At 40.1% G+C, this 115732-nt stretch overlaps 5 protein-coding genes across 8 annotated transcripts in view; 3 read left to right on the top strand and 2 right to left on the bottom strand.

Annotated features, from left to right (window-relative positions):
• Window positions 1-4413: 4413 nt before the first annotated feature.
• On the bottom strand, window positions 4414-15630 carry LOC137291185 (large ribosomal subunit protein mL39-like). The gene is made up of 9 exons (XM_067822477.1): window positions 15523-15630; window positions 14386-14583; window positions 11680-11819; window positions 11456-11555; window positions 11138-11199; window positions 7596-7856; window positions 6859-6933; window positions 6310-6357; window positions 4414-5638 (listed from the first exon to the last, which is right to left on the bottom strand). Exons 1-9 carry the CDS (start codon window positions 15590-15592, stop codon window positions 5567-5569), a joined length of 1026 nt encoding a protein of 341 aa, XP_067678578.1. The 5' UTR covers window positions 15593-15630; the 3' UTR covers window positions 4414-5566.
• Window positions 15631-15669: 39 nt separating this feature from the next.
• On the top strand, window positions 15670-27283 carry LOC137291079 (cilia- and flagella-associated protein 45-like). 2 transcript variants are annotated; one of them, XM_067822368.1, is made up of 10 exons: window positions 15689-15798; window positions 17365-17660; window positions 18319-18463; window positions 19604-19774; window positions 20367-20714; window positions 21354-21461; window positions 23104-23411; window positions 23817-24041; window positions 24411-24501; window positions 26406-27278. In XM_067822368.1, exons 1-9 carry the CDS (start codon window positions 15796-15798, stop codon window positions 24490-24492), a joined length of 1686 nt encoding a protein of 561 aa, XP_067678469.1. In that variant the 5' UTR covers window positions 15689-15795; the 3' UTR covers window positions 24493-24501; window positions 26406-27278. The 2 variants fall into 2 exon arrangements, with proteins under 2 accessions (XP_067678475.1, XP_067678469.1); XM_067822374.1 differs by lacking the exon at window positions 24411-24501 and having other exon boundaries at window positions 15670-15798; window positions 26406-27283.
• A 4122-nt stretch (window positions 27284-31405) lies between these two features.
• On the bottom strand, window positions 31406-75669 carry LOC137291067 (E3 ubiquitin-protein ligase TTC3-like). 2 transcript variants are annotated; one of them, XM_067822347.1, is made up of 37 exons: window positions 75397-75669; window positions 73260-73352; window positions 72412-72580; window positions 71987-72074; window positions 71295-71431; window positions 67418-67497; window positions 66866-66945; window positions 66461-66564; window positions 65902-65964; window positions 64951-65005; window positions 63503-63653; window positions 63150-63195; window positions 62551-62602; window positions 61398-61448; window positions 61018-61179; window positions 60618-60698; window positions 59537-59643; window positions 58180-58306; window positions 56809-56931; window positions 56111-56200; window positions 55488-55577; window positions 54876-54943; window positions 54450-54598; window positions 53884-53975; window positions 52920-53074; window positions 51933-52076; window positions 48193-49834; window positions 47452-47570; window positions 46910-46978; window positions 46240-46336; window positions 43022-43125; window positions 42093-42195; window positions 41680-41793; window positions 40812-41278; window positions 40246-40387; window positions 32156-32344; window positions 31406-31539 (listed from the first exon to the last, which is right to left on the bottom strand). In XM_067822347.1, the coding sequence occupies exons 2-37, from the start codon at window positions 73333-73335 to the stop codon at window positions 31450-31452; spliced, it is 5676 nt and encodes a 1891-aa protein (XP_067678448.1). In that variant the 5' UTR covers window positions 73336-73352; window positions 75397-75669; the 3' UTR covers window positions 31406-31449. The 2 variants fall into 2 exon arrangements, with proteins under 2 accessions (XP_067678448.1, XP_067678457.1); XM_067822356.1 differs by having other exon boundaries at window positions 54456-54598.
• Window positions 75670-78281: 2612 nt separating this feature from the next.
• Window positions 78282-84563, top strand: LOC137291142 (uncharacterized). Of its 2 annotated transcripts, none has more exons than XM_067822431.1 (3): window positions 78282-78360; window positions 80677-80989; window positions 82561-84563. In XM_067822431.1, exons 2-3 carry the CDS (start codon window positions 80695-80697, stop codon window positions 83574-83576), a joined length of 1311 nt encoding a protein of 436 aa, XP_067678532.1. In that variant the 5' UTR covers window positions 78282-78360; window positions 80677-80694; the 3' UTR covers window positions 83577-84563. The 2 variants fall into 2 exon arrangements, with proteins under 2 accessions (XP_067678532.1, XP_067678540.1); XM_067822439.1 differs by lacking the exon at window positions 78282-78360 and adding an exon at window positions 79930-79997.
• A 25954-nt stretch (window positions 84564-110517) lies between these two features.
• The window catches only part of LOC137272409 (uncharacterized), a 14265-nt gene continuing 9050 nt past the window's right edge, over window positions 110518-115732 (top strand). Inside the window, exons 1-2 of the mRNA XM_067804792.1 lie at window positions 110518-110601; window positions 111636-111773. Of these exons, the coding sequence (XP_067660893.1) occupies window positions 110518-110601; window positions 111636-111773 (222 nt within the window). The remainder of the gene's footprint in view (window positions 110602-111635; window positions 111774-115732) is intronic.

Below are 115732 nucleotides of genomic sequence, written 5' to 3'. Positions count from 1 at the left end.
TCAAACCATCCCCAAATTAGCTAATAAACTGTTACGACTGTTAAGAACGGTAGTACACTTGGTCCAGTAAAGTCACATTTGATGATTTCTCAATCACAATCTGGTTCTTGAAAATATGCTTGCCACTGGACATTGGGTATGGGTGGTAACCTGGACCGTGTCTTGCATATCAAGAGTTGGCACACACAAAGGGAGATGAATGAGTACCAGCTCTGTACTGGAAGTAGCCAGACTTAAGGTCCTATAGGTTTCTGTTAGTTCTGATTCATATGATGACAGTCTCATATTCTGCCATCTGATAATGCAGACATCTACATTCAAACAAACACTAATACCTATTACTGCTATTTTATTCATACTGAATCAGCACTATATTTACAGCAGTAATCAATATAACCATCAGTGTTTTCCAGTGTTGCCACATTTCCACACTGTAAAAGAATATATCACCGCTGATAATGCTAACCATGGCAACCCATCAAAACTTTGGTGTCACTGTTGCCATAGAAACCACTTTTATTTTCTCACCTTAATTCCTCACAAGCTCAAATAAGTGATATTACTGTTACAAAGTGTATGTTTGCTTTTAAATACATGTGCTGTTTTTCTGACAAAATCTGTCAAATATTTTCCATATATTTTTTACATACTTCAATATTTTGCCTTATATCATCTGAGCTTTCACCACAATATCAGAATGCTACAAGACCCTGTGGCATCTTGTCTGTGAATAAATCATCGTCGCTTTGCACAATATTACAGTTACATCCCGGCACAGCGGCATCATGTGGTAGCAGAGCACAAAGTAATGCAGGTTTTTGCAGGGTACCACTATTGAGGGTCAGGTTGACCTAGGATTCAAAATCAGAATCCATGAAGGCCTGTAAGTAGGTCAGGGTACTTCACAAGACCTTAGTACTATCAGTGACAAACACCATTTCATACCTTTTCGAATGGTCTCCCTGTTGTAAGTGGACAAGAATGAACCAATAACCCTTGCAGGAATGAGAAACGTTTATATCAAACCATCCCCAAATTAGCTAATAAACTGTTACGACTGTTAAGAACGGTAGTACACTTGGTCCAGTAAAGTCACATTTGATGATTTCTCAATCACAATCTGGTTCTTGAAAATATGCTTGCCACTGGACATTGGGTATGGGTGGTAACCTGGACCGTGTCTTGCATATCAAGAGTTGGCACACACAAAGGGAGATGAATGAGTACCAGCTCTGTACTGGAAGTAGCCAGACTTAAGGTCCTATAGGTTTCTGTTAGTTCTGATTCATATGATGACAGTCTCATATTCTGCCATCTGATAATGCAGACATCTACATTCAAACAAACACTAATACCTATTACTGCTATTTTATTCATACTGAATCAGCACTATATTTACAGCAGTAATCAATATAACCATCAGTGTTTTCCAGTGTTGCCACATTTCCACTCTGTAAAAGAATATATCACCGCTGATAATGCTAACCATGGCAACCCATCAAAATTTGGGTGTCACTGTTGCCATAGAAACCACTTTTATTTTCTCACCTTAATTCCTCACAAGCTCAAATAAGTGATATTACTGTTACAAAGTGTATGTTTGCTTTTAAATACATGTGCTGTTTTCTGACAAAATCTGTCAAATATTTTCCATATATTTTTTACATACTTCAATATTTTGCCTTATATCATCTGAGCTTTCACCACAATATCAGAATGCTACAAGACCCTGTGGCATCTTGTCTGTGAAGAAATCATCGTCGCTTTGCACAATATTACAGTTACATCCCGGCACAGCGGCATCATGTGGTAGCAGAGCACAAAGTAATGCAGGTTTTTGCAGGGTACCACTATTGAGGGTCAGGTTGACCTAGGATTCAAAATCAGAATCCATGAAGGCCTGTAAGTAGGTCAGGGTACTTCACAAGACCTTAGTACTATCAGTGACAAACACCATTTCATACCTTTTCGAATGGTCTCCCTGTTGTAAGTGGACAAGAATGAACCAATAACCCTTGCAGGAATGAGAAACGTTTATATCAAACCATCCCCAAATTAGCTAATAAACTGTTACGACTGTTAAGAACGGTAGTACACTTGGTCCAGTAAAGTCACATTTGATGATTTCTCAATCACAATCTGGTTCTTGAAAATATGCTTGCCACTGGACATTGGGTATGGGTGGTAACCTGGACCGTGTCTTGCATATCAAGAGTTGGCACACACAAAGGGAGATGAATGAGTACCAGCTCTGTACTGGAAGTAGCCAGACTTAAGGTCCTATAGGTTTCTGTTAGTTCTGATTCATATGATGACAGTCTCATATTCTGCCATCTGATAATGCAGACATCTACATTCAAACAAACACTAATACCTATTACTGCTATTTTATTCATACTGAATCAGCACTATATTTACAGCAGTAATCAATATAACCATCAGTGTTTTCCAGTGTTGCCACATTTCCACACTGTAAAAGAATATATCACCGCTGATAATGCTAACCATGGCAACCCATCAAAACTTTGGTGTCACTGTTGCCATAGAAACCACTTTTATTTTCTCACCTTAATTCCTCACAAGCTCAAATAAGTGATATTACTGTTACAAAGTGTATGTTTGCTTTTAAATACATGTGCTGTTTTTCTGACAAAATCTGTCAAATATTTTCCATATATTTTTTACATACTTCAATATTTTGCCTTATATCATCTGAGCTTTCACCACAATATCAGAATGCTACAAGACCCTGTGGCATCTTGTCTGTGAATAAATCATCGTCGCTTTGCACAATATTACAGTTACATCCCGGCACAGCGGCATCATGTGGTAGCAGAGCACAAAGTAATGCAGGTTTTTGCAGGGTACCACTATTGAGGGTCAGGTTGACCTAGGATTCAAAATCAGAATCCATGAAGGCCTGTAAGTAGGTCAGGGTACTTCACAAGACCTTAGTACTATCAGTGACAAACACCATTTCATACCTTTTCGAATGGTCTCCCTGTTGTAAGTGGACAAGAATGAACCAATAACCCTTGCAGGAATGAGAAACGTTTATATCAAACCATCCCCAAATTAGCTAATAAACTGTTACGACTGTTAAGAACGGTAGTACACTTGGTCCAGTAAAGTCACATTTGATGATTTCTCAATCACAATCTGGTTCTTGAAAATATGCTTGCCACTGGACATTGGGTATGGGTGGTAACCTGGACCGTGTCTTGCATATCAAGAGTTGGCACACACAAAGGGAGATGAATGAGTACCAGCTCTGTACTGGAAGTAGCCAGACTTAAGGTCCTATAGGTTTCTGTTAGTTCTGATTCATATGATGACAGTCTCATATTCTGCCATCTGATAATGCAGACATCTACATTCAAACAAACACTAATACCTATTACTGCTATTTTATTCATACTGAATCAGCACTATATTTACAGCAGTAATCAATATAACCATCAGTGTTTTCCAGTGTTGCCACATTTCCACTCTGTAAAAGAATATATCACCGCTGATAATGCTAACCATGGCAACCCATCAAAACTTTGGTGTCACTGTTGCCATAGAAACCACTTTTATTTTCTCACCTTAATTCCTCACAAGCTCAAATAAGTGATATTACTGTTACAAAGTGTATGTTTGCTTTTAAATACATGTGCTGTTTTTCTGACAAAATCTGTCAAATATTTTCCATATATTTTTTACATACTTCAATATTTTGCCTTATATCATCTGAGCTTTCACCACAATATCAGAATGCTACAAGACCCTGTGGCATCTTGTCTGTGAAGAAATCATCGTCGCTTTGCACAATATTACAGTTACATCCCGGCACAGCGGCATCATGTGGTAGCAGAGCACAAAGTAATGCAGGTTTTTGCAGGGTACCACTATTGAGGGTCAGGTTGACCTAGGATTCAAAATCAGAATCCATGAAGGCCTGTAAGTAGGTCAGGGTACTTCACAAGACCTTAGTACTATCAGTGACAAACACCATTTCATACCTTTTCGAATGGTCTCCCTGTTGTAAGTGGACAAGAATGAACCAATAACCCTTGCAGGAATGAGAAACGTTTATATCAAACCATCCCCAAATTAGCTAATAAACTGTTACGACTGTTAAGAACGGTAGTACACTTGGTCCAGTAAAGTCACATTTGATGATTTCTCAATCACAATCTGGTTCTTGAAAATATGCTTGCCACTGGACATTGGGTATGGGTGGTAACCTGGACCGTGTCTTGCATATCAAGAGTTGGCACACACAAAGGGAGATGAATGAGTACCAGCTCTGTACTGGAAGTAGCCAGACTTAAGGTCCTATAGGTTTCTGTTAGTTCTGATTCATATGATGACAGTCTCATATTCTGCCATCTGATAATGCAGACATCTACATTCAAACAAACACTAATACCTATTACTGCTATTTTATTCATACTGAATCAGCACTATATTTACAGCAGTAATCAATATAACCATCAGTGTTTTCCAGTGTTGCCACATTTCCACTCTGTAAAAGAATATATCACCGCTGATAATGCTAACCATGGCAACCCATCAAAACTTGGGTGTCACTGTTGCCATAGAAACCACTTTTATTTTCTCACCTTAATTCCTCACAAGCTCAAATAAGTGATATTACTGTTACAAAGTGTATGTTTGCTTTTAAATACATGTGCTGTTTTTCTGACAAAATCTGTCAAATATTTTCCATATATTTTTTACATACTTCAATATTTTGCCTTATATCATCTGAGCTTTCACCACAATATCAGAATGCTACAAGACCCTGTGGCATCTTGTCTGTGAATAAATCATCGTCGCTTTGCACAATATTACAGTTACATCCCGGCACAGCGGCATCATGTGGTAGCAGAGCACAAAGTAATGCAGGTTTTTGCAGGGTACCACTATTGAGGGTCAGGTTGACCTAGGATTCAAAATCAGAATCCATGAAGGCCTGTAAGTAGGTCAGGGTACTTCACAAGACCTTAGTACTATCAGTGACAAACACCATTTCATACCTTTTCGAATGGTCTCCCTGTTGTAAGTGGACAAGAATGAACCAATAACCCTTGCAGGAATGAGAAACGTTTATATCAAACCATCCCCAAATTAGCTAATAAACTGTTACGACTGTTAAGAACGGTAGTACACTTGGTCCAGTAAAGTCACATTTGATGATTTCTCAATCACAATCTGGTTCTTGAAAATATGCTTGCCACTGGACATTGGGTATGGGTGGTAACCTGGACCGTGTCTTGCATATCAAGAGTTGGCACACACAAAGGGAGATGAATGAGTACCAGCTCTGTACTGGAAGTAGCCAGACTTAAGGTCCTATAGGTTTCTGTTAGTTCTGATTCATATGATGACAGTCTCATATTCTGCCATCTCTACATTACCAGGCCTCTGCGATAAACAGTCACATCAATAGGCTTCTGCAACAAACGCAGACATTTGCAACGAACGGTCACATCCAACTGTCACCATCCAATTAAATGAAGCACAATTTCATGACTGCAGCCAATCACTGCCTCAGCTGCATCATGATTGTCCACAGTATCTAAACCTCAGCTACATCTTTCACATCTTGGTCCTGAGACAATGAATATGTGGAAAGCAGGGGGGCTTGGTTCTGAAAAAAAAGAAAACAACAGAAAAAAAAACATTTCAGCAAGTTGGAAATGAACTGTTCAAAATTAACTTCATCAGTCGAGCGAGTTTAGTTTCACGCTGCATTTAGCAATGTTCCAGCAACATAACGGCACTGGACACAAGAAATGGGCTTCACACAGTTCACTTGTGGGGAATTGAACCTGGGTCTTTAATGTGAAACGAACACTTTAACCACTTGGCTACCCAGCATCCCTCATTTCATCAAACTCATGCTGGCTAATGCCTTGGCAATTGCTCGCGTTCATCTAACCGTTATTCTGAAATGTTGCAGCTCTTTCCGTGTAAATAAGTGAGTCTGAGCATCACAAACATGTGACTGACATCATGAGCATTAGTTACCTCTCTGGACAAGCACTTGTTGCTGGAGACAAATTCTCACACACAAATTCTCATTCACAACTTCAGCAGAAGCACCAAAAATCAGTATGACACAAAATGTTCTTGTTTATTATCAGGTGCTCAGACAAAGTCCATAAACATATAAGATTTGTTCTGTAATGTCTAATATTTTGATTAATGTACAAACAGATGCAGCATTTTTTCCTTCAAGGATTATTCAAACCAATATCCATGAGATCCTGGTAAGACAAAGGGAGAAGACCCAAACCTCTCAAATACAGAAATACTCACTGGTTGTGCTGCTCGCTTGACTATATATTCATAAGCCCAATGGTGCATCTGTAAGAACATTTAGTCATCAAAAACAAAGGACTATTTTCTTCTACGAGCATCAGACATTTCTGTACATCTGTCACATATCATTTATGTAGATGAATGACTTCAAGCGGTGTAGCTACTTTTATAGAAAAAAGCCTGGGTTTAGACATGATTGTTGCTAAGAAGATCCAGTGATCAACACTATGAGCATCTGTCTATGCAGCTGGATGCACCATGTTACTGCCAAGTCAGGAGCCTGACTGTTATTTGCCTCTTACGACTACTGAGGAGCAATATTCTAATTTAAAAATACATGGCTACAGAAGATAATTGAGTCTGGATAAATGATTCTGGATATCATCGGCATCAATCTATGGGATATGATGACGTGTCAAAGTGACCACCCGATCCCATTGGTCACCTCTTACGACAAGCATGGAGTGCTGAATATCAGTTCTAACCTGGATCTTCACAGGTTTAGTTTCAAATGACAGCAGGCACAGAATACGACTGGTGAATTACCTTGACCTGTGTGGGGAGAGCCACGCCCTGGACACGCTGGAGGTGACCATGTTCTGGACATTCAACTGGATGGATCTTAAATACCATAAAAATTACAGAAAATACTTACAACAGACATGAATTGATACAACACACTGTGTTCTATGTTCTGGACACTTGCTGTCTGTTTTAAATGCACATAATCTTATCATCTTACCACATTATCACCTCTTGTCATAAATGAAGTAGGAATCGAAACTGTAGATAATTATAAGTTTTGGCACAATAACTGGTGTAACTTTTGATAGTCTCAGCTCCATTTCTGAACGGCAAACACAGCATAAATTTTTGCCTTCAGGACAATGTATCTGCCTGCCGCTGCTGAGATAGAACCATGCTCAACAGTCCTTCATACAATACAATATCAACGAGCATTAGACTTTACAACAAATGTGTTAATGATGATTTATTTCAAATATTTTTCCATCCTCTAGTGATTGTCAATAGCAAATTTGCCATGCACAATGTGTGTTAACTGTATATATGTGTTGTATATATTTCAATGAGTGTTATAATTAACTTATTTTTTTTACTGCTGTTATCTGCTATCTGAACTATGTAGTCTGTGATCTGGTGTGCTGTAAGACAAATTTCCCTTGTAAAATTTAAGTGTTATCTTATCTTATCTTATCTTATCTTATCTTATCTTAAATTGGTGGTCTCTTTGAGTTCATCATCGGTTGGGAGACTCAACTCACCGATGTGACACTGAACCGCCCGATGTGGCTGGTACTCGCTATAAGTGGCCCTCTGGACATGTCAATGTGCTCGCCCATCTTGTACAAGGTCACTTTCGACCCAGTTTTGGATTTGGCAGCAATCTGTGGTACTTGACTTTTCTTGAACAAATTGTCTTCAAACAGCCTCTCAGCCACCAAGGCATCGACCTCCAGGCGTTCAAACTTGAGGTCTTCTAGTCGTAGTTTGTATGCAATACGGCTGAGGCAGTTCATTTCGACCTGGAGCATACAGATCAACACGTACCATGATTAAGTGTACATAGAAATACAGGTGAACACTGTTGTCTCGATATTTATGGACCAGGAGAAAATATCGACTTATTTGAATAGCAACACATCTGAGTTGTGCATATAATCACACACCAACATGAAAGAAATCGAGTCAGGACGTCCAGGGCGTTGGTTGATTATGTTCTGATTCAATACTATAATCCATTATCAGAAGTGTCCAGTTGAAATTGGGAGGTACATCCTAATTAGATAAACAAACTAGTGACAACCACAACTTAGTTAACCTTAATTAACTTGCACTACCGCTACACTTGATTAATGCTGCTACGTGTGTGTAAACATGTGGAGACAGTCACAGTTCAGATGGATTCTTGTCTGAGAAAGGTAGGTGTCTATTCACTTTACTTGCATGTATTGAGTTAAAAGGGTAATTTTGCTTGTCGTGACCATGAAATCACATTGAGATATCCAAAAATATCGAGACATCCATATCCAGTTAAAAGGGTTCAAATATGTAATTTTCGGAATAAAATTGATAATTTATACTAATCCTGACTCACACTTAATTGCTTATCTCCTCTTCCTGGCGAAGGTAGTGGGACACCTGAAATCCCTTGAAATTCCCTTTTAAAAGAAGCGGACGTAAAATTCACATTCACCCATGAGTTACCTCCCCTCCAGCGCACATGGTCAGCTGATCGGCCATGATGCTTCACTCTCTCCTATAATTGCCCGACACGAGAATATGAGAATTCAGCGTGTCTCTGAGGGGCGGCTGGGAGGGCTTCCGTCATGAATCAGGATAAGTATAAAATATCAATTTTATTCAGAAAATTACATATTTTTCCTTATCCTGACTCATGCTGAATTGCTTACTGAATCCAACAGAAACAGCAGTGGGTCAGGCCACGCTGGATTCTGCTGGCTGTTCAAAATTACGTCCAATAATTTTCCCCCCTAACAGGAACATGTAACGGCGATAATTCGGTTCTGTCCTTTCTAATATTCATTGTAGATTCTAGGGGGATCACATCCAGTTGAACTTGTCTTTCGTAGACGACTTCATTGACTGGTACGAGATGACATCAAAAGTAACTAGCATTCTGCTAGTTTCTGATGCAACTAAATGTCAAGATATAGCAATCGAGACTAGTTGCGACCCCTCTTCATGCAAAGGTATCTTCATTAAGAGTACAGGGTCATAATCACTCATGCTAGTCTGTTTAAGACGTGTGCATGGACTTTCCACCATTATACTCTGCTGAGCGTCTGGCTTCCACAAGTCACGTGAAACAGATAAATTTCTGCAAATTTCACAGCAAAGAGTGGAAGAATATAAGGGCTTACATGCCGAAGCGGGTCAACGGAGACTAAGTCTCGGTTGGCGAAATATGTGCCATATCTACACCCAATAACCACAAATAAACAAATTGTGACACATAAACATAAACCAAATACCGCATAGGACATAAATATAGTAAAAGGACTGAAACAGTTGAAAAACCTATCGCCGTAATTTAGATTTCTGGTAACTCAAGCTGCCCTCGTCGGGCGATAAGGAGAAAGAGAGTATCAAGGCCGATCAGCTGACAAGGTGCCACAGCTGTTTATATCTGGCCCAGGCAGGCTCTTTAGTCTGCCTTCTGCTGAGAGCGAGGAGAGTAATGAGTCATGGCTTGCGCATGCGTGTACTAACTGTTGCTATGGCTGGCATCATCATTTACAGATGGCGGCCATGTTAGCAACCCTTTCCATCTGAAGCTTAACTCACACTATTTCTCCACTCTAACATTGTTTGTATTAACATAATTTGTGTTATCTTAACACTTTACTTTGTGCCAAACCATAAATGAAGATTAATGACTGTCTGTAGAAATCTTGACAAGGGAGGTCACAGTAAACAAACCCAGTCTGGAATCCTGTAAAACTGAAAAGTATGTTTAGTTGAAGTGTCACAATTATCTTATCTGGGTTTTCTACAGGAAACTGTTTACGCTGTCGTAAAGCCTCAATTACCATCATCCAGATGAAATTAACACAGTTTATTCAAGCAGGGTTTGTTTTCACATGAATCTATCACAAACATAGGTTTCATTCATACAGTGTGGCAGACAGAGTACGCTGGTTGTTGAACATTCTAGTAGCACTTCCGGGAAGGTTTGAAGCTGCATTTTGTGTATTCTATATGGAGCAAGTTTAAGTGTTATTTTCGTTGGAATTTGTACTCAAAATGAAATTACTGTGCCGAAAATGTGCTATTACCTGCAGTGGATGGATTTATCAGTTTCAAAACAGTGAGTCCAAATTCCTTATAATTTTGAGGCCAAATACCCTGCTTGAATATGACTGCATGACTGTATTGGTCGAATTAGATAACACACTCAATGTGCATATATACTGAATTGCAGGAAAATCTATACAAAGACCTCTTAAAGCGATTTGAAAATGAACAGATTCTTCTTATTATAATGTTTTGAAAATGTACGGAATGTCAGCTTTCTGCCTGAATAAATCCAATACATACATACATTTCTTAAACAATAGTAGATAGCAGTGATGTATGTGACAACCTTGACCAAATTCCATTGTATATTAGTGCCTAAAGGGAATACCCGCAACACACGTGCATGTTTTATATAGCATGTGCGGTCTAGATCAGGGCTCAGGAATGTACAGTCCAACCGCACTGCCTTGTCTCTCTCTGCCTTCCTGACTCAGCCAGCCACGCTGTGTGTATCAACTAAGATGCCTGGTCCTAAACAGCTGTTGTGCGTGGGAGGGGAGGTAACTCATGGGTGACTGTGAATTTTATGTCCTCTTCTGCTAAAAGGGAACTTCAAGGGATTTCAGGTCTTCGCCAGGAAGAGGAGATAAGCAATTAAGCATGAGTCAGGATAAGGAAAAGTAGTGATAATCAATGAAGGATTTTGTTGGGACCAAGAAATTATATTGATACAACTGAGATGTTTGGCTGTGCATTAAGTGAACAAAAATGACATCTGACATGTTGCAGTGGAAGTGTTGCTAGGCCTATCCTCCACAATGTCAGATGTGGTAAAATGCTTCTGCTTCTCGTCCTATGAAAATAGTACTGACAGCGAGAGTGAGTGGGTGGGCCAATCACATTAGGGTGATGCAGTAGCCTAGTTAAAGGGTTCGCCTGTCATCCCAAAGACTTGGGTTTGATTCAACACATGACGCCAATGTGTGAAGCCCATATCAGGTGTCCCCCATAGTGATACTATTTGAATATTGCTAAAACAACTTACTGTGGTGGGTTTCCAGTCACGCAGGCTGAGACTTATGTCATGTACGAAGCTCCCACTTGATACTGCAACAAAACAAACATGACACACGACATGAATGACAATATTTTGCACGAAACAGCTTGATCATTCAAAGATATACAATGAAAACAGGAATCACCGGCACCTCTCCTATCCAACCTCCTTGAACATACAGATTTTTCTTGGTTACATCTTCTTTCTAATCTTGAGTACAACATTTCACAGGTTGTTCTAGCAACATCATCAGGTACAACCGAACAGTAACTGTGAACTGGTAACATTCAGATGAACACAACCTACCAGATGGTTTAGGAAAGCTGACCAGATCCACTTTTACATCATCCTTGAAAGCTGTCTCCATCACGTGACCTAGGATGAAGGAACAGGTACGCCAGAAAGCCTGGAGGCAAAAAACAATGAAAAATTGCAATGCATATTGCAACATGTATCACAACATATTGCTAAATGAAAAAAATGAATATCCTGGCAATACCCAACCCAAATCAGTACCAAGTGCAACCCACATCATTGAGTATCCGTGGATCTTCGTCTCGGAAGTGCAGAAACTGAACCTGACAGTCCTCCTCAAGTGGCCGATGCATGTCCCACGGTTGACCATTTACCAAGGCAAGGGCTGATCGGGTCATCAGCAGTTCCTGGATATCTGCACAGACAACATTTTGCAAAGATACACAACCAGTGAGGGGTTTATACTAAGGATGTTTCCATGTGAACATAGTTTTCAAATAAATCTTACATAACCTTTTATAATTAGGTTTCCCCAAAATTCCATAAGTCCTAAAACATAGAGGGCTGACTAATATAATCAATAATCAGAAACATCATTCATGGAAATAATTATGAATGATTATCGATATGAAAACTGTGTTAATGGTATAATCATACATTAAATTTTGTGACAGAAAAAGGTTTCATTTTCTCACAGAATATTCAAATTTAGGGCTTTATTCATGGTCTGCCTCTGACTGGACTTTATGTTGTTAATTCGTGTACAAACATGACGCTACTCACTGATGATGTAAAAGATATTACATAACAAACATTTTTGACAAATTTGCTCCAAGTTACGTCTCTGATATTTATCAACGTTCAACTGATTTTTACTTAACAATTATTGATCACTATGATCTCCAGTGATCCACAGGATCAAAATAAAATGCTGGTTTGCACAGGGAGCCGGATTAGACTGTGAAATCATTTTCCAACAGAGCTGCCATTTACATTTGTCAATCTCTTTATGGCCTAATTATACAGCGCATGTACGGGAGAATTGCAATCAAACGCAACGAGATATGATTATTCAGTTGTTGTTCTTGTTATGCTACCTGTTATTTAACTAAGCCGGAAATAGCAATCAGCTGTGCATCAATGATTTCGTCCAATATATGTACCGTTGATTCAGTTAAACATGATCTGATGATATAGCAATTTCTATTCCATTATCAGAATAATTTATATCTTAAGCAGTTATTTTAGAGATAATATATATTGCTATCGTATTGGTATAATGCAATGTGTATGCAACATATTGCATATATTACTATATGGTCTCTGACAGCGCCAAGCATTTTGGCTGGATATATTTTACATTGGAGACATTTGCATAAGTCACTGCTGACTTCCCATCGTATACATAACACTTCGATTCTAAAAACAAAACTTTGCCATTTAATTGTCAAATATGACTTCAATGAGTCACTAACACAGGTCTCCAGGTCCATGGATGTGAAGCTGTAATCTGTTTCTTATTGTGGAGAATAAAGTGAAACAAGCATGAAAAACAGAATCTCATGAACGTGGTAAGCGGAAAGATGGAATGAGGTAAAGCCATTTCATTCACGTTTTCCCCATTGTTACAGCAAACACATATATACATCTTTGGTTACTCTAAATGGTTTCAATGAATGAAAATGAGATTGAAACTAATATAGTGTGTTTTTTGACATCATACATTCTCAGATGGCGGTATTTACGCACGCATCACAGCAAACATTGTAAGTGCTTGACTGATGGTAGGTCTTCATGATAAAGTTATCTTTTATAAGTTATTATGGTGTTTCTTTATCCGTCTCATTATTATTGAGAAAACCCTGCATGTTTACAGAAACTAAAAAACCATGGATGTGTGTGATAAACACTGTTAATTGCAATCCAAACTGAATTTCAGAAGATTTGTTGATGTGATATTTTCGATGATGTGAAGGGCTGTGATCGCTGGGCAGTTTTTTATGGAAAACCCCATGATTTAATTGCTATGGAGAAGATGACTGTAATAGGATATAACTGGCAAATATCATTCACGACAGGTAAAATTGTAGGTCGCTGGAAACAGTGTCTGATAAATAACTGAGTCAGTGGAAACTCTGCAAGCTGGCTTAGAATGTTTTATTCATCGACTAATCACTAATTCCATGTTATCTGACATGCCAAGAGGATTAATCAGTGTATTGGATTAGGGGTCCTTCATTGGATTGCTCCTTCTCATACCAGTTCAGACAGTGTTAATTACAGTTAAACTGCTTGTTGGGATCGGAAAGACATGCCCGAGTACAGAATAGACAGGTGCCAGACTAGACAATGCTTTAATGATCATGACAACCTTGTAAAATGATGGGACCAAAATTTTATGCTGCTTTGACAGTGCGCTGGATAGAACAGGTACCAGTGTTGGCAGGTTTCACCGTATATCATTAGCTAGTCCTAAAAAGTGTGAAAGAAAGGGATAAGATCTATTAATTACTATTCCTAACTATTCCACTGTGTGGCTCACACCTGGGTACAGTGTGTGAAGCCCATGGATCATCACTTTATGAACCAAATTGGAATGAATGAAGTCACAAATACAGATCTAACTTTGTGCATATTTCATCACAAATTTTTACACACAATATTATCAATGCTATACATATAACAATTTTTTCTGATTATCAATCATTTTAGCCAGCCTAAATCTACAGAATAATCAACTGCACTGCTATTTCATATGTCCTAATTATACTTAATAATAACTTATCAAAATAATTAATTCAATTAATTATTGATACATGTGAATTTTGTCATGCAGCTACCAAGTCCATATATATAGATACATATTGAGAATCTTTAACATCCAAAAGAGACGAAAATTCTAGAGCATTTAATGGTATTTTTTCTATGTTCAAATAGGAATTTTGCCCAAATCAGTCTGGAAACTGCCATCATCCACATACGCATGGCACAGTTGAAGGGCGTGGAGAGGTCACGGTTCATGACAAGGGAGCAGTCCTCTGGGGGTCCAACACACTGCACTTGAATCTTCTCAATCCGCCTGATGAGAGACAGTTGCCTCTTTTTTTCTTCATCAAATATTGCATTTCTTTTCTTCCTAATTTCTGCATTTGATAACGTGGTCTGTGCACAAAAGGATCCTGAAATGCAGTTAAAATTAGGGATAACTAATAGATCAGAATTCAGAAACATTGTTTATTTGCGATATACAACAAATTTCATTTTGAGCCACATGGCTGTATGGCCATGATCAGTATTCATCATGTTCATGAACATATTTCAAGAAACTGGAAAAGTGAGTACTTAATACATGTGTGTCCAGCATATTGACAATCACAGAAATAAAATACTTCAGATTCCATTTGGTGCAACAAAGTTATTTCCACCATTATTAAAAGTATCATCTCCATTTGTGGCTTGACAATACAAGAATAATAGTCCTCAAAGCATTTATCAGTTTTCCTACACAGTAATTACTTAAAATTCAACATCGCATTAGCATTGTTTCAAGCAAATAGCAATGCCCTACAGTTAAAACATGCTGAAAAAAAAAATGGCAATAATAGCTCTCTGAGACAAATCTCTGTTTAAGGTACATGTAAACAATGTCATCTGATTTTTTTCGATGGTTTACCTAAGTTGTTTCATTTTGGGGTATAAAATAAACTGACACACATGATCATGGCGATGGTTGTGTCTCTCCTGAATTTCAACTAGCTTCAAAGTTTACACTTGACGCATTTTATTGCCAGATAGCATTTTTACATGCCTCCCACATACAAACACACATTCCAAGACTCTTTGCGTAAACATGCTTAAATATGCCACACGTTTTCATCTATATCAGCCTCAAGGACTAACTGAAGTGTCGTTCACCAAGTGGTGCTGTGGCCAACCTCTAGAATTCAGCACCACAAACTTTACAAATTACATCACATCACCTTGGATTGGTCATGTTTTGACAGTGACACCAGTGGCTATTGACGATCAAATCCAGAATCAAAGATGCAGGAATAACATTGTGGATCCCAGTCCTCACTTAGAAATGATATTTGGTGTCTGTGGAAGTAAATGCTTACTAGACCATCGCTTCCGCATGTACGTATTCCTTAGAAGTAACTGAACCCTTCTACACGTGTTGGTTGCCATTTTCGTTGCCGGAACTGTCGGGTGAGAGTTGTCTACTCTTGCCTCAAGCCGGAAAGGCAGCCTCGCGCATGCCCAGTGTCCATGGTTACGATCGATGTAAATAACTTGCAGGACAACGAATGGTGTAACTGAGAACATTTGGGGAAAAGAACGGGGTGTAAACACGGTTTAGGGGCGGAATCATAATAATACGTTGAACAACCATGGTAAGTATGTGGTCATGTATACAATGCCATCTAATATTTCGATGGTTTACTTAAGTTGTGACATTTATTTACATCTTTCAGTCGGTGACCGTCTGCCACGGTCTGGTGTATGTTACTGTTAGGTTTGGTCTTTTTTTCACTACGTTTTCTCATTTTCAATACCTACTCTCATCCAAATTTAACACTCTGACTCTGCTTTCATTTGCCGCATTAGCTTTTTATATAACAACGTTTGTTTCATACCACACGGTTCCCATCCTTTTGAATCGACCTCTACTTAGACCGTAACTAGGGTAAGGATCCATATATTTGAAATCAAACAGCCTGTACGGAGTGACAGTATTTCAGATAGGTATCAAACTGGTCATAGATCTGGACTCTCAAACACAATGATAAAATCTCCAGGTTGATCACTGCCACATTCTTGGCTTCAGCAGGCTACTGGCCTGACTTTTAAGGTTATTTAGGACATACCTTGATTGTTAATACCTGTAGAACTTAAATTACCTGCCTTGTTTGCATTGAAACTCAATAATATAATAGAGGGATTGTTAGCGTTAATATTAGAAAAGGATTAAATGAATTTCATAATGCAAACAGCTGTTATGGAAAAATATAACAAATAAATTCCATAAAGGCCTGACACAAAGTCATCAGTGATATCTATTTTGGCCCATTTGCAACAGATACTTCAATAAATGTCTTCAGTTCTTCAGTTTCAAAAGAAAACACATGTTGCCAATGAGCATGCATTTTAAGTCATCATGTAGGGAGCCTCCAAACTGTTATTTGGTTTAACATGTTAGCTAAAATGTCAGCTAAAAAGGTTGCAAATGGTTACTAAGGAAGGAGTTTGTGCAAAAACCACACAAATATGGGAGAAGTCAACCAGTATCCCAGCTCGGATATTATCACCCTGTTGAAAAAAACATTCCGCCTACTTTGTTATGACAGACAGTTGGTATCTGAGTAAAATATATGCGTGCAAACATTTTTTGTTCAGTATGTCCCTTCTCTGCAGATATGTATTGAGTTCGTTAAAATTGTACATGTATTGGTGTATCGTTTAGGTTATCTTATTATATGCAGAATTTAATACAATGCAAAATTTGTTTAGTGGCCTATATGGTTTATATTTTACATGCAAACAAGATAACAAATATAATTAAAACACAATTATCTCTTATTCATGACATACCATATACATTGCTGATTGTGTAATCAAAAGTGTAATATTTTGTACTTGTGTTTACTTCCCTTCAAACCATGCACTCAAGAGACTGAACTCGGTTAGGGCTGGTAGGTGTGCTCTCAAGTGTAACAAAGACTTTTCATAGCCTGGTTTGTTTGCCAATACACAGAAGGCTCATTATTAACAATGAGGAAAAGTTTCTTTGAGTGGCATTTTTAGAAGAAATAAAGAAATATGTTAAACCTCATACTTCTCAGATGAGGAATTCAGGTGATATGATTGACAAGAATGAAATTAATGGAGTCGGGGATATGGGCAGAAGTCTTTCCTCTGCATCAAAATTACAATATCTTACGTGTTGATGTTGTTTGCAGCCTGGAAGCGCTATCTCAGTATCCAACGCTTCATCATCCTCGTCATCCAAAAGAGCTAAAACCCGTCAGTATCGTGTGATCAGTAACACGTCCCAGGTAGATGAGTCGTTGTTCGGAGAGCCCAACCGGGTGTCCAAGAGGAATGAGATGTTAAAGGAGATGTGGAATGGAGAAAGGACACAGGATGTTTCACTGGAAACTCTGGCCAAACAGAGGAATGACAAACGGAGAAATGGAAAACCCAGTAACCGAGAAACAGTACAGGTCATCACAAAGGATCTCATCCGAAATCTCATGTAAGAATACTTTTTCAGTGTTAAGTTTAACAAGATGCAGCTTTTCCATTGAATGAGAGTGGTTGAATAGCCAACTTGTTACGGTGTGTACTCATCACGCCGAGGAATTTGAGGCAATAGTTCCATCCATAAGCCCTGCTTCAAATGAATTCTATTTATTAGGATTATTTCGAGGGGTTAGGGTCACTATTTATTTTAAAAAAAATGTATTCTCAGGGATATAATGATACTTAAAAAAATACTGGGGGTTATGGGTGGAAATCCTTCCAACTAGGGTCCCAATCCACAAAATATTCATAGCGTTATCAAATATATATAGTATCCCTGGTACGCACACACATTACACACAAAGAAACAACAATAAACAATTACATCTGTAAATATAACATAATCTGATATAGACATATATTTACATAAGGCCATTGGTACATTAGCCTGTCTTAAATAGAAGGCAATATAATAATTATTGATCCCCACATTTGTCATGTTTTTTTGTCTATTTCAGCATACCAACAGAAAATATATTTCCCTTTTCATTGTGTGTATGTCAACTTTTGTGTCTCCACAGAAGATATATCTCCGTTTTCGTCATCATTTTGTTTACATGTCAGAAGCTTCATCTTCAGTAAGATTTCATCATGTATTTTGTCTTCATCAGTGTCCCCACAGAGGATCCATCTGGCCAAACCATGATACTGTCTCGAAGAGACTTTGAAAGAATACTTCACGCAGCTCGCACATTTTCCAAGGCTGAAAAAGAGGCCCACAGTGATTCACTCAAGATGGCAAAGGAAGCTGCATTGGTAATTAATGTCAGAAGAAAATCTGATAAAAATAAATGACAACTTTCCGATGGAAACAAGGATCTTTATTTAAGTTGTCAGTATACATGGTCTGCATTTCACAAAGCCTTCACAAGTAACACTATACCTTAACATAGAGTTGTAGCTGCCATACTACTAAGATTGCTTGCGAAATATGGCTCAGGGCCGTGTTTAACGCGTAATCATAGCATTACAACTATCATAACTCCCATACTACAACATAGAGTTACAACAGTCATAGCACTAAGATCGCCCAAGGGCCCAAGTCTGCACGAGTCATGAACAACCTGTGTTGGTAATTTAGATAGTGTTCATGGCATTTTAGAAATTGTATAGATGAAGAAATATCAAGTCGATTCTCCATTGAACTTGGTTTTCACTGACTTGCTAAAACAAAATAATCTCTGGAAGCAGTGAATGAGTGAAAAACAAAAACAGATCTTGAAATGAAAGAAATTTGCACCTAAGATGGCCCTTTGAAAGACAGACATCTGAAGCACTGTGTCATATTCTGATACAGGCATTAAGGATGCCAACAATCCAATCACTTCAGGGCCCCGTTTTACAAAAGTCTCTTAAGGTTAAGGTCTCATAACTTTTCTCGTAGCATTTGTACATCCTATGTTACAGGTTAGGAGGTACAAATGCTACAAGGAAAGTTATAAGATATCTTCTTATGACAGTTTTGTGAAATATGACCCAGTTGCCTATGAGGCTCAAGTATGTACTCATGTACTTTCTATCTGGTAGCTGTAAAACCTGGGGTGCTGTGCAGAAAAGGAATTCCATTGTGTTTGTCAGCAATATTACAGCTATATGGCGACAGTCTGTAAATAATGTACCAGGCAATCCGGTGATCAACAGCATGAATATCAGTCTATGCAATGGGGATACAATGACATACATGTGTCAACCAAGTCAGCAAGCCTGACAACCCTATACTGTTAGTTGTCTGTTATGACAAGCTTGGGTTGCTGAAGATCAATTCTAACCTTCTTGGGTGAATTCCATTGTGACATAGAGAGGCTACATATATACTCAGGTTTTCCAGTCTCTGTTTACTGCTCAATGACTTTCCTAAGTAACCTTCCCTGATGCAAGATGTGTTTTGTCTTCCAGGATGCAGCCCAAGAGAGGAAGAATTACATGAAGGCCATGGACCTGGCCAGGCAGAGAAATGAGAAGCTGAACGACCTTGAGGAGGAAGCCAAGGACAAGGCTGAGCATCTTCTTTCCAAGGCAAATGAGATGAGGCAGGAACAGGAGGATGAAATCAAGCATCTCAATGAAGTCAGTTGCTGCGGTCATACTTGTTGATTACTTGTCTTCCCATTATGCTGGCAGTAGTGTAGCCTAGTGGTTAAAGCGTTCACTTGTTATACCGAGGACTCAGTTTCAATTCCCCACATGGGTGCAGTGTGTGAAGCCTATTTCTGGTGTCCCCATCCATGGCTGGAATATTGCTTAAAAACTTGAATTCATCCATTGTGGCTCTTTTCTTGAAGTAGTGGAATCTTATCCTTATCAGTGGAACATCTGTCTGTCTTGACCACTTGCTCAGTATCTGGACTGTATTGTGTGAGAGAATGCCTGTGTTGTATTGGAGAATGCCTGTGTTGTATAAAACATTACATCAAGCCTGACTTCTCCCCACCCAGCTGTGTTGTATTGTTGCATAAGTGATGTAAGCCCCACCCATCGGTGTTGGATTGCTTTACTAGAGAGGTAAGCCCCACCCACCCGTCTTGTATTGTTGTATAAGTGCTGTAAGGTTGTTGTGTAAGTGCTGTAAGCCCCACCCGCGTTGTAGCTTTTTATAAGTGATGTAAGCTCCACTCAATGGTGTTGTATTATTTTATAACAAGCTGTTCTGTGGTTCCAGCTTATCCTGAATGCCAAGTGTCATGCTATCCGAGATGCTCAGATCCTGGAGAAGGGACAGGTGAAGAAGGAGATGACGGATGAAGAGAAGAGGCTGGACATCATGATGGAGGTGGATAGACAGAATGCAATCCGCATCCAGGAGGAGATTGAGAGAAAGAAAAAGGATGAGCAGCTGATCGGAGCAGCGAAACTGATGGAACAGATCCAAGAGAACGAGCAGGAGCGTCTGTTTGAGCTGGAGAGGAAGGACCAGGAGAACATACAGATGCAGAAGTACATTGGCAAGCTCATGGAGGAAGACCAGGAGATGAAGGAGAAGAGGAAAGCAGAGCAGACTGACCTCAGGGTGAGTGGGTTGGGTTGAAAGGGGTAGATATAACTCAGCGTCAGTGGAGCTGACGTGAGTGGGAGGGTCAAGTTGACAGACCTTTAGGTGAGTAGGAAGGTTAGAGTTCACAAACTGTAAGATGGGTACGATCACAGATTTCAGTTTGTAGGAAGGGTAGTGTTGACAAAGTGTAGGACAGGTAGAGTCACAGATCTCAGGGCCTGTAGGATGGGTAGAGTCACAGATCTCTGGGTCTGTAGGATGGTTAGAGTCAGATCTCAGTTTCTATAAGGTTGGGTAGAGTCACAAATTTAATTATCAGTAGAAGGGGTAGTCAATATATCTCGGGAACAGAAGTAAGGTAGTCAACAGACCTTGAGAACAAGCTGTGGAGTGGAAATGTCTCAGGATGAGGGGTAAGATTAGCAGGAACGATGGAGCAGACAGAGCTCGAGAGGGCAGCAGGAGTGGAGTACATACACATCTCATGGAGAGGAAGAGTTGTGGGACTGTGAGCAGACGGAAGAAAGTAGACCAGAAAGTAGCTTTGAATTCCTTGCTTCAGTACATTAGTACAATTTGTAAACTGTAGTGTTAATACAATTTGTAAACTGTAGTGGTTATAGCATTATAAAATGAATTTTATGTCTTTCACAGGAGGAGCTAAACAAGGCTAATGATGAAATCATCCGGCGCCGAGAGGTCAAGAAACTTCAGGAGCAAGCAGAAGAACTGAAAGTGCTGGAATACCAGAGACAGAAAGCTGTGAGTGCCAACTGTCAAACCATGGTTCCACGTGAGCCATTACAATAGTTAAAGACTATATTTAAAATAGTTAAAGACTATAGGTTCAATATTTGTAGAATCAGTACTGACGAAGACCGGGGTTCAATTCCCCCACATGGATACAATGTGTGAAGCCTATTTCTGGTGTCCCCTACCATGACATTGCCGGAATATTGCTAAGAACAGCATAAAAACTAAACTCACTCAGTACAGATTTGGACTTCATTTTTGAGGATAGGGGAAAAGTGCCACACTGTCAAGACATATTCAAACTTGGCTCTGAAATTAGAAATTTAGATAAATTTGGATTTGGGGTTTTAATCCCTTGGTTTAGAGTGTATATTATTAGTTACACAGTGTTTTGAAAGGGTGTACGGGACTGTAAGCCCCTTGTAAAGTATGTATTTCCTGAGGCACAATACATAATTTACAAGGGTCTCAGAGTCCCGTATAACAGTCCCTTTGTAAATTCTGTATTTCCTGAGGTGCAGCCGAAGCCAATATGGAATTTACATGGGTCCTTCAGTCCCATACACTCTTTTAAAACACCATGTGATGAATTGATTACCCTTAAGATCTTTTGATTAAATGTATCTTTAAACAACATTCAACATTTGGCAGAATGAGATGCAAAAACATTTTTCCATGGTATTTCCTTAACGGCCATAGAGGTAACTCGGGATGGCTTAGCTTATGATAAAAATGATCAAATTTCAGGTTTAAGTTAAATTACGAGTGAAATACAGAAACATTTTGGTTTTTTTTAATACATTTATTGACACAAACAAATGAGAAATTATGGCAACAATTTTATTACTCTGTTTATAGTCATAACTGTATATGTCAACCCTGAAATTTTGAAGCGATCAGCCGTTTGGAAGCCACATTCCATCTAAGGTTAAGGTCATTCATACAACCCGTGTAGTATGTCATGTGACAGATTTGATGGAGTGTACACTTCATACATCCTGGCAAATGTGCCTGCATGGTTTCATATGCTTTGGCTATTAACCAATCAGAATTCAACAAATTTATCTTAAGGGTAATAAGTATGCTTAAAATTGTGAGGGCTTGGTTAATACAACATCCTGTGTCCCTTCCTCCAAGGGATGTTAGTTCTGGTTATCATTCACATAAGCAGGTGAATAATTGGAGCTGATTATTTCATTATCTGATTATTTGATATTCACAGCTGCTTTCTTGATTATCCAATCATTCAATCTGTCATTACAACACTAGCTACAGCTGTAGTAAGTTTGTATTAAGGTCTGGGAGATATAATGCTGGAATATTGGTAACAGCGGTGTGAAACTATACTCACTCACTCCTGTGTGCCTTCCTCAAAGGGATGTTAGTGATACATTTAGTGTTATCTCTAACAGTACGCATCAGTTATTGAAGCTGATTATTCAACTGTTTAAGTTAGTGTCAAATTCTGGGAGTTAGAACTGTCTTCATGCAAAGGATACACAATGATTAGAACAAGAAAACAACAACTATTTTGTTCTATTTGTTATTGTTCTTTACCGGAAGTAAATTCCAAAAGATATATCTTTATATCTCAATGAGACCCCAGATGCACTCGGCAAACATGTTTCTATCCATGTCATGTGTTCTTTAGGAGCGAGAAGCCGCTTTTGAAAAGGAGCAGGAAAGAATTCGCATTGAGAAGGAGCGTGAAGTTGCCAGACTTCGCGCCTTGCAGGAGAGAGCAAGAGACGAGCAGGCTGAGCGGGATGCTTTAAGAGCAAAACGTGCTCAGGAGCAAGCCGAGCGAGAATGGCGCAAGAAGGAGGCAGCCGAAGCACAGAAGAAGGCAGAGATGGAATCACTGCTTAAGGAAGCTCGCAGTATGCAGATGTCCCAGAAAGAACACTATCTCGCAGTACAGGCACAGAGAGAGAGAGCAGAGTTTGAAAGAGTGCTTAGGTAGGTCTTGTATTGATGGGAGAGTTCGAACGAGTATAGGTAGGTGTTGCTGATGTAGGCAGAGTACTGTTTGCAGGAGTGCTTAATGGAATATGCCTGTGTAGGTCAGACATGTCGCAGAGAGTGCCAAATGGGTGCTGCTTATGTCTTTTGGACAGAATTTGAAAGAGTGCTTTCATGGATGATGCAAATGTAGATAAGACGGTGCCTGAGAGGGCACTTAATGGCATTCCCTATGTCAGTCTGGCAGTATTTGAGAGTGCTTAAAGGGTGTTGCCTATGTTGGTCAGACACAATTTGAGAAAGTTCCAAGAGTCCTTGGCTGTATGACTTCTGTAACCAGTGATGCCCCAGTTAATGAGTCCACCCATCCATGTTGAGATCTGTCTGTTCTGTCTTCTCCAGGGCCCAGAAGGAGCTGGTGGAGAAGGAGCAACGAGAGGAAGAGACGACTCGCAAGAAGCGACTGACACATGCTGAGGAAGTGCGTCGCCAGATTCGCCAGAAGGAGCAAGAGAAGGTCAGAGATCGTAACAACTTCTTTGAGGAAGGTGTGAAACTTGATGAAGAGGCACGTATCCGACGGAACAGACTGGAGGAGGTCAAGAGGAAGAAGCTCCAAGAACTCAGGTATGTAGTCGTAATTCTGTTTTAATAACCCAGATGTAAAGCATTCTCTTCTGGCTGACAAACTAAGCTGTAGCAATTGTTAATAATCACAACACCATGCTTACAGACCTGTTTCATCCAACAACTTAATCCAGTCTGCTGACTAACCTAGATCTTATTGCCTCATAGTAACTGTCAGTTAAGCTTCATAACTGTAGTATATGCAGTTCCAAACCTTGCAGAAATGCAGGTTTAATATCGATGGAGCAATCTCTCTTTCACCTTGTTTCACCATTAACATGCCCAACCATAGAAGATGCTGCCCTACTAACATTTAGTAACCTAAGCTGACTTTTAACCTTTCTTTACTAACCTCCTCCCTCTGTAAAGGGATATTGGCATCCCGGAGAAATACCTCCGCCATGTTGTCCACCAGGCAAAGCTGGAGAACCCGGAGTCAGTCGCCGTGTAACATCTAGTGGTGCGAACAAATCTCCACAGTGCTGCTCTGTCTTGTCCATCATCCTCTTTTATGAGAGTCATATATCACTTTTCTATTTTAACAAATGCCCTGGACCTATTCAGCATAATCTGAGAAGCGATGTCACAGGCTTTGAAATTTTCTTGCTGGGGAGTAAATTGAATGGTTGCTTCTTTCCATAACTGGACTGTATGAATCAGACTCAAAATGATTTCCAACGATGTCAGGGTCCTTATCAAAACAGAATGGAAATATTTGACCCTCCATACTTGAGGATGTTTAAGGCTTACCAACAAAATGGCTTAAGATGGTATTAAACACTGTTATTTGTTGAATATTTATGAACCATTGAGCAGATGAAAATACTTCCAGTGTTCACATTTACTGTCTTGAACTTTAAGCAGACAGCAGCCCGTCTCCTGTAAAATTCTGTCTGGTCTAGTAAGACGAGCTTCTGCAAGTCTACATACTGTGAATGAACATACTGATAATGCTGCCCCACTTCCAGACAAAAGTTCTCGTCATATGGACTACACTATTGAATGCCTCATTGACCATTTAGTGTGTTACCCAGGACAAAGTCAACAAACAGCACAATTATGTCTTTGTGAAAACATCTTAGATTTGTTGGTTGGCCATCCTGTGACAGCCTTTTTCTGAACTCAGTGAGCAGAGGTCAGTGCAGGGTTCAAAGTGTGTAGCCGTTGGTTGATGATTATGATAATGTTGTTATTCAATGTTTGATGATCATGTAATCAGGACTTGACGATTAATCCTGAATTACTGCTGCAGAACCTGGCTAACTGTAACCCTTGCAGTGACCTAGACCTAGTTTAGGAATTGTCGTTTCCATGAGCATGCTGGTATCCATGACTGTAGCGAGGGAGATTTAATTTTACTCTGCACTCAGCAATATTTCATCTATATGGAGGCAGTCTCTAAATAAACCAATCGAAATCAGACAATCCTGTGATCATGACCATTGACTTATGCAAATGGGATATGATGCCTTGTGGCATAAAAATCAGCAAGTTGGACCACCTAATTCCATTAGTTGCCTCTTGTTACAAGTGGTTACTGAAGATGAACTATAACCTGGATCTTCTTGGGTTTTTTAATGTGCTGGTAATGCACTTTGACAATGGTAACAGCAATAGACATGGAAACAGCAAGTTATATGCAAAACATGAGTGGGTTTTATTTGTTTGCTTTTATAGCCTTAGTCATATTGGTTTATATAAACTGGATTAGTTGTGTGTTACTATCACACCCAATGCTTCTTTGTTTCTTCTGCTGTTTTGTGGCACAATAACCTGAACTAGCAGACTAGTCAGTGATACCCTTATTGGTTTATTATGCTCATTTGTTTTCTCTATGTTTTCCTTGTTGAATTGGTATTATCTGTACATCAACATATTTTACTCACTTTTGTCACTGCATGCAACAAAAGCAACACACAATGAGACAAGTAAATGAGTATTTGGGTGGGGAGAACAGCCTGTGAATTAACTTGATCCAGAAAATACATGGTCTGCCAGGGAAAAAATCAATGTTTGGTGTTTTGTCTCTTGAAAAAGATAGACAGGCTCAGTCTTAAATTTATACAACAAGTTTTGCACCTGAACCTGAAAAAATAATCAGTCGCCGTAGAAGTCCATCACTTCACCCCAAGTGTCTATCAGTGTAAAATTTAAAAGATCATTTATCAGTATCAATGATTCTGTATATTGATCAATACTTTACTTCTGCCACACTGATTATAAAAATCATATATGAAGATCCAGTGGGATTAATTTTGATCGACAAAACAGTTTTTCAGCATTTTAATTCTCGTTACTCCTTTGTCATGTATGTTTAACTTTAAAAATCCAAATGTTAACACATGTTCTTGCTTGTTTTAACAGGGAAGCTGGGATTCCTGAGAAGTATCTCTCCCAAGTGGAGAGAAAGGTTAACCAGCCTGCAAAAATCATGGTTTAAGTTTTGGTTGCCATGGGAACACATCTTCCATCCAAAGAAAATTGTGATATACTTTTTGAAATATTTGTGACATGATAAACACAATATAGATTCAAATCAAATCTGCAAGAGCTACTTGTAATATTGTCATCAAATGTTGGTACTTTAATAGGACACTTTTGGTATGTGGTCTTTTTGTTTTATGGTACTGCAAACATGAAAGATTGGTTACTTGGTTTGAGTGAAATCTTGGCAAAACTATTTGTGGTTTGATATTTTGTCCCCCAAACTTTTGAAATATCAGTCAGTACTGTCTGGCCAGTCATATGAGAGCCAGACTGTAACGACCTTACTAATTCAAGGTCATTTTTTTTCATAATTTTATCATCAGTATTCTATATGTTATTGTGCAAATAGTGTTGTTTCCAGTAAAATATTGTACATAATCATTTTTCTTAAAACATATACTATTCAAAAGAAGTAAAGGAACTTATTCTCATGTGACTATGTTAACAATATAGGCATATGAAAAGACTAAGATGATACGAAACTTGTTTTGCATAGTATATGTCATTCATCCAGACTTCCAATGCCATTTACTTAAAGTAGAATTTTTCAAGGTGTTTGAAGTATATTTATTCAACACAGAAACATCCACTTTTTCACTTTTCGCAGGATTTTTCTGTTGAAATCATGTAATTATAATTTACAGTGATCACATCCTTGTACATATCATATCATTCTTACTTTCCTCTTTGATGTTTGATGAAAACTGTAGACTCGTGTTATACCACTAAGAAATAAAATTCTTAATCAAATACATGTCGTCCTTTGTGACTTTTTCACTGTGTTCTTTCGGAAAAATATTCTGACCTGACAACTGAACTTCATCCCACTAGTTTGCAGTCAGCTGAGATGGTCTGTGTCAAAACCTTTGGACTGTGAGACTGAACATGCTTCATAGCTTCCTTGTCAGTAAAGTTGAGTATTGTAGCACCACAACAAGTTGGATGTTACTTCTTGTTACTCTATCTGACAGGATACAAGGACTGATCAACTAAGTTGGTTGTTGTTTCACCATGCACTCAGCAATATACCAGCTATATCATGGCAGTCTGTAAAAAATCGAGTCTGGACCACACAATCCAGTGATCAACAACATTAACATCGATCTACGATGTTATGACAGGCATGGATTATTGAGGGCTATTTCTAACCTGAATCTTCACTGTTATATTCAAAACAATACATATCAAAATGAATTTAAGATATTTATTGCGACAAAATCATCATATGTAAATTCTGGATGACAAAAATAGAGGACAAAGCATGTTTGAACTGCATCAAACAAGGACATACAACATTAAATGTATAACAACATATATAAAACACACCATAGATTGTGAAATTCCCTTCACAAAAGTACTGTAAAGCATGACTAGGATTGCATTGTCTTCTAATCAAAAACTGGTTCTTAGCACATAGATTCCATAACATTCCAAAGTTGGATATTACTGCTGTGTCTATTGTACAGCTCAGACCAGATTTACTAAGATTTGAAATGTTTTTTTTTGAAATGAACGTTGCGTTTAAGACTATTGTGTTTTAGGGCACAAATTAGTACTGAGATTATTTTAAGAAATGGATCTTAGTGCCAAGTCTATTGTAGACCAGTCCCGCAACAGAATCTTACATTATTCTGTACTTCCTAGCTAGTGTATCATGGTAACCATATAACTACCCAGGGTTCTGGAACATGTCAGCATCACCTGTCTCGGATAAAGTCTCTACAAGATAACATTAAGACATTTACACGGAAAACATGACACATGGGGTTTGATCTCCCCACTATTTCCATCTCAGACCTTTGTGTCTTAACCAGAACTTACCCATTCTACTCATGTGTTCCACTGTACAAAACAACCTCAGTGTTAAAGTCCCTGTAAAGATCACTTTCTGAAACGGTTCATCCCTGTTCTATTGACCCTTGTCACCTTGGATGTCCCTTGAACTTATCTTTTCTGCTTCAGAGTGAGTGAATGTTTTTGTAGCATAACGACATAAGTACATCTTATCACTCACCTCAACACAAATATAACAAAAATATATCTGGATAACACAGTGGCATGCTGTGGAATTGTAACATAAAATACATCTTCAAACATTGTGATAGTCACTTATTATGCCATGTCACTATGCTGTAAATGTGTTATAACATGTTTCTGTAGTGTGTCATTGTGTTATATGTCTCTGCTTTGTCAGCATGTTAGAAAACGTGTACTGAGTCACACTGTGAAATAACATGTATGTTCACTGTGCCATTGTGTTACATGCCTTGCATTGTGTTTGCATGTGTTACAAAATATGTGTAAGAAGTCATAATGTGTTATCACATGTTTATAATGCCTCTGCCTTGTGCTAGCATGTGTTACATTTGAGTACAACTCACAATGTCATACTTATCTTGACTCATGCTTAATTGCTTACTCTCTTCTTCCTGTCGAAGGTAGTGGAACAGCTGAAATCCCTTGAAGTTCCCTTCTAAAAGAATCAGACGTAAAATCAGACTCACCCAAGTATTACCTCCCTTTAGTGTCCATGTGGTCAGCTGACTGCCATGATACTTCACTCTCTCCTGTAATAGCCCGACATGAGAATGCGAGAATTCAGTGTATCTGTGAGGGGCAGCTGGGAGGGCTTTCGCCATGAGTCAGGATAAGTTTTATTCAGAAAATTACATATTTTTCCTTATCCTGACTCATGTCTAATTGCCTACAGAATCCAACGGGAAAAATTACATTCAATAATTCCCCCCAGCTAAGGGAAATTGTAACGGCAATAATTCAGTCTTATTCTTCTCATATTGGTTGCAGATTTGGGGGGAATCACATCCAGTTGAAAAAAGGTTTTGTTGACTGGTATGTGATGACACTAATATATGTAGTGCCTTGTTAGTTTCTGATGTAACTAAATATCAAGATATAACAATCGAAACTAGTTGCAACAAAGTCTCAGGTATTGTAGATACTGGAGGCATCAGTGGAAATGTTAATGTATCAATGTCGTCATTCTTCATCTTGTGTGTGTTGAGCTCAGTGGTATCCTCAGATGGGGAAGCCAGGTTTAAACCATCTGTGATCCATGATGTGATTTCCAAATCCGAAAATAAGACTTCCTCCTGTGATAATTCACGTTGATGTCTAACTTCACTCTTCCTAGAGTAAGACGAATTCATAGATCGCCGACAATCCCAACTGCGTGAGTCATAAGTCTGAAGGGGAGGATGACTGCTTACGACGTCTTCTATGAATAGGGGAGACTGAAGGAGACCTTCTCCGCTGACGAGTCCATCCACAAATGCACTCACATGAGCGTGTGACGTCACTCACCCGAGTATAGTTACTCGCGTGAGTGCACTCACTCGACGTGGGTATATCCTTCTCTGTGCTGTGATCTGATGATCGGGACCTGGATCTTCTGGAGTGCGTGTGTGCATGCACCTACTCTTCATGATCAGACGTGACTGCCAGTCGAGAATGCTCTCACTGATTCAAAGTCAACATCGTTGACGAGTGCAGTCGTCTTTCCTCTTCCAATCTTCGTTCCTCTTCCAATCTTCGTTCCATGAGGTTCATCATCTGCATTGTAAATTGTTGCATGAAGACGCCTGCATCGAATGCATGCGGTGCGTGCATTGATGACTGTGTTGAAGAGTTGTCTATGATGCCCTGAATGCAGTGGACATCTGCATGTCTGTTGTAGCTGAGATGAGTTCTGAGGTGTTGAAGATGCCGTCGGTGTCAATCCAGTTGCCGATGTCCGATGCATGGTGTCTTCACTCCGTATCATTAACGGAGACTCGTCAAATATTGACGTTCATCTAAGGAGACTATCTCCTCCCTGAATGACTTCTTTATCAGTGAGGGATGATACTACAATGATCTTGCAGATCACGACTTTGACTTCTTAATTTCCTTAGTCTGAGACGGTCCTGTCTCAACAGATGATCTCTTCTGAGTCTTGGGAGGGGACTCGCCCGACCCTGTACACAATCTTGGAGATACGGCTGGCGTCTTGCTGGAATGAATCTCAGCACCAACAATTAAACGGTTACCCGACATTATTTCACTAGATTTAGACATGACTAATGCAAGCCGACGTTGCTTATCTCTAGCATGTCTGTGAACAGTCTGTGCATATAAGATTTCTGCTTCAGACAATTTAAATCAAAATACACGAATATGAGCAGAACATAAAGGTTTACACGCTGGGCAAAGTATGTGCGGGTCAACCGTGGACAGCCGTAATCTGCACTGAAAACATGAGTTCATCAACTGAGACTAAGACAAAATACATGTTAGAAATAGACACAATAAATACATAATTGCATAATAGTAACAAATATATTCAAGCCAAAAACTGTATATAGCACAAATTTAGTTATAAAAACCGAAAGAATTAAAGACTTATTGCCGTGTACGGGACCCCAGGTGCCTCCAGCCGCCCTTGTTGGGTGATACGGAGAGGGAAAAGGGAGGTAATACATGGGGAGTGTGATTTTACGTCTGCTTCTTTTAGAGGGGAACGTCAAGGGATTTCAGGTGTTCCACTACCTTCTACCTTAGGATGAGGAGAGTAAGCAATTAAGCATGAGTCAGGATAAGGAAAAATATGTCAATGTTATAAAATCCATGTGGCTATTTTACGTCATTATGCAGTGTTTCAGTACATGCTATATATGTTTGTATACTGTGTAGGCCTGCATAAAGTTTCTAATGAAGCAGGTTATGAAATATCTGCATACACCTTCTGTATGTTCGATGCTATGTCTGTATGCTATATGTACATGCATTATGCAGTCATACAGTCTTTATCTGTAGCACATCCTGCAAGAGGTAAAAAGGAAAAAAAAAAAAAAAAAAAAATACCAACAGAAAAAACAACAACAAAAAAAGACTTTTATAAAAATATTTGTTCACAAGGCATGCCTTATTTCAGGGTAGGGAAGTCGTCTGGTAGCAATGCATGGACACGACAGTTAGGGCAGGTACTCTGTTCCTTAAACCACGTCCGAATACACTGAAAGACAAGGAGATCATTACCACACTTGGTACAAGAGTGAGTGTGTGAGTTTAGGTTTACATAGCATGCAGTAATGCTCCCACTATATGGAGGCAATCTGTAAATAATCCAGTCTGGATGATACAACTAGTGATCTACACAACTGGGATATGATGACATCTCATCCAAGACTGCAAGCCTGATCACTCATCCCGTAAGCTGCCTCGTATGACAAGCATGGTTTACTGCCTAGTCCAGATTTTCACTAGTTTTTGGTACAAGCAAGGACAGCATTCAGATATCAGCACATATACAATTTCTGTATCTCAAACACGATCTACATTATGCTACATTAGAAAATCAAAAGTTTCATCAGAACTAACCAAATACCCCCCAAAAATTGTCAAAGACTAAAAGAATATCATATAAATGTGTATTTATCTACAGTAAATGTTCCAAGAAATAGTTTTTACCAATCTGTAACGTCAGATCAAGAAGAACAGATTTCCTTCTAGAGCATGTTCTGTTATGGAAAACAATGCAACAACAGTGAAAATTATTTCACCATCATCGGCTTTCCAAAATCAAAGCTACTGGGTGTATGAAGAGACCCCTGCATATGCTATAGCCCTACCTCCACATGGAAAGTGTGTCCACACTCAAGGTCTTGTGTCTCCTGGGCCTCCAGCTCATCATGGCAGATGGCGCACGGGTTCTCCTCGTCCAGAAAAAGGTCCAGCTGCCTGTATCTGCTGCCACCACTGCCACTGTTTGGTTGAGGACCCCAGGTGCTATTGAGGCCAGGAGGTGGAGCAGTCGGAGTCTGTGGAGCAATTATACTGCGTTACTGTGTGTGAACATTGAATTTGAACCTCAACATCAGTTGGCAGTGCTGCAAGAACATTTCCGAAAATTGACCGTAAAAACATTCACTGTGACCTTCAATTTAATGCATATACACCCCTCTCCACATTTGTACTCATACACATGATCATGCCATGATGCAATAATGTACCATAGCATTTCAGCTGTAAGGAGTATGCTTCACATGAGTCTACATCATTTCACCCTTTCAAAATATCCGAACACTGCACAGCATCAAAATAGGAGTACAGAAGATGTGGTAAAATTTATACAAACCTGTAGAGGTTATGAATTCTTTGAAGAAAGTCCTCCTTGGGGTACATATAAGCATTTTTATGTCCATTAAAAATCCCTACGACAGTTGTAACTATTTTTGATAATAAAATATTTACAAAACAAAAAACTCGTTTTTTGTCTTGTGAGACCACCCTTACAGGGCCTCCCAGGCCCCCCACAGCCAAGAGCAGGTAACTCTGGCCGTCTACCTCGCACCTCACTTTTCATGCTGAACGTATCAGACAGAATGAGGGGAGGAAGGTGGCCGTACCCCAAGGAGGACTTTCTTCAAAGAATTCAAAACCTCTACAGGTTTGTATAATTCTTTTTCAGAAGAAGTCCTCCTTAAGGTACATATAAGCATTAAACAGACTCCCAAAGATAACCAATAGGGAGTGGTATTCTGTCTGACAGCACAGTCCATTTGATCGAAGTGCGAATCTACAACCACACGGAAGTAGAATAGTCACCGACCTGGTCACCTGACCGCTGAGGTCAATCAAGGCGGGGGCGTGACAAAGATGAGGACCTGCTTGTCAAAGTTTACATGCCCATTGGCTAGAATTTGGGAAATAACATATGACACAAACCCTGCCCACCCAAATCAAAGTTTGGAGACCTGGACGTACGGGACACTCGCCAAACTGAACCCTGTCCATACTGCACTAGCAAGCTAAGCGGGGAAATGGAAAGCAAAGTAAGGCACCCAGCCAAAGGGGGCAGGACTAACATCGCCGATTAAATGGGAATGGATAGTCACCCACCACCGTGTGCAAACAGATATAGTCACCTGACAAAGCTTAATCAGCTTGAGCGGAGCTATTCTGTTTACTGCAGAGAACTGACTGACCAAACTGAGCACGCTCTCATGAGTGTGTGTTCAGTTGGTAATGACGGATGATCGTGCTCGGACGACTCTAAATAGCCGCTGAGCAGATCCCCACAATGGGCAGAGCCGCGGCCTACGATTTTGACATGGCCACTGCTCTCACTGAGTGAGCTTTCAACCCCTCTTGGGGAGAGAAGCCTTTATGTAAACAGACCTTGTAGTCTGTCGATACAATCCATCGGGATACCGTCTGTGTGCTAGCCGGATAGTCAGCTTTGCCACCACCATAACAGCAAAATAGCTGTTTCTCCTTACGGAGTAGGGCTATTCTCTTAAAACAACTTTTAAGGTTTCAGAACGTCCAATACATAAGCCTTACCGTATGTATTATCAGACGACGCAGGCAGCATAAACACAGGTAGATCGATAGGCGCAGTAATACGAAGCTAATAATCGATCTTTGGGCGGTATGAATCCGATAAGCGTATGCTAACCGATCCTTATGGAACATAGTTCCGGGTCTGAAAATATGACGTGTGAGTCGCTAACACGTCCACCAGACGCAACCGCCACTAAATAAGCCGTTTTTCAACTTAACAGTTGTAACGAACGACAGGTTGGCCAAGTTATGAACAAGAGGAGTGGGCACCCATCCCAACACTCTAGACAAATTTCACGACCGGACGCAGTCTGTCCACGCCTGCAAGAAACGCTGTACCCGGGGGTATTGTCCCAACAAGGCACCCTCAACGGGTAGGTGGAAGGCTGAAATAGCCGTGGAGTAGCATCGAATCGTAGAAGCGGCTAAGCCAGATTCTAAACGAGACTGTAAAAACTCCAATACTTCAACTATAGTCGAAGAAAAAAGGGATTGAAAATCCCTCTGTTTCCACACCAGCGCGCATAACAGGCCTATCTATCCTCTTACTGTACATACGTGGAATCCCTCCACGAAGCCAGAATTGTGTCTGCAACTGATGCAGGAATTCCGCTCTTTTGGAGACGATTCCGGACAGTGGCCATGCCACCCACTGAATCCTGGGATTGGGGTGAGGCTGGCCGTCCTGGGATAGTAGGTTCGGTCGCCTTGGTAATAGTACAGGCGGTTGCGCTAGCGACCTGAGTACTACCGGAAACCAGCGTTGAGACGGCCACAGAGGTGAGAGAAGCACTAGTAGCCGCTCTGGTTGGGTGGCAAGCTGAGACAGAACTTTGGAAATCAGGGGAATTGGTGGAAACTCCTACAAGACCCTGTCTGTCCAGTCCAGCTGGAAGGCGGCGGCGGCGGCAATCGCTCTCGGATCCGGAATCCGAGAACAAAAAAAAACGGAATCTGGTTTGTCACTCCAGAGGCAAACAGATGCACCTGGAACGACCCGAGCACCTGGGAGATAATCCCGAATATCTCCCGATCGAGCAACCACTCGTGGGGAGCTAGAACACGTCGTGAGAGCGCATCTGCACGCACGTTGTCGACCCTTGGGAGATAGACAGGCATAACCCGTATGCTGAACTGATCGCACCATAGCAGAAACTGCCACGCCTCCTGAAGGAGCGACGGAGACACAGTGCCGCCTTGCTTCAGAATGTAGGACATCGCCGTCTGGTTGTCCATCTCTAGACGAACCACTCGGCTACGAACCACTTGGCTACGAACCACTCGGCTTCGAACCTGATCCACGAAGCGTTCGAACACCAACCTCACAGCTCTCAACTCTAGCACATTGATGTGCAAGGTCGCCTCGTGTTCGGACCATAGTCCCGACACTGTGAGGTCGCCTAGGACACCTCCCCACCCTGTGAGGGAGGCATCCGTCTGAACTGTGAGCGACGGTACCGGAGTCATCAGAGGTAAACCTTTGAATAGATTCCCGGTATCTGTCCACCACCGCAAGTGAGGTATCAACCACTGGGGAATAGCCAGATTCTTCTCGTAGCACTCCGAGTGGGACCACTGTTGTGCTAACGCCTGCTGAATGGGACTCATTCTCAGACGTGCACGCCAAACTACGTCTACCGTCGCCGCCATGTTGCCTAGCAACTGAAGCCACGTTCGTGCCGAGGCCATGGGGGACTGTAGGAACCGTAACACTATGCTCTGTACCTTGATAACGCGCTCTTGGGACAGAGAAACCACCCCTCGGGTTGTCTCGAACCTCGCCCCCAAGGAAACCAGATCCTGCGTCGGCACCAGTTCTGATTTTTTTAGATTGATAACCCAACCTAACCTGGAGAGAATATCCATCACTGACTGTGGATTCTCGACTTAGGTGTTGGGAGAGTGCTCTGAGGATCCAGTCGTCCAGGTACGGGAAACAAAAGTTGCCCTGCGCCCTGTCGACCTGAGCTGGTACTAGCATGAGTTTGGTGAACACCCATGGCGCTGTGGAGATGCCGAAGGGGAGCATGCGAAACTGGTAGCAAACCCCGTCGAAGGAAAACCGAAGGTATTTCCTGAACTCGGGATGCATCGGTACATGGAGGTAGGCGTCTTTGAGGTCGATTGACGTAAGCCAATCCCCTGCCTCCACAGACGAGATCACTGACCTCAGTGTCTCTTGAAAGACGGCACCTCTATCAGATTGTTCAAACCCTTGAGATTTAGAATGGGTCTGAATCCTCCATCCTTTTTGGTCACCAGGAAATAAGTGGAGTTGAACCTCTTATTCTCCTGTCCCCATCTCTATGGCTGCCTTGTCCAGTAAAAACTGAATTTCAGCACTGAGGATTGCCACCTTTTCTGGCGATTTCGGCACTGGAGTGCAGTGAATCCCGGTAGAAGGAGGAGGCTCTCGCTTCGACTGTGGCATGTGGCCATCCCTGAGTGTGGACAGGACCCAGGGATTGGACATGAATCTCTCCCATTCCCGGAGGAATAATGGGAGGCGACCACCCACATGAATTTCGGGTAGAAGGCAAAGTGTCCCGGCCGACGGCAGAGAGATTGCCACTTGCAACGGGACAACTGAGGGCTCCGGAAGTACCTGAGTCGCAGGATAGCTTGAGCTGAGGACCGAAGGCTGCGCGCGATAGGTGGAGGGTTGTTCAAGCAAGGGCTTAGAGTCCTTGAATTGACTAGCTGCCTCCGCAGCCTCCTTAACTAATGCGACAGCAGTGCCTGCTGTGTAGCCGGTAAATACCTGGCGACAGACAGCCATAACCCACGAAGGCTCATCACAGCACACCTCATCCGACTCGCGCAAGAACTCATTGAGTCGCGCGCCAAATGTGAATGCACCTCTGTAAGTTGCCGCTCTAACGAGGAAATATCCACGTCCCCGTCCACCTGTGACACCAGCTGCCTCTGCAGGACAGAGAGGTAGACTGAGTGCACCGCAACCTTAAGTAGTTGCACGGCGTTCCGATATGGCTCCTCAAAGGAGCGGTAAACCGAGCGCAACACCTGGTTCGATGAGGTAAAAGGCGGCAAGCGGCGACCCTGACGAGCCGACGCCTTGCTGTGGCCAGACGACCCCCAAGCGCGATCGAGGCGTACACGCACTCGTCGACAACGGGAGGGTCAAACAGCGCATCCTCCCCCATCGAGTAGCGGCGGTTAAGCTCCGGGAGATCGAAACGCAAGCGGCTACATGACAGGAGCGGATTAATTACCTCACTGATGAGTGAAGGTAAAATACGCAATTGACTCTCAGCCACCCCACACGGAGCAAACACTTCCCCAGGAAGACGAACTCCGCGGGATCGGTGGCGTCCGAAGGGACGACCACCTGCGGCATTTCTTTATATAACAACTTCGCTAAAGAGCGAAGGTAATCTGAGCAGCTGGATCTTGGCTACCCTGCACCGAGTAAACGCTTCCCAGGAAGACGAAATTCCGTGGAACCGGGTGCTTCCGATGGAATGACCACCGGCGTCAGTGCTACCGCGATCCATTCGGGTACATGCCCCGGGGACGATCCGAGCGAAAAGCTCCAAATCGGCCTCCGTTGGTTCGCCGAAGAAAGAGGGCGTCGAGACCCCGTGGGATCGACCGTCGAAGCAGGGACCCCCGATGCACTGAGCGGAACCGAGGCAGGCGGCAAAGCCGGTGCTAGAGAACCACCAGTTCGGTTGCCGGTAACCCCGACGCACGAGGGACCCATCAACAAGGACAACAGACCCAGAAGAGTCAAGTTGTCCGAACTGGCCAACCCCTGACTCAATGAAAAAAACAGGGTGCCGAGACCCCGAGGGATCGGCTGCCGAAGCAGGGACACCCGATGCACTGAGCGGAACCGAGGCAGGCGGCAAAGCCGGTGCTCGAGAACAACCAGTTGGGTTGCCGGTGAACAACGGTACGAGACACGATGGACTGGCGCCGGCAAGCGGAACTGCACCCGAGCCGGTGCTCGGTGCAGAATCCTTAGGGCCAGCGAGGAAAACGACACCAGAGCAGTAGCTTGGATCTGACATTCCCACAGGGACAGCACCCGTGCCTGAGTCTAAACCCAAGGCTTGGGTGCACCCTATTCTCTCTCAAACGATCCCCCACCGCCAAGATCAGAGGAACGGATGCCAAGCTCCTGTTTCTTATAGAGATCGGACATCCCGTGCCAGACCGACGTTTGCTGCTGCAAATGCCGGTGCGGGGTAGGGGGTATGAGAAAAAGAGGGAAGAGGGAAAGAGGAGGGTATATCCCCTGACTTAGCCCGCTTGACCCATGGAGTACGTAACTCAGAGGCGAAACTGTAACAATCAGAACCAAACTAATGGTAACTGATGTACAGAAAACATACGCAATAGAACACACAATATGCAAAATATAAACGCACAGGCGATAATAAATTGCCAAAATACATTTAACCCAGCTAAACAACAAAGTATAAGCGGATAAATGCAAGAAACAAGTGTGCACACATAATTGCGTAATGCTATGAAAAAGACTAACAGTCTTAAAATCAACATACCCATTTTGACTGAAACAAGAACAAATGGGTTAAGACATCTTAGCATGTAAAACATACTAATAAGAAACACGTAGGAATAAGTGAGACGCAAGCGAAATACTTCCTGCACTAAAAAGAAGCCATAAAGGCCGCCATCTTGTCTGCCACATGACAGGAAGATAGGACCCGACCGTTAAAGTTACAACAATTTATGAATGAAAATTTCAGCCCAGAAATTCCAAGTAACGCCCATGCGAAAGAAAAGGAACCATACATACAGTAGCTGACTCTTTCTCACTCATAATTCCGTAGGTAGATAGCACAAACTATCTAAATGGACCACGCACGTCTTTCTAGTCGAACGACAGCATGAAAAGTGAGGTGCGAGGTAGACGGCCAGAGTTACCTGCTCTTGGCTGTGGGGGGCCTGGGAGGCCCTGTAAGGGTGGTCTCACAAGACAAAAAACGAGTTTTTTGTTTTGTAAATATTTTATTATCAAAAATAGTTACAACTGTCGTAGGGATTTTTAATGGACATAAAAATGCTTATATGTACCCCAAGGAGGATTTCTTCTGAAAAAGAATGATGTGTTGTTATCTACTAGTCATGAATTGTGAGAGGGCCTGTGCTTCAAGGACAATAAGAGGGTCTGTGCTTCAAGGACTGTGACAGGGCTTGTGGGAATACTGTGAAAGGGTCTGATCAGGGGGATGTGTGTCAAGGACTGTGACAGGGCTTGTGGGAATGCTGTGAAAGGGCCTGCTCAGGGGGATGTGTGTCAAGGACTGTGAGAGGGTTTGTGGGAATGCGGTGAAAGGGCCTGCTCAGGGGGATGTGTGTCAAGGACTGTGAGAGGGTTCGTGGGAGTGCTGTGAAAGGGCCTGCTCAGGGGGATGTGTGTCAAGGACTGTGAGAGGGTTCGTGGGAGTGCTGTGAAAGGGCCTGCTCAGGGGGATGTGTGTCAAGGACTGTGAGAGGGCTTGTGGGAATGCTGTGAAAGGGCCTGCTCAGGGGGATGTGTGTCAAGGACTGTGACAGGGCTTGTGGGAATGCTGTGAAAGGGCCTGATCAGAGGGATGTGTGTCAAGGACTGTAAGAGGGCTTGTGGGAATGCTGTGAAAGGGCCTGCTCAGGAGGATGTGTGTCAAGGACTGTGACAGGACTTGTGGTAATGCTGTGAAAGGGCCTGCTCAGGGGGATGTGTGTCAAGGACTGTGAGAGGGTTTGTGGGAATGCTGTGAAAGGGCCTGCTCAGGGGGATGTGTGTCAAGGACTGTGAGAGGGTTCGTGGGAGTGCTGTGAAAGGGCCTGCTCAGGGGGATGTGTGTCAAGGACTGTGAGAGGGCTTGTGGGAATGCTGTGAAAGGGCCTGCTCAGGGGGATGTGTGTCAAGGACTGTGAAAGGGCTTGTGGGAATGCTGTGAAAGGGCCTGATCAGAGGTATGTGTGTCAAGGACTGTAAGAGGGTTCGTGGGAATGCTGTGAAAGGGCCTGCTCAGGAGGATGTGTGTCAAGGACTGTAAGAGGGCTTGTGGTAATGCGGTGAAAGGGCCTGCTCAGGGGGATGTGTGTCAAGGACTGTGACAGGGCTTGTGGGAATGCTGTGAAAGGGCCAGTTCAGGGGGATTTGTGTCAAGGACTGTGACAGGGCTTGTGGGAATGCTGTGAAAGGGCCTGCTCAGGGGGATGTGTGTCAAGGACTGTGACAGGGCTTGTGGGAATGCGGTGAAAGGGCCTGCTCAGGGGGATGGGTGTCAAGGACTGTGAGATGGCTTGTGGGAATGCTGTGAAAGGGCCTGCTCAGGGGGATGTGTGTCAATGACATGTATATTATTAATAGTAAAGTTGTGAACTCATTGAAACAAACCTGTGTGTTGAAGCCCATGGAGGTGCCTGCTCTCTCCAGCACTGTGTTGGTGATATGCTTCACAATGTCATCCAACCCCATCCCTGTTAGTGACCCACCACGGGACTCACGTAACTCCCGAATCAGAACCATAAACTCTGGCCTGGGGGACAAAGTACAGTAGGTAACAGCCAATAAACTAAGTAAAGTGTAACATTCATTTAATTTTCATTTCCAACTCATTTCTTTAGCAACTGACCAATGTACTGTTAGTTTGGAATTCTTCATTTGGGTAGTTGCACAAAAATAAAACGTAATGGACAACAATGTCTGGTTTATTCCATTTAGTAACATTTCGAATAGTAACAGTGTTATCAAACCTCGTTAAATCCAATGAACCAAAAACTGTTATTCATAAAGTTGTATGCTTCTTACACTATTACTAGAGAGACGTTCTTATCAATTCCCAAATCCTCCCACAAATCTATTCCTCAATATATTCAAAGAATGCCTCCTTGCTATAATGGGGGAATATATTCCCACATCTTACCACTGTCTATTCCTCCATATATTCACGGAACTCTTACTTGCTATAATTGGGAAATATATTCTGCAAGGCGGCGATCAACTTCTCAAAGCTGTTCTTGGTTTGTTGCGGAGAAGCAATCTTGGCTCTGGAGGGATGATGCACGGAAGGGTTGTTTAGCAGGCTTGCTTGAATCTGGGCGGTCGTCATGGGAACCCGGACAGGTTTCGTGAGGGCTACCTGAAGCTGCCCTCCAAAGCCAAGAGGCTGGATAGGTTTAGGCTGCATAAGGCTGCCATTGTGGACACCATTGCTGGTCTTTGTTGGCTTGGAGACTCTCACTGATACTGAGGTCTGTGAGGTACCAGCATTGCTTGTCTTTGAGGAGGAAGAGGAGGAGGAGGAGGAGGAGGAGGAGGAGGAAGTGGGCTGGAACACCTGTAAGGTCTTGTTGCCTGATTCAGTAGGTGACAGGCGCATGGAGAACTTGGAGCTGTTGACGGACCCTGTACCAAAGATCTGTGACATCTAAAAAGCAAGTGAGTGAGTGAGTGAGGGAGTGAGCGAGGTTTTAGAGACATATTCCAGCAATATCATGGTGAGAACACCAGTAAATGGGCTTCACACATTGTACCCATCTGGGAAATCGAACATGGGTCTTTGTCATGATGCTTTAACCATTACTCTACCCAATCGACTGGGTGGTCAGGATCGCTGACAAGGTTGACACCTAATCATATCCCAACTGTATAGATTGATGCTCAAGATGTTGATCCCTAGATCTGGTCGAGACTTGATTACTTACAGTCTGCCACCATGTAGCTAGAATATGTTAATCGCCCCTTACGGCAAGCATGGGTTACGGACGATCAATGGTAAACGGGATGCACATGCAATGAAAATGTTTTTTAGTCATTGTTTGTACTGACCATTGAAGCTATCTCTGGTGGCATGGGTACTGGAGGTGTTGGTGCAGAGAAGGGTGGAAGATCACAGAGACTCTGGCCCTCCTTGATCAGCTTGATGTTCTTCTCACACTGAGCCTACAGCAGAAACACTGTTAGTAATACATTTTAGGACAGACAACAATAGAAACAAACTATTCAATATATTCTAGGAAAAATGTCACTAAAAATGAGCAGCAACACTGTCAATACAAGCTGGGGCAGCATAACACCAACACAGTCTAAACAGCAATAATACCACTTGATTCTGGGGCAAGGCAGTAACATTATCCAGACATTCTGAGACTAGCCAGCAACAACATCAAGACACACAGGAATTGGCAGTAACATTATCAATACACACTGACTTCTACCAGAGAAGGAAGAATCTCTTTCACCTTGATGTCTGCAATCCTGGAGTCACAGGTGTCGATTACGTCAGTGAGATGTGACAGGATCTGCTTCACCTTGGCAGGGAGATCTGACTTATCCTCCTGGTATCTGAAAAACGGGCAGAGAACAAGTGAGTGCACTTATCCTTGCACGGAACAGCACAATAGTCAAGTTGTCATGGTATGCCAGCTTGTTAAGGAGTACAGCACATTACTTGCAGAGGTGGCAAATACTGAGAGGGCACCTTCAAGGCACAGAAAACAGGTACAGCAATATCAACATCAACTTTAGTGGGTGTGTTCAGAGGGCCAGTAGTTGGGTATAGCTGTATGTGGTGCATCCGAAGCTTCAAGGCACAGGCTACAAGCAACAGCAATATCATCAACATTTGGACACAGGGTGCGGGCATGTGCTTGGAGGGGTTCGGGTGGGATAAAGCTGAATGTGGTGACCTCTGTATTATCAATTAGTAATTGCTTCAGGCCAACTCTACCCTGGAATCCCTACATAGATAAGGAAGGTGTGACAGATTCTGAGCAGAGGCACATGTCTTGAGTGAGTTTATGGAAACGGATTTCAGGGCTCGGGTTAACATACTTGCACACATTAACGGTGGGATTGAGAGAATGAGCGGCGTGAAGGGTAAGGAAGCATGCAAGGATTCATGATCTGTAAGGCCAAACTTGTGGACAGATAAGAACTTTGAGAGATGAGTGAGTTTAGTTTTACGTTGCTTTCAACGATAATCCAGCAACATCTTGGCCAGTCGACACAAGAAACAGGCCTCACACACTGTACCCAACGGGGAATTGAACCCGAGTCTTCCGCGCAATGAGCAATCACTTTAACCACTAGGTCACCCCACTGTCTCAAATGAGTGATGAGGAGGAGGACCGACATGAAAGGGGTAAGATTGAAATCAGATGTGACATACTTGCGGACGTAGGTGAGGACATGGTGGTGGTGAAATGTTGCTTCTCGTTTGGCAGCATTGTAGTTTTGTAGAGAAACCTGCATCTTCAGCTGGAGGTATTCTTGCTGCAGGGTGAAAAGTAACATGGCTGGAATTTCAGCAAAACATAGCCACAAAATGCGTTTGACATTGGTCAAGAAGTTCAAGGCTGAGGTTTAGAAACAAGTGTAGTAGTGAGCACAGCTCAGATACCCCCATACTGCCCACTTTGGGACATTGTAATGGCTGATATTGATATATGTGACAAGGATCAAAAGCTCACAAAACTTTCTCTTTGACTCTACTAAACTTTATATACTTGTTAGATAATAGTTTTGCCAAGTACACCTTTATTTGTATATATGAAATGAAGAAATTAACTATTGAGAATCAATCAGAACCATATTTGTACTCATGATATGGACAAAACAACCCATGTACATACAGAAAATAAACTACATGTTGACAACATCAAAGAAATAACTAATCTAGATACAGAGAATAAACCACATAATGGTACCATATGACATGAATAAAGACCATGAGAAGTGAAAAGTTATCATCAGACTTTAAATATCACACTTTGCAAATAAATAGCACATGGCATATCTGTGGGTCATGATTAACTTGTGCGTTAAGTTTGGTGAACCTAGCATTTAAACTTTAATAGATATGCTCCAGACAAAACCATCAAACACATTTGGCACTAAGTCATGTTTCCATGGAAACAGCAAAAAACAAAATTCTGATAAAACTCCAGAACAGAAAAAGGCACATCAATGGGTAATGATTAACATGTGTGTGAAGTTTGGTGAACCTGGCATGTAAACTTTCTGAGATAAGCTCTGGTCATAGTTTCAGGATGGTGGGATGGACGGATTGAACGCAACATACCCCCGTTACTTAGCAGCGAGGGTACAATAATGGTGAAGGTATACTCAGTTTTTTTTCTTGTTTTATAACACCACAGTTATATAGCGACGGTCTTTAAATATTCAAGTCTAGATGAGACAATTCAATGATCAACAGCATGAGCATCCACCTATACAAGTGTGATACTACGATGAACAACCTCAATCCTGTTAGTTGTCTCATACAAAAGGCATGGGCTCCTAAAGACTAAATTCAACCTCATCCTCATGGGTATATTCATTACTGACTTACCAGACAGTGACATTCATGCAATGTAGTAGTTTTCATCAAGGAAAATAGTATACATGCATGCAGTTTAACTTATTACACTCTGGACATAATGCACTACCTTAAATCTCATTTCAAATTACACAAATAGGAGAGCCATCTCAAAAGGCAAAATAATATATACTCATGGAAAAATTTAAGGGAACGCATGTTTCTTTGGGCAATTCAATATTTCTGTTTACTAACTTCAGCGTCGTGTATTATCGTTTTCGTGAAGAGCAGTTCACTCAAACTCACCATAATGCTTTCCATGCATGTGCACTACATGCTCCTATAGTTACATGCACTTAGATTTACCCGTGACGTGTATGTGCACTGTCAAACACAACGGTTAAAAACATTGTTAACATGGCGAGACAGTACTTAACTTTGCCACAGAAATGGGAGGCAACTGGCATGGTTAATGGTGGAAGCTCATTACGACAGGTTGCAACAACTTTTCACAAGTCTGTTAGCGTGATATCCAGACTTTGGCATCTCTATAGAGCGACTGGTGACGTCAACATGAGGCATGGTCGGGGACAGGAAAAGAAAACCACCCCACGGGATGACCGGACCCTACTCCTTATTGCTCTGCGAGACAGGTTCAAATCCTCCTCCAAAATCAATACGGAATTCAGTCGAAGAACAAACTTCAGAATTTGTTCACGTACAATGCGTAATCGTCTTAAATCGGCTGGTCTAAAAAGTCGTAGTCCATTGGCTAGAATCAACATGACTGAGCAACACAAGCGCTTGAGACTGCAGTGGGCACGGAACCGTGGAGGAAGAACCGTACGTCAATGGAGAAACACCATGTTTAGTGATGAGAGCAGGTACACCCTTGACCATAATGACGGTCGAATTCGAGTTTGGAGACGCGTTGGGGAACGTCACAGTGCCTGCACCATTAAACAGCATGATCATTTTGGAGGGGCTCTGTTATGGTTTGGGGTGGGTTTCCCTTTAACCTCAAAACAGATCTTGTGCGTGTTGATGACAGGATAACAGGTGTACGATATCGTGATGAGATCTTGAACCCGACTGTGATCCCTTTTGCGCGTACAGCCTGGTCAAATGTTCGAGTTCCAGCATGACAATGCCCGCCCTCACATCGCTCATGTTTGTCAGGACAGACTGAGGGCTGCAGGTGTCCGGGTGTTGCAATGGCCGTGTAAAAGTCCTGATCTTAACCCCATCGAACATCTTTGGGATGTTCTTGGCCGCAATGTTCGGGACAGACCTGTTCAACCCAACAATTTGGATGAACTTTTCGTGGCTCTCCAGGAAGAATGGCGTAGAATTCCGATTGGTACCATCCGTACACTCATTCGCAGCATGCCACGACGATGCCAAGCAGTTCTCCAGAGACATGGGGGACACACCCGATATTGATTTTCATCACTTGACATAAGCCTTTACATCTGTATGAACCTTTCTCTTACTGTTTCAAAGATTAAAAGTCACGGCTCTTTCATACGTTCCCTTAAATTTTTCCATGAGTATTTTTACGCATCCTAAACAAATGCAGTCCTCAACACACAATTTTTCAAAACACATAGATCAAGATTATTTGATTAAACCTGTGAACAAATTACATATCGTCAGCATTCTTGGATAAGACCTTCTTGCTCAAAACCAAATTCCAGACCATAAGGATGTAAAAGATCTGCGAAGCACTCACAAAGTCAATAGCAGTGAGCTTATTTTTACGGCACTGTTAACAATATTCCAGCAATATCACACATAAATATTGTTTTTCATAAACACAAGGCTAATATCAAATCCTTTGATTGGCATCTACTTACAAATGGAACACACAACTTAATGGATGACAACTTCTTACTGTTAACATTGAGCTCACGTAATCAGTGCAAAAACATGAAGTTGACATGCATGAAGTTGCACGTTTCATTTTTGACTAACTTCTAGAATGCTGATCAAACAATCAGATGTCAACCTGTGTATAATGTGGAACACAATGTTTTGTATTCTTGATCCTTTGTTGACATTTCCCTCACCTCTGCTGCAACAGCTCTGTCCTTCTGAGACACATATTTATTCTGCAGTTCTACTACACTAGCCATCATCTCTGCCTTCTCCTTGTGGAACATTTCCCTGTTAATATACACAGTATATATTTATTCTGCAGTTATACTATACTGCCGCCATCTCTGCCTTCTCGTGGAACATTTCCCTGTCAATATACACATCAAGCCAGACTCTGCATTGAGTGACAATGAGTTCAGTTTCACTCTGCTATAAGCAACATTCCAACAATATACAGCAGGTTACACCAGAATGTAATTTTCAGAATAAAATTGATGTTTTATATTTATCCTGACTCATGCTATTATGCTTACCTCCTCCCACTAACAGCAGGTTACACCAGAATTGGTCTTCACAGATTTTACCCATGTGGGTTATCAACCCCAGATCAGGGGCATGATAAGCAAACACTTAAATCTCATGGTTACTCCACAGTCCTGCTTTGCACTGAGCTGACATTTTAGGGAGCATACCACAAGTTGGCTTACGTCTTAAATATTTAAGAGTCATTCTCAAAATATGTGCATATTTATGCTCTGTGTTTGACTCAACAAACATCAATAATTTTTTTTATGGTAACTAACTTATCTCAGTTTAGTCTACACTTAGCAGTAACAAAACTGTACTGAGTCTGGCTCTTACCTGCTGTCGGCGTTCTGCTTCTCATACTCCTCGACTTTCATGCTCTCTTGCTTCAGCTTTTCTTCTAGACTGGAACAGTAGTAAGTGTGTGTATAAACCTGTGCCAGCATGAGAGTCCATGTGTCTGTGCCCATGTGTCAGAGGGTGGAAAAAAGTGTCTGTGAGAAGAGGTTATTTCAGCGGGGAGTGTAGATGGGTAGGAGAGAGGGTGTAACATAGTATATGTTAGAAATATTGAGCTGAGATAGGCCCTACTGTGTTACTGGATGTTTATGAATTGGTTTGTTTCTTGTTTTAACACCACACTCAGCAATATTCAAGCTATATGGTGGTGATCTGTAAATAATTGAGTCTGGATATTAGAGTGATCAACAGCATTAGCATCAATTTAAGCAATTTTGATATAATGACATTTGTGAGCTAAGTCAATGAGTCAGCGAAACCACCTGATCTCGTTAGTCGCCTCTTAAAACAAGCAAAAGACCAATTCTAATCTGGATCTTCAGAGAATGGGGTTTATGACATGTTACAAGGTGACTGACCTATGGTTGAGTTGCTGCAGGGCTAGCAGTTGCTGCTTCAGATGGTCCACCTGCTGGATGTACACCTGCTGCTCCTGGCTTGTCTTCATCTTCTCCAACATCAACTGTTTGGTGGCAGCCTGTATCACACAGACAGGGTTCAAACAGATTATCAGCCATCAATCTTTAGCCTTTATAGGGGTTCTTCAGGCAAAATGACAAACTTATGAAAGTACAGAAACACATATAACACATAAGCAGGTGAATTAAAAATAACGTTACAAAAATGTGGGACTGACCATCAGAGGGAAATAACTCTTAAATACATCGCTGCACTGAGAAAGTTTTGCATCAGAATGGAGGTTAATCAACACCCACTTTCACCGCAAGGTATATTCAATGTGTTTCAGTTTCCAAGTTTATCCAAATTTAGGATTTAAGACCTTTCTAGGGTAACATATCCAAAATTCATGCTTTATCAAGCCCATGCAAGCTCTGACATAGTATATACATTGTTTCATTTTGAAGCCTGCATGACAGAGTGCCTGTTTACTTAGTGTTTGGTGCCAGCACAGAAAGCCTTGTTGTGGAAGATGCAATGACTCAATGCGTTAAACAGATGACTCTGCATGCTGGAGACTAGGTGCCCAACTCTGAAGTTGTGGTTTCAATTCCAGACTGAACAACCAAACAAAAGAATTAGAATTTGTACTAATGTTACAAATGCTAAGACTGACTCATGGAATGGTAGGTCTGCCTTACCGTCAGACTGATCTTCTCCTCCTGCGCTTTGTGCAGTGTGGCAACAAGTTGTGTGTGCTGTTTCTGCATGGCTGTGTAGTGAAGGAACAGACTGTTGATATCCAGATCCGTGTTGGTCGACACTGACACACCGCAGCACACTGTCTGGACCTGAACATCCACTAATGACTTGGGCTTTAGCCAGTTATGATCCTGAGAAAAACCTGAACTCTTTTCCAGCCCAAACAACGAATATGACTCCTGGGTATTTGCAGCCACGAAGCTCGAAGCAGTACTGGGTTCAAGACCATCAGCTGAAGACCATGTTGAACTGGCACTGTCCTGGGATTGTATGGATGAAGGGTTAGGGAAAGGGGTATACACTGCTTGCTGGGCCTTGCTGGTTAGTCTGTCCTGGAATGTGTTGAAACCGTTTTCCTGGGAGAAGGTGGAGGCTTTGGGGAAGATAGGGGTGGGACTACTTCCCCAGATGCTGGTCACACTCTCTGGCGCATCCCCACTAGCACTAGCCAAGGGACTATCACAACTGCTGGGTTGAGAATCAAAGGAACCAAAGGCATCTTTAGATGAAGAACTCAAAAACGGATGTGGTGGAATGATCATTTTATCCAATGAATTTTTGCAGTTCATATCCAAAAAATCCAGGTTGCCTTGCTGTCTGTCTGAACTGTGAAAGGAACTGGTAGAAAAAACATCATGTGAAACATCCTTCTGTATAGAGGTCCTGGAATACGCAGACTTGAAACCTTGACTTTGTAGAGCTGGAGAAACTGTACGATATCCAAGCTCAAATTCACCTAACTCAGAATGAGATGATCTTGAACTACAGCGGCTAGGGTCAAGCTCATCCGATTTGATACTACTGGGCGTATGAGCTGAATCAAAGATTTTAGAACCCACACCACGAATCTTTGCCAAAGAAATACCTTCAGACACACTGTCACTTCCTCCCTCCCAACTCTCTCTTCCCCAATCAGCTTCACAAAATTTATTTGTAGTCTCTATGTCATCCTCTAAATCATCAGCACACAACTCAAAATCGTCAATGTCGTCCATGTTTTCTAAAAGCGTCTTTTCTGCATTTTTGCTACTATTCATCTTTTTGGGAAGAGTGAAGTCGTCCAAAGAATAATATGTGGATTGTTTGGGCTGTGGGGCTGTACAAGTCTTTACAAAATGATCTGTCTCACACACACCATCACATGAATTCATGGTATTAATCACAAAGGGATCCTTATCACCACACTGTTCCACAAACACACTAGTACAAGGCTGTGGTTTGAACTCCTGAGCAGCAGGGTTCAGAGATATCTTAGAAACATTATTCGTCTCCACTGTGGGAACACTTTTCACTGACTGCGGTTTAGTTTTCACATTACTTGGTATGGTCTGTTCCTCCTCCAGGGTGGGATACTCTGCCTTGTGTGCCATTGCCAATGACCGAGCGTGAACAGCGTCTTTCAACAAACACACATAGTTGTCTATAAGTCCGAACTTAAGCGACTGCTGCAGGAAGCCTCGAAGACCTCCATAAGTGTCTATGACCTCTCGTGCCTCCACAGGGAAGTCCTCTAACTCCTTCGTCAACAGAGAATCCTTCACATGAAGAGGGCCATGCTCTCCCAACAGCTCTGCAAAGTACCTGCAGGCAACACATTTTACCTTCTGGTAATAAATGTCAAATGCTGTCAAATACAAATGAAATTATCGAGGTATAAATCTTATATTATGATCACATTTAGAGCCATTGATTCTGTCCAAGTCATGTTGATCATTTGCAAACAAAGCAAAGAGGTGACTTTAGTGACTCCACAAGTTATTAATTGTTAAATGCCACACACAGCAATATTCCAGCAATATGAAGGCTTTTTCTAAACAATTGAACATGGACCAGACACTGCAATGATTGGTGGTTGTTTAACTCATTTTAACCCGAGATTCACTTCACTGCTCAACACCTGGAACCCTGTGCTGATTGCCTGGCTAGCTGTGATGAGACTAATTAGGACTATGCATGCCTGATTTCTCTGGCAGGGTTTGAAGATTACAGGAAACTGTCTCATCCTACAAGCAAGTCCTGATTGTTGAATTGTTTAATTGTGTTGTAAAGATAAGTGTTCAAAGAAAGTAGGTGTGAATACATTTTATTTATGTAACGTCTTACATAATTTTATTGCACTTTCCCTTGCAGACCTTTGTTGGCGTGTACATATGTATTTTCTTAACATATATATATGTATTCTTTGTATGTAAGACATTAGACATACTTAAACAAATTGTCCCTCTCATATCATTATGTGAGGTTAAATTGTACAAAAAATCAACTTCAATGGCAGTAAGGAAGAATTTACGTACATGCTTAATAATCTTCTATAAAAGAAGCGTTTTCACTGATACATTGCTAATCTATACTTAATACTTTAAGGGAAGTACTAATAAGCTAGTTTGTGACTTACATGGAGCAGAATCACATTTTGTCGCTTTGGTTCATCTAGATTCAAGGCAGAAAAATCTACATGCATGTACACATATTGTATACTACTATTCCTTGCACATATAGAAGACAAAGGATCTTGGGATGGGGTGACTTCAAACTTCCCGAATAGAACGTTTTGTATCTCAACTGTTCAATATAGTGGCTGAGTTTGGCTCACTCAAAGGTCTGCTCACTCGCTCTTTGGCGAGTTTATTTTTCCTTAAAGCACTCAGAACGCTACAATATGATCATTATTACCCCGGATAACCCAATCCAACCATTGAGTAGAGATAGTATTTATTTGCATATACATGTTGCGGCTACTACTAGTACATCAAACATAATAGCTTGGATCTGATACACGTCATAATTACACTGGATCAGATAATTACAGAGATCAAATACGAACGTTTCTTGCACAATGCTTATGTAAAGTGCATTGAAAAAACACATTTCAAATCAACATAAAACTTTCAACAACTTGAACAAAATGCTTCAGTCATCTTTGTATTGTTTATGTGTGATATATACGAGTCGATGCATTATTATCAACTTTAGAATTATGAAAAATCAATGGTCGCAATTGAGTTAGGTCTAAATTAGTAACTTGGTATAATTCAAATCTATACGAACATGGGTGTAATACCGTATTGGTCTTTTTGTCTATTCATTATATAAACTATTACAACGAATGGATGAATGATTTAATTTAGAAGAAGGTTCTGTAACCTTGTCACCGTTAATTCGATGTGCAAAAATAGTATTTTAGTATTCACTCCAAATGACGACTAACAAACACTTATCTCCTGTAACAACATCTCATAATCCCCTTTCTCGCCGACATGTGTTCATTTACCTGTCTTAACCTATTGCATTGCTGGCAATTGTTATCAAAACACTTTAACACTTCTGATTAACAAAGACAGTAACCTTTATCATAAGAAAAGCTAATCTTTGATCAGCGCTACTAAATTGATTGAAATAATAGGTACAGTACGAATTTAAAATGTGAAAGGCACATGTGAGTCTCTCGCTGAATGAGAGGTGTTTTCTGCTGACGACCATATACTGCTCTCGCTGAATAAGAGGTGCTTTTTATTCCCGCCCATACGCGACTCTCGCTGTGAGAATCTAATTAATTTGCTGCACATACTCGTCTCTCGGCCTCAAGGAGTTAACAGATTTAACAACAAAGAAAACACATACCTCCTGCAACCAGCAATGGTTGCTGAAGACAAATTTTGATCTTAAATTGTCTACTTACACAAACAGGTTATTTGCCACTTCATTGTGTTTGTTGTTCTGTGGGTTGATGGACTGGTCATAAACTGAATTAAAATCCTGAACCTTTTGATGTAAACTTGGAGGAACAGAAAAGGGATTTTCGCTATTATAAGTCGTCCTTGGTCTGAAAAAAGAGCATGTAAAACAAGAGAGATCAAACTGTGTCCAAAAGGCAAGTCACAATCAGGGTAAGCTAAAAATCTTTGGTTGTGGGCAGTTTTTGTGTTTGACTATTAGGTGGCTGAATCTGAGGCTTTCTGTGGGTCTAGCACTACCCCATACTGATGGACATTGGGTGTGTAGTCCCTCCTTGTTCAAGACACTTTGTTCGCTAAAAATTCTTGCGTTAAACTACAGTGATAATGAGAATTGGCCATAGGTAAGGACAAGAGACGGGTGCAAATCAAAGATGAGGAATGTGCATATGGTAAGGATGAGACTTGCTTAAAGTTACGGATGAGATTTGGTAAAAGGTGGGGATGAGAAATGAATGCAAGGAACAGATGAGAAAAGGGTACATGGTGAGAATGAGAACCAGATGCAAAGTAAGGACAAGAAACGGGTACAAGGTATGAGAAAATGGGTTCAGAGTAAGGATGATAAATATTCACAGGGTAATTTTGGGAAATGAGTAAAAGGTTAAATACAGAAATGGGTAGATGGTAAGGATGAGAACTGGCATAAAGTAAGGGTGAGAAATGGGTAGATGGTAAGGATGAGAACTGGCATACAGTAAGGGTGAGAAATGGGTAGTTGGTAAGGATGAGAAAGGGCATACAGTAAGGATGAGAAAGGGCATACAGTAAGGATGAGAAATGGGAAGATGGTAATGATGAGAAAAGGGTACAATGTTAATTTGAAAAGTGGGTATATGGAATCTATGGATACAACTTAATGGTTGCAATGGGCACAAGGTCAACATGAGAAAAGAATACATAATTTAAGAAGACTTCGAAGCGTCTCTCACATTTTGGGAGCATATTTGTCGTCATCTGAATCACTCAGTACAGAATGCTCTCCGAGCAGCTGTTCCTCTCTCCGATCAGAGAAATTAACCTCCACATTCAGCACCTGCTTCGGCTTCTTCTTATCCTTCTTTGGTTTGCTTGACTTAGGCTTGCCCTAAAATGTCATCATCGTTTATTTCAGCAACCAACACATGGATTCCCATTCTCAAAAATCATTTAAGGGGTCTAGATTTTGTAAAGCAATCACATTGTGACACATGGAACATGGTACATGTACTACTGGGAAGAAGGTAAGACCACCACCCACTTCTTTCCTTTTTCATTATCATTGCATCTAGTTTCTAAGGCTTGATACTGATAAAACATATAAGTTAGTTTAGTTTTACGTCACTTTAACAAGGTTCCAGAAATACCACAACAGTGGGCACCAGAAATGGGCTTCACACATCATACCCATGGCAAAATTAAACCTGGATCTTCAGCCTGATGCACAGACTTTCACAATTAAGCTACCCCATTGCACAATAAAACCTATGAAGTTCACATGCAACTAATAATGCATAAGTCCCTGTATCATGAAGGTTATTGTTTATTTCTGCGTGCTTACGGAATTCATATTACATTTCATAAGAACAAAGATATTGGATGAAAAAGGTCCCCAAACTATATTAAAAAGACTAAGAGTCCTGAAATTTCAAATTTAGAGAAACATTTCCAATTACTTAATTCAACATTGCAGTTGGTCAAGTACAAAATTATTAAAGTCCCTTACCCCTTCAACTCCAAATTACACTGACATCTTCAGACTACAGCACTTGTAATAGTATTAACATGCATCAGAAGCTGTTTTACTCCCATTTGGCAATTTGGTCTGTTCTTTGGGGGACGCTACTCTAAGCAGGTGCAAACCTTGCAATCTTGTAGTTCCCACAGGAAACATGTGAAACCATTTTCAACCTTCACCTTATAAAGATTGGCCTCCTCTGTTTCTTCCTTCTTGTACAGGACTGCGTCAGCCTTTGCTAGGTGCTTCAGGTCAGATTCATCTTGAAGAACTGCCAATAAAACCGTGAGTTTTTTAAACAACAGTGTAGTTTAGGGGGGTTAATTTGATGTTTATGATCATTACCCTTTCACAGGTTATCCTGTAAGTCCTATTGCTTGTACTAGTTGGGACTTGTCCATTTCATAATCACAGCTCACAAAAAAGCCATTCATTTGTTAGCTTTTTGTTTAATGTAGTACTCAGCAATATTCCAGGTAAATGACTAGACGAACCCAATATTTGCCTGTACTCAACACTCCAGACCCATGAACAACCCCCTACTCACCCCACCCCACACAGGAATGAAAGAGACCCGATATTTGCCTGTACTCAACACTCCCCACCCATGAACAACCCCCTACTCACCCCACTCCACACAGGAATGAAAGAGACCCGATATTTGCCTGTACTCAACACTCCCAACCAATGAACAACCCCCTACTCACCCCACCCCACACAGGAATGAAAGAGACCCGATATTTGCCTGTACCCTGCTGTGCCAGAGAGACAGAATCAACTGTTTCTTCCCCCTCTTCTTTTTCCTGCTGTTTTTCCGCCTCAGCATCTCTGGCTTCCTTCCTCTTTTGCTTCCGAAGTGCTTTCTTCTCTGCTTTACGAGATATCTTGTCTTGGCTGCAAAAAGAGAAGAAAGGAGTACAGAGGTATAATACTACGTTCACAATATTCACTTGTACTAGTCTGGACTCAAAACTGATTGATTAGATATTGTTTAACTCTGCACTCAGCAATATTCCAGGCAAATAACATCAGTCTGTAAATAACTGTATCTGGTCCAGTCAATCCAGTGATCAACATGTTCATTAGTGTACACAACTGGGATACAATGAGCCTGACCACCTGACCCTCACACATGAACAACTTCAACAAATCACTGAATTGAAAAACTTACCTGGACAGTTCGAGTTTCTGTGATTTCTTTTGACTTTTAGATTTTTGAAATGGTTTGTCTGATATATACTGAAAAAAAAAAACCCAAATGAATATACTTTTACCATCATATTTACCTGGACACTTTAAATATTAACACAACTGGCTTAAGATTCAGGGCTGCGATCAACAAAGCATTGACTGGTCATAACTTACAGACATGCATATGTCGTAGAGCTATGAACATTTCATGGATCAAGGCCCTAGGGATCCAGCCCAAGCCAGTATGAGTAATGCCATTTATGTTATTGTTGTTAAACAATATTCCACTTATATACACTACAACAGTCAGTAAATAATCATGATTAAACCAGCAATCCAATGATCAATATCAACCAAGTCTGACTCGGTACTAATAAACAAAATCAAAATTGTTGTATTTTAATAATTCAACAGTAGAAAATGGTTCACATAATATGGCACATTAAATGTCCATTGATAAAATCTATCATTTGAAAAAACACATTTCTTTTAAACCATCTAATGATGACAAGGTGCAACAGTATTTTAAAACCTTTTGAAATTATACAGGTTTGAGGAGAGTAAATTTCAATTTTCTTTAGGTATGACTTACAATTTTAGGATCTGAGTTCTGCCTGTAGAGACAGATTTTCTGTATTAAAGAACTACAGTCTGGTGTCGGACAGGGTGTATGCAGCTGTTCCTACAAAACAAAGAGGAAAATCATGGTTAAGACACAACCAGTCTTGACCAGACAAGACAGTGATTGATAACATGTCTAAAGAACTGATGTCAACAGGGTTAAGGGTACTGAACAAATAGTGAGTGAGTTTAGTTTTATGCTGCACTCAGCAATTGTCCCAGCAATAAGACAACAGTCAGTAAATAATCAAATCTGAACAAGATAATGAAGTGATGAACATCATGAGCATCGTTCTACGCAAACGGGATACGATGACGTGTCAACCAAGTCAGCAAGCCTGGCCACACAATCATAAAAGTCACTTCTTATGACAAGCATCGTTGCTGAAGACCAGTTTTAACCTGGATCCTCACTGGTCAGACAAGGAACTAAACTGACCATCAGATCCATTTAGCAGCATGTCACAACAAACATAAGTTGATAGTAGCATGAGCAACAATCTTTATGTTGTAAAAACTGTCATTTGTCTATGTTAGGAGTCACCTGAGCCATGGCAGTGTTGTAAATAAGACACTGCACTCTACCAACTATACCTTGTCAGACCCTTTGCCCTTGTAGGCCTTCCAGCATGTCATGTGAAACTCTACCACACACAGCGAATGACAGTTCACACGGACAAAGCCCTGAAAGAAGAATTCAGTGAGATTAGTTTTACACATCTTTTAGCAATATTCAAGCAACATCATGGATGAGGACACCAGAAACAGGCTTCACACATTGTGCAGATTCTAGGATCTGAGTTCTGCCTTGCAGTATTTCATTCAAAGCAGCGGCCACAATTATGAAAAAAAAAGAATACAGCAAGTTTTAGTCTAGAAACTCAAGACTATCTAGAACTAGACTTCATTCAAGGGACAACATAAATGGTCTTCAAATTACACCCATACAGGGAAGTGAACTCTACAGTAATAACCACTAGGCTACACACTGCTCATGCACTCATACTAATACAGCACAGTTTCAATATGGACACACCAGGCTGGCACAGCACTCTGTTAGTGCTGAGTGCTAGGCAGGTTACAAAAAGCACCATCTACGTAACTCTGTTAGCTCTCCCTTCAACTGTTTGATCATTTAGATAGTCATTCCTGACATATGCATCTCACAATGAAGTTAAATACTTAAGTCATAAGTTAGAGAAAAGGACAATTGGAGAATGTTTAACAAATACATCACTGGTAATACACATGGACATGTTGACAAATATAATTACATAATACTATATTCTGACCTTAAAATCTGGATCTGAGAAATATATAACATCTCTGTCTTTTTCCAGACAGTTACTATGGCGACATACAGCATCTGGTGTTGGTGGCCGTTTACAGGTCTGCAGGAGTTCCTTTAGTAAAGCCTGCAATACAGGACGACAGTAGTTAATATGTCCCAATCTTGAAGTTGAAGTTTCTCGATACTCATTTGTGAGGCATGTCATACCATGGAGTCAAACACCAACAGTAGGATGCTTTAAAAATCTGCATCAGTAGAACAGCTATAGAATCTGTATAAACAGACTAGCTAAATAATCTGCATCAGTAAAACAGCTGAAACATCTGTATCAGCAGAATAGCTTTAAAAAATCTGTATTGGTAAAACAGCTTTAAAATTGGTATCAGAAGAACTTTAAAATCTGTATCAGTGAAATATGTATCTGTAAAACAATTTAGGCATAAAATAGTGTTTCTGTACACAATACAAGTGTGTGGGTGAGTGATTTGGGTTTTACATCTCTTTCAACAAAATTCCAGCATTATCATGGCTTGGCACACCAGATGAGGTGAAATGAAATGGGGTTTAAAGTCAAACTTGAGAATGACCAAGATCTCTTGTGGATACATCTTCTTTTAGTTCTTTGACTCATAGCGTTTTGGGTTCATGTCACAAGTTCACCTAATTATGGGGTCTGAAATGACCCTGAAACGTTGTGAGTCAAAGAATTAAAAGAAGATTTATCCATAAAAGATCTTGATCACATATAACAACTTCTAAATGCTGCTAAAAGACATCAAAGTTGAGAATGTTTCACTCATATGATATTATGCATGTATGTGGATGTTTGGTTGCTTGAACTAGCCTAGACTAACCTCACTGTCCCCATACATATTACCAACATTTGAACCTGAACACTGACATTGAAAAAGGTTTCAGTCTGCATGGAGAATGGCTTGGTCTGTAATACATCCTGGCAAATATTTCAAAATGGTTGAGGGTGTCTCAATGTAATTGTTTAATTATTGTTTATTTACTGGTTCATTGTTTACTTCCATCCTCAAAATCCTAGCAGTATTTCTGCAACCCTGGACCATTATCACCTATTGCTGGTGGATGTTTGGTTTGGCTGTTGATTAACGCCATATACAACAATAACCAAGCTATATGACAGTGGTCGAAAAATAATCAAGTTTGGTCCAAACAAGCTAGAGATCCACAGCATTCAATGCAACTGGGGTGCAATGATATGTGTGAATCAAGTCACCAAGCCTAACCATCCGATCCCGCTTGTCACACGTGATAACACGCAATGATTGCCAAAGACCAATTCTAACCCATATCTTCAGTCTGTCAATAATCAAGTTGTCAAGGAAAAAGCTTGTTGCCATACCTCGAGTTTATCCTTTCTAGATTCTGGGATGACCTTCTCTGTGCCTGGCCAACAAAACACACCACAACACACTCCGTTCTTCACTGCTGATAATCCACTGTTGACACTGATGGTTGCCTGTGTGTATCTGTAGCAACAGTTACCATGGATACAAACTAGACACATGTTCAGACTGACAAAAAGGTCAAATAATAGACTTCACAATTTAACACCTAATTATCTTAAAATATGACCATGGATATATTCTTTCTTACTTTTATGAAGATAGTGAGGGTGTTGGGTTCAATATTTGTATTACATCAAAGCACGTCAGCTAGTCGTGGAAGCAGGAAATCAGACACGAAAGTCTTTGAGAAACTCGTAAGATCAAGCTCATAAAAAAATGAGACCTGGGATTTAAACCCAGATTTATTGGTTCCAGGCATGCTTAGTGAAGACACTGTTCACAGAAAACTTCAGCACCAGAGACAGCTCCTTGTCATCTAAGACAATGACTCAAACCACCAGGACAGCATTAACACACCTGAGACAGAAACCTGTTTTTCTAAGACAATGACTCAAACCACCATGACATCATTAGCACACCTGAGACAGCCCCTGTTCTTCTAAGACAATGACTCAAACCACCAGGACAGCATTAACACACCTGAGACAGAAACCTGTTTTTCTAAGACAATGACTCAAACCACCGTGACATCATAAGCACACCTGAGACAGCCCCTGTTCTTCTAAGACAATGACCTTAACCACCCTGACATCATTACCACACCTGAGACAGCTTTAAATATCTCTAGTATAAAAATGCATATTATTGAGAGTATGTTATTATGTTTGTTAGGCCCTCATCTAATATTTTTCTATTCAGTTGGACATAAATGCTTATCAACAAATCAACAACTCCACAGTTATATTTGACAAAACATTCAGAGTTTTCTCTAGTAAATAAACATTTTATCTCAATTTTCATCATATTTAGTTGTGGACTAATTTTTTCACTGAAATCTAATCAAGAACAAGCATTCAACCCCTGAAAAGGCACATCTACATACTGACCAAAAAAGTTATCTGAAGCTATAAATACAACTACATGTGACAAAGCATAATGCACCATGTTGATGCGTGCTGACGGAGGGGAGGGCAATCCTAAAAGATTAATTTCAGATTGATACTCGTAACTCCTGCACTAAACGTAATGGTCAGCATCTCTACACGAGTGAGTTTAGTTTAAAGCCACTTTAGCAATATTCCAGTAATATCACAGCAAGGGAACACCAGAGATAGATTCACACTCTGTACCAAAATGGAGAATCAAAATTGCTACCCAACTGCCCTCAATCAACAAGTAAAACTGACTTACCTGTTTAATGTGATGTAAGCTTTGCCCAGACCATAGTAGCTGGCAGGGAATTTCACCTTGGAGGAGTTACTGATTTCTTCAAATCTTTGAATGGCTTCCATGATGTGCTATAAATAAAACTCGAAAGTCAGCTTTCATTGGCTAATTACTAAATGCAGACTTTCTGTTCATCATTTCTTGTGTTCAGAAAGTTCTTGAAGGGTCTTAAGCGTTTGTTTGTTTGTTGAAAGTGCACTCGACTATATTCCTCGCAGTATGACAGCAGTCTGAAAATAATCGAGTCCAGGCAAGATAGTCCAGGGATTGACATCATGAGTATCAATCTATGCAATTAGGATATGACACATGTCAAGCAAGTCAACAGGTGTGACCAATCGAATTTGTGGCCACTTACGACACATGTTCCTGAAGGCCATTTCTAATCGTGACCTTCTTCAGAACTCTTTTATTCAAATATAACCATTCTGAGCCAGCTAGTCCCTGCTTTAGTCCCTTTATACCAAGCATCAAGCTGGGTAACACAAGGACTACCTCTTAAAGTCATTTGGTATTTGTTTTCCTGCCAGATGCTCAATCCACTAGGACGGAATTAAGATATACAAGTCAGCATTTGCTCTGGACATGAAAATGGTGTCATGAGAGCGAGTCATGGACATGTTTTCAGTAGTCAACTTCAACAGGGAACTTTCATCAAAACATCAACTGTGATTATTTAATAATGATTAAAAAAAGAAAAGGTAAAGCAGGTCAGGTATTTTATCAGCACTGAGCAGTTAACTGGCAAACAATAAACTATGTAGTTCTAAACACCATACTACAAGCTTAGATTATATGAACTTAGGGCCCATTAGTATTACGTCAACAATTACACAAGGTTTAAAATTCATTTTTATTTGAGAAAATTTGTGCATCAAACGTTTTGTGTGTCAGGGCAAACACTGACAAGCCCACAGCTAGAGACGAGTAAACTCTACTTGTGGGCTAACAGCATACCATCAGAGAGATGATTTGTTAATTTCATTCACGCATCATTATCATTACAATTATGATTCTTATTATGGTTTGGTAATGTTGTACTCACTGTATAGCTGCCAGTTGCTACAGCACTGATGCCTAATGTATACTTCAGAACAAGTACTTTACTCTCCGCTACGTCTTTTTGCTGAAAGAAAAAGTATTTGCGCCTAATAAGAATACACGATACGTAGCACTTACAGTAACCAGTATAACTTGATTTTAGTTGTTTGTCACAATAAATGCTGAATTAATCATGAAAGACACTTATCTTTTAAAGACTATGATATTTCCCATCAGAACAACTTGAAAATGTCAACTATAGAAAAGAGCCAGCTTAACAATATTCCAGCATACCACAGCGTAGTAAAACCAGTAAAGAACTCCACATAACAAGAATCGATTACAGGCCTTCGGCGTGAAAAGTAAACTATTTAGCCACTTGGCTACCCCACGGTCTCCAGTACCAGGAAGTTAGACGAGGAATAGGTCTCCACAGCCTTCTCGAAGGCAGCTCTAGCAACTTCAGCCAGGCCTTTCTCCAGGGCATCCGATCCTTCTCGCAGTGTCTGGTTGAAGGGAGCAAGGAGCTTCTTCCTGCTGTCTTGTTTCCGTCTCAGCTTGGTGCTCTGTGGAAGCAAAACCAGGGGAATTTAAGTGTTTTGTGGGCTGCAACACCCAGTACCCACTAAGCTAACAAGTGGTTCTGTCTGTACAAGTTTAAGTTTGTTATAAAATATATTCACAAAATGCAATAAAAACAGTCCTTGATAATGTCACAGAATTACATATGACATGTCAATCACCTATTGGACCAATGCTCTGTTGCTCTGAATGTTCTACTTACCTTCACAGGTGGGTAGTTATCATCACTATCACTAATAAGACCAGGGACACCCTGAAACAACAAATGAAATACATTCAGCTAACAAAATAAACCCTTCCAAACGTTTGATCATTTGTCATGCTCTCACTGCCCTAACTGAAGTCATGTTATTATGTCAAAATTGATGTCATGTTGTCAAGTTCAAACTGTTGTCGCGTCCACACAGATGTCATGTCCAAACTGATGTCATACTGTCACTTCCATACTGACATTAACATAATGTCATGTTGACAATGATGTAATGGTGTCATGCTCAAACTGATGTCATGTTGTCATGTTCTACCTAATGACATGCTTTCATGTTTAAACTGATGTCATGTGGTCATGCCAACACTGACGCTGTCTAAATTGGAGCCAGGTCCAAACTGACGTCAGGTTGTCATGCAAACACTGATGTTATCTACAAACTGATGTCAACAGTTGTCATGTTGTCATGACCAAACTGATGTCATGTCATCATGTTCAAATGGACGTCATGTCCAAACTGTTGTCATATCCAAAGTATTGTCATGCTGTCATGCCCAAACTGACTTCATGTCCATAATGATGTCATGAACCAACATTTTAGCTGTGTGTTAATGGAGTGACATCCTCGATATCTCCAGGGTATGCGTTCCGATAAGTCTCCACTTTACCCTGGACGCATCTACGGCTCTGCCCGATAAATTTATTACCTCCCTTTGCTGACTCCGCCTTCTCACAGTAGCCAATCAGCTAGGCCACCGTTATAACTGAGCTTGCCAGTGTCAACAAAGGTAGTGGTCGCAACTGCAAAGGTTTGCTCGCAGTGCGTCCCAGATTTTAGGGAAATCATACAAAGAAATTGACAGGTCCGAAACTTTAAAACAACATATGCAAGAAAGCCTTCTACCTCTTCCAGAGAACCTCTGCATGGTTTCTGTTGACAAGTATAATCGGTTAGATAATTAAAAAAATGAAAGTGAGTTGTGATTGGTTCGCTCAACTTCCCAGCGTAGACACCTGACTGGATCAAAAGACAGTCAAGGGAGGTAATAAATTTATCGGGCAGAACCGTCGATGCGTCCAGGGTATAGTGCAGACTTATCGGAACGTATACCCTGGAGATATCGAGGATGATGGAGTGAGTACTTACATCTTCCTCTCCATCACTGTCATTGGAATCACTGACAAGATCTGGCACAGACCTGAAATCAGAAGACCAAATGCTACAGGGAATATTCCTGTTGAAAATAATCAAATTCAATTCATAACAAACTCGTGTGGCCACTAAACATGAAGATTGAATTTTGTCAAATCAAGCCTGGTTGTTCATTCAGAATAAAAACTAATTACCCTCAGAAGCAATCTAAGAAAGAGTTGGAACTTTTACATTCTCACTTCAATTATGAGGCATTTTAACACTGAGTAATCAGCTTGCATTTAGGACAACACTATAAAAACTTAACATTAAACCTCTTCCCCCTTATTGGTTCTGTTTTCAGTGACCTTCAATGTACTCCGAGAAAGCCATTTTATCATTTACATCAATTTGTGTACGTTCATAAACATGAAAATTCCAATTTGGTAGATCTTTCACAGGATATGCTTGCCACTTGGGGCAGAATATTCCCCCCTTGGATGTTTGTATACTACTGACAATGTGGAGATTGGTAACATCTCAGCCCAGCAATATGTAGGCCACTATATGTATATATATTTAACACTATACATATTTATACATGGGGTACAAACCTTTGAGCCCATACATTTTTTTCAAGTTGACCAAGTCGTTGCTTTTCTATAAAATAAAGATATATATTAGGACCAAACAACAATGAAAAAGTGAGTGAATGAGATAAGATTAAAACTCACACTGGCACTATTTCAGCCATATCATGACACAATGAAAATCAGCAATATATGATCTGTGTAATAAATCAAACAGACAAGAGATAAAACATATCTAAATAGTCCAGAGTAAGGGTGGGTTAATGTGGCATTATAAACCATTTCAATCCCATCACCACCAGTGTCCCAGGTTGGGAGTGAAACGGTTCTCTCACCATAAACACACAAACAACAAAAACCAAACAAACTACACCCACCTGTCTTGAAGCGCTCCCTCTGTTCATCAATCTGTCTCAGGTTCAGTTTATCTTCGGTACGCTGACACGCTTGTCTACCAATGTGATTTATTTCTCTAGCCTTGTCCAACATTCCCAGTTCAAAGTAAGCTTCAGCATATCTGTAGTATCCCTGAGTTGTAAACAAAAAGTCACTTTGTTCCATAATCTGACTGGTTGGAAAACATGATCAATTGGTATTTGATTCCCGGAAACTGCAACACTATTCACTGCGTATTGACACATACAAACATTGCAAACAATTGTTTTGTTGCGTCATCAACAGTGGTGACGTCATTCAAATCATATTGTGACCTATAGTCAGAATGACGTCACAAATGAGCAACTCCACGTGCTGCCATGGGAACCAGCTGAAACGGCCAGGTGATGACACTTCACCGCTGTACCTGTACGCAATGTAAACGTGTGCAGACAGTACAACCCTTTGGTTTACTTTTCTGCTTACAATGTCGATAAACATCATGTGTTGGCCAATGTGTTATTGGGTATTTGAAGCACGGAATATTTCATTTGAAACCTCACCTAAAAGAACTTTATCAAATGAATTTGGAATTTAACAACACTTAAGACAGAGCCTCTAGCCATGTGATGTGTAAAGACTTTAAAGGACATGTTGTTAGCCTACATGGCGCTAGGCAGTTTGAGCAAGTGAATGAGTAAATTTAGTTTTACACCATCACTCAACAGTATTCTAGTTATATGACGGTGGTCTGTAGATAATCAAGTCTAGACCAAACAGTTGTGATCAACCACACAAGCACATAATATTACACAATTGGGACACAATGACAAATATTAACGAAATCGGCGAGCCTGACCATGCTCACCCAACAACTCGGCACAATATCTGCAGGCAAAACATTTTACACCTAGATAATACATGTCAAATGTTTCCAAACACAATTGTTGAAAGTACAAATCTTCCTGTAAGATCACATTAAAAAACATTAAATTTGTTAAAGACATTTTGCTGATTTGCAAATCAAGCTCTTCACAGTTGACTGTAGTGACTCTACAAGTCATTAATTGTTGTTTAACACTCCACTCAGCAATGTGAAGGCTTTTTCAAACAGTTGAACATGGACCAGACAACCAATGATTGTTCAGTGTTTTTTGTTTAACATCTCACTATTCAAGGATAATCAAGCATATTCAAGCACTGGCGGCAGTTTGTAAATAATCACATCTAGACCAGACAATCCAGTGATCAACAACATGACCACTGTTCTGCACAATAGGGACATGATGGCATGTGCCAATCTCGTCAACAAGTCTGACCACTCAATTCCTGCATGGGTTGCCGAAGACTGATTCCAACACCAAACTTCAAAGGTCTCTTTTCCATGACTGTACAGCAATTCATACTTTTGAAAACTTGCACTGACCAACAAGCTCCACAATACTCTCACCTTGGCCCAGTCCTGATCCAGTGTTATGGCACGCAGTCCGTCACACAACGCCTCCCTTCAACACAAGATGACAGGTTGTGTTGAGCTAACATTGAAGGATTCACATGACACAGTCAATTCATGTATCAAATTTATCAATATTCCAGCAATAAGCAATATCTTGGCAGGGGACACCAGAAATGGGCTTCACACGCTGTGTCTATGTTGGGAATCAAAAATGGGTCTTCGGCTTGACAATCAGACTTGGGTCTTTGGTGTGACAGTCGAACATGGGTCTTTGGTGACAATCAATCGCAGGTATTCTGCATGGGGAATCAACCCTGGGACTTCACATAACGACCACATTGACCACTAGGGTACCCCTCTATCCCCTGTGTTCATTACTAAAGTGGTTGTGCGATTTTACACATACTGCTCAGCTCTGGGTGTGAACCGATTCATATCCTGATACAGTTGGAATACTTTATAACAAACTGAATCAGATCCTTGATTCATTTGTCTTATATTTCCGACAGAATATTCTGAACACCTGGTGTTCTGGAAAAGGGTAAACAACTGTGCCTAATGCACTAACTGTTCACACAATCTGTCAAATACAGTGTTTGCCCTTGACATAAAAATTTAGGAGTCATCATGACCCCACGGTGTCATGAGAGGAAGCCATGGACATGGTTTGGAGAGTCAACTTCAGTTTGGAACTTTAATCAAGACTTCAACTGTTATTTAACAACGTCAGAAAACAAGGTAAGGCAGGGGAAGTATTTAATCTGCACTGAGCAGTTAACCAGCAAACATTTAACAAAGTTTTGATTCACAAGCTTAGAATATTTGAACAAAGCACACAACAATGACACAAGCTCCTAAATTCTGGTCCAAATCAAAGTACTGTACTCACTGTGATTGTAAATGAACATGAGATAGTCTTACAGGTTTCTGGAACCACATGCTTACCGGAATTTTTTCAACTTGAGATAAGCTTGAGATCTGTTCCCAAAGAAGATGTGGCTCAGGGGACTGAAACAAAGACACGTGGTCATGTCAGTCAAGTTAATTGTCATCTCATTAACAATGTTAATAGGTTTGCAGGGATTTACAGTGAGTTTCATATTTGAGAGTTCTCTGGAACTCATACTCTTCATTTTCAGGGGTCCTGGACACCAAAATGTCTGGGGGCCCAGACACATAAAATTATGAATACCATGTCGCAATAATATAGTAATTCAGTTAGTGTTACTGTACTGTCTATCATGATTATCACACTGTTACAGCAATTAAATTACAAATGAAAACCTGGCTAGTACCAGACTCAGTGATATCAGGAATTTCTGACAAGCCACCGATATGAAGCCAGGATGTTAATTCTATATCTTGCTACATCAATATGGCTTTAGAAGTACTTAATTCCAACTTTAACCAACACAAGCAGGATTGATCAGTGGTACTCTTGAATGGCTAATTAAATCCAAGCACTGATGTCGGACCGAGTAACTTTATGTGACATGGTACTTACTCTTTCTTGATAGCTTGTGTGTACCATCTGACAGCCAGGTCAAACTTGTTCTCCTTGAAAGCCTTGTTTCCCTTTTCTTTGGACTGTTCAGCGTCATCAGGAGACTAAACAGGGACAAGGTTCGAGGTTGCATGCATAACAGTTTCATTCGTGCTAATGCTTTGTTTGTTTGTTTGTTTGTTATCTAGCTCTGTTTTAAGCAATATTGCAGCTATATGGCGACAGTCTGTAAATACTTGAGCCAGGATCAGACAATCCAATGATCAAGATCATGAAGATTTGTCTACAAAAATATGATAAAATGAGATATCACCCAGTCAAAAAATGGTGTGGTGTGAAGTAAACAAGTACAAAAAGGATTGTGTACCAGTACTGAAAATGTGCTAAATCAGTATAATTACTAACCTTGTTGAAGCTCCAGAGTGCCTTAATTTCATTTTCAATCAGTTTCCCATCGCGACCGTAACCAAGGACATGGTAATGAACTGAAGAAAGATTTGCAATAGTATCAGCCCGTTATGCTTCTATACACAGTACATAGAAATAGTCAGTGAAAGTAGAACAGGGGTCATACATATTATCAGAGCTCTCATCATAGATCTGCTTATGACACCTAACCATCAAACAGAATTATCTGTGGTACATGAAGGAGTATTGTAAGTTAATCATCAAATGCTCTATACTAATATCATAAATTTACTCAGGAAAGAGAATCTGTATACATTGGTAGTTTCTTGGTTATTTCCTAAGAAGTGAGTGAGTGAGTGAGTGAGTGAGTGAGTGAGTGAGTGAGTGTGAGTGAGTGTGAGTGAGTGAGTGAGTGAGTGAGTGAGTGAGTATTTACACCAATTTAGCAATACTCCAATCCAGCACTTTCAGTTTGGTGGGGGGACACCAGAACTGAGCTTGAAACATGTACCCATGTACAAATTGCAACCAAATCGCTGACATACTTACAATTTTTAAAGACGTAGAGAATACAAAACTGAGCTACTTGGGCGTTTTTCTTCATTCTAGTTTTCCCGGACATATCATTCCTGAAATGACAGTAATTATCACCAAGGTAACTATCACTAACACATCATTATCACATGAACATTCAAAATGCTGTCAGACTAACATGTGTTTTATGTGTTGCTGGGTGTATGCTATAATTAATGCTACTATTAACTCATGTACTCAATTTATTGAATTCTGTACCCTCATGAATTCAATTCGTTATTTGTTGTTATGAGAATCAAATACATATGAATATTGCTAAGGGTCAGGGTCTTGCGTGAAGTACAAATGTTCATTAAAATGTAGGGAATGGACCCTTAGAAAAATTCAGTGTGTCAAGAGCAGTGTTGGCTCAAGAGACGGTTTTTGAGTGTTTTGACTCATCAAATTCAGTGAGGACCCCCTCCATTTTTACATCTGTCCATCTATTTAACATTGGAGGTGGTCCAGAAACATTATTTTCATCAATTTGGACCCGCTCAAAATTTCACCCAAATCTAACACTGGTCAAGAGTGACACACAACATAGGCCATTGCACCCACTACACATTGATGACTATGCTAAGAGTTTGGTTTCTTTCTGTGCAGTTATGTGCATTTCTCATCCATCTTTCCACATGATCCATAATTCATTCCTGGCTCTAACAAACTAATTTGTTGTTTATCTCAGTGAGATATGCACCCAACTGAAAAACATCTAAGCCATGCTTTAGCCTCATTTCACTGAAGCCCTTTAGGCACTGTCTCCCAAATAGATCTTTCACTCACATAAACGACATTATCATTAGGCCATAAGCAGCACTGTCATTGGGCCATAAGCAGCAAGGCATACACAACATTTTCATGAATGAGTTTTTGCTACTATTCATTCATAAAAGACATTGAATTCAGTTCTGTGTATTCATAGTTCTCCAAGTGTATGTATATGATGTGTATAGAAAGTGTGCACCATTTGGGTCCACATCTAAATTCTCACTTTCAAAAGAGGGTTGAAATCCTGTAATGATGTCTTTTAACTATAACTGAAGTCTGTGGTACAACATGGTACAACAGCAACTCAACAGTTGAAGTACTGGTCACTATATCCAGTACAACAATGACAAAATAATTGTTCTGACCATGTTCACAGTGTAAATATTTCATAACAATGACCACATTACAGTCCCTCCTAGATTCCGCTGCAAATTTTTATGAATTTTGCGGCAAATGTATGCAAATTCTGCTCACCATTTTTCAATATTCTGCAGTGAAAATATTTAGAAAAAAAATAAGAAAAACATTACACAGACCTTCAATAGTTTAATTCTCAAACATAGATATAAAGTTAAGTCGACAGTACACATCACATCTTGATGACTGACACCTTTTTCTGTGTTTGAGAATAGAACACTCGCTGAAAGTTATTTCTCCTCTCATCTGTAACCTCGATGCAGACGAACAACTTCTGGTTTCATTCAAATAACAATTTTACAGTTAAACAACATCTGAAATGATTTCTATTTTCAAAATGATCGATTTTACGGGCGTAATTGTAGTGTCAACTTCATCAAATTTTAGTTGAAATGTATCTTTAATCGTAATTATTTTGTCACAATAAATATTTCAGTTCATTTCATGTGAAACTGATCCTACTTCTGACATTAACTCTACTTTTCGTGTCTGCTGTCAGTCAGCTTTCCCTCAATTTTTAAAACAAGCAAATTCTGTGGCAGAAAAGTGGCAAATTCTTCTGCATGGAAAGGTAAATTCCACATTTGTTTCTGCAACTGTGGAATCGCAGAATCCAGAAAGGACTGACAATACTGACATATTAAATACACAAGAATGTTGACTATCATCCTGCATGGCTTGAACATCTATTGCATAAGTCATTATTTTTTTTTATTAAGTGCATATAAACTCACACGCAAAAGAAACGCAAGTCTGACATGTAGCATCACTGTATTTCTTTTTCAACAGTTAAGTATACAAATACGAGTGGAGTCAGATGTACAGAAATTTGAGCAAACACAGTTCATTGGTATCCATACTCAATAAGGTCTTTACAATTTGTGTCCGCAATTGCATTTTCCGATTTCGATCATTTGAATTACGTCATTCAATACCTGGTGTGCCCACCATTAGCATTGATCACTGCCACACATCTCCTGTACATAGAGTTGATCAGACGATTTGTGAAGGCCCTTGGGATCATTCTGCACACTTCCAGTACAGCTGTACGCAGGTCATCAGCAGTTGCAGGCGCTGGTTGCACTTGGTGGAGACGCCTCTGAATCTCATCCCACAAGTGCTCGATGGGGTTAAGGTCAGGGCTAAGGGCCGGCCATTGCATGACGTTTATGTTGTGCTGTTGAAGAAAGGCCATGGTAAGTCTTGCAACATGCGGACGAGCATTATCTTGCTGGAAAATGTGATTCCGATGTCGGGCAAAAAATGGAGCAACATGAGGTCTGATGACTTGGTCATTGTAACGCTGAGCTGTGATGCCGCGTCCTCGACCTTGACCCACACTCTGGAAGCACATTGGTCCAAGGCTAGCATTAAGTCCAATTCCGGCCCAAATCATGACACTAGGACCACCCCATGCATCCCTTTCCAACACGTTTCGGTCAGCAAAACGCTCTCGATGACGTCTCCAAACCCTGACCCGTCCATCTGCATGTGACACACAAAAGCGACTCTCATCAGAGAAGATGACACGTCTCCACTCACGCTGACGCCAATTTTGATGACCCTGTGCCCATAGTAGTCGTGCTTGTCTATGGTGTGGTCGGATTATTGGACGACGTGCTGGTCGGCGACATCGTATGTTGGTGGCGCGCAGTCGTCGGATAACGGTGTCACAGCTGATGCGTCGATTATGTGTCCCGACAGTATCCCGAGCAGTTTGGCTTGCTGTTAAGAAAGGATCACGCTGGTGTTGCCGTGTCATGAGACGATCTTGCCTATGGGTCGTGACCCTTGGTCGGCCGCTTCGTTGACTGTCATTGGTTGACTGTGTTGTGTTATAGCGATGCTGGAGACGGTAGATTGTCGTTATGTTGACGTCAAAGTGCCGAGCAATGTGTTGGACAGACTCTCCAGCGTGTAAACGTCCAATAGCCTGATTCCTCTCATGTTGGTTTAGTAGTTACCCACTACGGGTAGTGAAAAATCGTGCATATTCAATTCCACGTGGGAAGTGTGCATCATGTCCACATCTTCATTTGAGTGGTGCATTTTGGCGATTCGTTTTCGTCTTGTGATCACATTGATCTTATAAAATGATACAGAAAATGTTCCAAGCATCGCCAAGCATCACTATGTACCGAAGGTATTATGAAATTAGGGGTCCAAATTTGGTTCTTCAGTTCAGATAGAAACTTGCGTTTCTTTTGCGTGTGAGTATATTTAATAACACAAAACACTCCTTTCTGAATCATGAATAGCGCTGTGTACTGGCAAATAATTGCATTGCAATATACTGCAATTCAGGTAGCTGTATTGTGATATGTATCACAATATACTGGGTCCTTAAGTTTTGACCATGAGTGACACTAATTGTGTACATTTCAAACCTACTTCCTACATTATACGTCCCTAAATATATATGTTTTAGTTCTGAAGTTCTTTAGTTAGAGTGTCAAGGATTTTATGTTCCTATTTATACAGCATATGGTATTACAGTGTATCGTTTTTTACAGTGAATAATGTAGAAAACATTTGTTGTGAATGAAATTTCAAGTCATAACAAGATAACCACCCCCAAAAAACCCCTGATATATTCTTAACCCAAAATGGCTGTTCACAGAAGAAAGACCACAAGAATACTGGTGCTGAAATGTCAAATACTCACCATAAATTCTGGAAAGTCTTGAACTCCTGCGCCTTCTCTATTGCCCTTTTGACATCTATGGTACCATTTGAAATCACTGCCTGCTTTTCTATTTCATCCACTAGATCAAGGGCACACTTCAGGTGTTCCCGGTTCCTCTGCAGAGAGAAAGGCTTCATTTCAGCTTGGCGTGAAAGAGTTTTTCATTTTCGGTTACCATGGATGGGGACATCAGAAATGGGCTCCCCACTTATCTATGTGCCCACATGAAGAATTGAACCTTGATCGTAACAGACGAATGGTTTAATCACTATCCCACAGCCCTATTTCGCTTTGACAGTTCTACTCCCTGGTGTTATAAGAGGGAGCCATGGATGCGCTTCAGCGAATCAACTTCAGTTTGGAACTTTTGTCTGCACATCAACAGAGATTGTATAATACTGATCATAACAAGATAAGGCAGGTTGGGGATTTAAGCACCGAGCAGTCAACTGGCAAACATAATAATAACCTTAGATTTACTACAGCAAATTACAAATTTAGATTATCTGAACTAAGGACACAGCAGCATTGTGAAGCTTGTAAATTCACTGTGTATTTGAGAAAGTCAACCCCCTCACCACCAAAAAAACCCAAATTCCACAAATTTCAGTGCTGTGGATCAGAAGATTCAGCTAATGCATCACTCACTGATCTAACAAAAACTGACATACCATTTTAGGATTTGCATGATTGAAAACTTCAGTCAATATGTCAGTCATCTCCCATTCTTCTTTAGAGAGGGGTGTTACATCCTTCTCTCTGAAAAGAAGCAGGATATCAGAAAAAGGCCATATATCATCAATGCAAGTGTTACCTGTTTCAAGCGACCAAGAGATGTTAGGAGCTGCCACCAGTTTTTGTTGATTTACCCTTGAGATAGTGAGTTAAGTTCTTCTCTTTAAGCAACATTCCAGTAACATCACGGTGGGCGACACTAAGAAAGGACCATGTGGGGATTCGAACCCTGGGCTTCAGCATGACGAGTGAGCGCTTTAACCACGAGGCTACCCCACCGCCCAGCCAAACTTGGGTGTTAAGTAAATCGTTACAAGGGGTTTTTAAACAACATTTGAGAGTGACTGATGGTATGAGATACCTGTTTTTGTTGATCAACACTCGGCTGTCATGCAGGGCAGTTATCCACATTTTTGGAACATTGTTAGAGAAACCAAAGAGTAGTGGGCCATAGGTGCACTTCCTGATGCTGTGGTGATGTTCAGCAAGATGCTTCTTCCGACTTGTCAACCACGCCATAACATAGTCAACTGAAAGAAAGAACAAAATCAACAGCAATCCATTTATATAGCAAATAAAAGCACATCCAAAACAAGCTGGAAATGAAGAAAGCCTTCACTACAATTTTATACATATATGGTATCAATCTGTAAATTATCAAGTTTGCACTAGACAATTCAGTGATCAAAAGCATGAACATCATCAATCTACTGGGATACGATGACATGTCAACAAAGTCAGCGAGTCTGATCGGCAGCACGAGCATAATTAATCTACACAATTGGAATACTATGTCGTGCCAACAAATTCAGTGGGCCTGACCCCCCAATCCATCTCACAAAAAGCATGGGTTGGCTAAAGACCAATTGAAAGCAGGACTTTCACAGGTCAAAGTAGTTTCCAAACCTGAGTCTCTGATCAGCATGATCAGTGTCAGAAAATCTTCAGAAGCTTCCAACTGAAGTAAGAGAATAAAGTCAATGAAAGATTTCTGATCCACTGAAATCAAGTTGATGAACTGAGCATATTCAAACCATGACCTTAATCACTGGACTGTCTGGTCCAAACTTAATAATGATAACATAATTCATAAATAGCTGAACTTTTGCTGTTGCAATATTAAGCAAACATCAAAGGTATATCTAGCATAGATTGTTGATGTATAATTCCTGTTGGTTACCATGATGTAATGAATAGACAACAACTCACGATTTGTGGCTAACTTTGTGACTTCCTCCCCATCTGAAGAATCGACCAATTCCGGCATGTCATCCAGATCACTCATGTTGTTTAGTAGCTAATCTGAAGCAAGTGACAAAAAAGTGACTAAATCATACAGTACGAAAGCCAACTTAAATGGCCGGGGCTGGCTAGACTGGAAGATGACTGAAATCGATAATTCAAGATGACATTTACAACCTACACAGGTGCATGCCAAAAAGGTCTGGTGTCTGGTTGCTACTGTCTTTTTCAAGAGATACATTTTATTAGTGGACATTCAAAACGTTGAATCTTCAATACATAACAGTTTTTGATTTAGTGTATAGCAGGATGAGATTTGGCTCTTTACAACCTGCACCAGTGTATGTAAAAAATTACTGGTACAGATTACCTTTAGTAACAGACTGCACCTGGGGTAGGTAAGAATAAATCCTTCAACACCTTATACCTAACATCATGTGTTTTAACTGGGAAGTAAGAGACTGGAAGTAATGTTTCTTATGTGACTTCTAACAGAATATACATATACATTCGACCATAGACAAAATACATTAGAACAGACTTACCTAGTCTTATCACAAAGAGGTTGAGACAGTTCACAGTTTATGGCTAGGGGGTGGGTATGAATGACATCCCTCCCTCCCTAAAACGTATGTATAAAGTAATGTGCAAAATCAATGACACATCCCTTGTCCATGTGTACAAAAACTGATGACCACCCCCTCTCACATACCTCTCCTGAACACAATGGGTGACCCCACTTAAATCATGATCACTCCACCCCTCTCCCACCCCTTATAGCCACAAATTATTAACGGTCTGTAATCATACAAACCACTGCTTAACATGGCACCAGTGTTTGCCCTGAGACAGAATACCTGTGAATTATCTCAAATATGCAGTGAATTTAAAGCTTGCATCCCGTGGAAAGAAGTAAACATAAACATCTTGTCAATATCGTCTGCATGGTATCTGTCAAGTCCATCAAAAGGAGATGGAAATTAAGGTCAATTCAAAGTTTAGTAATTGAGTGTTGGCATTATACAAATTAAAATCTGCACTTTTAATGGACTTAACTGTAATGCCATAAATTCACAACACACCTAGTGTGATTTTCATTTAATTCTCATAATTTATGAAGTTTCATGTCAACACACCAATAGACACCTGTTTGGGTCTAGTCTTCCAAAAGGATTCACACTTGTAAGCAGTGTAACATCTACAATGTAGACTACCTACAGTGATTTTAACTCTCACTGCCTATTGCTTTCATGATGAGTCAATGTGCGAAATACTGCGGAAGTACAAGTCAAGCTGTCTGCGCAAGGTGCTGGCGATAACTGATCACTAGCCAGTTGGGTTACACTATATACAACACCTGAAAATAGCTGGAACAATGGTACCAAAGTAAGTTAACTGCGCCATGATTTACATATTTATCACATACATTTTTTTACAAAACATTTTTATCAGTTCTCATTATATCAAACGTTCTTTCCGTAACATGACTACAAGCCACATGCCGTCAACTTCAGAATACGAAACTAGGAATTCCGATCAAGTAATTTTAGCACTCATCTGTGCATGTACTAGAAGCACGTGACACGCAACAACCAGTCAAGCAGTTTGTTCAAAAACATTGAACAATGCTAAAGTTCCTCGGTCTTAGAACGTATGTGTGTAAAGTGCTGGTAACATGCCACTAAAGTGGAAAGTGGACCATTTCACATTCACGTAATGTTACATACGCTGAACATCGCATTTCAGATCTTTGACCTCAATCAGTCCTAAACTTTGTTTAAAGGTGAATATATTTGCCAAACAGGTTGACGTTTTTAAGTATAAGCCTTTGTGGGTTTGCATCTGACAAGGCTTCGTCTTCAGTCTTACGATGGGGGAATCTACTTCCTTCTGTAAACATATTGTACTACTGCCCTAAACGTGACCCGATGAAACTTATCTGTTTACAAAGTGTTGGCGACAAGAGTTTGAGATGACATGAAACTCGCATCTAGTGACACATTTAACGTACCTTCATCCTGAATTACTGTTGTAATACTTAGATAATGACAAATATACCACTTGTCGCCACTGCCATATGAAACGCAACTTCAGAAACCCTTACCTTCTACAACTTTCATGTCCTGTTGGTGAATTCTCTCGCAAGATGGCGTCCGTGGCGGGACAGGGGAGGTAACTCGTGTCACTGAGAATCAATATCCATGTTGGCGTTGCTGGACTTCTTCCCAAGATTAAAGCCTGTTCAAACAAGTTTCTGTTTTTTAGAAGGAACAAATAAAGTAAGGAGCAAGTTAGCAGTACGTTATCACGTTGATGAAACGTATAATGATTATCGGCAGCTGTCGATGGTCATTACAAAACAAATCGATTTCTCTGTATATTTTTAGCACACGCACCAGCTCGAAGTCGATTCACATGGATCACAAAGACATGTTTGTCACACCTGAGGCATGTCAACTATCATTGTGCACGCCATTTATCACAGACGCGTGCATTAACCTGTGAAATACAGACTGTATTCACAGTCTTGTATTCATGCAGTGGCTTCAACATTCTGTATATTGCGGGTGGACTACTAGTATTTTCCTGAACACAACGACCGTAAATGGTTTCTGACAGATGCGATCTCACTATTGAGAAAAGGGGGGTGCACACTTCACTTTCACCCGAGTTTAAATGGTCATTAACTAAATGACCACTGCACCCCCTTCTAGACCCATCTGTGTAAACAATTAAATCATGAAAACGTGAGAGCGAGCGAGTGTGGGTTTACGCTGCTTTTAGCAAGATTGCAGCAACATCACGGCGGGAGACACGGTCCACGTTTTGGGCGTAACTAGCAAACGCTCTAACCAATAGGCTACCCCAACAGTTCAGTCTGTCGAGCAGACCCTGAAATAAATATACCCAATGCGGCCGACGGAAGTCTAAAATATGCGACAATTTAAGCCTACAATACAATACAGTAAGTATGCTCTTGCCCGCTCTTAGCATTATAACAATACTCCAGCAAGATAACGCACAGGTGGATCCAGAGGGAATGTGTGTATGTGTGTGTGTGTCCTCAAATTTTGTTAAGTGACCATTGAAACTCTGGTGTAATTGAAGTGTGAGCTTTTCTTTTCTCAATAGTGGGCCCCCTACTCTCATCTATAGTCAATTCAGTGGTTAAAACGTTGATTCGTAATGCCGAAAACCAGGGTTCGAAGTTCCACATGAGTATAATGTGTGAATCTCATTTCTGGCAATTTCCAGCTGTGATGTTGCTGAATATTGCTAAAAGTGGCGTGAAACCAAACTTCAGTAAGTGTTCCAACTTAAAAACATGCTTGTGCCTGCTTGCTGCTTATGTGTGTCTGCGCGTGATTTCACACTGAGATAATTTGGGTTTAAAGATGAATGCCCCACTTAAACAAAGCGTATACCGACTCCGAGATGACCAACTCTTTGTTTTATGTCCTCATTGCAAAGGAGCGACGGAGTAGCCTATAGTGGTTAAAGCGTTCACTTGTCACAGTGAAGAGCGGGTTAATTAGCTTCCCCAAATGGGTACAATATATAAAATCCATTTGTGGTGTCCCCCACTGATATTGTTGGAACATTGTCGCAAGAGACGTAAAACTCACTCACCTTATTGCAGAGCACTCGGCAGGGTAACATTAAGTACTACTGATATTACCTATCTTTCATGCGACGGGTTCATGGACTGAACGGATCAGCTTCTCGCTCCCAAAACAGTGAGTGAGTGAGTTTAGTTTTACGCCACTCGCAGCAATAGATCAGCTTTATGGCGACAGTCTGTAAATAATCGAGTCTGGACCAGACAATCCAGTGATCAACAACATGAGCAGCGATCAGCGCAATCGGGAACCGATGACACGTGTCAAACAAGTCAGGGAGCCTGACCACCCGATCCCATTAGTCGCCTCTCACGACAAGCATAGTCGCCTTTTATGGCAAGCATGGGTTGCTGAAGGCCAATTCTGCACCGGGACCTTCACGGGTCTCCCCTAACAGAGTGATACGCTCTAAGCCAATGATTGGTGATGCTTTCATGCACTGACACACTTAAAAAAACGTCGGCCTTTTGGGAAGTTATTATTTTGATCATAATAGTCTTCGTCTTCACGCCTATGAATCCAGATGTGACGCCATGCAACAACTACGATTAGATTTGAAGCAGTTGCCGTTTCCAGTAAAGCCAACCGTTGTGGCATTTATATCATAAAAAGAAACACGGACTCTATTAAATACATTCTGCCATTTCATACGTGTTGTTTATTAATTAGATAGATAGACAGACAGATATCTGTCACGTTGAAATCTAACTCTAAGTGAGTGAGTGAATTTGCTTTAACGCTTCTTTTAGCAATATTCTAGCAGTATCACGGCGGGGAAAGCCAGGAATGGACTTCATACATTGTACCGATGTTGAGAATCGAACCCGGGGCTTCGGCGTGACAAGCGAACGTTTTAACCACTAAGGTACTCCACCGCCCTCTACTTTTAAGACAAAGCTAGGTTATATGTTGAAATGGATACTGGCACTGTCTAATTTAGTGAGTGGTATGCACTGAGAAATCGTGATTTGGTTACCACTCTGAGGTGATTTCAGTTTAATCTTACGATATTCACACGTGTTTTTTTCTGGATGAAATTTTATTTTGTTCTGGCGATCGAGCTTTTCTGTTTTTACTTCTATTCCAACTGTTTCACCAACCGCACTACTGAAGGCAGTGCACTACTGGTGATACTTCCCTTCTCAGGGGCAGTATTACTGCTTCACGTGCAACCAGCAGCGCTAGCGTACAGGAACCGACAAACTAGTCTAAACTAAAGTTGGCCTCGTTTTGGAATATGATCTATTAATAGACACAACTTTCAGGGTTTCCCATCACGTTTCGTTTCTGAGTAATCCGAATCGTATTAACATGAAATAGAAACTGACAGTGCTCGATTGGGGCAGTGCTTGTCATACACTTAGCCCATAAGAAGGACCATGTATGTGAGGTTAATATGTTAGACGATAACTGTCAACATTAACTACAAGCTTGCCTGGGCTGGTGTGGTAAGAAATAATGCTGTTCAAGCTTTGCTTATTGCTTATTTCTTATTGCTTATTTCTTATTGCTTATTTATGACTAAGATGAAACTGTCACAAAATTGACAGGGGACTCCCGTAAAACGAATGGAGTGATCAAGTTGTTTGATTCACCTGTGTTCACCGATGGTGCTTTTACATTAGGGACCCTTCATTATTAAGGACTGCGTGTATGTGTTATGATTTTAATGGAGAAGCATGCATACATGTCCAAAGTACGTGCCCAGCCACACATACTCCCCCACCCCCTCCCTCCCTCATGTCATGTACAAAAAACAAAAAAAACAAAACAAACAAAATCCCACGACCCGACCTCTTCTCCTACCTGTACGCATAGGCATGTATATTGTTAACAATTTACTGTACAAAATTGCCGATCCCCTCAGCACTTATGATCCCCACTCTCGCTTGCCATAAAATATGAATGATCCCTTAATTGAGACGGGGTTATCGTACTTGGGAAATTTTCACTCATCTGACGATGACTGCATGTGTGGCTGCTTGTACTAGCTTAGACCAGAGACCATATAATATCTATCTATTATATGGTCTCTGCTTAGACATAAGCACGTTTTATAGTCCTGGGTCAGGGAGACCCATGCCGCAGTCAAGCATGAATACCCCACTCAGACATATTCTAGTGACTCAGAGCCGATCAGTCCTTGCTCTACCCATTGATGCCGAGCGCCAGGCCAGGACCAACACGTGCCATGTCATTCTCTTCCCACAGTGGTTACTTTGTCACATCTTCCTACGTAACCTCTGTTCTAATACGACCCTTTCATGGTGCGAGTGTTCAAGACTCGTGATTGGAGGCAATCAGATTTAGTAGTGCAATCAGCGACCTTGCTTCAAAAGTGATCGTTCGAAAGATCTCGGTAATTTCCGGATGCATCGTGAAAACTAGAACCTCTTCCCGAGCGCAATACTCAAATGTTTCTTCTAGACAGAACTCAGTCATGTCATTTTTGTTTCTCCACATTGCTTGCATTTGTCAAGTTGAATCTAAGTCGATATAACACGTGTTCTGATTGGACAAAAAAAAGGGAGATAAATGACATTTTTTGCCGCTTGGGGATTTTATGAGAACCGCGAAATATGGCCGTATTAGAACAGAGGTTCGTAAGAAGATATGACAAGTAACCACTGTGGGAAGAGAATGGTGCCATGTGTATTTTAACGTCTTTTGGTACGGCGAACCCGCGACCTCTAACCACAACTCCACGGAGGTTCTTACATAAGGAATGGGTAAACCGCACTTGAATTTCTCATCATGTATGTTTCCAATCATTTATTCAGCTCTAATGTCTCATATATTCTGACCTGCAACTTCAAACCAACTGGATTCATTCCGAGGGGGACTGCATCATTAAACGACTCCCGCGTTCATTTATTTCCAACATTCTCCCATACCACATTTCTTACATCAGTTCATTTTCATGTGCAACTTGCATTCGTTAAACATTTGAATCATTCAGACCTTTTACATGTCTAACATGCTTTCTTTTCTTTCATTCATACGGTTCTATAAATATGGACGCCATGTGACGTTACCCCTGGGGCGGTAGTCTTGTGATTAAAGCGTTGTCACACCGAATATCCAGGTACGAATCCCCACGTACAAGGTGTGGTTCCAGTTTCTGGTGACCCCCGCCGTGATATTTCTGGAATATTGTTAAAATCGGCTGATAGTTAAATTCACTCACCCACTCTAATCCTCCACACGTCTAGATACATGATACTCTTGAAGATCCGATTAAAATGGATCTTCAATAACCCACACATGTCGTAAGAGCCGACTATAAGGTGATGGGGTAGTCACGCTCGCTGACTTGCTTGACACTTGTTGCCGGGTCCCAATTGCGTAGGTCAATGCACACTATGTTAATCACTGAATTGTCTGAATCAGATTCAATTATTTACAGACCACCGCCATATAGCTCGTACGTATATTGCTTCGTGCGGCGTAGAACTAAACTCAATCACCCAAGACGCGGGGTTTAGTAGTTTGTTTGCTTGTCTTTCTCTCAGGTTGCTATATTTTAACTTGGTCTGAAGGTTTGGTATGCTGACCTATTATGGTTTTACACTGCTGTTATCATGGAGGTGGACACCAGAATTGAGCTTCACAAATTGTGCCCATATGACTCGAACCCGGGCCGTCGACGTGACGAGCGAACGTATTGACCACTAGGCTACCCCCGCGCCCCGAAAAATTAGTAGAACAGACATATGTAAGTCCAGACGATATTACGCTAAAATGGATTTTTGTTTCTTTCACAGTCTCGCAGGATATGAAAGATGGCGAAGGCTGAATTCATAGGAAAACACCTTACGTGTGCTATCTGCCAGGACGAGTTCAATGACCCACGCTGTCTCCCTTGTATGCACAGGTTCTGTCTGGCTTGCCTAGATCAATATATTCAATCAAGTGTGAAGAGCAAGGGCAAAAAGAAGAATAAAAAATCTTCAGAATTTGCTTGTCCTGAATGCAGAATGGTCGTCAAGGTACCAAACATACATCAACCTCGAGAAGTGTGGGCGGAGCAGTTTCCTGCTGATTTCGTTTTGAAAAATATCCAGGGAGATATACAGAGTAAGTGTGGCAAACCTATGCTTGTTTGTTTCCTGTTTAACGCCACGCACAGCAATATCACCGACACAAGTTGGCTGTGTGTGTAAATAATCCTATATTTTGATCAAGACAATCCTCTGAACAATAGCATAAGCATCGGATCTATTGATAAGGCTTGTATCAACCATCTGGGCGAGCCTGGCCACCCGATCATGTTAGTCACCCCTGGTGAATGATGAGTATGGGGTGCATCATGCTGCGTTTACACTAAGCCACGGTTAGGCTACAATGGCCACGATTCAGATTTTTTTAAATGGTGATCGTAATACATCGTAATAATGGTGGGCATTTGCTGGTTGAATAGCCAGGTAATCATCAAACATTTGTAGTAAAAGTTCGCTTTCACGCGTGCAGCTGGCTGTTCTAGCAGTATGTGGTCTCGCTATAAGATTTAGTGAGCAAATTCATCGGTCTCTAGTGGAATCAGATAGACTATAGCCATTCCCTTTTGATAACAAGGCGCTGTCACCAAAGAAGCCTGTCAGTCGTGCACCTCGAGCGATACATTGAGAAAAGATTTCTGACGGGTATGTGAACAAATAGTCATGTCACTTCAGCAGGACATCTTCTACTGCCAGGAGGTATCCTTATACAACAGCCGGTCACAATCACTTCATCATGCAAACTTATGTTGATCAAAGGAATTGGATTGTGGTCGGAATTGGGATTGGGGATTAGATCAAATATGTTCAGCAACCTATTCCAACAACACAGTACGTCAAAGTTAAATTTTCATCAACTCTTATATCGCAAAGACAATGTTCCTTTACGTATACCAAGTGCCAATTCTTGGTGGTACAAGTGAGATATATGTTGTTAGAACCTCTGATTCTGGAAGACAATGCTCCTTTACGTATACCAAGTGCCAATTCTTGGTGGTACAAGTGAGATATATGTTGTTAGAACCTCTGATTCTGGAAGACAATGCGCCTTTACGTATACCAAGTGCCAATTCTTGGTGGTGCAAGTGAGATATATGTTGTTAGAACCTCTGATTCTGGAAGACAATGCTCCTTTACGTATACCAAGTGCCAATTCTTGGTGGTACAAGTGAGATATATGTTGTTAGAACCTCTGATTCTGGAAGACAATGCTCCTTTACGTATACCAAGTGCCAATTCTTGGTGGTACAAGTGAGATATATGTTGTTAGTACCTCTGATTCTGGAAGACAATGCTCCTTTACGTATACCAAGTGCCAATTCTTGGTGGTACAAGTGAGATATATGTTGTTAGAACCTCTGATTCTGGAAGATAATGCTCCTTTACTTATACCAAGTGCCAATTCTTGGTGGTACAAGTGAGATATATGTTGTTAGTACCTCTGATTCCGGGATTCCGCCTCGCGTTAAGAGAAGTGGAGCATTTTCCTAAAACCGGTTATTCTTCACATTGTATCACATTGTGTGTTTTTGTTCACATTTTCAATATATGCTTTTTTATTATGAATTGATACTTTGTAACTTGCACATAATTCAGGCAAGGACGAATACAGAAGTAAATATTAAACGTTGTGATTCATTTTCTTTGAAGGTGGTGATGTAAAGTTGTCAGAAACAAACCTCGGTGATGGCAGTAAAGGAGATAAGGTCGCACGCGGTAGTTCTGCAGAAGGCACAACTGAAGATTTGGACCCAAGAAGACCACCACCGCTACACGAAGCAGGTCTAAACGCCGCTATCAACACTGGTAACAGTGAGAAGAAAGCAGACCCAAAAGTCACGCGGAAAATGTCAGGTCGCTTTCATAAAGTCATCCCTCTTCTTCCTGACAAGACGCAGCCAGATGCCTATGACCTCGCTGTTTTGGTGAAAGGTGACAAGAAAATAATCGTCGTTCCAGATTTTGCGAATCACAAATTGCTCCTTTTGATCCTAAATATTGAAATGGAAGTGATACAAAGGAGTAAATATGATCTTGGCTCCAAACCCTGGAGGATTTGTGAGATGGAACATAACCAGGTTGCCGTCACCGTGAGCGACCCGTCGGGCGTTGTTATATGTACCGTGGACGCTGAGCGATGTTACATTGAGAAGAAATTGTTTTTTCCAACCAAAAGGCGGTATGATGGAATCTGTGCCTTACCTGGTAGAAAGTTTGTTGTGACAGTTGATGACAGTGTTGAGATAATACACGACAATGGCACAGTTCTAAAAGAGTATGACGTCAAGGCTGCTCACGTCAAGTTTCCAGACACCTCCTACGTCACCGTGACACCAAACGGCACCATCGTTGTCACTGACTGTGGGGGCAACACAGCATCTTGCCTCAAACAAGATGGTAAAGTGACGTGGTGCAAAAACATAAAATGCTTAGGCGTGACTTGTGATAGCGCTGGGAACGTTTACGTTGCTGAAACCGGCCATGGATCTATCGTGCAATTCTCCAGCAGGGGAAGGCAAGTATGCAAGGTGATTGGGGAGTCAGAACACTTTAGTAAGCCGTCGGGAATAGCAGTTGATAACATGGGTTATCTTTATGTTATCTGTAACTACAAGGATGTCACAGTGTGGAAGCTTGGGAATGAGACTGTGGACTTGACTGTGTGAGAATGAAATAAAATGGCGATGGCAACAGACTGTTGGGTCTACTTGGTGTCAGTACTACTGTTGGTGTGTGATCCTGTGCATAGAGGTCATCAGGTTAAAAGTCAGTTTAAGTTAAGCGCGGAGGGTCTTTGGATGTGTGACCGTGTTTGGCAGTTTGACACCTGAGATTGTCTGGGACCTCAGTTCTGCTCCACAACCCAGCACCATCATCCACGTGGTCTCATCTTAGGGAAGCGAGTTTGCTCAAAATTGCAGAATTCACCCAGCAGAAAATGGGCATCAGTTGAGATACGTCATGTGACTATTTGCCATCTAGCACCCACAAGGAGCTTGGGTTATCCAGGGTAATCATAATCAGATTGGGATTAGAGCGTCCAGTGAGCAAATGAATATACTACATTAATGAATTATCGTTATTATGAGAGAGAGAGAGAGAGAGAGAGAGAGAGAGAGAGAGTTTATTTGAAAACATGCAACTGGTTTACAACGAAATGAAGATATATGTTTATGGCGGGAGCCACAGGTGGGACAGAAGATGGATACTAGTATCATGACTAGCTGATAGTGATTAGTAAAGCATTTATTTCGTATCTCATCGTCGAAAGCAATGAAATCTCTGGTCAGCCATCATCCCGCTGTATTATTGGTGAGCCCATCGTTAAACAACAAAATTAACAAACACATGCTCAAAATATCTTCCTGTAGTAGAGATTTCTTGCGGTTGTGGAACTGGTTTTGTCAGTATTTTATACAAGTTAGCATCCGTGTTCTCAATAAATGTCGTATTTATATTTATTCTTTAAAATTTCTTAATTTTCATTGAATAAATTAATTTCCTTTCTACATTGCGCTTCATTAGTGCTACGATATTATGGCAGTGCGTATCGTTAATTGTTTCTGCTATTTGTTTGTATATGTGTATTCTAGTAATGTACTTCATGTGTAAAACATATTTCCTTTTGGACAATAAAGTGTTACCAGTCTTTCGGTGGATATCTCATTTGATTCATTAATCTGCATCCTTTATCGCACACCTAGCTATTCCTGATTCTCCAACACAATACGTTTATCTCCGTTCTACCATAAGTGCGTTATTCAGATTTTAAACAAATATATAGTGTGTTGGAAAATCAGAGGTATGTAACGTGATTATATACTTCTGAATGACGTTGATTAACCAATCACAGTCCAGTATTTACTGAAGTCATGGTAGAATCTACGATTAAGAGTTTGGTAGGACTACATTTACTTTTAATGTTTCGGGACTACATTCTGAGGAGGACAATATAGCCTTTTCATAACGAAATAAAGTTGAACGTTGACAACATTCAGACTGTGTAGAATCCAGTCAGTAAAAAAAAGTACGGTGAATAATTTGACAAACTGTTTGGAAATTAGATGAACATTATTCCGAACTGATGGCCCCTTAGTCGTTAGAACTTCAGAGAATATCACTTCAGTCTAACATTGGCCTAACTTCCAAAACACAGTATGTATATCTCCATTGTACCAGAGCCAGTTTAAAATGAACTTCATTGCTTGGATGACACTGTGTAATCCGGCATTGGACGAGGGGCGAACTGAACTCATCTGTGAAGGGACTGACCAACGAAAACAAACATCTGTTTCTTCAATACAATATTGTAATACCTAAGAACTTGTTTTTTTATAATCCCACCTCGATCTTGTTTTGTGTGTCGTGTTAGTTTACCACCACACCACCCCTCACCCTCAGTTAAGCAAGTGTTTACATAGTGGGAAAGGATGAAATTAGAAGTTGTATTGAAAAATATTTGTCTGACTGTCGAATCAACCCTGCAGAAGCGAAGAATATATACTCACTAAAGAATGTTATTTTTATGACCTGAGAGCTTCGATCATGATTTCACATACTGCCTCTAACCGGGCATGCGACGCAAGAGTGACAGTGATGGCTTAACGCAGTTCTTTGTGTACGTGTGATTAACTTGGGATTCCTTGGAACAGTCATCATGGATTGTGCCCAGGTCTTTTTGTGTATGGACACTGATCACCAGCAGTGACAGCCTTGCGGGAAGCTGACAGAGAGCAGAATTCTTGTGGTTCAATGTTTTTACATGTGTTTTTAAGGATGCAACGGGACATGATGAAGTATGGGTGGCATAAATTTGGTGTTTCGCCTGATATTTATCTTACTGACTTGGTTTTGAATAGATGGGGATGTATTTGTAGCTTTCTTATTTATCTGTAGATATGGTTTGTTCATGATTGGGGTCGTGCATTGTAAGTGCGTTTGAATATGATAGGTTCCCAAAGAATTGTAGAGGAAAAATCATATAATTGTATTCTTCGAGTGTTAGTAAATGTTTTATCAGCATTTCCATAACGTTAGTTGTGTTGATATTAGTTGTGTTCGTGGTCAAGTAGTCTTATCATACAGATCCTGAAGCACATATATCCATGAAAACCCACGCAAGTCTAGGAAATGTTTCTGAACATGAAGAATGTCTCGGCACCTTTTCATGTTATTCTATTTTTTAAAGAACTTTTTCTGTAAAATATGTTCATTTCAGAGACTAGATGTAACTCAAGTGGTTAAGCTGAAACAATGTGGCAGTGCTGTATACGTGCGCAAAGAAGCGGTCGTGAAATCAGTCGCATTTGCAATCCAAAATTGACAGCGTTTAATCTTACTGACTGTTCAATCAAATTCGGGTATTTTTCGTAGAATCGCAGATTTTTTTTATTACGACTCTTTGACACTGTATGAAAGAAAAAAACAACAACACTGGTATCAGATAGGTTCGGCCTAATAGTAGCTAACACTAACTTGTGACATGCATCGAATGCAATATTTATTTCTTGAAAATGATAATGGTTATCCTTGAACACAACCAAATCAACGATGAAATTCTCCTGGGAAACCCTGCATGATGAAGAAGCAGGTAGTTCCCACGGCCTCCTGTAAGTTGGTCCATCGTTGTTGCTCGTGTGTTGCCTACTTCTTTGAGAGACATTTCAGAAGTTGCATATATAGGTGAAAGAACAACCAAGTTCTATGGACAGTCAACGTCTTAAATGCAAGGACTTCGACGTTTCTTGTATTTACAAACACCGTTATGAAGCAAGTGATACAAAGGGTTGTTACACGGAGAACAAACATATAACGGCATTTCTAAATAAAGGTGCTAGATGTATTTTAGATTATGTTTGGTTAGGGTATTTACCACGTGTTTGCTTTTGGGATGGAGTGAGTATGGTTGTACGTCGCTATTAACAATATTCCAACAATATCACAACGGGACCTCACGTATTGTGCCCATATGGGGAGACGAACCTTGATCTTTGGCGTGACAAGCAAACTACTAATTTTAATAGGTGTTCGGGCAACTAGGCTCATTTACACCTTGCCCATCCCAAAGGTTTGTTAATTTCCTAAATGTTTATAAAATATTTAAACTGCCACAAGCTTTAATATAAGCAAACAAGACATTCTGAACATCGGTACGAGCGATATGCCGTGAACACAGCAGTCCACTCAAGGAGATATCAATATTGAGTGATCTAAGTGAATACATCTTGGATAGACGAGTATTTGAAGTGTTCGATTCTCCACATGATTACGGTGTGTGAAGTCCATTTCTGGGGTTCCCAGTAGTGGCTGGACTGTTACATCCCTGCTCTGTAAAACTTCGGGAGTAAAATATGAATGAAAATTCGATTTGCTTACAAAACGAGAAATAGTTGTGTTTACATGATAAGGCTGACAGTGTAGATGTTGGGAGTATCTTGCTTCGGTAGGTGGTGTCATGTTTATTCCCGAAATTGAATAACATTAGATGAAAACATGATGCAGCCCAACTCCAAGTATTTTCTTTACGCACACTGTAATATTGTAACAGGAATCGAATTATGGAATTGTATATATAAAGCATGCATTTGGATGTTATTCCATATTTAGATATGTCATCGTATGTGAATTGGAAAGGCATGAACACAAAAACCATATGTCGCAGAATGTTCTTTAACAGTTACACGAAAAGAACGTCTGATTGATTAAAGACCAAAGAAACTTTTACAAAACAGCATTTACTTGTGGAAGTCGCGGTGGCTGAGCGGGCTAGGCGGCTGACTTTGTGTGCTGGCGATTAGGTGCCTGACTTGCGGGTTCGAATCCCGGAGAGGACTCAATCCCAAAATGTACTAGAATTTGTTCTTTTCTAAGAAAGTGAAATCTCAAATATGACATATGTTGCATCTGACCACTTTCTAAATGGCATTGTGTATTCGTAACATTTAGTCGTAAAATAATTGTGAATTCAGGTAACAAGTCCTCACTGTAAATATGCGTGTCAACCATATTTATCTGTCGTTATTCATATTTTGTACCCGTGAATTGGTCTTCAGTAAGAGGTATGAGGTGAGGTGACTCTCGTGATAGGTATGTCAGTCCTGCTGACTTGGTTGACACATGTCATCGATACCCATTGGGGTGGATCGATGCTTATGTTGCCGATCCCAGGAGGCCGCATTTTGTCTGTCACATTATTCAAATATAAATAAATAGTTTGTTAAAGGTTTTAAAGATTCCTTTGATGGCTCGCGCTTGTGGATGATCTGAATAGCTCTTGTCGTGACAAAAAACGTGCATAAGTTATGGCACTTCGTTTCTAACTACATTGTATACCCCTACATAAAATTAATAAAAGGTGCTTAGAAACTGGACTTAAATTCTCAAACATCAAAGGAAATACTATTTTATGAAAATGAAAATACAGACCTCTATAACAGTTCTAAATGAAACTATATATACCTTGGCGTTAATTTCGATCACCATTAAACGTCTGGCATCATAAAAACATCTAACTCGAATTTGGTAGGGGATCGTAGGCCGCAATCCAGCTGTTCTTACCTGTCTGAAAAAGTTTTAATCTCATCCAAATCATGAATAGAATTGTCAAGATTAAAATTGGCCCCGCATACAATATAGAACGTCTGACAATCAGCTTTGGTAAACTTTAGATATTGTTACATCTGTCGAGGGACTGCTTATGTATCTGTAATTAGTTGTTTACAAATACTATGTTGAAAACAGTGACGTGTTGAACACCTACAGATATCCACATGACAATCAATAGTGCGGTTCGTATCTAAAATACCAAGGCATATCTGAACTTCACCTCTCTGATTTAAGTCTGCATGTAGTGATGTAGTAATCAGATAATTACACAAATCTTACAGTCTCAGGTGAGAAAATCAGCGCAAGAAAAACCATACCCACCCATTCATTTTATTCACGTTTAACTTTGGTTCCCCCATACACTGTAAACTAAAGCTTTCATAGTTCATATTTTGTAAAGTATATTAGATGAAACTATGAATACACAGTGAGAAAATCCTGTATGCACATATCCACAGAACAGTTAAGTTTCTATCTCGTCCATAATGTCACGGCATATCTGAACTTGCCTGTTAAAATGAATACTTATCAATTATGCATGTCGTGAAATACAATACGATACAACTACATATCTATATAGCGCCCATATCCAGTTAGTTCAACTGCTCAAAGGCGCTTTGTTTTTCCCTCTATCACTGGATGTCCATCACAACGGTACATCGTATTTTCAGTCTCAACTCCCTGGGGACCATACAACTCTTGCAGCCTACCAGGCGCACCATCCTTACGAGGTAACCATTCACAGCTGGGTGGACTGGGACACATAGTCACCGTACTTTGTCCATGTTTGCTGCACGTTGCTGTCCCCGCAACTTGGTGTTTGCACGTATTCGTGTGGCCACCATCTTGTCATCTACCACCGGATTCGTGGGTTATTTTAAGTGCACAGGGTTGTGTACTGCACACCAGGGGTTGTGACACTACTGAAAGAGTCTGCACACAAAGCTGACTCCAAGGTTTTTACACCGGATCACCCGGTGGACTCGATCCCGTCACCTCAATCTCGTAACCTCAATCTCGCTGGATCACTAGCCTGGCGCTTTCACCAGTTCGCCCACCGCGCCCCCGCTCGCCCACCGCGAAATGCTAAAGATGTTTTAGGCCTCAGGCGAACAACCGCCAAACGAACAATGGAAATCACTAAATACACTTTAGTTTGTGGTGCTTGTGTAATTTGTTTGAATGCCAACATTCAGGAAAAAGTCCTCACGAAAGTGAGCAATGCAACTGATGTGACGAATTACATGTATTACAACGAAAACAACAGTTTGACCTGTGCCATGACTTGCTGTAAAACAATGATTACTTGCCGATTTTTCTTTTCGAATGCTGGCCATTGTCAGTGTCTAAAGGAGTACGAAGACTATGAATTGTGGACAGTCACCATTACAAAAAGTAAGACATAATTAATTGTTGATATCCGATGCCAGACACATAGCTCGTTCTTAGCAATATTTTCTATCACCAGTTTTGATTGTGGATTTGACCTCATGTTATGATACAAAATGGTGTGTGAAATGCCACTCTTTCCCGCGGTGAGCACGATGTTTAGGTTCAGTTGGTACTTCCGTGTTAACCATCATTCAATGAGGGGAATATTGTGATTGTTCTGATTTTCTCCCTATTTGTAAGATGCAAAACAATTCCTTTTTCAATCGTATTTACTCAAACTTTCTACCTTTTGCTGTTCCGTGTTCCGATTAAAAAATGTAACATTGGAACTAAATTCCGTTCATGTGCTTTTCCTTTGACAGATCATCAAGATATACCTTTGGATTCGGCTTTCCAAGAGAAACAGCTTTCGGAAGGGAGCCTGATGCTGCCAGGTAAGACTGGGAACTTTATGATAGGTTATTAGACGCCCGCCATACCATATGGTGTGTCTACGTGCTGAAAAATAATGTTTAAGAAACTTTAATGTAAAACAAACGGTACTTTTCTGTGGAGATATTACACAATAGTACCATACAGTATTTAACAAGTATTTAACTCCTGTATTTTAGAAAACCTTTCGAGTCTTTTCATTAACATGAATTTTTACCCCATTACTTGTCAGTGATCATATCGCATAAAAATGTCATCTAGTAACCATCATCAATCACCTACCCTGACAGTTCTTTACACCTACGTCGGGTGTTACCAAGATGACTACACCCGGGTACTTCCACTCAGCATAATGAACGATACAAAAGGCCTGACAACTGAATCCTGCAAGCTGATGTGCCACCTTGTTTGGAACGGCACCTACTTTGGAACGGAGGTAGGCAAACATGAAATTTAAAGTATTATTTACTATAACAATCTACTATTCACCCTTTCTTAATCAACATACCCCGTACATCATGGTTATATTTTCAAAGCAGATTATCCGTCTATGATCATAAAGTCTAGTCTGATTCGTCCCACACTGCGTCAAAGACGACACTGCATCAAGCGTCTGGGAAAATCTTCTGTACCAATTAGATATTATTAATTAGATGTTTAATCGCACGGGTCAGGGCTGTTCCGAACTAGAATCAGCCTTCGGGGGCGACAAACCGAATGGGGTGGTTAGGCTCGCTGACTTAACTGCCACGTATTTAGATCGATGCTCATAGTGTTTGTCACTGGATTGTCTGGTCTAGATACGATCTATTAGAGACTGCCGTCATATAACTGGAATATTGCTGAGTGCGGCGGAAAACTAAACTCACTCACTGCTAGTCCTCGGCACGATATTTAACTGACTTCCGGAATATCCTAACAGTGGTATTGCACATTTTAGCTTTAGTGAGTGAGTGAGTTAATATTTTACGTCTCATCCGCAATAATGCAGCCATATCGTGACGAAAAACGAAAATTTATGTATATGGTAAAAACCTGTCGACGAATGACAGTAAAACAACTAGAGTATCACAATAAGAATTAACACTAGCGTGAAAAGTTAAAACTATATCACTATTCAGACAATACAATATAAAAAGAGGCTATAGATCGCCAATAACCGAAGGCACATCACCATACTAGAGGCCATGAGGACTTACATTACTTCTGTTTCTGCATGAGATTTTAGTTTTAATTACAGTATGGAAGAGAATGCTTCTGTGGCGATGACATCAGAAAGGGATTTGTCAAGTATCCAGATTCAGAATGCAACACACCATGTGCTGGTGACAACAACATGAAGTGTGGGGGTTTCTGGAGAATTTCCCTCTATAAGATCGTCTAGAAATTCACGGAGACCTTCACGAATTACACAAAGAGAAATGGTATTTGTAACCCACTAAGGAGGAAAGAACCGCATCTATTTCTGAGATTTCTGATGTTCACGTGCTTTCCTTGGTAGTTTATTCATTTTCTCCTGCTGATTTCTGAATAAATTTGACCCCCTCTTGCCGTTCACTGAAATCAACCTTTCTTTTTGCAAAAGGAACAATTCTGTAAAAACATACATTTTCCTGAAAGGGTATTCTACACTAACATACAACAGTACTTATTGTAATGAAGAGAATAGTTTTACGCCACACTCAGCAATATTCCAGCTATATGGACTGTAAATAATCGAGTGTGGACCAGACAGTCCAGTGATCAACAACATGAGCAGCATCTGCGCAATTGGGAACAGATGGCATGTGTCAACCAAGTCAGCGAGCCTGACCACCCGATCCCCTTAGTCGTCACTTACGACAAGCATAGTCGCTTTTTATGGCAAGAATGGGGCTGAAGGCCTTTTCTACCCCGAACCGTCACGGGTCCACGCAGGTATGATGCAGGTATGAATGAAAGGTACCATAGTGGATGGCGGTAATAATGCAGTGACAATAACTGGAAGCCATGAGGGAGAAACAAACAAGACAATGTCATCAATACCCCCCGCAACGGCAAAATAATCTTCATGAATATATCTACTAATAATGATTACAGTATGTCAGTGTTTTGGTGTGCATATGGCAGAGTGGGAGGAGATTATTGTAAGGTTTTACACTCTTGCTCCGGAAAACAAGACAACCAATAAATGAGTTGATGCCATGAAAACAAAAAAAACCCAATACTTTATTCTGAAATCCAAACCTACCAAAAGGCCCCAGTATTATGGAAGTATATCACCAGGCCTCTCTGTGTGCCATGTTTGGAGAAGAAATAGTGAACGGTTTTAAAATTGTGCTACTGAAAGAGCACTAACACTTCAGCTAAAAAGGGTCAAACTTGTTGTCATGGAAACCACAAAAAATAAAGGTTACACACTGGTGTAACCCACAGAAGGCACATGTAGCGTCCCCATAGTCATAGCATTAGTCATGTTTCCATTGTAACCGCTAAAAATAAAATTCATATCTGGGTCTATCGCCACAAAGGCATGTGTACGGATAATGCTTGGTATGTGTACCAAGCTTGGTTAAACAAATAGTTTAGGAGATATGCTTCGGACAAAGTATGCGGACGGACAGACGGACTTGCGACCGTTGATTCAGGGGATAAATATACATGGCTGATAAGGTTAATTAGCAATGACAGCATGAGTGTTCTAATCTGTTTTTTTCATTCACCCTATGCAGATGGGGTGATATGCCTCTGATCTCTGTTGATTGTGTCTCCTGATTTGAAGTGTTTCTGCAAATTTTCGTTTGGTGCTTTGTTTCCATAATTCGTCTACATTGTCCTAAATTATCTATTATTTTGCAGAAAATTAAGACCTCTACAAGAGTTCAAAGTGACGCCAAATATACCTTGGACGTACTGTAACCATATGGCATCAGAATAAATAGATAGAATAATGTCTGAAGGGAGTTGATATACCAAATGTTTCATACATCGTTAAAGCGTGCTCCAGCTCGACATGGCCCTGGTCCATTCTGAAGTCGATTATTATTTGATCATTTATATTGGCACCTCTAAAAGCAATTCCAAATTATTAGATTCTGTTTGTCACTACTAGCGCAGTTGCATATCTACTGTGTTCCCGTCCACTGATGTTGCGAAAAAAACACCAATGGGAACTTGAAACTTCTTAACAATCACCGAAACAGAAATTTAACATTCTGACAAACTCACATTGGGTCATTTCGGAGCCTTTTGAACAAAACCAATTCATGGTTTATGTGTGAAGGTTAATGAAACATTACTGAAATTACGCTGTATGAATTTATCATCGAATCGTAATTCTGAATTACATCATACTTACTCCTTAGTCCTGCTTATAACTATGTTTCACCCTCTTTATGGGGACCTCTTCAATACAACATCACCGCTTAATCCAATTATATTACATTTCTGACGTCAAAATAGATGTGGAAATCATTGTCCCAACTCAGTCTTTCACTTCGTCGTCGCAGGTTTTCGAGATTTGTTTGTTTGTTTTTGTAGTTCAATGCGACACTCGGCAATAGTGCAGCTTTATGGAGGCAGTCAAAAAGACGAAAGGTGGACATAACATTAACTGAATTAAGGAATTCTCCAACAAACCAACACATTTACCACCTACAATATTATGATTTAAAAAACATTTATGATCCTCACAAATCCATCTTTACAGATGGATCCAAGCGTGGTGGTGCCACAACTGCTAGTGCCACATCATTTGGTCCACGACAATATCTTCAAGATAGCCATTCTAACATTTTCTCTTTTGTCCTCAGCTGTTTGAAACATGTTAGGGTTAGAACTGATCTGCAGCAAACCCATATTTTTCGAAAGTGGTGACAAATGGGATAGGGTGATCAGGCTCGCTGACTTCGTTGATACATGCCATCGGTTGCCATTTATATAGGTCTATGCTCATGCTGTTCATCACGGGATTGTCTGGTCTGGTTTACAGACCGCCGCCATATAACTGGAAAATTGTAATATATTGTATTATATTTAAATTACGACCTGAACAAAAAAAGACACCCCCCAAAAAAACAAAAAACAAAACAAAACCAACCAACAAACAAACAAACACAAAACCTCCACAAAACCCGGTAATATGCATAATAATTAAATACTCAGACGCCAATGTCCAATGTTCGCATTATGATGCGACGGAAAGGATGTGATATGCAGCATTTTGAAGAGGGTGATTACAACTAAATCTGGTACAGCCAATAGAATTTTTAGTCGAGCTGTCGCCCTCATCATCAAAACGTTTTAAGAACAAGACAAAAGAAGCCAACAAATGTTTAATTCAGACAGTTGTGAAGAATTTTCCGAAGTCTTATGAATTAATTAGCTGCATACGCTAATGATGCTTCATTAAGCATTTACATGATCATACTTATCAGTCAGCCCTAAGGAATGCATAACCTTTTCAGATGGATTGTATTTAACGAGGCTATGAAACATACATAACGTAGATATTCTACCAATTGATAATGTATATTATCGGGCCCTAATGCTGTTTCATGAGCCTTCTCAAGGGCGTGTTATATTGTCGGTCAGGTAAGATGGTGCGTGGTGATTCCGATGGATTTTTAATTTAACGGTTTATTGTGTTTTCGTGTTAATTCACATACTTCTGGAACATAGTTGTGTAATTTTAAACACCTTAAATACAAGGATATTAATAACTCGTCATCGACGGACAGTAAAATAACAAGAGCATCCCGAAAAAGTAAAACTAGCGAACTTACATCTTTCAAACAAGAAAGCTCTTTTGGGCAATGCAATGGAAAAAATGGGCTATAAATCCCCACTAAGGTAGATCACCATACCAGGGACCATGGGAACTTTGCTACCTGCATGGACCCTAGTTGGATTTACACCATTCCTTCAGCCGCTGGCGACTGGAGGAAAGTTAAGCCACAATTTTAGAACAACGAACATGCTCCGATTAAAATTCCGTAGAGCCAAAATGACCCTGAAAGTTTTGGGACATGCGTACCCTGTCAGGAGGACAAAAACTTAACTGTTCTATAACCTCTTTTCTCGATACGGCCACTAACAATCTAAGTTGATAATCGGAACCACCAAATATGAAACTATAATGTATTTATAAAGCATCTATCAAAATTTAGTAAACAAATCTATGTTAATATACAAAATAAATAAATGGTCGTTTACTGTTTTGATCATGAAATGTCACATATGGCGGAGAATTCAACACAGTCAAGCAGGACATTTTGACCGTAGTTCTCTCATCACAAGGGATACAAAACGGAGAATCCCTCATCTAAATCTGCCTATCAATCCATTTTAAAATTAGCTGCCGCTGTTACCACTTCAAAACTGCACAAACGTCACGTATTTCATGTCAGACAGACATGATATGAATCAGCTGTGGGCAACCCGTTGCAACAACACCTGTAAGCGAGATTGACATCACCCTCTACTTCTCAAGCAGAAATTCAGACTCCATCTCAACTTGTGTGGAAGGAAACTTAAAATCTTAAAATCACTAAAAGGGAAAGAAAAAAAACCCTAAAATAATCAGAAAGCTCTAGACGTAAGTCCATCGTCACAGACTTTTGTGAGGAGTTTTTAACCGTCACGTTCGAGTGAGAGATCCCCACTGAACCAACATGATACGTTCACCTAATCTACTTCAGTGGGATTTTAGAGGATTTAACAAATCAGATGCAGTTGTTGTATAGGGGCTCCCTATACAACATACAGTTGTTAGTGCAGGTGTTCTGTCTACAAGCCATACAAATACATCTGATCTAAGACAGTAAGGTGGCATAATTAATTTTCTAGTAGGGTGATCAAGCTTTAGTTGCTGATGATTTACAACCCGTTTATATATTGTACTGTTGTCTCGAGTGATTTATTTTTATGATAGCGTACGACTAGTTTTAAATAGACAGTTGTGGTATGTGTATTATTGTTACTGTCTTTCGAAAACAGGTTTTTACGATATGGCTGCAACACTGCCACTGTAAGTCCAAGACTCATAACATTATTCATTACATTATTATTTACAAACAGAAACTGCCATAGCACCAAATTCAAAAACAAGCAATACGTCAATACGTCATTATTGTTTACAAACAGAAACTGCCATAGCACCAAATTCAAAAACAAGCAATACGTCATTCATATTTACAAACATAAACTGCCATAGCACCAAATTCAAAAACAAGCAATACGTCATTATTATTTACAAACATAAACTGCCATAGCACCAAATTCAAAAACAAGCAATACGTCATTATTATTTACAAACATAAACTGCCATAGCACCAAATTCAAAAACAAGCAATACGTCATTATTATTTACAAACAGAAACTGCCATTGCACCAACTTAAGAAACAAGCAATACATCATTATTATATACAAACAGAAACTGCCATAGCACCAAATTCAAAAACAAGCAATACGTCATTATTGTTTACAAACAGAAACTGCCATAGCACCAAATTCAAAAACAAGCAATACGTCATTATTATTTACAAACAGAAACTGCCATTGCACCAACTTAAGAAACAAGCAATACATCATTATTATATACAAACAGAAACTGCCATAGCACCAAATTCAAAAACAAGCAATACGTCATTATTATTTACAAACAGAAACTGCCATAGCACCAAATTCAAAAACAAGCAATACGTCATTATTGTTTACAAACAGAAACTGCCATAGCACCAAATTCAAAAACAAGCAATACGTCATTATTATTTACAAACAGAAACTGCCATTGCACCAACTTAAGAAACAAGCAATACATCATTATTATATACAAACAGAAACTGCCATAGCACCAAATTCAAAAACAAGCAATACGTCATTATTATTTACAAACAGAAACTGCCATAGCACCAAATTCAAAAACAAGCAATACGTCATTATTGTTTACAAACAGAAACTGCCATAGCACCAAATTCAAAAACAAGCAATACGTCATTACTATTTACAAACAGAAACTGCCATAGCACCACATTCAAAACAAGCAATACGTCATTATTATTTACAAACAGAAACTGCCATAGCACCAAATTCAAAAACAAGCAATACGTAATACGTCATTACTATTTACAAACAGAAACTGCCATAGCACCAAATTCAAAAACAAGCAACACGTCATTATTATTTACAAACAGAAACTGCCATAGCACCAAATTCAAAAACAAGCAATACGTCATTATTATTTACAAACATAAACTGCCATAGCACCAAATTCAAAAACAAGCAATACGTCATTAATATTTACAAACAGAAACTGCCATAGCACCAAATTCAAAACAAGCAATACGTCATTATTATTTACAAACAGAAACTGCCATAGCACCAACTTAAGAAACAAGCAATACATCATTATTATTTACAAACAGAAACTGCCATAGCACCAAATTCAAAAACAAGCAATACATCATTATTGTTTACAAACAGAAACTGCCATAGCACCAAATTCAAAACAAGCAATACGTCATTATTATTTACAAACAGAAACTGCCATAGCACCAAATTCAAAAACAAGCAATACGTCATTATTATTTACAAACAGAAACTGCCATAGCACCAAATTCAAAAACAAGCAATACGTCATTATTATTTACAAACAGAACCGCCATAGCTCCAAATTCAAAAACAAGCAATACGTCATTATTATTTACAAACAGAAACTGCCATAGCACCAAATTCAAAAACAAGCAATAAATCATTCTCATTACATAATCACGATTCATGATACAGAAAGATCAATCTCGCTGAAGCAGTTTACAATGATACTGCAGCACACGCGGGAAAACATATATATCAGATATACTGCTCCTTTGAGTACAATGCAAGTGACCAGTGAGTGAGTTATAATTTAACGTCACATCTTCAATATGTCAGCCATATCGTGACGAGGACAAACGTGATTATAGAGAAAATGTATATATTATGACACCCGTCGTACAGTAAAACAACTTGAGTATCACAATTCGAATTAAAACTTGTACATGAAGTTAAAACTAGCGGACAAGACGCAATAAAACAGTCTAAATTTTAGATCACCAACAACTAAACACAGAACGCCATACTAGGGACCAAGGGGACCAGGACTTAGATTACGTTGCTACCTGCATGGACCCTAGGTGGATTTACACCATCCCATCCCCTTAGCCGCTGGCAATTGTAGAAAAATGTAGCAGAAACTAAAATGACAAAAATACTACGTTTAAATAATTGGCAAGTTTATATTTGACTTTGAAAGTTTTTGCCACTTACGTACCCTCTCAGGGGAACAATAATTTTACGACTCCTTAATCCCCTTTGAGGGTACAGCCACTAACAATCGCAGTTGCTAATTCATACCACCATGTTTAAAATACCAACTTTCTGTTTACAAAACATATTACTGAAAATTTCTAACAATAATATCAAATTAATCTGTTATTTACCATTCGTTCTATGGTTTTCAGACGCAGCCAGTTAAAGAAATCGGTCTGTAACTTGATAGATCTGTGTGGTCCCCGCCAGGTTTTGGTATTGGTACTATAAGTGCATTACGCCATGAAGGAAAATTTTGTCAAATATATCTGAAAGTGTCTCCAAGCATGATTCAGACAATGTTTCAGCAGCTGATAATAAATAGTTTCATCACCCGCTGCAGTATCATGAGCTTGGTCCACGGCAGTGTTGAGCTCATCAATTGAAAACACTTCATTATGGTCTTCACCGTTACTGGAACCAAAATTAACTTTCGTTTTTTCCTGGTTTTTTTCTGGTATCTCTGAAATTCAGGGACATAATTTACTATGGAAGAATTTTTTGCAATAGTTTCGCTAATTTTATTTGCGATGTCGGCTTTGTGAGTTACTAATTTGTCACCATCTTTCTGAGATGGTGAACAGCAGATTTTGAACCTTTGCCTTTTAATCGCAGAACCATGTTCCACACCTTAGACATGGGCGTGCGTGAATTAATTTTTGATACATAATTTCTCCAAGGTTGGCATTTGTTTTGCTTAAACGTACGTCGTGCTTTGGCACTAGTACTTTAACATTCTTACAATTATGAACAGTACGATGTCTGCTAAAATATTATTCGGCTTTCTTTCTAAGTTTTCTTGCTTGTTTGCATTCGTCAGTAAACCATGATTTACGAATACGAGGCGCTACAGAGGACTTAGGAATTGTTTGATCAGCAATTTCATTCAGTTGTGTTGAAAGCAGCCGGATGGGATCCAGTGCATTAAAGAAGTGGTCTGGTGTTAGTTTTTCTTTTTCAGCATAGAACTGTTTATATGAAGGCCTCCACAAAATTGCAAAGTGATACAGGAGGGCTATCACCTGGTCTTACGGCTTTCAGGACAGTAGGGAAGTGATCGCTGTCACAAAAGTTATCATGAACAGACCATTCACATTCATTGTAAATGTTTGACTCAGTGAGAGCTAAATCAAGCGAAAGTATGATAGAGTGGCTGGATGCAAATCCCAATTATTCAGTATGACATATGTTGCATTTGACAACTTTCTAAATGGCATTGTGTAATCATACCTTTCGGTCCAGGGAGCCGTGCCAATTTACACTCACCAGAGTATGCAGTCTAGACTACCAGTTGTCCGACTTCCATTCTTGTGGAAGTCGCGGTGGCTGAGTGGGCTAGACGGCTGACCATGTGTGCTGGCGAGTAGGTGCCTGACCCTGAGGGTGCGGGTTCAAATGATGTTACTCAACCAAAAAGGTACTAGAATTTGTACTTCACTAAGAAAGTGCAATCCCAAATATGACATATGTTGCAAGGGAAATATTGTTCTGAAATTTGATCTTGATAATCTGAGGTCTTTGTCACTGAGGACACAGCTTTGAGGAGGCCATATGTTTGTCACCACAACTGGAACAATTGAAATCATTTTCACAGTCTGATCCATCATGGCTGCCACCTTTACGGTTACACACCACAAAACGGGATTGTGAGCCATGACCAAATTCTTCACAATTGTAAAATCGGAGTGGATTTGTGATGTATATCTTCACTCCAATATTAAAATCACCAGCTTTAATAAACTGAAGAAGTGTTGACCGGGAAAAGGTGAACAGATACGTATTTGTTTTCTTGATGATCCCATCTTTTAAAGTGGAGAAACGTTTAACTGACGTGACACCATGACTTTCACGTTCAGCTGATATTGTTTAAAGTGCACCGGATATTCAGATGCAAACACCAGGGATACGGGGATGCTACACTCCAGTAAAAATGACAAGTCATTTTTGTCTCATAAACTAATTGCTCGGCTGGTTCTGCCCTTAACGATGATTCACAGATAGACAGTACTTAGCGGTCAACATCACCAGACTGGCCCATGAGCCACCGCCTTCTGGCATAGGACTCTAGGCATGAAATATAGATAATTTGGAAATGGGAGGTCGAAATGGCCAAGACCCAAATAGAGGGTGAGTGTGCAAAAATTAGTATCTATGCACAGGGCATGGCGTGACCAGCCGATTGATAGAGCAGGCCAGTTCTACCACCCGTCTAGGTGAAGTTAGGTCCAAAGTGGTGTGTTGAGCCACAGACAAACTAGCGTAAATGGGGTTGCGCAGCATAGAGAATATGACAAGCCTTCTTATATGCGACCGAAGCGAGCAAAGGCTGGCAACGTACTTTCCTCGCTTCGAATCGAAAAATATTTTTCATGTCAAAATGAAATATTTCCACCATCAAAGGTACGCTCCCATTTCCTCACTTGGCTGTGCTCTCGCATTTCTTACCCCATGTTTACTAATTACTCACGTGAAATATGTTTAATTCAACATTTTGAGCGCCACCCGTGGTATTCAGATCGTTCTTCGCCTCCATTAACCCTGCCAGCTTCCGGTTGAACGGAGTGATGGAACTAAATATAAGCAGAAATTAAAAAGAAATACCACATTGCCTAATTTTATCATGAAACTGTTGTCGCTATTGATAGAATTTTCGTAACATTTATTCTACATAAAAACACTTCTGGCGTAATGGGTGAATGAAGCAGGGGAGGTAACTATAAGTATTCCATATAGAATAATACCCTCCTGTTCCTGCACTCAGTTGACTGGAAGGGGAATGGAGGCGAAGAACGGTCTGGTACACCACGAGTTGCGCTTAAAATGTTGAATAAAAAATATTTCACGTGAGTAATTGTTCGACATGGGGTGGGAAATGTGAGAGCACAACCCAGTGAAGAAATGGGTGTATACTTTTGATGGTGGCAATGTTTTATTTTGACATGAAAAATATTTTTCGAATCGAAGCGAGTTAAGTACGTTGCCAACCTATGCTAGCTTCCCTCGCATGAAAAGAAGACTTGTCTGTCATTTTCTCTATGCTGCGCAACTCATTTGCGGTACAGTTATCCTGTGGCTGAGCAACTGGAACACGGTTTCAAGCTCCCTTTGCCCTCAACCATCCGGATCACTTCCTCCTCCAGTGACACACTTTAGCGGGTCATCTCCCTTCGTTTTGACCAGATAGTCGTTAAAAAATTCTTTTGTTGCCAATACGAAACATTACCTCACTACATGATTTACATCATCCCCACAGTCGTTAGCAATTTAGGCACATCTTAGGCCATACATTTAAAAGGATACATATACTTCGATTAAAATAGCGGAGAGTTTGAATTTACTTTGAATGTTTGTGGCCTTATGTACCCTCTCAGGAGGACAATAATGTTACAGTACTTTAACCCCCCTCGAGGACTACCAATCTTAGTTGTCAGTTTAAACTCCTAATCATAATATAATTACCTATTTATAAATCTGTTATGAAATCTAATTCTTTTAAAATGCAAGAATTAAACGAGAACGCATGTTACTAAAACGATCCTTCATAGTTTCGTGATTTGAAATATTTATGAAATACTTGGAATGGTTAACATATACCCAGCTAGGGTTCATGCATGTAGCAAATGTACTACAAATCCTCATGGATTATAATATGGTGATCTACTCTCAGATTTTGGTGATCTGTAGCCGGTTGTCCTATAGTATGTATTGTTCAAAAAGTGGCCGAGCCCGCTCAGCCACCGCGACTTCCACAAAAATGAAAGTCGGACAGCTGGTAGTCTAGACTGCGTACTTTGTACTTTACTACTGTTAGCTCTAACCGTGACAGAGCACTTTTATTTTCATCCACTTTCCATCAAGTTATTTTTGCTGTGTAATATACACTTAATTTTAATTTTTGTTGTCAAGATACGGCTGAAACTTGGAAGATGTATCGATAAGTATTACTCTATTAAATTAATAATGTACAGTAGTGATTGTTCCTATGTGTGTAGGGTATATATAGCAGGAATGTAATGCATTCCGATATCCACACGGCAATCGATAGTTAGTTATCATCCATCATGGCAAGCAGTATCTTAACTTCATCTGTCTGACAATGAATACTTTTAAATTCTGTATAGAGAGGCCTGGTGATATCTGTTCATTCCAATAAGTGGTTGAAATTTCACTCGTTCAAAACCACGTCAGACCAACAATGGAAACAACCCAGTGCACTTACTTCTTTTGTGCTTGTATCATTTGTTTTGTGTACGCCAACACTAAGGAAAGAACCCTCACGAAACTGACTAATACATCTGATTTGACGAATGACATGCACTTCAACAAAAGCAACAGGTTGATATGTGCAATAACGTGTTGTAAAACAAAGATTACTTGCCGATTTTTCTTTTCTAAAGCTGGACATTGCCAATGCCTAAAGGAGTACGGAGACTATCAATTGTGGACAGTAACCATCGCACGAAGTAAGATATGTTTCATTCTTGAGAAAATCTTATTATCTTAGTTTAACCTTATATGTTTAAACATGAAGATGTCCAAGTCACCACCATCACTCAAAAAAATCCGATACGAGACATTACATCTTTTTAAAAAACAAACAAAAAAAACCCCAAACATTCAACCACCAGTTTTGAGTGTGGATTTGACATCATGTTATGATACAAAATGTTGTGTGAAATACCACTCTTCCCCGTGATGAGCACGATGTTTAGTTTTATGTGGCGCTTGTATCTTAACCATTATACCATGACGTGTATATTGTGATTGGTTTGAGTTCTTCCATATTTGTAAGATTCATAATACTTCTTGCTTAATTGTAATTACTCAATTTTTTTAACGCTACGTATCAGAACTTGTTCGGCTGATCCTGGCTTAGACTGGTAAGGCCCATCACCAGTTCAGATCACGTGCCCCCAGACAGCGAATGGGACTTCTCTCAGGAAACGCTACCTAGGCGAACCCGGAGAATATGTAATCTCCCCAACACTTCATTCTTCTGCATAACCCAGAGTGTCAGAAGTTATGTGCTCCCCATGGAGAATCCGGGCACTCTCCCGATCTGCGCCAAGAGATCAGGAGGTACTAAACAAAGGGCACTGAGAACAATGTGAGGCTGACGGCAGTGTACTTGCGAGGTCCGCATAGTTAGCATGCTTTTCCTGAATCTTGCCAATCAAAAGGGACAGAAAATTCAATGACATAAATGTATTCATTTTTTAAAAAAAGACAAGATCAGACTTGTTGGATGGAATTCGTCTCAGGCTGTATATTGGCCTATTCCAGGGAAGTTTAAAGTTTAAAGCTGCCATTTTCCATGACGCCCTGGAAATGTTCAGAGTCATATTATGGATGAGCCTCAGGGTCAAAGCCACAGGCATGGCGAAGACGATAGTAGAAACAACGCGCCATGCCATCACGTCGTTTAACATATGCTGTTTGTGCCAAGGAAGGGCATTCACTGACAAAGTGCTGCTCATAGGATATTTATGTAACGCAGTTATCGATCATTGTATGTCAATCTCATCGGCACATCGTATTATCAATCTCATCTCCCTTGGGAGTATACAACTCTTGCTGATAATTAATCAATTCCATTTAATTTCTAATTACATGGGCTTTCTAACTCTTTCTCGTTTCTATATTCCTATGTGATACCATGACATCGAAACATCATATACTTTTATAGATCACAAAGACAGGCGTTTGGATTCGGCTTTCCCAGGAATGCAGCCTCTCAATGGGAATATTATTCTGCCAGGTAACACTGCGGTATTCATAGTACCTTATCAGGCATCTACGGCACAAGAACATTTGTCAAGATGCTAGAATACTAATGTTTATTACCATTTCTGACGATGCATGTCAAACTCCGTACCGGACAAGCGCTCTATTTTCACAGCTGAAGCAAACGCCATATTACCGGCTCTTAAACATATTGAAAGACACCCTAAAATAATTACTTAATTTATTCAGACTCCCTTTCTTGCCTTCAGGCTATTAAAAACGTATCGTGTAAACATCCACTTATATAATGATTTTGCTACTGGCCAATAGGACATCGTCTTTTGTTGGTTACCCAGCCACGTGGGCATTTCTGGGAACACAATGACCGATCTTGCTGCCAAGGCAGCACTCAACAAATCTATGACACCACTTATTCCTTACTCGGATTATAAGCTAGTATTGGAACCTACATACGTGATCTGATGCAGAAGAGGTATGACACTCAAGTAGGTATCAATAACTTACATGAAATAAAACCATGCACTGGTTACACCTACTTGATTTGTCAGTCCAGGGCCCACTTGCACAAAACGATCTTACCCCTTCAATTGTTGTAAATCCTAGGCTTCGGCTACAATCGCTATCCACTTGCACAAAGGTTAAGATCACTGTAAGTTAAATCAAAACTTACAATTGGTCTGAACCAGTTGTAAGGAGCTAAGATCATTATAGTCGGTAGCATAATGATGTCAGTTTCACGCAAACAATTAGCTTTTCGTTTGGTTATTGCTGTTGTATTGCATAAAACTGTATGATTTGCCTCGACACTTCAACAACAGGGAGAATGTAACATCGATTTTAACGTCAGAAATATCGTTGTTTGCGGTAGAGAACAACCCCATTTTCGTGTCGATGTCATAAAGTACAATTCTCACCCGATTCAGTGTTCGAAAAAGTATTAACACCATACCTTTTTGATAAACATGGAAAGGATAGTAAGGTGTTTGCAAGCGATTAGCAGTGGCCATGACCTTTGCCATAACTCAAGGGCAGCTAATCATAGTTTTTACGCAAGATGGGAGTGGTTTCCCTTTGCGTATGCCGTTGCCGTAAAATCTGCCGTGGCAAAATGCAATGTATGCCATGTTGTGACATCGCATATCTCGACATATACTAGTATTTTGTTTTCGGTCAATGATTTAGTCTTAGTTTATCATTAAAATAATCTACAGATGGATAACGTACAACATTGTTTTTTTCTAATTGTAACTAAGATTGCTCTGTGCAAGCGGGTCCAGATTTGAAGAGGTCATCATGCGGCGAAGTCGTATTGGCCATACTAGATATTCTCACTAATACTTGTTGAAAGGTGAATATCATCCGTTTTGTATCCCTTGATGAGAGAGTCATGGTCAAGCAGAACTTGCTTGACTGTTGAATTCTCCATGTTACGAGCGTGTATTTCCTGTATATTTTGTTATTAATTAAGTAATAATTATTGATGGGTCACAACATTTAGTGTTTTGAATAATAATTATGATGGGTCACATTTCGTTTAATAAATGGTAAGCACTTTTAGGATTCTGGTTTTCCGGAATTTATCTGCTCTTAGTTTTCTATGTGTTTACTTCTGGGAGACTTATTCGAGGGCATTCTACAGTGTTGACGATGGTTGTATGTGCCCAAACGTTCGGGAAATGACTGAGTATACATATAATGCTAGTTGCCGAGTTGGAGGACACACATTCATTGGAGTTACATCATTGCCAACAATCATCAACGCCTGGCTTACATTAACCGCTGTCAGACCGATCGCTGTGTTTACATTCTGCATAGTTGATTCTCTCTCACACTAAGACTTTGGTGAGTTTACTAGGTTATATTTTGTGACCCATTGCCTTAGATTTAGTGTCACTTGTATAGACTTTGTAATCAGCATTGTGAAATTGACTTGTGACCTTGCATACCCTGCTCCCATTGCATAATAATACATAATTTGAACGTTTATGACTTGTCTTTGTTCTGTTTTGCTGGTTCACAGGGGATTTCTCACATCGTTTGTCACGGTAAATTCTTAACCATAACATCCATCAGAAGGGACAAATATTTTACTGTCAAAACAGTTAAAGATCTTTTTAACACTGTTAGTTCCCATTTAATTATTGGTTTTAAAAGGAAATTGATTTTATTGATGAATTCTGATTGATATGTTCTGCAGAGAGACCTATCTAATACGAAAGCCTAATGCTGCCACTTTTGTAGCATAAGATATTTCTTTCAAAGACAATTCTTGTTACTTCAATTATTTACTCGTTGCTTCGAGTCTTTTCTCGTTATTTCAAATAATTTTTCGTTGCTTCGAGAATTTTCTCGTTACTTCAAGTTTCAGTCAAAAACTTGAAATTTCGAATATTTACTCATTGCTTCAAGTTTCAGTCAAAAACATGAAATTTCGAGTATTTACTCGTTGCTTCAAGTTTCGGTCAAAAACTTGAAATTTCGAGAATTTACTCGTTGCTTCGATTCTTTTTTCTTAATTTCTAAGTTTGATGAAGGCAGCATGTAAATTGCAGGAGATCTGCTCCAAGCAAGATGACATCCTGACAGTCACAGCCTAAGTCACGTGTCCATGGATACAGCAAAAAGTAGAAATCATATCTGAGTATAACCATCAAATGGCACATCTATGGATCATGCTTGATATGTGTACCAAATGTGATGAAGCTAGCATGTATAGTTTAAGTAAATCTGCCACGAGCAACATGGCATCCTCATATCCACAGCCTAAGTCACATTTGGATGGAAACCGCAAAAGATTCATATCTGTGTTTTAACCCCAAATGGCAAACCTGTCTATCACGCTTGATATGTGTTCCAAGTCTGATGATGTTATCACGAACAGTTTATTAAATATGCTTCGGACGGTATCGACACCCAACACCACCCCCAAAAAATAGACAGACCACTTAAAACAACACATTTTCTGGTTGGTTGCATAAGGCTTAATTAAGCTGTACCGTTGAAAATTGTGGTATGTGTCCTGATAAAAAAAAGACAACATTAGGTTTAGAAATGGTTATACGAAATCTGGCCATATGAAACTTTAAGTGTTGTTGAAATTGTTCATTTAATATTTCAAGAAAACTGCTTCGCTACATGTTGTATGTGGAGACTGGAAGCAAACCAATTCGTACTGGTAAGCGTTTTGAGCAAATTGACTTCAGTCAAATCCTCAAAGTTATATATGGTATCATTTCATAGTTAACTCTTAGTTGCGGTTCACTCCCAAATGACTGACCTCCTGTAAGATAAACTCAATGAGTACACTAATTAGCTCAGCCATGCTCTATACCTCTGTTCCATTAATGAGTTCACCCGGAGTCAGTACATAGTATAGTGAGTACAGTGAGTTAGATCAGACTGTTCAATCTTGGAATTCAAGCAATATTCAATCATCAAAAGGATTTTATTTCACAATGTATGACATTGCACTTATTCCAGAACCTTATCTTAAACCAACCTTACAAAGTAGAATTTCACTGACAAAATTTAGGACAACAAATCATAGGTTACCAATGGAAACAGGGCGCTGTCTGAATGGTTTGAAAGAAATCCGACTTTGTAATCTTTGTAGTCAAGCCATATGTGACGAATTCCATGTTTTACTAATATGCCCACCACTTGCCGAACAACAACGAATATCATTTTCAACAAAATATTTCTGTGTGAATCCCTCTACCTGTACATGTATTTTCCTCATGAAATGTGATTATCAAGCACTCACTCTCAAATTATCCAAATATATGACACACTGTGCCTTTTCAAATGGTATGTAAATATATTAATTATATTCACATATACATGTATGTTCCATGTTTCACCTTTTGTGTTTTTGAGAAAAGAAACAAAATTCTGTTTGTTCTTCTACCAGTCACTACAGAGTATAGTAACAACACATTTCCATCTTTCTTAGTTTACTTGTAATGAGAGTGAAAAGTAGTCGAGAACTGAGTTGCTTGAGAAGCTGAGAATGATCTCAAGCACTTTTAATATAAAAAGTGTCAATATAAAAATCATAATTCATTAAATGAATTAAAAAAATATAGTTTCCATATCTGGGCACATGTTATTATTATCAGCTTAATTAAGCCTTATGCAAACAACCCTAAAGTGTGTTGTTTTAAGCGGTCTGTCTTTTGTGAGGTCTGCTTTATGGGAAGATACCGTGTTTGCATGGGTGCGCATCCACCCTATTGAAGTGAAAGTTTGTTTCATGACCACTGAAACTCGGATGGTGTAGGGTGTGTGTGACTATGAGGAAGTCATCTTGCTCGGGGTAGTTTTTGAAAGAAACTTGAAGTAACGAGTATATGCTCGAAATTTCAAGTTTTTGACTGAAACTTGAAGTAACGAGAAAATATTAGAAATTTCAAGTTTTTGAAAGAAACTTGCAGCAACGTGTAAATATTCGAAATTTCAAGTTTATGACTGAAACTTGAAGCAGTGAGTAAATATTCGAAATTTCAAGTTTTTGAAAGAAACTTGAAGCGATGAGAAATTAATCGAAGCAATGAAAACAGAAATCAAACTTAGAAATTAAGAAACATGAATCGAAGCAATGAGTAAATATTCGAAATTTCAAGTTTTTCACTGAAACTTGAAGTAACGAGTAAATATTCGAAATTTCAAGTTTTTGACTGAAGCTTGAAGTAACGAGTAAATACTCGAAATTTCAGGTTTTTGACTGAAACTTGAAGTAACGAGAAAATATTCGAAATTTCAAGTTTTTGAAAGAAACTTGAAGCGACGAGAAATTACTCGAAGCAACGAAAACATTTGAAATAGCGAGAAAATACTCGAAATTTCAAGTTTTTGACTGAAACTTGAAGTAACGAGAAAATATTAGAAATTTCAAGTTTTTGAAAGAAACTTGCAGCAACGTGTAAATATTCGAAATTTCAAGTTTATGACTGAAACTTGAAGCAGTGAGTAAATATTCGAAATTTCAAGTTTTTGAAAGAAACTTGAAGCGATGAGAAATTAATCGAAGCAATGAAAACAGAAATCAAACTTAGAAATTAAGAAACATGAATCGAAGCAATGAGTAAATATTCGAAATTTCAAGTTTTTCACTGAAACTTGAAGTAACGAGTAAATATTCGAAATTTCAAGTTTTTGACTGAAGCTTGAAGTAACGAGTAAATACTCGAAATTTCAGGTTTTTGACTGAAACTTGAAGTAACGAGAAAATATTCGAAATTTCAAGTTTTTGAAAGAAACTTGAAGCGACGAGAAATTACTCGAAGCAACGAAAACATTTGAAATAGCGAGAAAATACTCGAAATTTCAAGTGTTTGAAAGAAATTTGAAGTAACGAGAAAATTCTCGAAGTAACGAGAAATTAATCGAAGCAATGACAAAAATTTGAAATAACGAGAAAATACTCGAAGTTACGAGAAAATTATTGAAATAACTAAAAAATAGTCGAAGCAACGAGCAAATAATTGAAGTAACGAGAACTGTCTTTGAAAAAATTATTTCATGCTACACAAGTGGCAGCATTAGGCTTTCGTACTCTAATGGTTGTTAGTGGCTGTACCCTCAAAGGGGGTTGAAGTATTGTATAATTATTGGCCTCCTGAGAGGGTACGTAAGTCCGAAAGTCAAAGTCAATGTAAACCTACCAGGAGTTTGATACGTAGTATTCTTGTTACTTTACTAGTATGGTGATCTACCGTCTGTTGTTGGCGATCTATACAGCTAAAATGTTTTAGATTTAATTACTAGTTTTAAATGTATATTTGTGGTATTCTAGTTATCTTACATTCCTTCGTTGACAGGATTGTACGATCTATTTTTCATTATTGTTAATCTATATATTGTCTTATTTATGATATGGCTGAAAAATATTGCCAAAGTGACTTTAAATTTTAACTCACTCACTCACTCTAAACTTTCCATGAAAATGCGTGAATTTCTAACCAATTACACGTTGATGATAGTATCAAATATGATGTCCGTGTCTTCTAGCAACCAATAAGCAAAATGATTTATCCACCCTGACAGTTCTACACACCTACGTCGGGTGTTACCAAGATGACTACACCCGGGTACTTCCACTCAGCATAATGAACGATACAAAAGGCCTGACAACTGAATCCTGCAAGCTGATGTGCCACCTTGTTTGGAAACGCACCTACTTTGGGACTGAGGTAGACAAGGATGCAGTTTAAAGTATCATTTGATAAAATAGTCTGTAATGCATGTAGTGTTGATTAAATACACTAAATACACAGGTAAATACCAACCTCGTTATAATCCTCGTTTTAACTGATTATTCGCTAGTGATTAGCCAGTTCCACCCTGAAGGCGCCATGTAGATCTTGCCCAAGGCAGAAAGAAAGGTGCCAAACAAACATTGCAATAAGCGTCTAGGTGATAGGCCGAAACTCTCAGACACGAGAGTCAGGGTGAAAAAGGTTCATCTTTATAGTAATAGTAATATTCAGTAATGAGCCAGATCAGGCGTAATTAGCCTGGTTACAACTCCCATAGGTAAATAAATACCTATTCTTTGGTATAGTTTAAGGCCATCTACCTATGTATGTAACTGAATGTCTATACGTATTGATATTCACGTTTAGGCCATTATTGCATCCACATAAACCATAATAACACAATGAAAGTGACAATGACAGCAGAGAGACAAGCATCATTTAAAACATTTTGGTCCATTTAGAATACGTCCATGAGCTTCACTACATCCTAATAGCTTATCAGAATAAAAAAATGCTTATGAGGGACAAACGAGGGACAGGGTCTGACAGTGTGTACTTTTACCTCATTTGGTAAAGAAAACAAGAAAAACATCGTTTATGAAAAGCCTTTGAGATTCTACACTTTTCACCTAGAGAAATGAAAGCCATGTGCACCAACATTATTCGCGGGATGTTAATTCTACGAAACACCTGAAGTACCGAGCTAGAACTAGCCCATGCTTGTCCTAAGAGGCGACTCAGGGTGGTCAGGTTCGCTGACTACTTGGTTGACATTATATGTCCAGATCGATGCACATGCTATTAGTCACTGGATTGTCTGATTCAGACTCAGTCGTCTAGAGACCACTGGAATATTGCTGAGTGCGGCGTAAAACTATACTCACTCACCATTAGTCCTCCGACAAGATATTGACTTGGCCTCTGAAATATCCTAACAGTGGTATTGCACATTTTACTTTTAATTACAGTGTGGAAGAGAATGCTTTTGCGGCGATGCCATCAGAAAGGGATTTGTCAAGTTTCCAGACTCAGAATGCAACACACCATGTGCTGGTGACAACAACACGACGTGTGGGGGTTTCTGGAGAATTTCCGTCTACAAGATTGTCTAGAAATTCACCGAAACCATGTGAGCTGTAGATCGTCTAGAAATTCACCGAAATCAAGTGTAACCCACTGAGGAGGAAAGAACCACCTTCGCTGTCTGAGACTTCTGATGTTCATGCAGATTTATGAATAAACAAAGTGACCTACTCAAACTCTTGTGTTTCACTGAAATCAACTTTTCTCTGAGCAAAGGCAAAATGCTGACATATAATATATACTATTCCCAGAAATTATTGAGAATCATGTTGCGTCATGTAACTCATTACGTTTATTAACTTCTGGCGTTTTACTTACATAAACATGTTGAAACATCATCCTTTTACAGTCTCAGTCTTGTTTTAGTACTTTGTTAGACCTCCTCGCTCAGCAATGCATACCTGAATACGCCTAGGCACACTACCCATCAAAGTTTGTAGGTAATCGTGTGACAGGGTATCCCAATATTCTGTCCTTCATGACTCCCCACACATTCTCAATTGGGTTTAGGTCTGGGCTGTAGCTGGGCCAGTCTAAAACTTGAACATTTTCGCCCGACAACCACTGTTTTGTGTAGCGCGCAGTGTGTTTTGGGTCATTATCATGCTGGAAAATCCAATCATCTTCATACAATGTTTGTGCTGTCGGAAGAAAGTGACCATTTAGAATGTCAACGTATCTTTCTTTTGTCAAGTTTCCCGTGAAAACAGAATGGCGTCACTCCGCGAGCCGATATGCCACCCGACATGTGAAACTTCGGGCTATGTTTTGGTCGCTGGTAGATAGGTTTGACAGTATCTTTGGTCCAGATTTTCACACAATTAGGGAAAAGCCAAACAGAACTTTCATCCGAAAAGAAAACATTATCCCAATCTTGATTTTCATGAGTCCCACACCAGTTTAAACGTTTTTCCTTTTGTGCATCTTTCATCAACGGCGAGGGAATTCCACGTTTTTTCACCCAATTAAGTCTCTGTAATTAAGTAACTGTTTCATTGCGTACCTGGGGACTTCCTCTGCTAATCATTTCATTTCTGATGTTCTCAACACTTTTCAATTTGCCCCTACTCACAATCTGCCCAAGTCTTCGGCGATCCACAACACTGAATTTCCTAGGCCGACCTGCCCCTGCTTTGTGCTCTATCCCAGTTCCTGTTTGAATATATATTGAAGTTCTGTATACTGTAGACAGAGGAATACCATGTCCACAAGCTAACACTTTAGCATCAGCCTCACCCCTTTCAAAATCATCTAGAATGAGCTTTCTTTTCTCTCTTGCTGTAAATTCTGCCATGTCAACACAGGAAGCCGTCTGCTCAGACAAGGGAAATAACTATTGACGTAATGAGCTGCCTTCAAAGCCTTCATGAGTTGTCTCCCTTATTTAGTATGCTTAGTGCACAGTGAAAGCCCTTTTTCCAATCTTAGCATCATTAGAAAAAAACAAAGATTTTCTCAATAATTTCTGGGAACACTGTATATATCTGAAAGATTGTAGTTATAAACAACATATACTTATACGTTTTGTTGCTTTTATGGAAACACGATATACTGCCAAATGTGCCTTGTCCAGAGCATATCACCAAAACTACTCATGCTAGGTTCACCAAACTACGTAAATACACAAGTTAATCATGACCCACAGATGTACCATTTGCTGTTTATAACAGAATTCCATTTTTTGCTGTGTCCATTGAAGCATGACTTAGAGATCTTATTTTTTCATCGTGACTGCAACGTGCCGATTAATGCACTTTAATTCAGACTGTTGTGATGGTAATAATGAAGTCTTTTAAGTGAGTGAGTTAATATTTAACGTCACATCGGCAATATTGCAGCCGTACTATGACGAGAACACTCTAAAATTACACTCCATACCAAAAATATCAGAAACTAAAACCCTGTTGACCAAGAACAGTAAAACCGCTAGTATATAACAATTAGAATTAAAATTAGCGTGGAAAGTTAAAACTAATATCGCCATTTGGACAAGACAATATGAAAAGAGGCTATAGATCGCCAACAACTGAAGGTAGATCATCAGACTAAGGACCTTGGGGACTTACAGTACCTTCAGCTGCTGGCGATTGTAACAAATGTTAACCACAATCAAAATACAAGAATGCTACATCTAAAAGTCCATGTAAGTTTAAATTTACTTCAAAAGTTTTGGGGCTTACGTACCCTCTCAGGAAATTGTATAAACAGCCGATACTTTGTATTTATAACAACAGACGTAATAAAGATTTTAGTGTTAACAAATTCTCTGCACTGTATCAACCTTCTGGAATTTTCTGCGCTGAAGCAAGGCTGTGGGACAGTGTCAGACAACTAACACTTACTTTTGTGTGTAAGTCCCACATGGAGGTCATCGTTGCGGAGTGAGTGTGATCGCTGACTTCGTTTGCAGGTGCCTCCTATTGTGTTCGTTTGTGTTCGAATCCGGGTTGGAATTCAAACCTGTAAACCTACGAGAACCTGTTCTTAACATAAAAGATGTGCCAGTCGTGGAGTGCAACCTTCATGTGATAAGTACTGGGTAACGCTAATAGCTACTCCTTGTGGGGAAGCAGGGCAAAATATTTCCACACCGCCCTAAAGTATTTCTTTATTGGTCAGAGACGTAAACTTTCCTATTTAATTCTATCTATTCAAACTTCATTCTTTGTTCCCAATTGCATATGGTGGAACCATAAACAGCAACCTTAAACTATTAGATTCTGCCCACCACCGAGGTCTAAGACTTTGTCTTGGATCCTTTCGAACTTCTTCCGTTGACAGCCTCTCCGTCCAGGCCCATGAGGCTCTCTAAAACACAAGACTAGTTGCTGTAAGATACACAACTGTTTTCCAGTGAGTCCAATCCGACATGCCACTGTGTTTTTAATCCTCTTTACCAAGGTCTGTGTAATAAGCAAACAACCCTTATTGCACCTCTTGCAACCTCTCCTTTCTCCTGCTCTCACCGAGTTGAAAATATGGAAGTCTCTCTTCCATATGCATTTTCCATTTTGAGGCGTTTGAATCAAACATCGTACTGGTACCCATGTTTTTCGCTGTTTTGACAATGATTCATTAATTCCACACAAACTCAATGTATATTAAATCAGTTGCTTCACAATTTGTTTTAAAGTTGTATCTACCTTAGAGTATAAATGACCTCACTGCGTTTATATGTGACCATAAGAGTTTAGGTTGCTCCCATACTTTTTCTTTGTTGTATGTACTGATTTTTTACTGGCCAATTCGATATCGTCTTCTTTTGGTTCCCAGTCATGTTGGAACTGTTGATAGCACAAAAACTGATTTTGCTGCTAAGACAGAAATCAACAAATCTGTGACACCACTTCCCATTCCATGCTCCGATTACAAAACTGTCATTCGATCGTGCACCTAAGTGAGACACACAAGTTGGTATCAATACTTTACATGCAATAAAACCAACTGACACGTACTTCGTTTTCCGGTTCAGATCGAGCACCTAAGTGAGACACACAAGTTGGTATCAATAAATTACATGCAATAAAACCAACTAAAACCTACTTCGTTTTCCAGTCCAGATTGTGCACCTAAACGAGACACAAGCTGGTATCAATAAATTACATGCAACAAAACTAACTAACACCTACTTCCTTTTCCAGTCCAGATTTGAGGAGGTCATAATACGACGTTGATGTATTGGCCATTCATATGGGTATTTGCCTACAGGTGTGGGTCCCCCACTTTGCGCCCCTAGTGACGAAAGGTGCACGGTGCAGCAGGCAAAAGAATTTAAACTGGCTGATCAAATGACTGATAAATTATGGTTCATATACTTTGTAGATAAAGTATAACGTACAATTATCTGAGTTATACAATTATCTGAAGTAAATGTAAGTCTCAAAATATTCGAAGTAAATGTTGATCTACCGCATTTTAATGTGTGGCTAAACCTAAGCATAATGCACAACGGTTTAAGGGATGGTGTAAACTCAGCCAGTGT

The sequence above is a fragment of the Haliotis asinina genome, chromosome 1 (genome assembly GCF_037392515.1).
Source record: "Haliotis asinina isolate JCU_RB_2024 chromosome 1, JCU_Hal_asi_v2, whole genome shotgun sequence".
Classification (NCBI taxonomy): domain Eukaryota; kingdom Metazoa; phylum Mollusca; class Gastropoda; order Lepetellida; family Haliotidae; genus Haliotis; species Haliotis asinina.
The sequence above is the reverse complement of the archived record's forward strand: the minus strand, read 5'-3'. Positions and strand labels throughout refer to the sequence as shown.

What these genes read in the sequence shown, in the direction of transcription:
- LOC137291185 (XM_067822477.1), bottom strand. Translation starts at nt 15,592, where the DNA reads ATGGCAACCAACACGTGTAGAAGGGTTCAGTTACTTCTAAGGAATACG. An exon ending in ATCCACGGATACTCAATGAT is followed by an intron (nt 11,556 to 11,679) that starts GTGGGTTGCACT and finishes TTTTGCCTCCAG; the next exon opens with GCTTTCTGGCGTACCTGTTC. An exon ending in CTCTCCCCACACAGGTCAAG is followed by an intron (nt 6,358 to 6,858) that starts GTAATTCACCAG and finishes ATGTTCTTACAG; the next exon opens with ATGCACCATTGGGCTTATGA.
- LOC137291079 (XM_067822368.1), top strand. An exon ending in AAATCAAGCATCTCAATGAA is followed by an intron (nt 19,775 to 20,366) that starts GTCAGTTGCTGC and finishes CTGTGGTTCCAG; the next exon opens with CTTATCCTGAATGCCAAGTG. An exon ending in CAGAGCAGACTGACCTCAGG is followed by an intron (nt 20,715 to 21,353) that starts GTGAGTGGGTTG and finishes TGTCTTTCACAG; the next exon opens with GAGGAGCTAAACAAGGCTAA.
- LOC137291067 (XM_067822347.1), bottom strand. Translation starts at nt 73,335, where the DNA reads ATGAGTGATCTGGATGACATGCCGGAATTGGTCGATTCTTCAGATGGG. An exon ending in CTCAAGTTGAAAAAATTCCG is followed by an intron (nt 65,006 to 65,901) that starts GTAAGCATGTGG and finishes CTTGTGTTGAAG; the next exon opens with GGAGGCGTTGTGTGACGGAC. An exon ending in CCAGGATTGCAGACATCAAG is followed by an intron (nt 41,794 to 42,092) that starts GTGAAAGAGATT and finishes TTTCTGCTGTAG; the next exon opens with GCTCAGTGTGAGAAGAACAT.
- LOC137291142 (XM_067822431.1), top strand. Translation starts at nt 80,695, where the DNA reads ATGGCGAAGGCTGAATTCATAGGAAAACACCTTACGTGTGCTATCTGC. An exon ending in TATCCAGGGAGATATACAGA is followed by an intron (nt 80,990 to 82,560) that starts GTAAGTGTGGCA and finishes TTTTCTTTGAAG; the next exon opens with GTGGTGATGTAAAGTTGTCA.